The 144,179-nt window shown below is 46.1% G+C and overlaps 1 protein-coding gene across 1 annotated transcript; it reads right to left on the bottom strand.

Annotated features, from left to right (window-relative positions):
* Positions 1–31,645: 31,645 nt before the first annotated feature.
* LOC144754210 (E3 ubiquitin-protein ligase TRIM39-like) lies at positions 31,646–129,872 on the bottom strand. The gene is made up of 7 exons (XM_078641796.1): positions 129,397–129,872; positions 118,353–118,448; positions 98,665–98,895; positions 74,295–74,317; positions 43,473–43,522; positions 33,249–34,614; positions 31,646–33,179 (listed from the first exon to the last, which is right to left on the bottom strand). Exons 1-6 carry the CDS (start codon positions 129,811–129,813, stop codon positions 34,103–34,105), a joined length of 1,329 nt encoding a protein of 442 aa, XP_078497922.1. The 5' UTR covers positions 129,814–129,872; the 3' UTR covers positions 31,646–33,179; positions 33,249–34,102.
* Between the last annotated feature and the right edge of the window lie 14,307 nt (positions 129,873–144,179).

Raw genomic sequence — 144,179 nt, 5'->3', positions numbered from 1 at the left:
TATAGAAATGATTGAGTACACTTTACAGATGAAAGCAACAGGTGTTTCTAAGTAACCTGAAACTCTGCATCCAGTCTTATGTACAGCAGCCATACACACACAAGCAATACAACGACTCTTGTCAGAGCCACCCTAGTCCCAGAAATGTTGTAATTTTTTTTTCAAACTATATTTTTTTCTTTCTTTTTTGAGGATCTCCACAATGACGGCATGATCTCCGCAGACACGTCGCGAAAACGGAAAACAAAAGTAGAGATTCAATGACCACCAAAAAATCCATTCTAAACATTACACATTACTCTATACACACACACACATATATATATATATTCCAAGGTTATCCGGTATCTTGTGCAGAGTTACAAGGCTGCAGAAACGGATACGGGCCCAGAGTAGGTGCAAAAGTAAATTTTTATTGTTGTTGGTGCTTCAGATCGCCATGACGCATTTTGCGCTTCCCAGAGCATATATATACATGTATATTTACACACAAGATTCCCGTCTACCAATCCTCAGCAGCACCAGCAGGCACGGACCTCAGCCAAACTCAAGGAAGACTTCAGACTTGATGTTGTGGAAAAGCAGTGCAGTTAATATTAATAATAATAATACGGCCTTTATAGAGTGCCTGGTTACACCTACTGGTGTGTCCCTGCGCTAGGAAAGCAGTTTCACGCTGGAGCAGAAGGAGGAATCTGACTAAGTCTAGTAGAGCCATGTTTTCAGACCTCTTCGAAAGATGGATTCTGATTTCTCTGCTCTTAGCAGAGGTGGGAGTGTGTTCCAGCTTTTGGCCGCCAGATAGCCAAAAGAGTGTGCTCCCATCCTAGCCCTTTTTATCTTCGGAGCAGGTGAGCTCCTGTTGATCTTAACTGTCGGCTAGGATTGTAAGAGGTTAGAAGATCACACAGATAGCTGTGGCCTTTCCCCTGTAAACTCAGGTGGCAGAAACACATGGCTTTAAAAAGGATCTTTTTTCCATTGGTAGCCAGTGCAGGGAGTCAAGGACTTTTGTTATTGAGGCACAACTCTGTAGATTAAGGAATAGGCGCGCCGCTGGATTTTGGATTCGTTGAAGGCGTTGCACTCAACATTTTGATACACCCAGGTACAAAACTTTCCTATAGTCCAGTTGGGAGTTCACATGGGCATGGACTATAGTTACCCTTGCTAACACAGGAAGGATGTCTAAGGTTTTCCTTAACATTCTGAGTATGCCTAAGCATTTCCCTGTTACCTTTCTGGAGTGGGTTAAGAAGGATTCTTTACCTCTTATTTAGGCAAAGGGGCCGGCCCCAGCCTCTGGGGCCACCAGGCTGATCCCCAGATGGAGGGAGATTTACCAATGATCATGACCTCCATCCTACTCCCATTCAGTTTTAAGCAGTTGTTTGACATCCATGAGGCCAGGTCATTGAGACAAGAAGAGAATTGTGTTGCTGTCTCACCAGAATCTTGCGTGAGGGTTACCACAAGCAGGGTGTCATCCGAATATGACACCATAGGGATCTTACATTTGTCCATAATATCGGCCAATGGGCCGATGTTCAGGTTAAAGAGTGTAGGGCTCAATATAGAGCCTTGTGGAACCCCTTGGAGTAGTGGCAGGGTTTCGGATCTGTAAGGGGGTTGTGTCACCTGGAAACTCCGGTTCTCAAAGCATCCACTTAAGTGCTACCCCATCTAGTCCACAGACCTGGAGACGCTGAAGGAGAAGTTTGTGGGAAACTGTATCAAAAACGGCGCTTAGGTCCAGCAGGACAAGGGCGACCGTTTGACCGGCGTCCACTTATCTACTTATGGACTCTGTTGCGAAGAGCAATGCTGTCTTAGTTGAGAAAGATGCCCTGAAACCTGATTGAGTAGGGTGTAGAAGCTTGTGTTAGTCAATATGAGCCACTAATTGCTTATTTACAACCTTCTCTGTGATTTTAGAGATGTATGGAAGTAGAAAGATGGGCTTGAGATTGTCTAACAGCACGGGCTGGCTGAGGGCTTTTTCTTTAAAGGTATGACAATTGCATGCTTCCATGACTTAGGAACCTTCCCACATTTAAAAGATGCATCCAAAAGTTGTTGAATATAGGGGAGGGTCAGTTCTATGCCCTCCCTTATTCTGCTAGGAGCAACAGGATCGGCCGGGGAGCCAGATTGAATTTTTAGAGCCACTTCTTTGAGCTCTGTCATGTGGGGGGCGCGGAACTCACACAGGGGGGTGAACCCCGGTTCAGTAGGTTTCCTATATTGTCCAGTATGACCATTACGTACTTCTATAGGGAAGGAGTTGTAAATACTGGGTATTTTTTGTAAGCCTGGGCAAAGCACTACGCTACGCTCACGTAGTTTGCGAAGTTTGCACTACTTCCCACTACGCGAATTGCACGTAGCACAGTGCAAACACTCGTAGCCTAGTGCAGTGGTCATTAATTGCTTGATCGCGTTCCTCAATGTCAAGTTGGCGACTGCGAGCAAGCAAAATGACATCCCCGTGAGACGTTTTCCTCGTTCGCGATCAGCAACATCAAGTTGCCGATCGCAAGCGTGGAAAATAAGCCTCCCGGCGAGATTCTCAACCCGGGGAGGTCAGGTTTCTCTTGCGAGTGGTCGCGTATGCTCGCGACCGCTCGCGATGAGAAACTACAAGTCCGCGTTGAGAAAACTGCTGCTCGAGTAAAAATCTACTCAAACGACAGCTCGCACTGTGCAAGATGCCGTTTTCAATGATTGCACAATGCGGACAAGCATCCAGCACTGTGAAATTATCGCAAACAGGATACTACGCAGTTCGTGTAGTGCTTCGCGTAGTGCAAAATGCACTTTGCGTAGCTATGCGTAGCGCTACTTCGCGAACTACGCCCAGGGTTAATTTTTTGTAGGAAAAAATTGGTAATCTTATTGAACCTCTTTTGAGATAATTATACAAGGATACGCATGATTCTGATTGGTGCCTGGAAGTTTAAAAGGTAGCAGTAGCGCGCACTTCCAAGCACAGCGGATTTATCAGGACCTGTTGTCGCCGATGAGGAAATATATTACTCAGTACATACACACAATTAATCAGGTGAGACTTGGGTCGAGTACCTCGATTTTATCATTAAGAGAGTTCAGTTAGTCCTCTTTTTAACCTGGCATTGATGCGAGTAGTTAGTGTGCTTTTTCTTTTCACTTGTTACAGATTTTTCTATTGAATTGAAATTCAAAGATAATTCCAACGGGGCAAGGAACACATATTTACAGGACTTTATGGTGAGAATCTTGATATCTACTAACATTAATAATCGGAGATAAGGCTTTAGTAAGTTTTGCAATTAAAAAATGACCAGTACATTTTTCAATATTGGGGTCAAGTTTCGAAGCACTAACAGTGTTACTTACATTAGGCTGTCTACCCCTACGCTATATACACAATCTTATATTTTAGTTTGAGCACTAAGTCATATTCCAAGAGGGTTGGTACTTGTGAATAATTTTTTAACTAGACATGGACCATAAGCTTTAAATGCTAATTTCTCAATTCCATTCAACATTGATAGTAATATTTTAATACACAGGCCCCACTACTTTAGGATCTTGGTGAAGAATTTGTTTTGCTCAAACGAAGTATGATTCAGCTCTCAGCATACATAAGCTGTTTATTTTGATGAGGTATGTTCATATACATTACTATTCACAGTTACTGAATGTTCAATATGCAGGGACAGGGAACAATTTGATTAGGCTGGTGGATTCATGATTACTGATGCATAGGACAGAATGTTATATAGGCAGGGTTGGTGCTGTGTCCGGTCATAAAACTAGTGGTAGAGTGCTACCATCTTTGATTAGATAAATGAACAGATCTCTCTGAACTGCCGAACGCAAATGGAGATCAGCACCTTCCGCCAAGCACCTCCTGACTCTAAAAAGAAAGAGAAACGATTATTTTCGTAAGGTCAAACGCACTAAAGCAGACTTCTTTAGCCAACAACTTGATTAGGCAAGAAATCGACCCAAAAAACTTTTTGAATTAATCAAAACGCAAAAGGACCAACCTCAACGGCCTCTTGATCTAACTCACCCACAACCATCTTGTGATGACTTTTCTAACCACTTTAACCTAAAGACGGAGAACATCAAGAAAGATCTCCTTAAGGACCTAATCTCTCAATCTGGCCCCCTCACCAAATCCCCCCCCTACCCCCAAAAGCCTCTCAATAAATCCCATCCAAGTTTACCGTAAAAAATGAGGCAACATGGGCATACTTTTACTCCTATTCTGAAGATATAGGCAAATTTCTCAGTGCCCTGAAACCTTCCAATCACCTTACAGACCCTCTCCCCGCAAATGCGGTGAAAGATCTTACACCGATGCTACTACCTATATGGACCAAGATCATCAACAGCTCTCTTCAACAAGGCTACATCCCGGATTCCCTAAAGATAGGGCAAGTGTCTCCCATCCTTAAGAAACCCACAGCTGATCCCATGGACCTCAACAACTACCGCCCTATCTCCAATATTCCCACCCTGGCCAAACATCTGGAAAAATGTGTTCATCGCCAACTGACAAAGCATATCGACCACTTCAACCTCCTAAATAAACACCAATCCGGCTTCTGTGCATATCACAGCACGGAATCAGCGATGACACATATCATTGATGATGCACTTCAACTTCTTGATCGTAATGAAGCATGTCTCCTCATCCTATTAGACCTCTCCTCAGCATTCGACACGGTAAAACACGAACACTTGATAGATCTGTTGAAACACAGAATGGGTCTTTCAGGACCAGTGCTCGACTGGTTCACCTCCTTTCTGCAAAACCGGACTCAAAAATTCAAGTTCAACAACACACTGTCCAAACCAGTCCCGGTTACGCTTGGAGTCCCACAAGGTTCCTCTTCAACCTCTTCATGGAACCACTCACCGATCTGTTACAAACATCCAACGTGCAATTCTACATGTATGCAGAAGATACCCAACTCTACTTTAAGATCAATACCTTGGACGATATTACTCTGCTCAACAATACTCTTAAGACCACCCAAACCTGGCTGGCAGTGAATCACCTCAAACTGAATACCTTAAAAACTGTATTCCTCCTCATTGCTCTTCCCGCCAAAGTCCCCACTATGCACAATTTGATAAAACACCTTACAGCACTCGATGTTCAACCAACCATTGTGGACTCGGAGAAATCACTGGGTATAACCTTGGACTGTAACCTTAATATGCAGTAGCACATCAGTAATGCAACGAAAGGAGCAAACTTTCAAATCAACACACTAAGGAAGCTTAAGCCCTTCCTACCCCCAAACCACTTCAAGTTAACGGTTCAGGCCTTAGTTCTACCTCCGCTGGACTATGGCAGTGTCTCGTTATGCGGTCTCCTCAAAACCACCACAGCTCCTCTTAGAGCCTCCACCAACGCAGCGGCGAGACTCATCACTGGCTCTAAAAAAAGGGCCCACATCTCCCCGGATCTAAAAGCTTTAAACTGGCTGCCATTTGAAGCCAGAATCCAACTGAAAATAGCTTGCATGACGCACAAGGCCCTACATCATAGTGCACCCAGCTATCTCTCACAAAAACTCACAATATCTGGAGGATCAAGATCAACAAGACGTGCGGAAAACTTCCTTCTGAAACCACAAAAATTCAAGAAGAAAAAAACGTATAATCGTTCCTTTTCAGGAATGGCACCCAGGATATGGAATGCCCTGCCACCAGAAATTAGACGGAACCCCTCCACCTCCTCCTTCAAGCTGGAAGTAAAAGGCATCCTGGTCCCCTCTCTTCTGGCCCCCCTCTCTTGGCCCCTCTCCGGAACCCTCTACCTCTGTTAAAACCCTCGGCATAAAGCTCAACTCTCAACTCACCCTTCACTCCCAGGTCAGCTCTGTGGTATCTTCCTCTTTCCTTTCACTGCGTACTATACGCAGGGTGTCCCGTTTCTTCACCTTCTCAGCTCTCAAACTCATCACCTTAGCCATGGTGGTGTCCCGCCTGGACTACGGCAACGCCCTATATGCAGGTATCCCTGCATATAGTTTACGGCGTTTGCAGCAGATACAAAACCAGGCGGCCCGCCTGGTCTTCAATCTTCCCAAATTCCACCGTTCTTCCCCTCTCTTGAAATCCCTGCACTGGCTCCCTGTGCGAGCCCGAATCCAATTCAAGCTCGCCTCCATCACTTTCTTGGCCCGACTGGACCTGGCTCCAGCATTTATCTCCTCAGAGATCACCCCCTATGTACCCACCAGGGAACTCCGCTCGTCCTCCCAGTCCCTCCTCACTATCCCACGCTACCGGACAAAGAAGTGGGGAGGTTCGAAATTTGCTACCCTTGCCCCGATCCTCTGGAATTCCCTTCCCTTGGATCTGCGATCCACCGCCCTGTACCCGCAATTTCGCAAACATGTCAAAGCCCACTTGTTCACAAAATCCTTTGATTAAATCCCCAGCAGTCTCCCCCGTTTTTTAGCCCTGGATCTGGTTAGCAGCAGCGCCAAGAAACCGCAGGTGAACGAGCGCTCTACAAGTATTTTAAAACTCAAACTCAAACTCAATCCTTATGGCTAAATTTACGTAAACACTGCTTGACTTGACAGTGGAGAACCCCAATTCCATGTATCTTACCTACCAATCTAATCCTTAACTTTTATATGTTCAGCTTTATTCCACTTATTGTCTCTTTTTCATCATCTAGGTTCTACCATCATCCTTCAATTCTGACCGGTCCGGTCTGGCACCTTATCTGACTTGCCCTTCTATCTGTGATTATCTTTGCTGCCAATCTCTATGGTCCTGGTTATCCTTAATGTTGTATCTGCCCTGGGTTCACTTATTAAGCTTTTTGACTTTATTCTTATAGTCCTGCTTATTTTGATTGTTTTGATATGCCTATACACATTTATTGTAATGCGCTATAATATATCCACAATGTGTGATCTGTGCTCTGTTCTTTTATTAAGCTTTTTGATTTATTCTTACAGTCCTGCTTATTCTTATTGCTTTGTTATACCTATACACATTTATTGTAAAGCGCTCTAATACCCGTTAGGGTCTTCTTCGTGCTATATAAAACTTTCAAATAAATAAATCTATTAATTAATTAATTAATTAATGTGTAGTAACAGTGTGTATATATTGTTTAAGAATTGGATTGTGATTGCTTAATTATTTTACAGCCCTGATGATGTCCTAGGAGGACGAAACGCGTAGGCTGTTTTTGAGTTATGACTATTCGTCTGTAAGAAATCATTACATTCGAAAGTAATAAATCCTCATATTGGATTGAACATATTATTTTGGATTGGATTGAATATTTTTTGTTGGAACTTGAATCTTGTGAAATTCACTTGAAAAATAAAAAACACGGATTGCAACATGGATTGATATTTTATTTTCTGAACTTGACGCTCCTTCCATCAACCTTTACATTTTTGGAACTGTCTGGTCTGAACGGTGGGCCAAAGGAAGAGGAGCTCCTGAATTAATAAGGACTTCTTTGAATTCTTTTTTTTAACATCTCACCAGTGCATACCCAGTACTGCCCTTACCGTTACTTGAGTTCACTAACTATGCAGTACAGTCATCTCCTTGTCACTACCAATGCACTCCTCCAATCACCCAGCCAGTTCCATGTACTTATCCAATCACTCCGCCAAAACCCAAGCACTTATATATTCACCATGCCCTCTCCTTGTAGTACTCTAATCATCCAGTCACTGCCCATGTACTCATGCAATGACCCAGGCACTAACACATGCACTGCTACATTCCCCTGAAAACTACTGATGCAGTCCAGCCATCTCGTCACTACCCATGCACTCCTCCAATCACCCAGCCAGTTCCGTGTCCTTATCTAATCACTGCGCCAAAACACAAGCACTTATAAATTCACCATGCATTCTCCTTGCAATACTGTAATCATCCAGTCACTACCCATGAACTCATGCATTACCCAGGCACTAACACATGCACTGCTACAATACCCTGAGCACTACTGATGCAGTCCAGCCATCTTCTTGTCACTACCCAGGCACGCCTCCAATCACCCAGCCAGCACCAGGTACTTATCCAATCCTCTGCCAAAACCTAAGCACTTATAAATTCACCATGCACTCTCCTTGCAGTACTCTAATCATCCAATCAGTACCCATGTACTTATGCAATAGCCCAGGCACTAACACATGCACTGCTACAATCCCCTGAGCACTGGTGATGCAGCCCAGCCATCTCCTTGTCATTATCCATGCACTCTTCCAATCACCCAGCCAGTTCTATGTCCTTATTGAATCACTGCACCAAAACACAAGCACTTATAAATTCACTATGCACTCTCCTTGCAGTACTCTAATCATCTAGTCAGTACCCATGTATGGGTCATGTCATTCATGGCTGGGTGATTGGAGGAGTGCATTGATAGTGACAAGGAGATGGCTGGATTGCATCAGTAGTGCTGAGTGGATTGTAGCAGTGCATGTGTTAGCACCTGGGTCATTGCATGAGGACATGGGTAGTCCCTGGATGATTAGAGTAATGCAAGGAGAGTGCATGGTGAATTCATAAGAGGTTGTGTTTTGTCGCAGTGATTAGATAAGGACATGGAACTGGCTGGGTGATTGGAGGAGTGCATGGGTAGTGACAAGGATATGGCTGGACTGCATCAGTAGTTTTCAGGGGAATGTAGCAGTGCATGTGTTAGTGCCTGGGTCATTGCATGAGTACATGGGTAGTGACTGGATGATTAGAGTACTACAAGGAGAGGGCATGGTGAATATATAAGTGCTTGTGTTTTGGCGCAGTGATTAGATAAGGACATCGAACTGGCTGGGAGATTGGAGAACTGCAAGGTAGTGACAAGGAGATTGCTGGAATGCATCAGTAGTGCTCTGGGGATTGTAGCAGTGCATGTGTTAGTGCCTGGGCCATTGCATAAGTACATGGGTAGTGACTGGGTGATTAGAGTACTGCAGGGAGAGTGCATGGTGAGTTTATAAGTGCTTGGGTTTTGGCGGAGTGATTGGATAAGTGCATGGAACTGGCTGGGTGATTGGAGGAGTGCATTGTTATAGTAAACATGATGGCAAATATAATTTATATAGCTGTGTATAGATTTCACATAAGTTTGTAGTTAACTAGATTTACTATGCTGAATTTCAAGTTGTATTTTGTTTAGATTCTAATTGTAATGTTCGATATTGGTAAACAGCCCTGAAGAAGCGCAGTGGAGCGCGAAACACGTGTTGGCTTTCTACAGACTGCGGCTATGTTTTGACTGCTTAAGAAAAATAAATAACAACAAAAAGAAATTAACTAATAAGATTTGATTTTTATTGATGTCTTATGTGTGTATATCACAGTGATGGATTTAGATATACTAATGTAAGGAATACTGGTGGGGAGCAGTATCTGAAATACATGAAGCACCGTGCAATATTCCTGTTACCCACAGAGTGTTTTTATTGCTTTACCGTGTGTGTGCACCTCCGCTGCGGGAGTGCAGTAATTTCTATTACTTGGGAGGGCAAAGCAAAACATTTTGGTGTCACTGTGCAGGATTTAAAAATTAAAAGGAGAAAATGTTTTCTAAAATGTCAATGTTTTCAGTTGCAGATTCCCAGATGCCAACTTAGTTATTGCGGTGGAAAGTTGCCTCTATTGCATGCTTAACAGATGAGGGGCAAGTACAGATACTTAAATGCTTCCAGTGCTTTTTGTTGAAGAAGGAAAACAGCTTGGTATTTCAGAGAGAAAAAGTTGTCTAATTTTGAATCCACTGCACAGCATGTATGAAAAATGTGTGCAGTTAGAATGAGAACGTAATGAATTACAAAGGGAGTTAGTTGAAGCTGAGGAGAAAGCTGATGTGTTAACATGTGAAATGTAATCATTGAAAAAGAATTGCAAATGTACCAGGTAGCACCACAAGATTGAGAAACTGTGAAACAGCTCATATTTTCAGACTGTTTCGATAGCCAGAGTGAATCGCTGTCAAGAAATGTACCTGGAGGAGAGTTTCAGGTAAATTTACAATGGTCACAGGAGGTTTTAATTATTTCTTTGTAGCACTTTCCTCAGCCAGCAATTAACATTTTATTGGACAGATTTCAGCAGAGACCGGAGGATGATTTGATAACATTCTTTGCAGGTTTGTCTGCACTAGAAGCTTCTAAAGTAATGTTGAATGGGGAAAATGTAGCACAGTTCTATGCACTCAGCCTTGACTGTAACATGCAGGAATATGTTTGAATTTTCAGAGAAGATAAACCAATCAGCCTGTTAGAACTAGCGATGGCTGGTTGCAGTTACAAGTCAGACTGATCAGTGAGTGACAAACCTTGCTTAACATGGAGAGACGCTATCTTGAAAAAAGAAATGATGACAAATGCTATTTTTAAAGATGACTCTGAGTGGGGAGAGAAGAAGCAAGGTGCTGTTGAATCTGCAAAAGAGATTATACAATATGTTTCAGACATGTGGTCAATGCAGAAAGGAGACATTGAGTTACACGTGACAGTTCAGGGGCAGTACGACACTTGGAATATGTGGGAAAAACAAAGAAAGAAGAGGGTGCTCTTGGGCTTTTGAAATAAAATGTTAGATGCTTGAGAATGGTTCACTCCATTTGAAAAACAGTTGCTAACGTTTCACTGCACTGTGACATACACTGGGCAGACACAGTTGTTTGTGTGTTTTTGTGCTTTGAAAGACAAAGGGTAGATGCAGTTGTTTTTGTGTGTTTGCCTGTTGAGAGACACTGGGCAGATGAAAATAAGGCACAATGCGATTTTGTGTTTTGAAATTTCCCTTGAATTATACAGAACTGGTAAAAGAAAATGTGATCAAGTGGAACAGAAACTGTTGTTTTGCATGAACAGTTGGTTCAGGTCCCAGTAGAAAGTCCAGGGGTGGTGTTTGAGTTACCCAAGGTACAGGATTCCCTACTGAAGTGGAACAAGGAGTTGTGGCAAGATATTTGGGAAATCTTACTGCAAAGCAAAACTTCTGTGTATCATGTAGATGCTCATTGTCCCATACAGTTACTAGACAGATGCTTAATTTTCTTACAGATGAAAAGGCTAAAATCTTGGAGGCAGAGGTGGTGACACGCGATTCTGATTTGGTGGGTATGACTAAGTGCAAGCACCTAGGAGAGAAAGACACTACAAACAGGTGGGTAGAGGATGAATGGATGCATATTCCCCTAGACTTACTTGAAATTGTGATTCCTATTTGTCAGTATGCATAGCACAGACCACTCCCACAGGAGCTGAGGGGTCAGTTGGAGAAAGGAAAATAACCAGCGCAGATAGGGGAGATGAATTGCATTGGGCCCATGTCAAATGATCAATGATGTACTTATTGATAAGTGTATGGAGAGATTGTTATATGGTGTTATGTGGCCCTTAGACACATTGTCGACATTTGCTGTTAGCATGAGTTTGCTTGCCCTATGAGGCTGCTTTTGCACACACCTCTGCTAGAGTTTGTTTTTGCGACACTTTGCCTCTGCCCTATACATGATAACAGAATGTTTTTCCCATTCTCAGCTTTTCCTTCAATTCTGTCCGAACATAATGTGCAAGGTCGATCAGCAATGTCTCTTTTTATTCTGTTCTGGTCAGTCACTATTACCTAGACAAAACATGTTACCAACAGCTGCAATATGAAGAATCATGCTTTGATATAGTTGTTGCATGTTTTTAAAACACACTTGAAGAAAGCTGTTCCATGGAGCTGAGCTCTGCTGTTCCTATGATGTAAACTTCTGCGTTTAGGCATTCAGGTAGGGGGTCTGCTAACAATACCTAGAGATCTTCTGTTATAAAAATAACTTCTTACTGCAAAGGGGAGGGTGATTAGGCCTAGTTGTTTTGCCTTTTTCACAGTCTTTATAAAATGACGACTCCTTTTGTATTCTATGGTATTGTAACAATGTTAATGATGTTAGCTTTATGCATTTTGCTGCTGGTCATGGTTTGCATACTGTTTTATGAATCACTATAGTCAAAATAAACATTTTGAACTTATTTAGTGACTCTGATTATTTTTTTTGTGTACAAGTACGAGTGAGCGTAACAGTGTCTTGTTCCCGCTATTCCTGAGGTGAGTCGGTAGTGCTCGTGTTCTGGGTTGTCTAATCATTTGAAGCTTCTTGCTATTTATAGGAGACCAAATGAGACACTATTGCGAGTCGGTTGGGATTTTGGGCACTAATGTGGTAGGAGGTACACCCCTATTTATGGAGGTCCTGTTTTCTTGTGCATAGTTCTTTGTATGAGCAGAATCCCGGCAACATGGCGCAGCCAACGTTTGGTCTGGTCCTTATCTGCGAGACGCTTGAGTAGTGCTCACGCTGGTCCACAATCCCCTCACTTTTGTTTCCAGGGACAGCTGTGAGGAGTGACCTCCTATATTGACATTTTTATAGGTTTATTCAAACTTGAAGTTTTAAAAGGTATTTCTTTTCTTATAACCCAAATTTGCGCCGCCACTCTTCGAGTTGTTCTACTGTCTGCTCTATGAGGGCTGCTGTTGATATTCCGGCTCGTGGTGGAAGCCAATCCGGCTAACCAGTTTGAAATATTTTATTCTTGTGTCACCTTAATGGTGGTGGATGGAACTGATAATGTATCACACATACACTCCCACTGTCGTTCCTCAGCTCTATCAGTCTTATAGAGCTCTTGAGGTTCTGCTTACAGCTTGGCAACACCGTATCTGGTTCAATGGCGCCCTTCCGCACCCATTAACGGCAGTCTGTTTTGGCCCTTTATCTATAGATGGGGCCACATGGCCCGTTTTGACTGGATTTACCCCACACCCTTGTGCTTTTACAACTGCTACTCTGGCAGAGCTCCGTGTCTTACACACTTCGTTAATACGCATTTAATAAGCTGTACTACAGTACGGAACCCGCAACGTTCAGGTGGGACCATCTGGCACTGCTATACAACCTGCGGGCCCTGGTGGCGTTGAGGTTCCGTAAAAATCGATACGGTGTTGTGGGCATTACCAAATATGGACGTGTTTGGTATCTACGAACCGTAAATGGCAAGTTCGGTAAGTGTACGCGTTTTCGCTACACAAACTGATAGGGTTCGCCTAAATTACGTGTTTCTTCATCTAAACCCTCGGGTTCCATTTTAGGTACGGCATCCATTTTGTTTCTTGCCCTCACGTAGTCAGCAAGCAGGCAACTGTTCGCCTCCTGACCTTCTAGTTCCCAAGCCTTGCGGAAGACGCATATCCCTTTTATGCGTCTTTATGACCGGAGGAATGACACTGCAGAGGCAAATGGCTCAGCTTGAGGGTAATCGTGCCGTGCCGGCCTATTGTTTCAGCCGTGCACGTGCTGGGACCAAGCTCCTTGATCCTTCGATCATGTTTCCAATATTACCCCCACGCTCTTTTATCTAGAGGTGTCTGACTTCCTAGCAGCTGTTCTTGTCTCTCTTCTTGCTCATTTTACAACTCTAGTGGGATGTGCCTAATGGTGGGAAGATGTGCTTTTACAGTTGGGAACCGGTAATATTACTGTGATTATGTTCCGGGGTTCTGAGAACATGAAAGCGACCCTTTGTGAAGTTTATTGTTGGAACTGAGATGTAACCTTTTGTTCACATGTTGTGCAATGGAAAAACCTTTGTATAAAAGAGAGCGACTCACATATGCAAAGAGAAGCAGACTCGTAGAACCTACACGCTGTTGTACTTCTAGTGACTTTTGCCTCCCTGCAGTAATAAACTCTGATCTTTGACGCCGAAGGAAGTGTCCCGTGTCTCTGTCTTTCGTGCGCCGGAACAGGTATCCCACGAAGGTTATAGGTGTTGTTCCCTGGCACCGCTGGGCCTTAAATAGTCTAGTCCTTCAGTTGGCGCCCAACTCGGGGCGTCATCGGCGGTACCGGTCCAAAACCTGACGATTGCGAGGAACTTCGTGTGAAATCTCCGAGGAAAAGGTGCACCCCGCTTCATCGATCCTGTTGTCGAAATAAGTGGTCCGAAGATTTTTCCCGCGAAGATTCCCGCCTCCTGACGGCTGCGACGGACCGATGCCCTGACTGTCGACCTGTTTCCGACGCCCGGCGCAGACCTTACGTACAAGCGAGAGGATAGACGGGCCTTCCTGGTGACGCCATTGAAATTCTGAGTTAAGTATTTGTGGGTCGCTCCCAGTCCTTAGTAGTTGTTCTAGCTTCTTGGAAGCTTTGTTGTTAGCTTACTAAAGCTTTGTTGTTCTAGCTCATTGAGCTTTGTTGTAGCCTTTTAAGGCTTTGTTGTATTGCATGGTTCCATTGCATTTGTGGTTCTTAGTTGTTGGTCCTTAGTTGTTATTTGACAATTGCAATTGCCAAAAACCGAGGGTTTTTGTCTTTCACGAACATTTAGTACTTCGGTAACCCTTGAAGTTTGATACTAGGTTAGTGTGCACGATGCCTAGCCATAGTGGATTCCTTGGTTTTCTTAAATGTTGCAACAAGGATTCCCGATTGGAGGACTCGTGTCCGATACCTCTGGTTGGAACTCCGATATATGAACTCTATAGTCGACATGGTGTGGGTCCTATTATTTATAATAAATATTGGGTACGATACACGAAAAGGGATGGTGTCCTTAGTTGGCCACCGCATGGAAGTTTTGAACTTACGATTTTAGATAATCTTGAAGCCAAATTATTCAAAAGGAAAGCTAGGCCAGCTATGTTTGATTCTTTTCGGTTGTGGCGTAAAGAGGCCAAGCAGAAAGAAATCAAACAGCTTAAAAAGGATCGAAGAGAAGGGTTTGTTCCAATAATGCAAGTTGTACAACAATGTCAGCGAGATAAAGAAGAAAAAGAAATAGAAGTTTCCTATAGATTACATCACATGAGGATAGACAAATGTTATCCGGTTTTACAAACTAGTCCTGATAAGAAAGAGGAGGATCCCCTGTTAACGTATTTCATGAACTCGCCACCTCCTTATGCACAGGGTGCTACAGCCCCCGTAGCTCCCCCAGTTGTCCCGCCTGTCGTTCCTCCTGTTGTCCCTCCTGTTGTTCCGGCGGCTGCTGGTCAGCCCGTTGTTAATCCTACGTTTGTCCCACCACCTGTTCCTATTTCTACTACACCTTTGTCTGTACCTCCTCAACCGCTAGCCTTTGCTACTTCGACTGTCTCGTCTGTCTCTGCTGTTCCTACGTTCACTTCTAATATTGTCGCCCCTGTTCTTTTTCCTTCTTCTCCTTGTGCTCGTACCCGTATCCCTAATACTGTTGCTACGCTCTATTCACCACTAGCTGGTTCGATACTACCACCCAGCGTTTCTGAAACTTCTCAAAGACGAAGTCAAATCCCTGGTGGAAGGGAAAGAGAGACGTTAGTGACGTTGGCACATAGGTGGATAAGGCATCCTGGTAATTACCCTCCACGTGTGGTCTTCGACACATTTTCTCAGTTTAATGAGCCTACACAGAGATTCGTGTTCGAAGAAATGTGTAACTTTTTGAGAGAGCAATGGTATAATGATGATTTAGATACCGTACCGCCCGATGTGACTGAGCTTCAGAGTCAATTTTCGAACGGTATGATCGTAGGTGGAGATGTACGACGTGCCTTAGAGCGATTGTTAGCATTTAGATCCACCGTGCCTTCTCAAGTATCGTTTGATAACGACCTAGAAACTTGGAAAGCGGCTCCTGGTCAGTATCCTATGCGAGAGGTTCCGCCACTTTGGGTGCCTGGAGATCCGCAAGCTAACCCTGCAGTTTTACCGCACTTCCGAAGAGTTTGGATACACCTCCCATGGAAACGATCCGAAGTTTTGCAAGTGAAACAATCTTTGCCAGATCCGCGTAAGAATCCGGCTGGTTACTATAAGGAGTTATCCCAATTGGTGGACGCTTCTGTTATGAACCTTGCCGACATCGACATGCTGTTTGGTAATGTCGTACCGCAACCGGTTTGGGCGAAAATTCGCCAAGCAAATCATGCAAACGAGTTAGGTGGCGATTGGGCAGCACTATTAGCGGCTGATGGATTACAAGTTGGTGGGGCTAAGCCTGATCAGTTAATTTTAGATTTACCTCAGAAAATTATTACACTCATGAAAACTCTCATGCCGGCGATGAAGGTGAACTGGGATAAATTAGCAGCTTGTAAACAGAAGAAGGATGAGAGTGTCTCCGATTTCTTTACGAGGTTCGAAGAGGCATTTGTTGATCATAGTGGTCAGGACATGGGTACGGAGGGAGGTCAACGGTTATTTGTTGACAAATTTGTAGCGAACTTGTTGCCTGAACTATGCAACAAATTGAAAAATTCAGAAAGTGCATGGGCTGTTTCAACCACTGCACAGATATTAGCAACGGCTCAATATTATGAAAATAGGGAGAAAGAAGAAAGTGATCGTTCAGACAAGAAAACGAAAGAGCTTAAAACGAAGGTTTTGTTGCAACAAGCGTATCCTCCATGTTCGACTCACAATGATTCGCAACAGCAGTATAGGCCGCAGTCACAGTCCTCAAGAGCGCAATCACGATCTGATTCCTCTGACTATAGATCTACACTTGGATATAATCAGTGCGCATATTGTAGAAGAGAGGGACATATAAAATATGATTGCCCGGCTTTGCGTGATCGACTTAATGGTATATCGGCACGTGGAAGTCGTGGTGGTCCTCAACAAGCATCTCGAGGTAGAGGCCGCGGTACCTCCCGAAATCAAACTGAGCGCTCTAATACGCCAACAGAGGCGAATAATTGTTTCGACCAGCGAAATGCGGGGTCAGTTAGATCTACACAATATCCTGTGGACGATTACTACGCAGAACATGGGACTGTTGCAAACGATCATTACTAGGACAGCCACCGACAAAGAGAGGGAGTAGTATCAGTTCCGGTTGATCAGAGTGGGCCTTACGTCGCAGTAGCTACTTCTGGCGTAGTTGAGCCTTTTCTGTTAGACACTGGTGCGACGAAAAGTTCCATCATGCATTCGAAACTCCCTGGCGCACCTTTGTCTGGCTTAACCAATGTTTCCGTTGGATTCTCTGGCGCCCCTGTTAGCAATCCTGTTTCCAGCCCTTTGCCACTTACGATTGGCCCTCGTGAGCTGGAGGCTCCATTGATTCTATCTACTGGTTGTGGTGAGAATCTTTTGGGCTTGGATTTGTTAAAACGGTTATATGCGACTTTGTATTGCTCCCCTGAAGGAGTGGAGCTTACATTAGGTCGGAGAGTAGTCTCTCCTATGTACTTGGCGATCGATAAATTCCCACCGGAATTGAGCTCCCTTCCTGCGTCTCTATGGGCCACAGGTCCCAATGACGTGGGTCTCTTGGACATCCCACCTTACATGATCAAACTGAAACCAAATGTGCGACTGCCACGTATACCACAGTATCGTATCTCCATTGAGGGAGAACGAGCGCTATTAGCGATTGTACACGACCTGATCAAAAAGGATGTCGTTGAAGAAACTCGAGGAAATGTGTGTAACAGTCCTGTACTACCAATTTTAAAACGCACTGATCCATCTAAACCTCCTGTGTATCGGTTCATAATTGATTTGAGGGAAGTGAATAAAATAGTGATCCCACAGTTTCCCGTGGTCCCTGATATAACGGCTTTGTTGACCCTGATTCCAGCTTCTGCCTCCTGGTTCACGGTGATCGACCTAAAGAATGCCTTCTTTAGCATCCCGATCGCTGAGGAAAGCAGAGACCTATTCGGATTTTCGTTAGGTGGTCGCAGTTTCAGACTAAAACGCGCACCACAAGGCTATTGTGAAAGTCCGTCGATCTATAGCCAAGCACTTAAAAGTCAACTGGATGCATTTGTGTTACCGACGGGTGCGGTTTTGATTCAATACGTTGACGACCTATTAGTGGCAGCCGATACGGAGGCTATTTGCAAAACGGTTACAGTATCACTATTACGTTATCTACAAGACTTACATCACAAGGTGTCACCTTCCAAGCTGCAATATTGTTGCCAAGAAGTCACCTACTTAGGTCACTTATTGTCGAAAGAAGGGAGAAGGTTGACCCCAGAGAGAATTGCAGCGATTTCTCGAATGACTGTGCCAAAAACTCAGAGAGATGTACGTGCCTTTCTAGGTATTACGTCATACTGCAGACAGTGGATTCCGAATTTTTCACTATTGGCGAAACCATTGTTAGCTCTCACGTGCAAGGATGTTCCGACTCCTTTGCCATGGACTGAAGAGTGTCAGAAAAGTTTCTCTGAATTACGTGATGCGTTATGTTCGGCTCCTGTGTTAGGTACTCCTGATTACAGTAAGCCGTTTACACTGTACGTTCACGAGAGGGATGGTTGTGCGTTGAGTGTTCTGGCGCAACAATTTGGTGACAAACAGCGCCCATGCGCATATTTTTCTTCGACCTTAGACCCAGTAGCTAGAGCTTTGCCGAGTTGTTTACGAGCAACAGCGGCAGCTGCGGCGTCCATTCGACAATCCGCAGGTCTGGTCATGGATAATATGCTTACGGTGATGGTTCCGCATGCAGTTGACACTCTCTTGAACCGAACAAAAACTCAACATCTGACAAGCGCAAGGTTGTCCGGATATGAATTGACGTTACTGGCTAGTCACATACGCATAAAAAGATGTAACGTGTTGAACCCAGCAACATTGTTACCGATCAACATGGAGTCAAGTGGTGAAGCACCGCATGACTGTTATCTGAGGACTGAGGAGGAAACAAAGGGTCGTATTGACCTGAAAGATGCTCCATTGATAGATCCCGATGGTACTTTATATGTGGATGGTTCCTGTTTCAAGTTGCCGAATGGTGATGTGACGACTGCGTATGCTGTAGTGACATTGAGTACGGTTGTAGAAACTGCAAGATTGAGTCAGAACTCGGCTCAGGCAGCTGAGCTGATCGCCTTGACGAGAGCGTGTGTGTTGTCCAGAGGAAAGCGGGTGAATGTGTTTACCGACAGCCAGTATGCTTTTGGTGTGGCGCACAGTTTTGGGCGATTGTGGAGAGAAAGAGGATTCTTAACGTCACATGGCACGAAGATTCAGCATGGACAGCTTGTGAACGACCTTCTAGACGCACTAACACTGCCTAAGCAGGTGGCCATAGTCAAATGTAGTGCGCATCGGAAAGTGACGGATGATGTTGGTCGTGGTAATGCGTTTGCAGATGAAATTGCTAAGGAGACAGCTAAAGATCTGACAAATCGAATGTATGTTACAAGTTCAGTGAGATGGCCAACGGAGACTAGTATGTGCGAAGACACAGTTGAGAGTGTGAGGGGAATACAGAATGAGGCCACTGGGACGGAAAAGACTAAGTGGAAAGAGAGCACGGGGAGGTTGGATGAGAATGGATGTTGGGTTGATTGGTCAGAGAAACAGAGATGGATGTTACCGGATGCATATGTGCTCGCTGTTGTTACAATGGCTCATGGTACAGCACACATAAGCGCAAAAGGCATATGCAAGTTGTTGTCCCCTGTATGGAAGAATGATGGGATTACTAAATGTGCAGAGAGAGTGGTTAAGAATTGTATGGTGTGTTTGATGTATAATCCCGGCAAGGGCACTCCCACTCCACCTGGTCATTTTGCCCCTCCTACATGCCCTTTTGAAGTTATCCAGTTGGACTTCATCCATATGGAGAGATGCAACAACTTGAAGTATGTCTTGGTCGTAGTATGTGCGTTCTCCAGATGGATTGAGGCTTACCCCCTCAAGGATAATACTGCCCTGTCCACAGCAAAAATTCTGCTCAAAGAGTATTTCCCCAGATATGGAATGCCTCGGATTGTATGGTCGGACAACGGAAGTGAATTTGTGGGGAGTGTGATGAAGAGTGTGTGTCGTGGCTTAGGGATAGTACAGAAATTTCATAGTGCCAACCATCCTCAGTCAGCGGGCTTGGTGGAAGGATACAACGGCACCCTGAAACTAAAAATTGCTAAAATTCAGGCAACAACTGGTTTATCATGGCCAGATGCTTTGCCTTTAGCTCTCTTATCAACCAGGGCAACTGTGCACTCTCGAGTAGGGCTTAGCCCATATGAGATTGTGTTCGGCCGTCCTGCTAATATTTGGGGAGTCCCGAGGCCTAAAGAATTTGATAGAATTGAATATCCAATGTTGATTGATTATCTTCATGATCTGACTGCTAAATTGAGTTTGATTCATCAACAGGTCTTTGAGGCTTTGCCATCACAAACAGAGGGTCAAGTCAAGTCAAGTCATAACATTTATATAGCGCACTACATACCCAGAGGGTTTCAAGGCGCTTAGGGAGGGGAGGTGGATTATTTGTCAAATATCCACGTTTTAAGCTGCTTTCTGAACGCTAGGTGATTCTGGGTGAGGCGGAGGTAAGCGGGGAGTGAGTTCCATGTTTTGGCAGCCAGGTATGAGAAGGATCTGCCTCCCATGGTGGACTTGTTGATGCGAGGTACAGTGGCGAGGGCTTGGCTGGAAGAGCGAAGTTGGCGGGAGGGGGTGTAGAAGGACAGTCGAGAGTTGAGGCAATCTGGTCCGATGTCGTAGAGTGATTTGTGTGCGTGGGTAAGCAGTCGGAAAGTGATCCTCTTATTGACGGGTAGCCAGTGGAGGTCTTTAAGGTGACCAGAGATGTGTTCGTTGCGTGGGATGTCTAATATGAGCCTGGCTGAGGCGTTTTGGATTCGTTGTAGTTTCTTCTGGAGTTTAGCGGTGGTACCTGCGTAGAGGGTGTTTCCGTAGTCCAGTCGGCTCGTGACTAGAGCGTGGGTGACTGTTTTCCTTGTTTCGGAGGGGATCCAGCGAAATGTTTTTCTGAGCATGCGAAGAATGTTGAAGCAGGAGGAGGATACGGCGCTGACTTGTCTGTTCATAGAGAGTGAAGAGTCCAGGATGACGCCAAGGTTCCGTGCGTGGTCTGTCGGGATGGGTGCATTTCCGAGGGCTTCCGGCCACCAGGAGTCGTCCCATGCAGAGGGGGATTTACCTAAGATGAGGACTTCTGTTTTGTCTGAATTCAGTTTCAGACGGCTTTGTTTCATCCATTCGGCGACTTCTTTCATTCCTTCGTGTAAGTTAGTTTTAGCGGTGCTGGGGTCCTTGGTGAGAGATAGGATCAGTTGAGTGTCATCCGCGTAAGAGATGATGTTGAGGTTGTGTTGGCGGGCGATGGCCGCGAGGGGGCTCATGTATACGTTGAAGAGGGTGGGACTGAGTGAGGATCCTTGTGGTACGCCGCAGATGATTTCAGAGGCCTCGGACTTGAATGGTGGGAGGCGGACTCTCTGGGTTCTTCCGGTGAGGAACGAGGTGATCCATTCCAGTGCCTTTCCTTGGATTCCGATGTTTCTGAGGCGTTGTAAAAGGGTGCTGTGGCAGACTGTGTCGAAGGCTGCAGAGAGGTCGAGGAGGATGAGGGCGACTGTGTCTCCATTGTCCAGTAGAGTTCGAATGTCGTCTGTTGCTGCGATGAGGGCGGTCTCAGTGCTGTGTTTGGCTCGGAAGCCGGATTGTGAGGGGTCGAGTGATTTGTTGGCTTCGAGGAAGGCGGCGAGCTGGTTGTTGACAGCTTTCTCGATGACTTTGGCCGGGAATGGAAGAAGCGAGATGGGGCGGTAGTTTTTGAGTTCGGTGGGGTCTGCTGTTGGTTTTTTCAGAAGGGCAGTGAGTTCAGCGTGTTTCCAATCTTCTGGGAAGGTAGCGGAGTTGAAGGAGCAGTTGATGACGTCTCGGAGGTGCGGAGCTATGACGGAGTCTGCTTTGTTGAAGATGTGGTGGGGGCATGGGTCTGTGGGGGATCCAGAGTGGATGGAATTCATCAGACGGATGGTGTTCTCAGTGGAGATTGGGTTCCAGGCGTTGAGGGTGTTGACGGGGGGAAGAAGGTCAGCTGATGGTAGGGTGGGTTGGCTTCCGGGTTGGTTGTCAAAGCTGTTGTGGATGTCAGCAATCTTGTTGTGGAAAAAAGAGGCTAGGGAATCGCAGAGGGTTTGAGAGGGGGTGATGTCGTTGGAGTTGGCCGAGGGGTTGGAAAATTCCTTGACGATGTTGAAAAGTTCCTTGCTGTTGTGGGCGTTGTTGTCAAGTCGATCTTTGAATGCTGTTTTCTTGGCTTTTCGGATCAGTTGGTGGTGAGTACGGATGGCGCTTTTGAAGGCGTCCTTGTTGCTGGTGGATGGGTCTTTTTTCCAGGCCTTTTCAAGGGAGCGGCACAGTTTCTTGGATTTCTTGAGGTCGTCGTTGAACCATGAAGCCTTTTTGATGCCAAGTTTGTGTTGACGTTTTTTCAGTGGTGCTAAGGTGTCGGCGGTGTTGGATAACCAAAGGGTGAGGTTGGAGGCGGCTTCGTTGGCGTTAGAAGAGGGGGCTGGGGAGGTTTGAAGGAGTGATGTGGAGATCTGCTCTGTGGTGATTTTGTTCCAGTTTCTTTGTAGAGTTGGTTGGAGGTGGATGATGGGTTTCGGCTTGTTGTAGGTGAAGTGAACGCAGCTGTGGTCAGTCCAGAGGAGATCTGTAGTGTGGCTGAAGGAGACATGGTTGCTGGAGGTGAGGATGGGGTCGAGAGTGTGACCTGCGATGTGGGTGGGGGAAGTGACCAGTTGTTTAAGTCCGAGGTTGGCGAGGTTGTCTAAGAGGGTGGCGGTGTTGCGGTCGTTGATCTTTTCAAGGTGGAAGTTGAGGTCTCCCAGAAGGATGTAGTCTTTGGAGGGGAGCGCGTGTGGGGTGATGAAGTCCGTGATGTCTTCACTGAATTTTGCGCGTGGCCCTGGTGGTCTGTAGAGGAGGGTGCCTCTGAGTGTGGTCTTGGGGTCGATGTGGATCTGGAAGTGAAGGTGTTCGGAGTTGGCGAGGTTGGCATCAGAGCTGGTTGAGATGCGGATTGTTTTCTTATGGACGATAGCGATTCCGCCTCCTGTATGGTCGGTGCGGTCCTTGCGTGTGATCTTATAGTCATCAGGGATAGCGATGGCGATGTCAGGGGCGGAGGAAGCGTTCATCCAAGTTTCCGTTAGGAAGGCGACGTCAGGAGAGATGGTGTCTAGTAGGTTCCAAAGGTCAATGGCGTGCCTGTGGACCGAGCGGGTGTTGAGAAGGATGCATTCTAGGTGGTTGGGGTCGGGAATCTGTGGTGTGGTCGTAGCGGAGATGTTGTCGGTGCCGATGAATTTGCAGGAGAAGCAGGAGAACGGTCCATGGGTGCGTCCAGGAGCGGCTTGGACGCAGGTGGGGGCGCGGCCGGGGTTAAGGGCTAGGAGGGTGGCGGCATCATAGGTAACGTGGGGGGGCTGGGCAGCGCGAGGTGCAGGGGGTATGGCGCTGGGCGCGGTCCAGGCGCGGACGGGCGTAGACGGGCTTACCTTTGGCGCACCTTCGGCGTGGCCGTAGCGCGTTGGGACATCTGACATTTAAAGGATGGTGGAGGGGGCGGAGCGTGGGAGGGTCAGCCGGGAGGCGGGAGCGAGGTGGGGGAAGGGCCAGGGGCTGATAAACAAAATGGCAGTAACAACAACAGGGCACAACAAGGTATGCTGCACACTAAACGGACGCACTTTCAATAATTTTAACTCTTATTCAAACACAGCCAGGATGTGCGCGCTAGCAATGATAATGCAGCCGATTTCTATTTTTACCCCAGAACACACAATCGCTCCTAGAACAGTAATACTTTAGCATACAAGCGCTACGATTCAAAATGCGGAGCCAAGCGCTGCAATACCATGAGGAAACAAGCGCTACAAGCAGCGTGGTGGTGAAAGGGCAGCAGAGTTAGGCGCTACGATACCAAGTCTGTGCAGGAGGAGGCAAGGGGAGCGGCCGTTCGTGTCCAGGACAGGACGGTCACAGCTCCAAGGAGGGTGCGAGGACAGCTAGTGGTTTCCGTGGGTGGGAGGGTCAGCCGGGAGGCGGGAGCGAGGTGGGGGAAGGGCCAGGGGCTGATAAACAAAATGGCAGTAACAACAACAGGGCACAACAAGGTATGCTGCACACTAAACGGACGCACTTTCAATAATTTTAACTCTTATTCAAACACAGCCAGGATGTGCGCGCTAGCAATGATAATGCAGCCGATTTCTATTTTTACCCCAGAACACACAATCGCTCCTAGAACAGTAATACTTTAGCATACAAGCGCTACGATTCAAAATGCGGAGCCAAGCGCTGCAATACCACAATGCGGAAACAAGCGCTACAAGCAGCGTGGTGGTGAAAGGGCAGCAGAGTTAGGCGCTACGATACCAAGTCTGTGCAGGAGGAGGCAAGGGGAGCGGCCGTTCGTGTCCAGGACAGGACGGTCACCGGCTCCAACCAGGGGACTGGGTGTTGTCCCGTAACTTCGGCCGAAAACGGAACCTTGAGCCGAGGTTTGTGGGACCTTTCCAGGTGCTCCTGGCAACGAGGACTGCGGTTCGGCTAGAGGGACGGAAGCACTGGGTGCATGCCACCCACACCAAGAAAGTCCCGCTTCCTTTGCCGGCGGACACTTGGATGAGAAGAGGTTTTTCATCGTCTGAAACCGACGCCCCACAATGTCTTGTCCCGTTCAGCGAAGCTCAGCCCCTATCTGACACCCCTGTTGATCCCCCTCTCACAATTTCCTTCCCGCCAACTTCGGAGAATTCGAGTACTGAACAATTGCCTGAACGATCGAACACTCATTTGCCATCCAATCCACTGTTTGAAGATCAGACTCGCCCTGGGAGCAGCCGATACTTTCTTCGTCCACGCACAAAAGACTAATAAAAGAAATTTTTGTTATTTTTGAAATTCACATTTGCTCTGAACATTGTGGACATTTTATATTGTGTACCTTTTTCCTTTTCTTTTTCGTGCAGCCAAGAATCTTATAGTAAATTGAATGTTCAATTTATCTAGAACCTATCATCTGGGTTGGCCGTAGGGCCGGGCGGGTACTTTCTTCTGTTTAGCAGCTATCGACACTAGGTCGGTTTCTTTTGTCAATTTCTGGGAACTCCTGGGGATTGATAATCGCTACTCAGAACAAAGTGCGTCAAGAACGTCGCGGACGGTCGTTAGAGGATGGAATTTTCTAAGCTGTCAAAAGAAGAGAAAATGTCGGCGCAAAGATCTACGTTAAACAAGGTGTTTCGTACAAGATGTTTTTTGTTACAGGTTTTCATGTTGTTCCTGACTGTATCTATGCTACTAGTGGGTGGAGTGTATTTTGGTTTTCAATCACTGTTGCCCTCTACTAAACCTACTCCTCCTTCTCATGACCTAAATTTCGTCTCTACTGTTTCTCCACATTCTTTTCACATACTGCCCCAACATGAGCAAGTCAGACGTGTGGAATTTAGAAACAATTCTTTTGTGCAACTGTTGCATCAGCATCAGTTGGTGGTAAATACTACAAATTGTTGGGTGTATGGACTAATGCCACATACAATGGACAGGGGTATCCCGTATTTCGTTCTTCCGTACAGCCCCCAAGGGTCAGCCCGAGCATTTCAAACTATGTTTCGCAGTGCACTAGATTCCTACCCCCATCGAGAGCCACGCTCAGCACACTTTGGTCCTGGTCCGTACCACAAGTCTCTGGCGATAGCTATTGCTGATTTAGATAGAGATATTTTTGACGCATCGCTTATCCCAGAGGAGGAGGTGCGAGCCTATAGGGAACTAAGTGAGACTGAGTATAGTGTATCAGTGGGTGATAGGCAGCTCAAAAGCTCATCTCCAATCTGGATTGTACCTCACCTAGGCCACTTTTGTCTGCAAGGTCGTGGCCGAAATCCAAGAGCCCTGCTTGGGAAGAGCGCTTGTGTGGATACTTACGTTCTACCGATGCTCTCTTCCCCTGTCTTCCTAACTGCCAAGGGTACCTATTTTGCATGTTATGATCGAGCATATACGTGGTTACCTCATGACTTCTCGGGTACCTGCTATATTGCAAACCTCTTGCCTCCAACTTTCACTGTTGCTTCAGATTATCACCGAACTAGAGTTGAGAGAGGTGTTATTAGCAGAGAAGATACTGCCGGACAAGAGGCAGGAGACTTCTTTAAGGGGTTCCTACCGTTTTGGGGCCCTATGGTCAATAGTAGAAATCTGAGGCAGTTAACTCGTGTAGTAGAGTCAACTGCTAACATAACCGCAAGTGCCCTTGGTAATCTGACAGCAGAGCTTCAAGCGGATAGGCTTATGACATTACAGAACCGTATGGTTCTAGACATTGTTCTAGCAGATAGAGGAGGTGTGCGCAAGGTCATCCATTCGAGCTGCTGCATATTCATACCTGATAACGCTCCAACGGTTTATCAAGCCATCTCCAAGTTGCACAAAATCTCGGAGTCCATACACGTGGACGAGGGAAATTGGACGCTTCTAGGATGGTTTTGGGGCCTGATGTCGACCTGGGGTTGGAAGATTCTGATGATTATAGGGGTTGTTGTGACGTTCCTGTTCACGTGTTGTCTTTGTGTACAGTGTGGTCTTGCCTTATGTGGCCTTTGTGCTACAACGTGTATAAGAATGCCATCTGTTCCCAATGAGACATTGATGGATAGAATAATGTTTCAGCAACATCTGAATGATCTGATGAACATCGAGATCGATTATGATTTCGACTAGTGCTTGCCTACATGAGGGCAAAAGGAGCGTCTGAGGTTCCGTAAAAATCGATACGGTGTTGTGGGCATTACCAAATATGGACGTGTTTGGTATCTACGAACCGTAAATGGCAAGTTCAGTAAGTGTACGCGTTTTCGCTACACAAACTGATAGGGTTCGCCTAAATTACGTGTTTCTTCATCTAAACCCTCGGGTTCCATTTTAGGTACGGCATCCATTTTGTTTCTTGCCCTCACGTAGTCAGCAAGCAGGCAACTGTTCGCCTCCTGACCTTCTAGTTCCCAAGCCTTGCGGAAGACGCATATCCCTTTTATGCGTCTTTATGACCGGAGGAATGACACTGCAGAGGCAAATGGCTCAGCTTGAGGGTAATCGTGCCGTGCCGGCCTATTGTTTCAGCCGTGCACGTGCTGGGACCAAGCTCCTTGATCCTTCGATCATGTTTCCAATATTACCCCCACACTCTTTTATCTAGAGGTGTCTGACTTCCTAGCAGCTGTTCTTGTCTCTCTTCTTGCTCATTTTACAACTCTAGTGGGATGTGCCTAATGGTGGGAAGATGTGCTTTTACAGTTGGGAACCGGTAATATTACTGTGATTATGTTCCGGGGTTCTGAGAACATGAAAGCGACCCTTTGTGAAGTTTATTGTTGGAACTGAGATGTAACCTTTTGTTCACAAGTTGTGCAATGGAAAAACCTTTGTATAAAAGAGAGCGCCTCACATATGCAAAGAGAAGCAGACTCGTAGAACCTACACGCTGTTGTACTTCTAGTGACTTTTGCCTCCCTGCAGTAATAAACTCTGATCTTTGACGCCGAAGGAAGTGTCCTGTGTCTCTGTCTTTCGTGCGCCGGAACAGGTATCCCACGAAGGTTATAGGTGTTGTTCCCTGGCACCGCTGGGCCTTAAATAGTCCAGTCCTTCAGCGTGACCATCAGTCCCCTTATGGTTAATTCTGTCATGGGCAAACACCCGCAGAATAATGATGAATTTCCTTATTGGCTTGCAGAAAAGTTTGGACAGATAGAAGCGATCTTTCCTAATACCACTCCTGTGGAAAAACACAGGATCTTAACTATTAGTTTACCTAAAGACTTAATTCCTGAATTGGCTGATTGTAGCACCGGGGGCAGGGTGTTTGCAGCGGTATATTCTATGTGTTTTGGCACTCCCTCAATGACCGTGGTACCCTCTGTGATTAACCCCGTTTAAGATGAACAAGGAGCCGAGCGGCTGTCAAACTGGGAATGAGACTGGTGAGGGTATTCGACGTGGTTGCTGATATGATCCTTGCGAATGTCAAGGGCGATGCTGTTCGCTTTCAAGTAGCAAACCGCTTAGAAACGGTTGCAGAGGCTGACAAACCACGAGAATTACCTAAGATAATTGCAAAGGCATATAAAACCATAGGCCACAATAGTCTGGGAAATAAGCCTTCAACTCAAACACAAATGCAGTCTCTAAATCAACAGAAAGCCCAGCCTGATAAGGATGGGCAACCTTTCTTTCCTAAAAAGAATTGGCAAAGAACTAAAAAACAAGGTTCACCACAGCAGAAGCAGGGTTCGCGTGCAAGTTCACTGGCCACTAAAGCTTCTGAGTGTACTTATGTCTTGTGTGACCGTGCTACAATTAAGTCTCCTGATAGATTTCAGGTTCCTGATCAGAGTTCTCCTCGTTCTTTGCAGGAAAAATTAGGCTCACAAGTCGGTGGAGGTGATCGCCAGGATCAGAGTAGAAGTCAACCTGCGACATAAACTCGTGAACAGCCTCGACAGTTTGAAGTCAAGGACAAGCAGTGTGATTTCCCTCGTACCCAACCTCCTTTTCAAAAGAAAAAAAGTTGCAGCTTTAACAGCGAGGTATGCCACAGACGGTGAGAACGTGACTCCTGGAATGGACATGGGCAGTGGGTCTGCTCAACAGTGCAGCAGAAGTTACCATAGTCAGGGAGGCTCTGCGTCCCCGTCAAGATGTGACAGCAACTGACACATTTGTTACTATTGAGACTGCGGATACCCGGGTTTCCCCCCAGATAGACTCTATGAAGTCATTTTCCTTATTGAGGGTGATATACAGCGTCCGATTAAGGCGGTTTTCTGGGAGAATCTGGCCGCTTCATATGTCAGTCAGTCAGTCAGTCAGTCAAAACACTTTATTCGATTACTTAAAACATAAAAGACAAGGTAAAAACATTTATAAAAACATTCCATATCATATATATATATATACACAATCAGTGCTTTCAATTAATTATAAAGTATACAGTAAGGCCAAGATATACATCATAAGTTTGAAAAACAGCTAAAACAGCTAAAAGTCAGGCAGGGATACTGAGGATGGCTAATCTTTTGTTATTGATCTGAGCAGCGGCCATAAAAAAAAGCAACACAGTAAATATTGCGAGTGCTATGTAATATCTGCAAATAAATCAAGGCGGGCCTAACTTGTAAAAAACCCGCCTCTCTCATGATTGGAACTAAAAAAAAAATCCGGATCTCAGAACAATACTCACAAAACATATGAAATTTTGCTAGTGGAGCGGCATTGACCTCCACCCTTTGTGTTAGCCTCTTCTCAAGGGGAAGATGTGATACTTCCGAGTTTTTCACATTGTGTCCACGAGGAATGAGCCCAGGCTTTTGCAAAGGACTGGGCTTTGGCCTTGGCCCCAGAGGTGTATCACAATGAGGTGGGTTGGGATGTTGAATCACCAGCTCATGAAATACCGTTGCTCTCTATGCTACAACCTCAACCTCAATATCCCATCAAACATGAAGCAAAAGCTTCTGTTTGTGACATTGTAAGACAATTGGAGTATCAGGGGGTAATTGAGTCATGTACATCACCTATGAATAATCCTCTCTTTACTGTCCCTAAACCTCATGGTTCATTTAGGATTGTATTGGAATATAGAAATTTGAACAGCCATTGCCGCACCTATGCGGTACAAAACACACACAGCTCAGCGCTGGTGAACAATCTTGTTCTTAAAAAATACAAAACAATACTTGACATTTCTAATGGTTTCTACAGTCACAATCTCGACCATGCGAGTAGTGACTTAACAGCATTCAATGCTGTCGGAAATCAGAAAAAATTTACAGATTGCCTATAGAGTATAAGAATAGCCCCAGGGCATTTGCGGCACACATAGTGTCTTTGTTGCATGACATTGACCCTGAGGCCTTGTCGTACGTTGATGACATTTATTTGACCGACAGCGAACTCGAGCCCCATTTTGACCACATAATATTGACTTTTGTAGACTATGGTTATAAATTCAATTTTGCGAAGTCACACATTGCCAATTTGGCAGTACTCTTTTGAGAGTACTGCCAAATTGGCAATGTGTGACTTCGCAAAATTGAATTTATAACCATAGTCTGCAAAAGTCAATATTATGTGGTCAAAATGGGGCTTGAGTTCGCTGTCGGTCAAATAAATGTCATCAACGTACGACAAGGCCTCAGGGTCAATGTCATGCAACAAAGACGAGAGAAAGGGTTTAGCCCCTCACTTCCTAAAGAAATGTGAACATTTGCACCCACCTTCATCATTGAAAAAGTTACAATCCCTGCTGTTTTTTAAAAAAAAATTGGGAGGACTTACATTCCCGATTATGTCCTGTGTATGAAACCACTTTATGCATTGATAGAACCTAAGTTTTCATCTGCCAGCTGGCTTCCAGAACATACTTCCGTTCTGCAGTCTTTGCAGGCGGATTTGCTTGCGATTAACTTCCTAATGACTTGTGATAACACCACCAACCTGGTAATATGTATAATTTCAGGAGCAGTGGGTTTCACATACTTAACATTCAATGAAAGAGACTCAATACCTATTGCATGCAAATCACACTTATACACTGCGGCTGAAATTAGTTTTTCCTCTGATGAAAAAATCTTGACAGCAGTGCAGAAGGCAATTCTGAAGGAACGCTCACTGGTTCAGAGCTAACCCATTCTTATGGTCACCCCCTTCCTTGCTTTGGAAGCGGGGACTAAACCAAGTGTACCTAACTCGAAGGCACTACACCCACGTTAGATACAATGGGCTACTTCCTTGACATCTTCGGATGTCACATTTGTCTTTGATCCATCACTTCAGACTCAGGAGCTTTTACAGTATGAATTTGTTCATCCTCCTCCTTTGTCGCTTCCGAATTAATACAAATGCATCATTTATACCGATGGCGCTGCGCAACCGGCCATGAATTCCAAACATGCTTATTCAGCGGCTTGCGCTATTGTAGCTGGCTCCATAGTAGATGGGGAGTTTAGGTCTTCCATTGTGCAGACTCAGGATTCACTCACTGTACTCTTGTAATAAGGAGGATTGTGAACACTACCTCACAAGCCTCACTATACACTGAACCATCACATTCATTCACTGTACTTTTGTGAGAAGGGGGGGTGGGGAACCCCTCCTCACGAGCCTCACTAGGTGCTGCAGCATCACAATCACTCACTTTGGATTCTAGAGATAAGAATGAAGGAGGTAAACACTTAAGCTAAATATGTTGAACTCCTCTTCATTGAGCTTGTGGTACCAATGGAAAGATGTATTATGTTCTGTGTTCTCACTGTAGAGTCTGGAGGCATGCGGGATGAGGGAAGAGAGATTGAACAAGGTCACACCTTTTCGATCATACCTGTATCTGAATGAGATATGTCCGGTGACCTGCCACATAACCAGGTAGAGCCGCACTCTGAAGTCATGACTCCAGTTAAACCACCATTTATTTAATTATGAGAAACCTGGAATTACAAGTTACTGTGATTTATGCCATGTGGTGCTGACTCTAAAGAGATGTGATCGATCCCCTATGCATGCTGTCTGCTTGTTCACCCCCATATATGCGCTATATTCGGTCTTCAAACACCTATATGTGCCTCAGAGGCTCCTACGCCACACATCATATATATATATATATATATATATATATACAATTTAGTTTAGGGAGGTTTGGCGTAAAACTATCTAGTAAGCAGTAAAAACTCAAAAGGATCACCTTCTTATGCTAACAGTTCAACTTCAATGTTTCACATACTTAATGCGAAATAAAATATTTAGAACACATTGTAATGCTGCATTTTAACTTTTTATTAACAAAGGTTTCAGAACTTATTTAAGAACAATGAGATCAACCAGCCAGGAGCTGTTCTGGGAGTAAACTTCACAGGTACCGGGCGCTGTTCTATGTGTGAACTGTAACAGTGCCTGGTGCTCTTCTGTGTGTAAACATCACAGGTGCCTGGTGCTGTTCAGTGAGTAAAATTCATGGGCGCCTGGTGCTGCTCAGTCCGTAAACTTCATGGGTGCCTGGTGCTGCTCAGTCAGTAAACCTTATGGGTGCCTGGTGCTGTTCACCGAGTAAAGTTCATGGGTGTCTAATGCTGCTCAGAGAGTAAACATCAGGGGTGCCTGCTGCTTCTCAGCGAATACACTTTGTAAGTGCCTGGCACTGTTTGACGTGTAAACTAAAATGGTGCCTGGTGCTTTTCTGTGTGTTACAATCACAGGTGCCTGGTCCCGTTTAGTGAGTAAACTTCATTATTTCTTTGTACTGTTCAGTGAGTAGGCTCCAAGGGTGCCTGGTGTTGTTCATCGAGTAAATGTCATGAGTGCCTGTTGCTGTTCTGTTAGTAAACATCACAGGTACCCAGCTCTATTTTACGTGTAAACTGCAATGGTGTCTGGCGCTTTTCTGTGAGTAAATATCACAGGTGCCTGGTCGTGTTTAGTGAGTAAACATCAGAAGTGCCTGGTGCTTCTCAGTGAGTAAACATCATACGGGCATGGTGCTGTTTAGTGAGTGAACTTCATGGGCGCCTGGTGCTGTACAATGAGAGAATGTCACGGTTGCTTGGTGCTGTTCTGTGAGCAAAGTTCACAGAGGGCCTGGTGCTGTTGCAAGTGTAAATGTGATAGGCACCTGGTGCAGTTTTAGGTGTACACTTCACTGGTGCACCTGGTGCGGTTAAGTGAGTAAACTGCATTGGGTCACCTGACGCTCTGCTATGTGTAAACTGGTGCCTGGTACTGAGTATGTAAGCTGATGCCTGGTGCTGTGCAGTGAGTCAACATCCCAGGGGCCTGGTGCTCTTCTATGTGTAAACCTCAATGGTAACTGGTGCTGTGCAGTGAGTAAACTTCATAGGTGCCACATGCTGTTCTGTGTCTAAACTTCCCAGGTGACTGGTGCTGTGCAGTGAGGCAACATCACAGGTGCCTGGAGCTCTTCTACGTGTAAACTTCACTGTTACCTGGTGCTGTGTAGCGAGTAAACTTCACGGGTGCCTTGTGCTGTTCTGTGCATAAACTTTTCAGGTACCAGGTGCTGTTCTGCATGTAAACTTCACTGGTCCCTAGTGTTGTGCAGTGAGTAAACATAAGGTGCCTGGTGCGCTTCTGGGAGTAAACTTCACTGGTGCTGTGAGTAAACTTTGCAGGGACTTGGTGCTCCTCTACGTGGAAACTTCACTGGTGGCAGATGCTGTGCAGTGTGTAAACTTTACAGGTGCCTGGTGCTCTTCTACGTAGAAACATCACTGGTGGAAGGTGCTGTGCAGTGTGTAAACTTCACAGGTGCCTGGTGCTCTTCTACATGTAAACTTAACTGGTGGCAGATGCTGTGCAGTGTGTAAACTTTACAGGTGCCTGGTGCTCTTCTACGTAGAAACATCACTGGTGGAAGGTGCTGTGCAGTGTGTAAACTTTACAGGTGCCTGGTGCTCTTCTACATGTAAACTTCACTGGTGGCAGGTGCTGAGCAGTGTGTAAACTTTACAGCAGCCTGGAGCTCTTCTACGTAGAAATGTAACTGGTGGCAGGTGCTGTGCAGTGTGTAAACTTCACAGGTGCCTGCTACTCTTCTACACGTAAACTTCACTGGTGGCAGGTGCTGTGCAGTGTGTAAACTTCACAAGTGTCTGGTGCTCTTATGCATGTAAACATCACTGATGGCAGGTGCTGATCAGTGTGCAAAGTGCACTGGTGCATGGTGCTGTGCAGGGTGTAAACTTCACAGGTGCCTGATGCTGATCCGTGTTGTACATTTTAATGGTGCCTGGTGCCGAAGAGTAAGAGTCTGTTCAAATGTTTATTTGGTCATGGTTGCTCTGGACCCTTGAACATATCTAGCGTGTTGGGGGTGTCCTACAGAGGTCAAAGAAGTGTTGGACCATATTGCGACTTATAAAACAGGAGGTACAGACAAGGTTCCCTCACTGTTCCCAATGCCATGGTGACACCGCCTGTTCTCTTTCACCATCTTCTCATCATTTCATCCCTCCCTTGGACTCCTCACTATCTCTGTCTCCATGAGAACGATCCTGATGGGGGTGCTGCGCAGACTGCAGGGGCAGAGGAGTCCTTTAAAGTTGAAATAAACATCCTGATAACTGAGCCCCTCCCAAGAGACATTTCCCAAAATGGATCATTTTATTATTTAAGAGTGTCTCTGCTTGTACTCCTTGTCACATTGCTATCACTGCAGAAGGGGGTGGGGGAGGGATGAGGGGCTGAAGCTCTCTGTAGCTCTCAAACCAGCCTCTGCTCCGCTCCTTTCCGGAGACGGAAGAATGGGTAAAGCCTCTCTGTGAAGGGGGCCTGCGGGAAGGTGTAGAGAAGCTCCATGGAGTCAGCATTGTATAGGGACAGCCACCCCCCCTCATAGTCCAGATACACCCCAAGCTTCAGGGGCTTCTCACTAGGGGACAGAGAGGTCTGAGGGGAGGTGAGAGCCTTGTAGTTACCCTCCCACCTCCGCACAGCCCAGACTCCCCCCTCAGGTGACCATATGAAGTCTCCCTTCCTGTTCACAGACTCTGCCGCAACCCCCACAAGCCACACTCTCCCCTCCTGCAGCAGCTGCACCTCCCAGTAATGTCTGCCAGATGTGAACCCCGAACTCCCCAGCACACAGCGGTAGTTGGTGAATCTCTTGCTGGTGTCTGGCAAGCGCTGTACTGTCTCTGTGCGTCGCACACGTTTCAGCCCTTCAGACAGGAGGAGGCGAGGATGAGCTGTTTCAGGATCCAGAGTCACCATCACTGCAGAGAAGAGATTCATAATTAGAGATTTAATTACACAAATAAAGACTGTATTACTGCTTTCTTGTTGGACCTGGCCATTTGTACAGGTTCACCCCTAAACTTTTTGCATTTCTCCCAGCCTCTTTCTCTGTGTAGTGCTAGTGGTTTTAGGACGATGGGCACTTTAGCCCTGTGTGGTCCAGTGTAAAGTGTGTGCACTCTCTGTTACATTTAGTGGGAGTGAGAGTGGACTGCCCTCCCATAGGAATGCATGGGGGATTCCCTGCTCAGTGTGTGTCAGTGGTAATTCCTGTTATGACAGTAGCAGTATGGTCAAGTCTGGTATGTATGAAATTGTGAGAATAAATGCTGTGCAATGGTGTGAGCAGATTTATTATGACTATGTGAGAAATGCCACTTTTAGAAGATGGCATTTCTGTGTGCTATGTGTCCGCCTGCCTGATGTGAATTGCTTTGGAGGGACAGGGCAGGCTGAGCCAGACATGGTTTGAATAGAATCTGCAGTTGGAGTATGGGGAGGGGTGACCCTTTGATTTGAGCCTGGCTGTGCCTGGCAAGGTAAATGATGGCTCCACCTCACACTGTGCGTCTGATAACAAGACCCCCTCTTCCTGAAAGGCAGGATGCAGCGTTGTAAACAAAGTGCTGCAGGACTACACTGAACTGGTTCTTGCTGGGTTCAGTGACTTGTGACTTTTGAGAACAAAGTTTTTTGGTGGTATACGTAAAGGGGCTGTGACCCCATGAAATTGTTCAGTTCCATGCTGCTCTTCTAGGATGATGTGCTGTTCCTGATCCTGCTGGGGCATGCTGCTGCTGGGGCCCAGGAGGAACTGCCATGAGGGCTTGCCTCCCTGGGCCCTGCATTGCCCCCTTGATTGCTAAGGACTTTTGCTTTTGGGGCTATGGCTTCCTGTGCCCTGTGAGCGCTATATTTTAATTATTTCCTGGAGGAAGAACATGTTACTTCTGAACGCCAAGACAAACCTCTGTCCGTGTAACTAGAGGGAAAGGACTTTGAAATCTTCATCCTTCTTGCTGAAGCAACTACCCAAGGGCCTGATTTGAGCTTGCCTCCTGCTGAAGTCTCAGGGACATTAGACTTCCCCCATCAGCTGTCTGGATTCCTATTTGAGGGGAATTCTCCTTGCAGGTGAGGCCTCTGTTTAGAATTCCAGAGCCTCTGGTTCTACAGCGGGGAACGGGGGCTGAAAGTCATTGTTATCGCTATTGTGGGCTGCCACAGATGAGGAGCTGTTGCCGCTGAGAGCCCGCATGTGCCTGTGTTACCAAAGTCATAGTTATCGCTATTGTGGGCCACCGCAGCTGAGGAGCTGTTGCCACTGAGAGCACGCATTTGCCGTCCTACGAGAATCATCACTATCGCCATTGTGGGCCACTGCAGCTGAGGAGCTGTGGCCGCTGAGTGTCCGCATTTGCCGTCCTACGAGAATCATCACTATCGCCATTGTGGGCCACTGCAGCTGGGGAGCTGTGGCCGCTGAGTGCCCACATTTGCCGTCCTACGAGAATCATCGCTATAGCGGGCTGCTGCAGCTGAGGAGCTGTGGACGCCGAGTGCCCGCATTTGCCGTACTATAAGAATCATTGCTATCGCTATTGTGGGCCTGAGGAGCTGTGCCACTGAGTGCCCGCATTTGCCGTCCTACGAGAATCATCACTACCGCTATTGTGGGCCGCTGCAGCTGAGGAGTTGTGCCGCTGAGTGCTCACATTTGTCGTACTATGAAAATCATTGCTATTGCTGTTGTGAGCCGCTACAGCTGAGGAGCTGTGCCGCTGAGTGCCCGCCCTAGTCACCACTTCGAGGATCTTGTTATCACCTGCGGATGCCGCTGGGTGCCCGCCTTTAAGCCCCGTACTTTCACAGCTGCGCAGCACTTAGTGCCAGCTGCAACATTTAGGTCGGAGCAATTGCGCACATAGATTCTGCTGCATTGGCAGCCACCCTGACACTTTGCACATAAGGCATTTGACCCCAGCTGAGAAGGCCAGTTTGCCAGGGGGACTGTTAGGTTTGTAGGGCGCCAGGCCCTAATGTGATTTATTTGGTGCTAGGAAATGTGATTTATCTGCTAGAATGTACCCTGTTTATGCCTTTTTATGATTATGAGGTTTTGCATACTAGGTTTATGTTTGAGTTCTTCTCTACTGTGGTTTATGCTAGTGAGATTATTTCCTAATGTGAGTTATGTTTAGGAGGTTATGGTCTAATATGTTTAGCATTATGAGGTTGGAGCAGAATATATTTCACGCCTAATGTGATACTGTACATAAAATGATTTAGGTTACAGGGTGATGCCGAGTCCAGTGTTTGCCAGTAATTACTGGTGGAGTTCTATGTTTATTCTATGTTCTACATTTACTATCTTTACTAAGTGATGGTTCTGACAGTGGTGCAAGTGGCCCTGTCATGTGTATATAATCGCCTGTAAATATTGCCCAGTGCCAGTTGGCATAGTGTATATTGTGTGATTACTATTCTAATGTGTTTTATGATAATACAAAGGCTATTTTTGATATAACCTTGTGTGGAGTTCCTTTTGTGGTGTGCCTAGTATGTTGTTGCTGTGTGGGTTGCACAAATGCTTTACACATGGCCTCCGGGATGAGCCTGACTGCTCGTGCCAAGCTACCAAGGGGGTGAGCAGGAGTTATCTTTGGCTTGTAACTCCCTTGCCCTGACTAGAGTGGTGGTTTCTGCCTGGCTTAGGCGCATGCCCTAGCCAACCAAAAATCTCATTTCCAACATTTTTGTTTTACATATGATTAATTTAAACTACGTTTGGAAGGAGTACAATTGACTGCTCACTATACTAAAGTGTGCATTGATCTAGAGCACACACTACACTAAACCATACACTGCACTACATAGAGAGGACATTGTACTACACAATACCATGTACCTTCTGACATACTACACTATTCCACACTACCACATATGAAGCATACTACACCGCACTACCACACATGAAGCATATTACACTACACCTCACATGAACCAAACTACATTACCAAAGTTTCAACAAGGGGCAGCCCTCCCATTAAAGTATAGTGTAGGATCTCCCTTACCAGTTTTAATCCCTTATTTCACACCTCACCACTTCAAGTCACAACCCACCTGACCTCCACTCATCATACGGCAGCCTATTGATCTCCACCAAAGTGATTCTTCAGGGGACCCGTAGGGCATTGCAGCATCGGCCCGACGAGGAGCACCGCCCTATGATGAAGCATGACATCCTCTAGGGGATGTGTGAGGGCCCATAATCAGTCTCACTGACTGTCCCTATCTAGTACTCTGACCAAGGCACTCTCCACTTTTTGAAAGACTGTGCCTCCTACTCTATCCTTCATAGGAACATTAGCCCCTTGTTGAAACTTTGATTCTGTATAAGAGCCTGGGATTTTGGACCTCCCAATTAGGCTCCCTGTCCCCCGTCCCCTTTCTCTTTGACAAGGGGTCCTTCTTGAAAAGCCAAACTACATTACACCACACTACCGCAGATGACAAATACTATATTACACCACATTAGCACACATAATCCATGCTACTCTATACCACACTACCACAAATGACACACCCTATCACACATGAAGCATGCTACATTTCACAATGCTACCACACATGAAGCATACTACACTACACCACACTACCACATGACACATACTATACAATACCACCACACATGAAGCCTAGTACACTACACCGCACATGACGCATACTACACTACAACAAACTACGATACATGAAGTTTGCTATACTACACCCCAATACCACACAGGAGGCATGCCACAGTACAATACCACATATAACGCATGCTACACTACCTCACATGAAGCATCATACACAACACCACACATGAGACAAACTACATTACATTACACTACCACACATGAAACGTACAACACTACACCATACCACACAAGAGACATACTACACCACACCACACTGCCATACATGACACATACTATACTAAAAAAGGAGGAACATAGATCACTTGGAGAAATCAAAACCCAGGTGATAAAGACCCAATGATGATGCTATTCACTGAACCGACAGAGCGGAGAATCAACATATAACGCACCCTGAGTTAACGTGAATGAGGGTCTGTTGGAAATGGCCCTTTTTGCAGGGTCCTCCCCAATTTTTTTGCCTTCCTCTTGTATTTTTTCTGACCTGTTGTTGTTGGTTTTATGACTCTGGGCACTTTACCACTGCTGATGAGTGCTAAAGTGCATATGCTCTCCCCTGTGTAAATATGTCTGTGAATTGGTATATCCCTGATTGGCTTATTTGGTCTACCTGTTAGTCCCTAGTAGTGTGGCCTGTGTGTGCCCAGGGCTGATAACCCAACTGCTGCTTGTAAAGTGTACCTCAGACCTGCCACTGCAGTGTCTGTGTGCAGTCCCACACTTCCCAGCCCCTGAACCTTTCCTTGGCATCATATCAGTCACCCCTATGGCAGGGTGCATTGTGCGTGTAAGGTAGGACATGGCTTGATATGTGTAGCATGTCCTGGTAGTAAATTACACCCCATTTCGTTTTTCACTACTGCAAGGCTACCTGTTCTCCATAGGTTAGAATGGGCAGGCTGTCTATTACATCTTATAATCCTAACTGTCCCAGGGAACATAGTAGAAATTAGAGATTAATAAGCCAGAACTCAGAATAATAAAATACATCTTTTAGCAAAGTTGGTTTTGATATTCTGTGTTTGAAAATACCACTTTTAGAAAGTAGGTATTTTCTTGCCTAAGCCTTCCAGTGTGCTCTGCTGTTATATGTATTGGCTGTCTGGGTTTAGAGGGGCAAGGCAGGCTGAGTCAGACTTGGGTTGAATAGAGAGATCTGCATTGAGTACTGGGGAGGGGTAGCTCCTTGACCTCAATAGGGCCGTGCCTGGCAAGGTGAATGCTGGCTCCACCTCCTACTGTGTGTCTGATGGCAGACCCCCTCTTTCTGAAAGGAAGGATGCAACCTGATAAAAAAAAGTGCTCCAGGACTGAGCAGAACTGGTTTTGGCTGGGTTCAGTGACTAGTGACTTTTTAGAACAAAGACTTTTGGGGTATAAATATCTGTGCCCAAAACCCTGACTTTTTGTATTGCTCCTGGATGTCAAGAAGAATCTCTGTCCGTGTTACTGAAGGAATCTGCAGGAGAGGACTGTCCTTTGTGTGCTATTTCTTGGATTGGCCTGCGGTAGTTCCCCTTGGACTTGGAAGAAGAGGGAAAAGGACTTTGTTTTAGAAAAATAAAAGTTCTCTCAATCACCCATGGGCTAGAAGAGAGCTAGCCTCCTGCTGGAGTCACAGGCACATCTGACTCGCCCACCAGCCTCCTGATTCCTCCCAGCGAGGATTTCTATCTGCAGATGAGGCTCCTGTGAGTTCCAGGGCCTCTAGTTCTACTACAGAGAATAGAGCGCTGAAATCGTCGCTAACGCCCGTTTGCGAACCGCCGCAGCTGAAGAGTGTAATGAAAATCATCGAGCTGCTGCCGCTGAGCGCTCGCAAACCAAAGATCATTGCACTGCCCGCTTGCGGGCCACAAAGTGCTCGCTAACCCCAGAGATCATCGCACGTTTGCGGGCTTTTCGAAGGCCCGATAGCCCCGGATCATCGCATCGAGATCATCACATCACAACATCGCAGAGCGGGCGCCGTGCGTCTGCCATTTTCCTCGCATCGCACCCGGATCATCGCTCCCTCGCGGAGCGCCATTTTTTTTCATCGCAACAAAGTCGCACACACAACCGGACCAGCGCATCATCCTACCTTGCGGCAAGGATTTAACGCATCGCCGGCCTCGCGTGAGGAAAATCATCGCTACAGCTCGTTTGCGACATTTTGGTTGTTTTGCTACGAAATCCAGGTACTTTGTAAGTAAAAGGGTAGCAGAGACCACTGCTTTGAACTGAACCCCTATTTGAATACTTTGAACTTTTTTACAGCATTCCAAGAGTATCCCTATTTTTCAGTATTGTGGCTTCTTCCCGTATTTGGTCTTGTGTTAAGTCTATATATAAAGATACTTCTTTTTTATAACTACTTGTGTGGTGTCCCTTTGTAGTGTCCTTCACTGTGTTACGGTGTATGATCATAAATGCTTTACACACTGCCTCTGAGATCAGCCTAGCTGCTCGTGCTACATTACCACAGGGTTGAGCAGGGGTTATCAAAGGGTTTAGCCCCCTTACTCTGACTTAGGAAGAAGGGTCCCTACTTGGACAGTGGTCAGCCACCGCCAACTGGCGGCCCCCATTTCTAACAGGGTCTCTAGAACAAAAATCGTAAGGCCCTGAAAAAGTAAGACATGGGATTCATTCTCCTCTGAATATGATTGTAACCCAACGGAAGCCCAATTAATCTCTGCTTCTCTCTCCCTCTTTGGTTTATACGCGTACTATGCAACAGCACACAAAATATACTTATTACGTTACCACAAATGAAACATACAACACTACACCACAAATGACGCATACCACAGCACACCACACTGCCATGCATGACACATACTACACTAAAGCAAAAGGAACAAATGATGGACGGAATGCTGAACTATGCAAACATTCACCTCAGTAACAAGGATCTGGGTTTAATCCACCCCAGTTTGGACCCAGCCATATGTAAATCAAACCACGAAACCGGTTCCAGGATGCCTGTTTATGTCCAGGGAGCACCTGGCATGGCAGTTCGGGCTGGACTGTTCCCATGATTTGAATATGTCTGGGCCTGAACTGGGGTGGCGCAGTGAGCTAAAGAACAATGATGGATTCATCCCAGATCTGTGACTGGGGGTGAGTGTCTGAAAAGTTTCACACTCTGTCCATCATCTCCTTGTGTTTACATACTATACTAAATCACACTACCACACATGAAGCCTACTACGTCACATAACATATTGTATTAGACAACACACTGTACTAACTCAAACACTGCACTAAATAGTTCACACAACTGGACAATGCACTACCCAGGTGAATACACTGCATTATACAGGTTAATGTCCTATAATGTAAACTGTACTAGAAATACTAGTGGGCAAGACCACTAGACAACACCATGCACACCACATAGGGCTCTAAACTATGAAACACACTGCACTAAAGAGTACACTTTACTACAACTCACACTACAGTAGACAGCATACTACACAAGACACAACTCAGTTACTGACTGCACACTGTTTATGCGGTACACTGCACACATCCATGCACTGTGTGTATTAGCCAAACACAGAGCTAGAATGCACATTGTAATAGATAGTAAAGAATACACTGCACTAGGAAGAACACTATTAAATACTGAACACTGCTGGATAGCACACTATATTAGTGACACATTGCACTACAACATGCACACTGTAATCAAATTAACCAGAGCATTAAATGGGGATGCTACTGTCATGCATTGAATACCTGTACTTTTTTAATGTGAATGATCTCTCTGAACTTTGCTGGTTGGTGGCAGACAGCGGGGACTCGCAGTCCCCCACTACAGTGTGTCGGGAGGCACTGAAGCGGCCACAGCTGCATGTGTGGGAGGAGCCTGGTTATTGTGCATATAGCGCTCTTAAGCCTCCCGCAGCGCTGGATCTCTTGGCACTTTAGTGGTCAGCTGGAGGGCGGCAGACGGTGGGGATTCGCAGTCCCACACTACAGCACGCCAGGAGGTGCGGAAGTGGCCACATCTGAGTGTGTGGGAGGAGCCTGGTAAGCACTCATATTGTGCTCTCAAACCTCCTGCAGCGGGGGACGCACTCAGGCCAAGCCCGGGCCAAAGACAAGCTCACCATGGCCTGTTCACAACCGAATGAGGCTGGGCCACCCCCTCTTGGCTGCTCACTTTCAAAGGTACTGTACCCTGATGTTGGGGCTCAACTCTTAGATTATATGGAGTTGTTGTAATTGGGTTTATATTGGACTGTTCAGACTTGTACATAGTATCGCCCAACTTTACCTTTTTCTGTGTGACGTGGCTATTTGGACATGCTTAAGATGTTGAAGAGAAAGTTTGCCAATAGCATGGAGGGGGTGGACGCAAACAAAAAACGGCACTCTGGATGGGTACATTGAGGAGTCGTGAGTGCCTTGGACGAAGAATTGTTGTTCTCCGCAAGACGGTTAGCTATGTATTTTGCTGCAATTACAACAACTTTGCCTAGTGAGGGCAAATCTACAACACCTAACACTTCCAAAGGATGTATGGATGGGGACCAAGAGGAGAAACACAGACACTTAAGCAGTCTAAAGTACACGCAGCAAGAAGAAATATGAGCTGATGCCTGAAATGCATTGGGTTTACACCACCATCGTTATTTATGATGAATTATGGATTGCTACATGCGGAAGAAACAAGCCTGGATTGGCATTTCTCATGCATTCGAATATTGCCATTATCATGTTTTCACATAAGGACTGAAGAAAATATTGAAGAATGAGGAACATTTGATTACAAATTCAAATTAAACAGATTAAATTGGATTGACATAGTTGATTATTTTGGGCCTTCGCTTGATGGTTGTGCATCTTAGGACTGATGCGCTCATTGCCACCAGCTGTACTGGGTATATTAGCTTGTTTTGGACAGTGTACCCTACCTTTGAGCAGAAGTTACATTTATGGATTATTAGCGGTGTGCATTCTATCATTCATGTATAGCAAGTGCATTTTCTGTCCCACCCTAATAGGTTGCACCCAAATTAAGTTTGTCAAAATTTAAATGATACAAAACATTGTTAGAAAAAGCAATATACCATACCATTCTATACCACCCCATCCCATTTTCATGAACAGTAACATACAGAGATAAACATCACAGTGATATTTACCTTTATAACTCTTCACCACCTCTGGGCACTGAATCTTCACATTATTACACCTGTAATAAATAACACACATAATTTTTGTATTATAGAATAAGACAACTTACAGCAATAAGGGATGAACATCACATAAGAACTGTATTTGTAATAAATCAGCATTAAGAGCAACACCTGCGGACTAGTGCTCAGTGTGAGTTACTGTTTATACACAACAGGCAATGCTCTAGCAATATCCCAAAGAGCCTTTAACATCCCATGATAGGATGTGGGTGTTCTAAGGCAGATAGCTCAGTGAGATCAGCGTGCATCATGTGATGCTTTGGCGTGCCACAGCGTGGGTCTTCTAAGAGCTGTAGTTATCTCAGTGAGAGGGGGCTACTAACAGGTGACATCTGCTCCTGGGGGCACCTAGTGTATATAATTAATAAATACCTTCTTAACTAGGTTCCATGTATATTCTTGACAGAAACCGCAACACAACACTGCCACATTCAACCCCTGCCAGTGTAAACTTTGTCACCATTTCTCTACAAGAATCCAGAAGAGAAGTTCTTTTGATAATGGAAGGTACACCAGGGAAAAGAAGTCCACAAGCTTAAAAAGGGAGTCCTTCAAATATATTGTATTCTTCTTAGTAAAACATGCAGTTAGACATCAGCCAACGCATTTAGTTTCTGACAGAGGAACTCCATCAGAGCTAAAAAGTTTAAGGTGCTACACTGCTGCCGGGCGCAGTTGCCATATACCTCTGGAGAACACTCCAGACCACCTAGGCTGGAGTTGACAAACCTGAACCCTTACTGTAGGGTTTCTTATAGGAATTCTGTGGAATACATATGAGTATTATCTGGGATCGTTTGGTTGACTTAACCTTCTTAGCCCTGATGAAGTTCCTCTGTCAGGAACGAAACGCGTTGGCTGATGTCCAACTGAATGTTTTACTTTTACTTTCCCCCAATCTTGAACTAAAATATCCAATCGTTATGCCTCTGGAACCGGTCTTCCACTGTAAGTTGTGCATTTAACCTGTCTGCGACTAGATTCACCTCCAAAGGACCCCATCTCTGATCCCAACTCAAAAACACCTCCCTGTTCAACCTCCAATTGCTTGCATTCTGTAGACTCCTCAAATACCAATTTGCTCTACATTGCTCATCCCAGGAATATGTTGAGCCTGAACCATAATCCCCCTGTCCAATCAGTAACTCCAAAACTATTTTGCCAACTCCGCTAAACCCCACGATCATGGGCCTTCCAGTCGCTTGGCATAGTGGACCGCCGAAACATTGTTCATCTTCAGCAGCACACAACACCTCACCTGATTCTCCACAAGACTGCACACTGCGAAAGATCCTGTTAGTAATTCCAAACAATTAATATGCAGCTCCTTCTCTTTCTCTGGACAAAGGCCTACGGTTGTCACCATCCCACACCTTGCTCCCAACCATACAGACTTGCATCCTACTCTATCACCACCTCCGGAACATCCCCAAAATGGCCCTTCCGTTCCACGCTTCCATGTTCATTAACCACCAGTTTGCCTCCTGACTCATCTCCATCATCTGTAACTACTTTGCTCCCACATGTAAATGATAACCTTTCAATCTTTGAAGAGCCCGATAATGCAGGGGTGCTGGAAAGATAATCGGAATGGACGCCGACAAAAGTCCCAACACCCTTGCTATCTGTCGCAAATATATTTGAACTGACTGCTTAATTCTCCTCAACCCCTTGCATATCTTTTTCACTTTTTCCATAGGTAACTCCAACACACCCTCCAAGGTCTGTATCTGGAAATCTAAAAATGTCATCCCCTGTGCTGGTATCAAACAAGACTTCTATTTGTTCACAACAAATCCAAGGTCACAGCTAATTCGTCTGATCTACTGCTAACTCCCTTTTTTCTGCCCTAACCAACACATCGTCCAAATATAATACCAACCAAATCACTCTCAATCTCAACCGCGCCATCTTCGGTTTCATGACCTTTGTAAAACACCATGGAACTGATGCCAGTCCGAATGTCTGACTCTTGAATCTCCATCATTTCACATACCACTTGAACCACCGGTAATGTCTGTGCTGTACACACACTGGGATTGTTAAATATGCACTCTTCAAGTCCAACCTTGTTAACAAACCCCCTTTCCTTAACAAATCTCTCAACATGTGTATTCCTTCCATCTTGAAGTGACTGTAACACACCAATTTGTTTAACTCTGCTGTGTTTATTAATGGTCTCATCACATTGTCCTTCTCCACTAAAAAGATATTGCTTACAAAACATGTGGAACTCCGTTCTGCTCTCCGATCACCCCTTTCCTGAAAAGTGCATCCACATTTTGTGTTAACAACCTCTCCTGCTCCTTTGAGAACCTTAGAAGCCTTGGACAACACTCTTGCACAGGAACCCCTACAAAATCTACACGATACCCCTGAGCAGGATCCTGTGTAATTTCTCTCCATCTCGAAACAAACTTAGCTAGTCTGTTGCCCAGTTCTGCAAGTGTTCATGAAAGGTCATTTCTTAAACTCACCTGTTCCACCACTTGCTCTTCTCTCACCCCGTGATCCATGCATCCTTGCTCTCAGTCGCTGAGGGTAAAAATGTCCTTACTCAGATCTATACCTATATCTATAGGGCTTGAAACCTCACGTGAATGAACCAAGAGTGATCCCTTGTCCTCTGCTGGGAATTTAATCCCCCACCCACCCGGCCTCACCAAAAACCTTACTTAGTATGTCCTTGTCACTTTCTGCAATGAATTAAGAGTGCTGGCATACCTGGACATATCCTTGATGAACTCATCGCCAAAACACCAATCCATTACTCACTTTGCCATTCTCTTTATTTGCTAATTCTGCTAACTTAGGTTCTATCTTCATCAAAATTCTTTTGCGCCTCCCACACACAAGGCTGCATTGGTATTGCCCAGTAAGGATATCACTCTCAGGACCCACTGACGAGGCTCAAAGACATCCACACCTGTACTGTCGGTATGTGACTCTTCGCACAAATCAAGCGCCTTTTTAAGTGGTCTCAAAATATCCAAGAACCTGTATTGGCACTGCTTTAAGCCCTTATCTAACCCTTTCATCTACTAATCTTGTTGAAGAAACTCAACATCTTCGGGTCCAACTCTGGAGTGTAGGCTACCTTAGACTGCAAGGTAGGCTAGGACACTCGGAACACAACCTTGCCCAAAACTCCTTGGGGATTTCCCTGCGATTTCAATATGATACATACTGAGCCACATGCTCTGCTGATAACCACTCTCGAGACAAAGGGTGTTGAATTAATAGAGAATCAAACATTTCTTCTCCCTGAGGGGCAACAAAATCATCCCTTTGCAATTTTATTCTTTTTTGGTCTATTTTATTTTCTTACTCTTAACACTCTCCTCCTCAGTCTCATCTAGATCCGAGAAGCATGATATCGTCACATCTCCATTTGAAGATATCTCATCACATGCCACAACATTATGGCTTTTTCCTTTCACCTTTATGATATATTCCTTGGCCTTTATAGCCCCTCCTGACTATGGTGCCTTACACCCAGACCCTTTATTTTTTCTGATCCTCCAGGTGCTTTCCTTTTGAAGTTCTTTTTGTGCCTCCAACCTTAAAACCACTAGCGCCTGCATCAACTTCCCCTGTTGACCAAAACTTCTCATCTACATTTCTTAAATCACTTTTCTCTTTTAAGTGTCTCTCCACACTATCTATTTTTCTATCCATTCTCTATTCCAAATCACCAAACATCTTAGACTCAGAACTCGCCATTTGCCTACCTACTCAAGGAATAAGCAACCTTTCCAACACCCTTACCATTTTCATGAGGCGTTTAGAACAGAAACTTGACTCTCTAGCTAAAGACCGCTCTATTGTAAAACACAACCTTGTGATCCAGACCAATTTAACACTCCACTCAGCTCTGAAAATTGGACTTCCCATAAAGGCTCTCCTGTTTTTCCCACGGTTCTCCTACAGACCCTACCGAGCCATAGAAGCCAAACTGCTCAGCGAGTCATACAGCCCTAAATCCCACCTAGCAGACACAAAGCCTGCATCCAAAATCCCAGTAATCATTGGCACAAATGGAGTCCCTCAGCCTAGCATAATCCCCAAACCTCCCACTCAATACACAACTATCCATACACTGCACTCTGCTAAAGATAACACTTGCTCCCTGAACTGTATTCTCATGAACTGTAGATCTGCTGCTAAACATTCCACAGATATTGCTAAGACCTTACAAGAAAAATAAATACAATGTCTTTCCTTACAGAAACCTGGCCTAATGTTCACTCAACCTCAACACTAGACCTGCTCACTCCACCTGGATACTGCATCATCAGAAGGGATACAACAGGGCAAATTGGGGGCGGGCTTGTGAGCATCCACGAAAAGGAAATCCATCTTAACCACCTAGAGACCATAGACTACACAACCTTCAAATGTCTTGGAGAAGAAATTAAAATTAAGGATTCTATTCCCACCTAACTTCACATCATCTATCACCCACCAGGTGATCGCACACTCTTTACAGAAGAACTTACCGACCTAATAATTCAACGTTCACTAACTGGCTCCAATGATGTGCTCCTGGGCGATTTCAATCTTTACTGGAACGACACAGATGACCCCACAATACGAATCTTAATAACCTACTGGAAATAAACGATCTCAAGCAACTCCATATTGAACCACCCACAATAAAGGCTTGATCCTGAATGCGATTATTTCTAGAGTTGAGATTGTATCCATTCGATCCATCTTGCCGACTGATTGTTCAGACCACCATCAAATTCGATTCAATCTCCATCGCACATCCTTTCCAGCACCACCCTGCAAATACTTGCACTGGTCTAGGAGCACCAAGCATGTCACACGATTAGAGCTAGAATTCAGGATCAATTACAAATTGCATTTGCAACCCCTCCCTCAACCTATTGATTAACTTACTGCTCACTACAGCTCATCGATGACCAATGTTCTTAACCAGGTTATGCCTCTCAAACTAAAGAGATCGAAAAAAATCCAATCCAGATCCTGGTTTAACCTAGACCTCAACAAAAAAAGAAGGATACTGATAAAAGCTCTGAGTCAGATAAGTAGTAGAAGGAGCTTTTAATGGTACAACCATCAACAGTAGAGGTTACAGCAAACTGCTCTTACATGAATTGGAATGTAATCATTCTAAGTGTGATGTCACTGTCCATGACAGCCTTAAAGACACAGCAACATAACACATCCCCCTTACATAATGAATTAACAAATTGAATATTGATGAAAACACAAAAAAACTATATAAGAGGAAAAAGAACAAAGAGAAACTGTGAACATTAATGCATCACATAATCACTGAACTTCTTGGGAAGTTGAGAAGATCTCTTTGGAGTATCCCTCTGGTGACTGGTGGAAGGAGGAACATTGGGAATGTTGGGAGCACAAGAAAGTTTGGAGTCATTACAGTTATGGTTCTTGACATCATTGCTCTTGGCCAGTTTAGACATGTTCCATGTGCAACCATTATCTAAAGTGACAACATTCTTCTTTATGGAAATAATGGTGAAAGGTCCCATAAAATTCGAAATACCTTTGTGACCAAATTTCGGTTTTTTCACAAGAACACTGTCACCCACATTCCATTTCCTGTGTTTGACAGCCATTTTGGTATCATAGCGTTGTTTGTATTTCTGCTGATACTCTGTCAACACAACTCTCCTTCTCACCTCTCTTTCCACACTGTTCTCAACTAATTTCTCCGGAAGCCAAGTTGGATTTAGCTTTGAACAAGCTAATCTACCCCTCAGAGCCTCAAAAGGAGACCTTTGCATAACAGCATTGGGAGTCGTGCGATGTGCCCACCACGTCTCCCTCAACACATTGCTGAATGACATCTTGGACTCTAAAGCCCTTTGTGCACAACTCTTAACAACCCTATTCATCCTCTCCGTGAGACCATTTGCTTGAGGAGAGTAAAGAGCTGTTTTCTGGTGGATAATACCAAGACTTCTCAAGAAGTTGTCCATCTCACTAGAAGTAAATTGTACCCCATTGTCAGTGAGCAAAATTTTGGGAATACCTTCAGACCCAAACACATCTTTTAGGAATTCAATTACAGTTCTTGAGTTAACTACACTCATGCATTTAGACACAACCCACTTAGAAGTGTAGTCAACCAGTAAAACAACATATCTCTCATGTGAGGGCATTAGTTCAAAAGGGCCGGCTATGTCTAGACCTAACTTTGTCCAAACAGCTATTGGAACTTCCACAGGTGATAACGGTGAGTGAGTAGTGGTACGTGATTTGTCATTTACTGCACATAAATGGCAATCTTTAACTACCGTTTCCACCATGCGATCCATTCCAGGCCACCAATATCTTTCCCTGATGCGAGCCTTCGTTAAATTCCTTCCCAAATGTCCCTCATGGGCTAGGTTGACAATCTTCTCTTTCAAATCATCAGGAGGTACAACTCTATCACCTCTCATCAAATTCCCTTGGAAAAAAGTTAAATCATCTCTCACGGACCAAAATGGTTTCAATGTATCCTCTAGAGCATGATGATCTGGCCAGCCACTCCTAATCACATTCTTTAGCAATTGAAAAACAACATCTTCATCAACTTTGCGTGACCATTCTTCCTCAGAAATGGTAGACTCCAAAATCCAATTTATACACGTGGTAACCTCAGTGACACAATCTCTATCTATGGGAAGTCGTGACAAGCAATCAGCTGGTTTGTTATTCAGTCCTGGAATGTATTGTACAGAGAAGTTGAATTCTTGCAAACCTTCGCTCCACCTTTTCAATCTTGGCGTCATATGATCATTTTGATGACATGAAAAAATTTGAACTAGAGGACGGTGATCTGATTTAACTACAAATGGTATCCCCCATAAGTAAAATTTGAAATGACAAATAGACCAATATACTGCCAACGCCTCTCTTTCAATACAAGAGTAATTATGTTCAGCTTCTTTTAGAGCCCTTGAAGCGAAAGCAACAACAACTTCTTCACCATTAACAACTTGGGAAAGTACAGCACCTAAACCTTTAAGGCTGGCATCGGTCGTCACTATGGTTTTGAGTTTAGTGTCAAAATGACCCAGGGTTGGCATCTCACCTATTTCTTTCTTAACCAAAACAAAAGCTTTCTCGCAATCATTAGACCAGGAAAAATGCACACCTTTCTTCAAAAGGGACCTAATGGGCTCAACGAGACTAGCAAAACCTTTAACGAATTTGGAATAAAATTCCGCCATCCCTAAAAATGACTTGACCTGATCTTTATCTACTGGAGTGGGTGCTTTAACTATACTTTCTGCTAGTTCTAATTTGGGTTGAATCCCGTTCCCCGAGATAACGTGTCCCAAATACGTGACGGACTCTAAGCCAATGCGACACTTCTCCCTTTTTACTGTGAGCCCACTCTCGTTTAACTTATCTAATACCAATCTCAATACTTTATCATGTTCACATATGTCTACACCATGGACTAAAATATCGTCCTGAAAGAACATTACATTGGGAAGACTCCCCAAAACCATCTTCATCACCCTTTGGAAACATGCGGCAGCTGAGGCTAAGCCAAACGGCATTCTTAAAAAACGGTAAGCACCTAAAGGTGTAACAAACGATGTCAAGTGCCTGCAGTCCTTATGCAGCACAACTTGATGGTAAGCAGATGAGAGATCAAGAACGCTAAATATTTTTGCTCCTTTTAAAATGCTGATGCTCTCAGCTATGTTTGGTAAAGGCTGACGGTCTACCCAGATCCACTCATTCAACCCGCGAAGATCCACACACATCCTAATTGATTTCCCACCATCTTTGGGTGCTAGAACCACTGGACTCAACCACTCTGATGATTCAATTTCTTCAATCACTCCTAAATTTAACAATTTTTCAATTTCAAGTTTTAGTGGCTCTAGCATCATGTTGGGTACTTTCCTGACTCTGTGTACACACAGTCTGGCAGATTTCTTAAGAATGATTTTATGTTCGAATCCTTTTAGACAACCTAATTTGTCAGAAAAAACGTTGGGATAATCATCAAAGTATTTACTGGACTCACACACAAGGTCTATTTGGGAATGAAGATAACTGGAAAGAAAATCTTTCATTAACATGACTTGATTTTTTGGATCTTCAGCTCCTGGATTAAGAATAATCCCTAAATCATGTTGATGTCGCCATCCCAGGAGATTATCACCTCTGACAGCTACATAAACTTTCCCAGATATACACATACCATTAAAAGAAATGTTGGCCACCACATATCCTAAAATCTCTATTCTTGACTTATTGTAGCTAAGGGGAGAAATGTCAGAAGGTAATAATTGAACATTTTCTAACCCAACCACTTCATCCCAAATTTTGTTACCAATTAACGTAAAGGGAGATCCAGAGTCTGCCATGAGTTTAAACACAAATTTGTCAATTTTCACATCACAATATGGCATAAAGATACGTTCTTTGTCAACCATCACATCATTAACATTGGAGACTGTTAGTGTACGTATAATGTCCGAGGTTGGCACAAAATTGTGCTCTGTGTCGACTATCGCATCACTAACATTGGACACTACAAGTGTGCGTACCACATCAGAAGTTGGCTCACTAACTTCTCTCTTCTTTCCAGACCTACATACTCGTGCATAATGTCCTTTGATACCACAATTATTGCAGATGCTATCCCTAGCGAAACAATGGGGAAAATTAGAGGAGTGGGAGAAACTCCCACATCTGAAACAACGCATCCTTTGATTACTTATAGGACGTTGTTGGCGAGAGTCACGTTCTTTAGAAAGGGTAGACTCTTTGAAGGAAGAAGGGCGATTATCGAGAGTGTTTTTCTGAGTAAACGTTTTTTGGAAAGGTTTGCTCTTTGAATTCACATTGACTTTTGCTACTTCGTTATGATCTTCACAAAGTAGATCTTCATCTTCTAACATATGTATAGAGTCAGAAACCTTTTTTTTACCATCACTGACAGTGTGACTATCATCCTCTTTATTTTTCCTAATTTCTTTTACCCATGTGGAGGTATTCTCCATACCTTCTACAATGTCCAAAGCTTCTTTCAATGTAGGGTTTTTGGACAATAACTTCTCTTGAACCCTTGAACTGTTCGTGCATCGAACAAGCTGGTCCCTAACTAAAGATTCGGACAAGTCGCCAAATTCGCAAGTTCGAGAGAGAGTTTTCAGAGCCGCGACATATGTGCCCACGCGTTCACGAGAACCTTGGACACGAGTAAAGAACCTATGTCGCTCTAGAACAACATTAATTCTTGGACCAAAATATTGTTCCAGCATTGTCATTGACATTTCAAAAATGTCTGCAGGTTCTCCATCAGCTCCACCAATAGGTATGGTGTCCATACTGTCATAGGTGTGTCTGCCTTCCACCCCTAGATTGTGCAGTAAGATGGCTTGTTTTCTAAAAGCCGAAAACTTTTCTCCTCCAATGGCAACTAAGTACGAGTCGAATAGGTTTCTCCACCTCTTCCAAGGAAGGATGGGTTCACCTTCCTCCGAAAGAAATGGAGGTGGTTGTGACATACTAGACGTAGTGGCCATGGTGAGGAAATTGCACAGATACTAAAGAGATGTTTTAAGAAGAATATGCTAAAAACAAACAGAATTGAATTTAATATTTTTGTTGGCTAAACGTAAATAGAATAAGGTCTACTTAAAATTCACTACTTACTACTACTATTTACTATTATCAATAACCACTCAAGATTACAGTTCACTATAGTAATTGGGATTGATCTAAACCTTAGACTGAATAGTAATGTGTAATCATTATTCAAAGTACATTACATTACATATGTGCACAATCCAAGTGCATCGGTGAGTTCCATTCAATGCAGTGCGCTGCTGTGCGCATCAGGGTGAGTGATGTGATATTCTGTTGCTTGTTGTGGAAAATGGTTAAAGTGCGCTACTGTGCGCATCGGCGTAGATAATCGTGTTGATGCGCGTTGCCGTGCGCATCGGCGTGGTTACTATGGAAATCCAATATGGCCGCTGCGTGGTGACGTCACGCGTCGGACGTCAGGAGGCAAAGTTCACTGTGTTCGCGTAAGACGCGCCTCAGACAGTCAGAGCGAGGAGGAGAAGGCTGGCTGCATCTACGCGGTGACACGCGAAGCAGAGTGCACGCGATGCAATTTTAAATGGCAACAGGACAAACGGTGAGCCTCTAGTAGGAGGTAGATCAATGACAGTACTTGTGTCTAAAGTCATGTAATTCCTCCGTTATTGTCCCAAGTCGCAGGCAGGCAGGGCAAAGCGGCACTGTTGAGTCAAAGTCGAGTCATCCATAGTTGTAGCATGATGAACGCACTGTGATTCCAAAGGCAGTACAAAATAGCCAAATTAGCCAAAACGGTGCCAAAAGTCCCAAAATTCAATCCAATTCAACAGGGTAACACAGCTAGACTGTAGAAGATTGACCCAGGAAGTTGAAACCAAATCCAAGACACGTATGCTGCATTCAATGTGTCCAATGTGATCCAAAAGTTAGAAAAACGAATATTTCCATGTCCATAACGAAATTCTTGAGGTAGGGGAATTGATGGTCGTGGTTGCTTGTCCCCAATCAAGCCTTGACCCTCGTCGCCAGTGATAAAAGCTCTGAGTCAGATAAGTAGTAGAAGGAGCTTTTAATGGTACAACCATCAACAGTAGAGGTTACAGCAAACTGCTCTTACATGAATTGGAATGTAATCATTCTAAGTGTGATGTCACTGTCCATGACAGCCTTAAAGACACAGCAACATAACAGATACTTAGACAGACCAAAAGGTTTTGGAGACAGAACCCCTCACTGGCGAACCTCTCACTTATAAGATCCAAGCTGCTCATAAGAAACACATTTTCTAGGAAAATGCCACTTTCTTTTGTAATCGACTAGACCGTGCGAAGAACAGACCTAGGGAGCTCTTCAACATAATAAAACAACATACTACGCTTACCTCCCAACAAGAAACAATAGCCACTACTGGACGCTGCAAAGTAATAGCCAACTTCCTCGCTGACAAAATTGTCAAAATTGAAAGTTCCTTGTCCCTGGAAAATATCCCAACAACCCAACCCGCCGGCTCCACTAAAACACAAGTCAACATGGAAACTCTCTTTCAGGACCCAACCAAAGACCGGATGGACGCCACAAAGCAAAATACTACAAATTAACAACTCCCACAGCCAAAAAATAGTGCTAAATTGTCAGACTTTAAACTTGTGACAGAAGGTGAAATTTTGAAAATTATTGCCAAACTCAAGCCCACCTCGCACTTCACAGATCCTCTCTCCTCCACCTCAATTCAAAGTCTCAACTACATTATCTCCCCATTTTGGACCAAAATCATAAATACCTCTCTTTTCATCAGGACGAGTACCGGACTCCCTTCAACTCAGCCAAGTCACCCAATACTAAAAAAAACCTGGGGCTGACTCCAACGATCCTAACAATTTCAGGCTCATCACCAAACTTCCTTTCCTTGCCAAAACACTGTAGAAATGTGTTCTACTTCAACTGAACCAACACATAGACAAATTCAACCTCCAGAACACCTTCCAATCATGATTCAGGAAGGGTTGTAGCACTGAAACTCCTATGCTTAATAGAACAGACACACACAATGCCTTAGATGAAGGCGACTCCTGCCTCCTAATCATACTTGACCTGTCAGCGGTACTTGATACAGTACATCACCCAGCCTTACTGGAGACACTCCAGAACCGGACTGGTACCAATGGCATGGCCTGAGATTGTTCACGTCCCATCTTCAACATCGCTCCCAGCAAATAAAAATGAACAGATGTCTCTCGAAGCCTGCACCAGTAGCTCATAGAGTACCTCAAGGTTCCATCCTCTCGCCAAACTTATTTAATCTCATCATGGAACCCCTCACAGCTAGCCTAAACCAAGCTGGTATCAAATATCACCTATATGCCAACGACACACAACTCTACTACAGAATAAAAGCATGCAGCGACATACAATATCTTAATACCACACTAACCATGATCCAAACTACCTTAAGCTGAGCCCCAACAAGACTGAACATCTTCTCCTCTCCCCAAAGAGCAATCCCCCACCCATCCAAGAATGGCTCAAAAACCTAGATGCACTAAACAGTCCTATTACACAGCCCAACTCTGCTAAATCTCTGGATACACCCTAGACACAAACCTGTCAATGAAAGCACACATCAAAAAATCCTGCAAAGGTGTGCTCTGCCCACTAAAACATCTAAAAAAATCAAATTGTTTCTCCCATTTTAAGATCTTAAGTCAATAGTGCAATCCCTAGTCCTCTGGAAACTTAAATATAGCAATGCCGCTGTGACAGGTACTCCCAAATGCCACCTTCAGCCCCTAATTACAATCCTCAATGTGGCTGCCAGGCTCTTCACAAGAACCAAGGGCCAGATGTGACCCTTTTTTGTTATAGTTCATATTCAATAAAAAGATTAAAAAAATAAACTATTGTGAGCAGAAAATAGCGAAGCTCTGAGAAGGTCCAACTCACTCCTTCTCATACCACCTAAACTTTAAAAACAAATCATCACAGGTACGCTCCTTCTCTGGAAATGCACTCACTCCCTAAGGACCTGCGCTACTTCAAGTAGAAACTCACCTCCCTTGTAAAGCTCAGAATACAATGGAGCTGCGCTGTGTCCACTAGAATGCCGACAAGTGTATTCTAAGTGTCAGTTAAGAGTTCATAGATTTGAAACACATTTAACTCTTACAGTGTCATTGGGGGGCTTGGGGGTGACATTCGAAGAATGTACACCCCCTATCAGCTTCGGGCATATGGAATCGCCCAGAGCGAGCGTGTGCTTTAGAACGCGGCGGTTTCAAACGCTGCGTTCTAATTACCAGTCAGTTGGAGGCCCATAGGGCAGGTAGGCGGCAGCGCAGCAGTTTTCGTGCTCAGCACTTGCCTTCTATTGATATATAAATGATGCCTTCGGTGTCTTTATTGGTTTGTATTGAGCTTGAGTTATTTTGCTTGAGCAAATGAGGGGTTGGAATTGCTAAGAAGTATGTATGGCTGTGCCACCTAGTAGATAGCGAGTCTTGCGCAGAAGATAGTGAGAGTATTTTAAGCATTGTGTCAAAATGCTTTTCAAATGTCTGTAAATGCACCATTGCTTATGTTCCTGGTGTTCGTTTTTTTCTATGAGCTTTTAAGTTTTGAAGTGAGTGATACAAAGCGGATATGTTTTATGCTTATTTTGGGTTTTTGAAAAGCCTGTGAATGAATAACTAACACAGTGATAATCAAATTGGCTGTCCAACGTTCAATTAAATATTTTGTACTTTACATATATGGTTTGGGGATGGGATATACAATTGATATTCCCAGACTATGTTATTGGCTTCGGTTTTACCCTCTGCGGGACAAAGCTTTAGAATTGGAGTGGGGCTTCAAAGAAGGCATCCATCTGGGTTAACAAGGTCCTAGATGCCGCAGGTTTGCTAAACTATTTGAAATCCTCTAATTAATTTCTACATGTGTGGCTAAGAAATTACATACAGGCATTACTAAGGGCAGAATTGGCTGTTCCTTTTTCTGCTTGGCCTCTTCCCGACATTATAATTTCTCTCTTAGGAGTGGTCCCAAAAAACAAAACAAAGACACAGAGTGAATTTTGTATGATACAACATTTGTCATGAGGCGATAAACAAGGACCCCCTGACTGAAATCCGATTCCTGGATCAGGGCAAAGCAATAGATAGCAAAATATAGTATCCAGGCAAAAGCAATGTAGATTACTGGCAAAAACTACGTGTAACAATGAGCAAACACAAAAGAAAATAATAAAGCCAATAGTTATGATCACATGTAGAATTTAATAACATTGATAAAAGTTGATAGACATGTTCAATCAAGTACACAAATTATATAAAAGAGACATAAAAAAGAATACAATAATCAATAGTTGTAGTCTCTAATATATGGAAAAAAGTTAAAAAGGAGTTATGATGATTCCCAAAACTAAATGCTGGAGTTGATGTCTGCCTGTCGACGCGTTTCGGCACAAACAATGTGCCTTCATCAGGACTTTATCAGCATATTTCTATAATCAAAAAATAATAAGAAAATATATACTTTTACTTGTGTTTGAATAAATAAAGCTATTTACCATTTGGTTAGTTATACAGTTTGCCAGACATTTCTTACAACACTAACAATTTATACCATAACCTGAGGACACATACATAAATAGTAGAGACAATTATGGAAAGATTTTTTAGGGTATTCCAAAAATTGAAAAAAAAACATTTGTATGGAACATTCAACATAATAGATGAATTTTGCTCAATCACATAAGTAATTTATTTTTGTGCATCACTATCGTAATTGATTTTCTAAAACACAAATTTTCTTCATCATATAATTTCGTAAACCCCAAGAAAAGTAGGAGGAAAAAGAAGAGAAAAAGATTTAATGTCTGGCAAACTGTATAACTAACCAAATTGTAAATAGCTTTATTTATTCAAACACAAGTAAAAGTATATATTTTCTTATTATTTTTTGATTATAGAAATATGCTGATAAAGTCCTGATGAAGGCACATTGTTTGTGCCAAAACGCGTCGACAGGCAGACATCAACTCCAGCATTTAGTTTTGGGAATCATCATAACTCCTTTTTAACTTTTTTCCATATATTAGAGACTACAACTATTGATTATTGTATTCTTTTTTATGTCTCTTTTATATAATTTGTGTACTTGATTGAACATGTCTATCAACTTTTATCAATGTTATTAAATTCTACATGTGATCATAACTATTGGCTTTATTATTTTCTTTTACTTGTGTTTGCTCATTGTTACACGTAGTTTTTGCCAGTAATCTACATTGCTTTTGCCTGGATACTATATTTTGCTATCTACAACATTTGTCATGGCCACAAGGTTTGTCGGTATGATTTAATTGCTATGGTACAGTTTACTTCAGTAGTTGTGGCTCTTGAGCAGGTGAGGAAAGCCGGCTTAGAAGCGGAGTTGGCTTAATGTGACATAAAATCTGCATTTAGATTACTCCCGGTACACCCACAGGATTCTGCATTGCTTGGCATCCATTTTTGAAGGACACATTTTTGTCAGTAAAGATTTGCCTATGGGTTGTGCACTTTCTTGTTGACTTTTTAAGGATTTTACCTAATTTCTTCAATGGGTTTTCTCATTTAGATCAGGTCAGGTTCAAGTGTCACGTTATCTGGATGTTTTTCTGTTCCCTGTGACATAGCTCATCTTTCTGGGCTTTGAAATTGACACCATAAGACTGGAGGCCAGATGATATTTGGCAAAAGTGAGAGGGGTGTTGGATTTTCTGGAACATGCTAGGTTATCTCAGAAACTCACCTTGTTTGAGATACAGAGATTATTAGGTCATTTGAATTTTCGCTCCCTAAATGGTGAAAACTTGCAGGACTTTTAGTTAACAGTTAGGTTTTACAAGGTCTGCGTTTACCTTACCTCACCACAGACTTCAGGTGTCTGTCTCCATGAGAGCTGATTTATGACTTATGGATTATGTTCTTAAGGTCTTCAAGGGATTTACTATTTGGTCTTTAGACAAAAGTTTTCATGGTCAATTCAGATCTTCGCTGATGCCTCAGGGGCCAATGGCTTTTGGCTCTTCTGGGATAGCAAATGGTGTGGTGAATCCTGGCCAGTAAAGTGGATTGCAGAGAAATCTGAGGACTTAAAGAAGTATGTGCTGACTGAAATGAGTTTTCAGTAACTTGGACAGAGGTTGGACGATTGAAATGAGGCTTCTTAAGACTCAATAGGATGCTATGGATTAGAGAGAGGTCACTGCAGACTGGAAAGAGATGACGGGGCATCTTCGGGACTCACTCTAAGAAGCCCAGACTGCAGTCTTACCCAAACCTGGCAGAGATCAGCTAAACATCTGCTCCTACCGACCCCTATCACTTCTGAACCTAGATTATAAAATCTTAGGCAGAGTGCTAGCAAACTGTCTGCTTCCCTGAATCAGCATGAAAACCAGTCCGGATTCATATATAGATGCAGTACTCTCACTAATATCCGTCGCCTACTACGCCTCATATAAGGCATCCCTCTCGAAGCTCATAGCCAGGTGATAGTGTCACTAAACATTGAAAAAGGTATTGAATACCCATAGTTGGGACTTCCTCCTGCTGACCCTTAAACACATGGCGTTTGGCCCTCGCTATCTGGGTTGGATCTGCACAATCTACCATAGTCCGACGGCATGGGTCAAGACAGGTCAGCTAATTTAAAACAGCTTCGCAATCCAGAGAGGCACCAGACAGGGGTGCTTACTATACCTGCTGATTTTTCCTCTTGTAAAGGGACCGCTGGCCTGCCAGCTTAGGCAACGGGCACATCACTGGAGGAGTCAGGAGCTGGGTGCACACCATGCCATATCGCTGTATGCGGATGATGCCCTAGTTTTTGCGTGAGAAGTGGAGGCCTCCCTACCAGGCCTAACGCTCTTACTGTGCAAGTCTAGGACCATCTCTGTTTCCCCTGGCACCACTCCATGAATTGTTCATGGCTGCCCCCGCAAACCCGCCCCCAGGGACTTCGACGATGTGTACAGATATCAGATATACCATCGGAAAGCGATATCAAGCAAGGCAACGTGGACAAGTCACTGCCCTTCTGGCGATTGCTGCACTTATCACCTATGGGACAGGTGGTGATCTCCAAGATGCTGGCGCTACCACAATTTGCTCTACTTATTTCACGGCTGGTGCTTCCCAAAAGCTTCTTTTGTGAGCTGCATGACCTCCTGCTCGAATTAATACCAAGCGAGGACCGCCGCCTTGTTGCTCTCACCACCCTCTACCGACCCCTAACTGAAGGCGGACTTGGCACACCCAAATTTGAGCTGCATTATGCTGTGGCGCAACTACAATAGCCAATGTTCTGGCTACGGACGGCTGCATGCCCTGAAAAAGTACTAGTCCGCGAGATTCTAGGTAGCATAAACATTTATACGTGGCTGTCAGATCCAGACACTTGCTTCCGGAGGGAAACACGCCAGATGACTGTGGCTGTATATGTTGGCATAGATCTGTACATGGCAAAGGGCACCACATTCTGTACTCACCATCCATTGAGCTATGGAACCTGCCACAACTTGCCAGGACAGCACGACACAAACCCCTGGAGGCAAGCAGGAGTTGAACAATTGGGGTAGCTCTACCACAATGGCATCCTCATGTCTTTTCAAGATATCATGGATACCTATGGTATAGAGGCTGGTTATGTTCTAACACTCTACACCATACAACACGCATTGCACGCCACACGGAATTCCGGGGAAGCAGACCCCCTTTTATCCTCCACATTACATGCAATTTTGAACCAGAACAGCATGTGTCATGCGGGGACCACCCTATACACATCCTTCAATTCTACCCTGCTGGGCTATGCAGCGTGGGTGCGCACTAGATGGGATGGCACCCTACCGCAACCATTATTGGCCAAGGCTTGGTCCAGGGTACTTCAACAGATGAAATGTATGCAGTTTAACTGCATACATGAATTGCATCATGCTTACCTCTCCCCCTCTTACCGCATTTAACACATGTTCCCGACCTTGACCCCTGAGTGCCCCGGGTGCAAATTGGTGAACACTGGATTCTACCATATGGTTTGGGAATGCCCAATTCTACAAACAGGCCGGCTAGAGGTTACTAACACAGAGGCAGAACTTGCGGAACACACCCTCATGCCCACACCTGAATCTTTCCTGACATGGACACGTGCTGAAGCTACCACCGTTATGTCGCTTCAAACAAAAGGGGACTCAAGGACCAGTGGCGAATGTTGGGCAACCTACTTACTGAACATGGAAGTGAAAAAACAACACGCGCCCACCATGAAACACACCCCATAACTACTACAGAGGGACCATGAAAACGCACCTGGTCGAGGACTACCCAAACATGGGAGTGGGAGAGCGAAGAGGATATTGGGAGCAACACATTGGAGGGTCACATGACCAGTCGTGACCACTGACAGGCCCTTGGGACACCAGCCTGCAAAGTTGGCACCGTCTTGGTCACACTGGTGCCCCCCCATCCTTGTGACGCTAATCACAATGCTCACAAATCACGCTTGTCACATTACCCATGCTTTTTTTTTTTTATATAATTTGTTTTTATTGTGATGACAAGACAGACATCGGATTAAACCATAACTCAATGCATCCTCGATTCGAGGGCCTGACATTACTCAGAAAGAACACAGCCATTCAGCCCACATCCCGGGGGCCGGGCGGCAGCATGGTAACAGATGCATGGACTCCATGACTGACCATGGCCTGAGTGTCCTACATGATGAGGCTCCGCCATTTGGGTGGTCTGATAGGACTCCAATCAGCAATTGTTGATAGTCAATGCATTTTTTGATTTATCTGGTTGGTGTATGTTTTTTCTGTGCATTCTTGTCTCCAGCGCGATTTCTGAGCACCTCGGCGTAACCCGACTGACAGGTACTTTTGTTCTTTAGGTTGTTGCACTGGGGGTATTTACCTGTGAGGTCGCTAAACTTTCCGTCGGACCCTCCTTTACCATTTTGTTGTATTGAAGCGACATGTATGCCGTTTTAACAGTGAGGCGAAATTATATCATCACGTTTTGACATTGGTATCGAATGAAAACTTCAATGTAATATAAGAACAGCAAAACAGTCCCCCCATAAACTTGGCATCAATAAGAACACAGGCGTAGATAGTCTGTTCATCTCAACAGGGCCAATCCGGGCACAGGTATCAAAGTCAGAAGCAGATCCGTTTGGGAAACAGAGCAAATTACAATGACTACAGGGATTATACGTGCGTTACTAGCAGGACACTATTCCAGTACAGTCCTCCCATCCCCGCTCCCTCCACCCTCTCCCTCGGACTCCGACCCCTCCGGGGTAAACAGTTCAGCACTGGTGGCGTCCGAGTCGCTACCTGAAGTCCCCACAGCACACATCACCCTCCACGCAAGCAGGTCCTCCTGCAGCTTCTCATCCCTGCGTGTGTGTTGCATATGTGTTTCCTCCGCCAATGACCACTCCCTGACGTCCCTGGGCCATAGTGACATCTCAGGGGCTGTACATCCCATCCAAGTGATAGCCACCCTGCGCCTTGCTAACACCAGGAGCAACTGCAACATCTTATAGGAGAGGTTTCTCTTTTTAGGCTTGGGGACCAGGGCCAACAAACAATGAAGAGGGACCAAGCCGATCCGGAGACCCGTGACATTCCGAATGCGCTCCACCACTTGTTGCCAGAAGTCTGCGACTGGCGGGCACTCCCAGGCCAGATGTAGAAATCCCACTCCATCCATTCCACACCTAGGGCAGTTGTCCCGCCTATCGTCAGAGATACTGCGCAAGGAGACCGGGGTCATATAGGTGCGATGTACAAAATTGAAATGAATGAGCTTGAACCTCGCATTACACGACACCTTACGGGTCAAAGCACCGATTCGTTTGCGCTGTCCAGACTCCAGGGCAACACTGAGGTCCACCTCCCAGGCAGCCCAGGCCGGAGAGACCGGTGGGTCCGAGTCCCGCCGCATGGCTGAATACAATAATGTGATCAGCCGTCGTCCTCTACCACAAGAAAGGAGGATGTTGAGGGTGTGGGACATCGAAGGCGCCTCTGGGAACTGTGGCCAGGTCGCCCGCGCCATCTCCTGGAGTCCCCTATAATGGAGGTATTGCCCCTCTGTCAGTCTAAAGGCCTCCTTAGCCCGTTCAAAGGACACAAAGGAGTCGTCCGGATACAGTTCCGCCAAGGACTCGCAACCACCCTCCCTCCAATTCCGGAAGGACATATGGTCTTCCATAAGCATCACAGGCGCCAGAATCCACACCGGCAATTCCCTGTGAAAAGGGGCCCGCCTCAAGATTCGCTCTACGAACCTCTGCCAAATCCCCGCTGCATGTCTCACTACGTAAGGCAAGGACTCATCCGCTCCCCTCCCTGTCATTAGTGCCATCTGGAGAGTTCCCTCATCCGCTCTGCTGAAGGGAGCGCAATACCCGCCCGGCATCACGGGCCAATAATTGCTCATCCGACGATGCCACCAGGATGCCCAGATACCGAAAGGCCTCCAGTTCCCATCTCAATCCCAGTTGCGGGAGGGCCATCCTCTGGTCAGCACCATAACCTGCCAAGGGAAAGATGAGGGACTTCCAGAGATTTATCCGCTGACCCGAGGCTGCACTAAAGCGATCCAATAGTTGCAGCAAAAGCGGTAGCGACTCGCTCGGGGACGTTAAATAAAACAGAGCATCATCCGCATATAGGGAGATCACATTCACGGTGTCACCTACTTTGATCCCCCACTGTGCCAATTTCATCCGCACAGAGACTGCCAAAGGCTCAATTGCCAAGGCAAAGAGCAGCGGCGAGAGGGGGCACCCCTGCCGCGTGCCTCTGCCCAAAGGCCAGTCCGCCGAACGCGCCGCTCCGAGCCTAACTTGGCTCGAGGTTCCCAATATAGGATCCGGATCCAGTTGCGAAAGATGGGGCCCAGTCCCACCATCCGAAGCACCTCCAGCAAATACCCCCAGCTCACCGTGTCGAACGCCTTAGCCAGGTCTATGGGCACCAAGACCTGGGGTCCCCCCTATCCCAGACCTCATGGAGAATATGGTTCAGGTGTCGGAGATTCATCGCGGTGTTGCGGCCCGGAATGAATCCGCACTGATCCTGGTTCACCAAGGGCGCCATGTGAGGCGCCAGGCGATTGGCCAATACTTTGGTGAGGATTTTTACGTCCGTATTAATGAGAGTAATGGGCCGGTACGCCGCAGGGTCGCAGCTGTTTCCCCCGGGCTTGAGAATCATGCAGACCTCACCCTGATTCATAGTAGGCGGGAGGGCGCCACGCTCCAGCGCCTCACAATAGACCTGCAGGAGCCGGGGGGCCAGAACTTCCTCAAACGCCTGATAAAATTCCGGCGGAAACCCATCACTTCCAGGGGCTTTGACCCTCGGTAGATTGGCCAGCGCCACCCTGACCTCACGAAGCAACAAGGCCACGTCCAAATCCTCCGCGGCATCCTCCGATAGGGTCTGAAGAGGCAATCCCCGAAGATAAGATTGAGAAGTGGTCTCCGTCACCGAAGGGTCCGTAGCATACACCGCCTGCAGATGAGCCTGGAGGACCCAGAGGATACCCGCCTCCGAGTGCGCCAAGTCCCCCGCGGGATTGCGCAAGGCAACTATCCGCTCCGGGGCGAACTCTCTCTTGAGGATCCAGGCTAGCAATCTCCCAGTCTTGTCCCCTTCTCGATGGAGGCGCTTACGGTACTGGCCTAAATTGTATTTATCTAGTGCCGATCCTCATGTTTGCCGACGATACATTGATTATGTCAAAAACGCCAAGTGGGCTCCAGCGCGCTTTAAAGCGCTTTGAGATTTTTTGTCTGAAGAGAGGTCTTGAAATAAACACGGCAAAAACAAAGTTTATGGTCCTTAATGGCCGTACACCATCTGGGTCTGCTAAACCTTACAGAGGTGCGATGTATATGAATGGCGCCCCACTAGAGCGGGTTGACGCCTTCACCTATCTGGGGGTCACACTTCAGAGAGATCTGGGGTGGACCAGCCAATTAGATATTGCAGTATTAAAACATCACCAACAGGCTGGCACCCTTCTGAAAAAGTTTAGCTTATCAACAACAAAGCCCATTAGCCCACTATTGGAAATTTATAGGATGAAGGTGCTAAGCTCGGCATTGTATGGTGCCAAGCTATGGGGCTTTCAGAATTTGACAAATTTGACGCTAGCAGAAAATGAATTTTTGCGCAAAGCAACTAGCGTCCCTATAAGTACTCCTTTAACACCTCTAATGTGGGATCTTGGACAAAAAGCGGTCCAGGACCTTGCCTCTCTACGGCCCTTGCTGTACTGGCGACCACTGTGGACTACAGAGGAACTTCAACATTACGCACAGGGTTTAAGGGAGATTATGACAAAAGATGGCTGCCAAAAAATCCACTGGCTGAAGTCCATTCGGTCCCTACTAATTAGGTTGGGACTGAGAGAGCTATGGGACGATCCGGTAAATGCTGCATTCCTTTCCAAGAAAATTCGGAAAGTAAGCTATTGGGAGATGGTAAATGCAGAAGTATGTATAAGGGGTCTTTCCTCACACCTAACAGGACGCTTCCTAGAGTTTAAGGCCCAACCGAAACTGGAACTGTATTGGGATGCCATAGAGAAAATTCAGGATCGCAAACTCTATTTCCAATTTAGAGTAGGCTCCCTTCCAGTTAGGTCTTTTACAGCCAATTGAGCAGGGGAAAACGGTAAGGATAAATGCCCTAAGTGTGGTGAAGAACGAGAAACAATAAGTCATTTTCTCTTCTTTTGCCCCTTATATTCTGCACCCAGAGCAATGTGGGTTAAGCCTATCTGCAGAGTGATTGGCACACGCAGGCATGCAGAGGCCCTAAGAATTTTATGTACTGACCCCTGCCTCTTGATTGCTACTGCTATGGCTACATTTCTGAAATGGGCTTGGGTAATCCGTATGCGCCTTGTTGCGGAAGGGCTCTGATTAATGATTAATTACTATTGTTGATTGTGTGTAAATATGTGGGCCTACTCAACTTATGTAACCTATGTACAATACCCCCCGTTCTGTTAAAAATGATGGACTTTGTTTTATGATTTTAGATTTTATGCATTTAAGATAATTGATATTCGGCAATTGTCTATAGTAGTTTAATTCATTCTTAGATATTTATGTAATTGTTTTTATTGGAATTTTATACTGAAAAACTGTGGTGTTATGTATGTTTTTATGTACGCTTTTATGACTTAATTGTCAAATAAAGTATGATGATGATGTATTTATCTAGTCGGGTAAATATGTCATGGACCCCCTCCCGGGCCGAACTCTCCGACTCTAAATCCGAGTCATCGGGGTCCGAAATAGTCTGACAACTCTGAAGGCGGACCTCCGCCTCACGCAGGTCACGGAGTAACTGTATGCGCACTCCATAAGTCAGGCCCATACACGCGCCGCGCACCACCGCCTTCATGGCGTCCCATTTAACCGAGTAGGACATGTCACCGCCTCCCCAGTTCAAATCCAAATAGTCAGTAAGGGCCGTCGCCATATGGGCTTTCCCCACTTGGTCCTGTAAGAGGTCCATCGGCATCCTCCAGGTCCGAGGACGGGAGGGCTGGGCAAGTCACTGGAGAGCTCACGTCACTGGGGAGTGGTCCGACAAGAAACTGGCCTGATGAGTGACCGTTAGGGAAAGGGATGCATCAATATTAGCGGCGAGGACCCTATCTAGTCTACTATGAGTGTTGTGCGTTGGGGTGTAACAGGTATACAGTTTCTGTATGGGGTTTTCCTGTTGCCACACATCTACAACCCCTAGGTTATACATCACTTCCCGGAGTCTCGCCGTCATACAAGGTTTCCTGCCAGAACGAGGGGGGTGCCTGTCCAAATCCGGATCCAACACACAATTAAAGTCCCCAAAACAGAGGAGGGGGGCGTCAAGATCCGTTGCAATGACCTCCTGGAGTCGGGAGAAGAAATCGGGGTCATCAACATTAGGCGCATATGAATTTAAGATCGAGAAATCTCTCCCATCAAGCTTCACCCACAGGAGAAGATACCTACCCTCAATGTCCGCTTCAGCATACTGGACGGCGAAGGGCACCCCGGGAGCCACCCAGACCAGTACCGCTCTGGCGTAGGTATAAAAGGAGGAATGGAACACTTAACCTCTCAATTTTTTGGACAATTTGTGCGCGCCCTCCTCAGTCAGATGTGTCTCCTGCAGACACGCAATGGAAACTCCGTGGCGGCGGAGGAAGGACAGGACCCTGTGTCTCTTGGCGCAAGTGCCCAGCCCCGCACGTTCCATGTCATCAACTTATATCCCATAACCGCTGCTTCCGCCCTTCCGGGCCGCCAGCTGCAACCTGTAGGAGCCTCCACCTGTGAACCTGAACGGTATAACACCTGATGCCTGCATGAACAACCCCCCACAACACCCCCCAACCCCCCGGATTTCTCCACCCCTCGTACCCCGTAGAACACATCCCCCCACCCCCACCCACGAGCAAGATGACAATAACAACAAAATATGCAACCCTGCCCTTCCCCTGCTGGTGCCAGGACGTACACAGCCACCCCATTCACCCCACTCAACACTCACCCACCAAACAACAGAGGCAGAACCACACACCCCCTCCCCCCCCCAGCACCACTAGGGATCCCGTCCCTGCAAGAAGATCCCGAGGCTCAACCAAATGGAACGGCCCTAAGGCGTATTCCACCCCAACCAGACATACCCCTCCCCACCCCCCCATAATCCCCCTCAGCAGTGCACAAGATGTCAGCCTTCCGCCCCAACCCATAATCCAAGGATAAACTTCTCAGGCCCCGAGTAGCCATAGCGAACTCTGAACATACAAAGGCCACACCATCAAGAATAAAACAAGACATAAATCAGATAGCACCTCATGACGGGTCCGTCTCCAACATGGACTCGGCACCTCCAGTTTCCGGGACCACCGGGGCCGTGAAGACCGTGCCTGGGACAGTATTCTGCAAAGTGTCTGGGACCAGGACATCCCCAGGGACGGACGAGCTCGGAGTCCCCGGCCCAGTCTCCGCCGGCAGAGGTTCCAGGAGCAGAGCACCATCTGCACCTACCGTGACTCTAGGTTCCTCGGACAAGGCCGAGCCAGATGGGCGCCTCCGTCGGCCACGGCGTCTCCTCGCAGGTCGGGTCCCCCACGTCTCTCGGGGTCCACCACGTTCTCCCGGGGGAAGATCATTGCCTCTGATCTCCAGCCACTCCCATACCTCCGCCGGAGATTCAAAGAAGTGCGCCCTCCCTTGTGCAATCATTTTGAGTTTGGCCGGGTATAACAGCATATATTGCAACTGCATCTCCCGGAGCTTCTGCTTCACCCCCAGATAGGACTTCCGCTGCTCTTGAACTTGCTGAGTGTAGTCGGGATAGATGGACACCCGACTGCTTTCAATGATGAGATTCTCCGTTTCTCTTGCCGCTTTCAAGATGCAGTCCCAGTCTCTATAATTCAGGATCTTGGCGATCAGAGCCCTCGGAGGCGCTCCTGGACGCGGCGGAGGAACCAAGGCTAGATGGGCCCTCTCGATGACTAAGACATCCGAGAGGCCCCTCGGACACAACCTGGAGCGGAATCCATGTCTCCAGGAAGCGCTCAGCTTTACCCGCCTCCAGCCGTTCCGGCACTCCCAGGACCCTTATGTTGCTGCGACGCGCCCTTCCCTCCGCGTCCTCGGCCCTTCGTTCCAATGCATGCGTCGTGGCCGTTAGCTGCGTGACCGTCTTCTTGAGGGCGCCACCTCCCCCTGCAATTGGGTGATATTACCTTCGGCGTCCGTGACCGTGTTCGCCACTTTGCGGACATCTGTCCGCAAAAGGTTAACCTCAATCGAGACCGTTTCAATTTGCCGCTCCAGCGCTGTGTGCGACCCCTGTATGGCCTTTAACAGTTCCTCCCTGGAGGGCTCCTCCTGACCGTCCACCCCCTCCTCCTGACCCGTCTGGCGTGTAATCCGCTGGGAAGGCAGCCGCGGAGTAGTATATTGCGTGATGGTGTTGGGCTGGGTGGAGCGCGACATCCTATCTTTACGCATCTCGAAAGCCCAAGAGCCGCAACAGGCACTCTAGTGGTCTGAGCAGGGCCTCCCTCCAGCCACCGCCACCGTGATATATGGTGCAAGTCGGTCGCCCAGATCGTAACGCTACTCACAGTTCCGTTCAGCTGGTGGTCTCCAGCGTTCCCCAAGATGGACGTCACCAGAGAGGGGGGCGCGGCAGCGGCTATGGGTCGTCCCAATCCAGACCGCGGGGCTTCAGCAAGGGGCGCAGCACCGACGTGCAAGGACGGCGGGGGGCCGTCAATCCGGATACGCCAGGTGCTCCAGCCGCTCTCAACCCCACCGCAGCGCGGAGCAAGGGGCCCCGCCCCCGGGCAGTTCCAAATCCGTGTACCCTAGGGGGGGGAGAGAAAATAGCCGACTTGAAGTAATCTCGGGACACCAGCTCCAGGCGGAGCACGCAGAGCCCAAAAGCCCAGGGCCTCCCCGGGATCTCCACCCTAAGGACCTCAGGGTCAGGAATAAGGCACAGTCAGGACCCCCTGGAGGCCTTCACCGATAAGGCTCGGCCCGCTAGAGCCAGCGAGGCGGGCTATGACAGAATGCAGTCCAGGCGGGCAGCACGGGCGGGAGGCCGCTGCCAATGAACTCCGTACCCCAACAGATCTCCGCGGCATTCAGGATGACAGGCAGGCGCAGCTCTCCGTGTCCCCCACTCTCGGCGCCTCACGGAACTCCAGCACTCCACCCAGCAGGGAAATCAGGCAGCGCAAGCGGGCACGGTGGGCCGTTCAGGCCGTTGCAACTCACCGGGCAGGCCGGCCGGAGCCCCCCGTCGCCTCCAGGGGCCCCGCTCAGCCAAATCCATATTCCCGCGGCCGCAGGGGGAGGCGCCACCAATCAGGGTAGTCCAACAACCCAGGGTCACTCCTGGGCCCTCCGCTCCAGTCACCAGGCTCCCGGGGCAAGAGAAGCCTCCTCTCAGCCGGCGGCCACCGGGCCCGGGACCCCCCACGCCGCAGGAGGAGAAATGTCAGGGGTGGAGCCGGCCACCGCTTCCCTCACCTCTGCGGCCGGGCCGATGGCGAGTCAGGTAGGGACACAGCAGGGACCGCGGGCATCCCACAAGCGGCGCTAGCCCTGGTCTCCGGGTATGTGCAGGCTCCACTCTCGGGGAGGCAGCGGCACTCTCCTGGGCGGCGCCGACTCCCAACGCCTCCGCTCCGCCTCACTGCCCGACTAGGCCGCAGACCCCGGCCTCACGTGGACAGAGGCCCGGGGTGTAGTAGCACCAAAGATCCCCACGGGGCAGTACCGGAGACCTCACCGCCGCGGAGCCCCGGGCAACAGCGGGCTCCGCCGCTCACCCCACACCTCTGTGCCTTCAGAGATTCACTGCTGGGAGCACCTGGACAGGGTCCACGCTCTAGCCCAGGCCCGAGACCCCGACCTCGCGTAGGCCAACTCCGGCAAGTTTCACCACAGCAGGCGTGGGGCCCCTCCGTCCGCCACAAACTCAGGGGGCACCTTCGGAAGGGGAGTGCCGGACCACCGGTTTTAGGGGTATGGGAGCCCAAACAGGATCACTTATGCAGGATTTTGGGATCCTCATGCTGGGAGCTGGCGGAGCTCACGTCCTGACGGCCATGCTGCTTGGCCACGCCCCCCACATTACCCATGCTTGAGACTGATCACTCACCACCAGTTGACTCATATGACACAAGTCACTCATTACAAGCAGACTCCATGGTTACAGTTATTATTATTTAAATTACCACAGGTTTGTCTTTCTTGCTCTTTATTCAAAAAGAATATAAATAAAATCTGCTGTATCATCATTTCGTTTTTGACATGTTTGACTGCATTGCATTGTTTTTGTCGGAACAATGCACGGATGTCATATCATGTAAAGAAAAACTTTATAACATATTTAAAAGAAAAAACAAAAAGAATAGAGAGACATTTCGTAGTACTAGGAACCGACCTGAGGATTACAATGAGGTATATGAGAACTGGATGAAACCTCTTTTGATTGGAGGGATCTTACTAAAGAATGAGGTCTGGATATGGCTTTAAGGAAAGCCCCCAAAATGTTGGGAAGCACTCAAGGGATGTATTGATGAGTTGGAAGTTAGTCAGTAAATTCTGAACGAGTTTTTGCACAAGCCTGAACTTAGAGAAACCGGAGGAGGCTCTCCAAGAATGTACTTGTGTTTTCTGTGTGATGAGGGCACTTTTCTTAGGTCTTCAGGTAGGTTTAAAAGACAAATACATTTTGTGAAGACAAAAGCTAGTTTCTGCAGCAACTATTTCAAGACTCAAAGGAGTTTTCTGAGGACTCAAATGGATTTCTAAAAATTTAAGGGCGTTTCCTGATGACTATGGGGAGTTTTTGGAAGACTTATGACGTTTTAAGGGAAATAAAAAGGTATTGTCTAAGGGCCGGAGTTTTATGAGGATGTAAAGGGATTTCATGAGAATCTGAAAGTTTCGAAACCCTTTGTGTGAGCTCAGTAGTGGTGTTTACACACTGTAGTAGCCAGGTCTGCTCCTTACACGCCGAGAGGAGAATAAACCAGCCTTACTGTAAAATCACCAAAAAGATAATGCTTGAAATCCAATGAAGTTAAAAAGGTCTGTTTAATTACAATGAGCACAGTACTGAATTTGCCAAGACCATAAGAAGAATGTCCAAGCTACAGTTCTAAAATGTTGTAACAACTGTATGGCATTTGCCATAGTTAAAAATACACAGTGTAGTTAAAAGGTAAATATACAATTAAAAGGGAAATACAAAAGTATCTACATAGAATGCAACACATCTCCTTCCTTACAAACAATACTAATTATTCATGGAACACTTAGAAACACGTCTCACATCCCACACTTGATCATCTTGAGGGACCACACTATTATTATTGACTTTGACGATTTTCAAGGGTTTGCTAAACTTTGTATCATGCTTAAGGAGAATTCCAGGTTTACGTATCCTAACAAAATCCCCAACCACAAATTTGGGTATTTTAACCTTCATACGAAAATCATAATAGTTTTTACTTTTAAATTGTTTTTCTTTGACCCTACGAGCTATGTCTTCTTTATCTAGCTCAGACGTCTGACCTCTGACAACCTTCTTAAACCACCAAGGACACAGTTTAGAAACTGGATCTCTACCTTTGAGTAAACGGAAAGGTGAAACTTCCGTGGTTGTATGGGGAGTTATACAGTGTAACCACAATTTCTCCGTTAATTTGTCTTTCCAATCTGCACCAAAATCTCTTGCCCAAAGTATATCTTGCTTGAGAACCCTATTGAACCTTTCCACCTGAACATCCCTCGAGGTTCATAAAGAGATGTGGGAATATGCCGAATATTATGCAAACAGACCATTTTAACTTCATTGGATTTCAAACATGATCTTTTTGGAAATTTTACATTCCCATCCTCGTCGCCAATGTAAAATTTCCAAAAAGATAATGCTTGGAATCCAATGAAGTTAAAAGGTCTGTTTAATAACAAGTAGCACAGTACTGCATTTGCCAAGACCATAAGAAGAATGTCCAAGCTACAGTTCTAAAATGATGTAACACAACTGTATGGCATGTGCCATGGTTAAAAATACACAGTGTAGTTAAAAGGGAAATATTTAATTATGTTATGTTATGTTATAACTACTTATATAGCGCTCAGCTGCCCCAGCAAAGGGGCGTCCCGGCGCTTACAGCAGCTAGAAGAACAGCATACTACCATGAAGCCCAGTAAGACAGATTCCAGCAAGAACTTATTTTTTTAAGGGAAAAAGGTGGGTTTTAACTGCCTTCCTGAAGGTCAACAGGTCGCCCAGTTCTCGTATGTGGGCCGGTAATGAGTTCCACAATTTTGCTGCCAGATAGCGGAAGGAGCGGCCTACCGCTCTTCAGCGTTTTATCCTAGGCACCATAACCAAATGCTGCCTCGTAGAGCGTAATGCACGGGAAGGGACATATGGGATCAGCAGGTTATAGGGAATTTTAGGCGTAGCCAGTTTCAGAATTTTAAAAGACAGGCAAAGCGTCTGAAACCGAATCTTCTGAGCCATAGGGAGCCAGTGAAGCCTCCGGATGGTATCGGCGGTGGAGCAGAACCGGGGAAGGCCAACTAAGGCTCTGGCTGCTGCGTTCTGGATACTCTGCATCCGGGTGATCTCAGCTTGATTGGCCCCTAGAAGCAGGGAGCTAGCGTAGTCCAGGCGAGAGAGAATAGTAGACTGGATTATCAGCTGTCTGGTAGATGCATCAAAGAATTTTAGGTTAGGTTTAATACCTCGTAAAATGCCGAAACATGTGGCAGCAACTTTTTTAGTGTGGCAGCAGAAACTAAGAGAGGTGTCCATCCACACCCCCAAGTTCTTGACTTCATTCCTAGGTTCGGGGGCCTTACCCAAGGCATTAGGCCACCAATGGTCACCCCATAAGTCAGTGTTCTTACCGACGATCAAAACTTCTGTTTTGTTTGCGTTTAATTGCGAGCAATTAGACGTCATCCAATCTGCCACGGCCGTAAGGCCACTTTTAAACTTGGAGACCTTCAGGCTCGAGCCATCTGTTAGAGCAACCACCAGCTGCGTGTCGTCCGCATATAAGACCATAGTAAGGTCCCACTGTCTGGCGACAGCAGCTAGTGGCTGAACATGTAGATTGAACAATGTGGGGGGCTCAGTGCCAAACCCTGGGGGACACCCTGCTCAATTGGATGCGCCTGGGATAAAAATGGAGGAGTGGAGACACGAAAGGACCTTCCGGCCAAGCAAGATCTAAACCATTCAAGGGCAAGGTCTGAAATCCCTTCCTCCTCCAGGCGGCGGAGCAGAACCTCATGCGAGACCGTTTCAAAGGCGGCACTGAGATCCAGTAGGATCAGTGCCGCCGTTTGACCAGAGTCAAGAATGGTCTGCAGGAGTTCCGCCATAGCAAGGAGAGAAGTCTCTGCGCTATGCCCGGCACGGAAACCATGTTGTGTGGCATCTAGAATGTTATTGGAGAGCAAGAAGTTGGTGAGTATGCTGTTAGCATGGGCTTCGGCAGCCTTCGCCACCCAGAAGAGGAGAGAAATAGGTCTATAATTCTCGTGTAATTAAAAGGGAAATACAAAAATATCTACATCGAATGTAACACATACCTGCTTAGGGTGCTTCTGACATCCTGCAAAACAAAGAAAAAAATTAGTTTCCACAGGAGATGTTAAAACGTCAGTATTTTTAGGAGTGAAAGACTTCTAATTAGCCATAGTTAGAAGACATTGGGAAGCTATTCCTCTTGCAGTCTGTAAGCTTGTGATTTGAGTCTAGTGACATAGCATAGTCTGTAATCTGATGGACTGAGTCATGTGACACAGCACAATATACAATATTGTGACTGGGGTAACATGACACAGCAAAAACTTTAAGATCACGTAACACAGCTGAACCTGGTGTTCTGTTTTGTAATCATGTGACATTGCACAGTGACATTTTCAGGATACAGTTACACAATAAAACACATTTCACATATTCTGAATGCAGTTACACAATACAACACGTTCAGATATTCTGAATGGGCTCAGTTAACACCTTGTATGATGTTTCTAGCAGGGTCACTTGACACAGCTGTGGGTGATTTTAGTGAATTCACATGACCCAGTCTGAAAAAAGTCATATGACTCAATCTGTGTGTTATGTTGATGGATATAATACTGCGCTGCAGCTTTTCCCCTGTGGGCTCCCGTCCCCTCCACCCACGTCCCCAGCCCTCGCGCTAACCCTGCTGTGACATCAGCTGGCATTCTAGAATGCCAGCTGATATTCTGCCATTTGACAGTTGGCTTGACAGTTAGAGCGGAGTTGAGATGCTATACTGATCTGACTGGCTGTTACGTTCCTGTCACTCCTGCCGGTATGTTGTATCTTGAAACTTGAATAAATTAAGTTGTGAAAACCTACCTTGCCTGGTATCCATAATCCTCTACATAACAATGGTGACGAGGTGAGGAACGCAACACGCCGAAGTATCCACGCAGAAGGAATAAAGAACAAGTGAAGATTGAAACGGTGACAGAATTGAAAGAGCGGAAAAAAGAAAATTACATGAGACGGAGTGAAAGGAGATCCTAAACTAATAATAAGAAGTGCTTCAAGGCGGCAAGAAAAATAAAGGAGTGACGAAGGCGTAACCAGACTACAAAGCGGAAGGGAAATGAAGCATCGCAATTTGGGAAACTGACCAACGGAAATGAAGTAAGGTAGAAGTCAGTTAAATTTTTATATACTCTGTAAATTAGACATTGACTATAGAGGTGAATCTTGAGGAGAGCACAGAAAAGAGTGTGACACTGTGCTGGCGGTATTTGGCGCCTGAAGTGAATCGTGAGGAGAGCGCTGAAAGGAGTGTGACGCAGTGCTGGCAAGCGTGGTGTGCTGACGTAAGCACGCTGCGTGGAAGCCATCTTGGATGAAGGAATACAAACAGAACGAAAAAAGTCAGCAGTAACGTGAACAAGCGTAAAAGCACGTTGACGTGACTGCAAAAAAAAATAACAAAAGATGAGCGGAGAGTCAATTTCACTTGCGGAGGTGAAAGGAATACTGCCCTGAGGCGCGAGTGAGAGCGATCCAGCGGACCTGAAAGGAACAATAAAAACGAGTAACGCATCACAAAACAAGTGAGAATTGCGGAGATAAGGTAGACTGTATAAACATTGAGCAGCATAAACAAAAGTTAAAAAGAAAGTAACAGGGAAGGAAACAGACAAGGAAGCAAATTGATACTGTCATTAGAATTTTCTATAAAAAAAGTGCATCATAAACAGACTTATAGGAATTAAAGATGGCCAGTAATAATAAGTACAACTTATCACCCCCGCAAGCGTTTTTAGCAGTGTCTGGAGAACCGCCATTGAAACGGGAAGAATGGCAGGAGTTTTTTAAGAATTACATATCTATATGTGATGAGGAGGATGAAACCCTAAAACCAGAGTAAAAAAAGAAAATATTATTACATTGTTTGGGGGCTGGTGGACTACGAGTGTACAATAAGATTAACAAGAAGGTAAGGGAAGGCGAACAAGGCGGTGTGTTTAGTAATGCATTGGCAGATTTAGACTGTTGCTGTGAACAGGTATAAATTTTACCACCGCAAGCAAGAGAAAGATGAAAGTGTAGAGGACTATGTGGCTATATTTAAAAATGTGGTGCTCACATGTAAATTTGGGGAGCTGCATGATGACTTAGAGACCAGATTGTTATGTATGCAGCAAACCCAAATATTCAAGATGCACTTTGGGCAAAAGGAGAAGAGCCACTCAACTACGGAATAGAAATAGTAAAACTTGCAGAATTAACGGGTAGATGTGCCAAGGCTGTAATAAATGAGAGTAAAACAAAGGAGGAGGAACCAAATGTGGTGGCTAAAATAAGTGGCAACAAGATGAGGCAGAAAGATAAATACGGGTGTAAAAGCAAAGAAAGTGCTGGAAATGAGCAGAAAAGTGGAGAAAGGAATGGGCGCAGCGTAAATGTTACAGATGCGGAAGCCATAGGCACTTGGCTAATGACTGGAAATGTCCGCCACAGAATGTCAAATGTAGCAAATGTGGCATATTGGGACATTTTCAAAAAGTGTGTCACAGAAAAGCGAGCGGAAGGGTCAGGTTAGTTGAGGGAAACGCATAGTAGGAAGAGGATTCCTCAGATGAGTCAGATTACAACCTCTGTGTACTCAACGTAAATGAAGAATATGAGAAACAAGAAAAGGAGATAGATAAGAAAAAGAAACCCACATGTAAAGATGCCATTGGAGGAGTGAACATTGAAATTGTGTCAGATTCTGGATCGCCCTGCACTATTGTCAACAGAAAGGTGTGGAGAGAGAAATTTCAGAGTGCTCTTGGGCAAAGAATGGAAACTCCTGACACCACGTTGAAGACATTTACAGGAGAACCCATCGAACTAGTGGGGTACAGAGCGTTGAAATTTGAATTTAGGGACAGAGAAACTTCCAGTAAATTATACGTGGCAGCTAGAGGGCCATCGGTATTAGGGTGGAAGGACCAAGGAAGGTTAGGTATAACGCTTAATCCTAACAGTGCAGAGCCTATATTATTGACACAGCAGGATAAGGAACTTAGTACAGATATTGTAAACAGGTTTCCTAAAGTTTTCAACGGCACCATCGGAAGATTGAAAGGGTTTCAACACAAGATACAACTAAAAGAAGATGCTATTCCATGTATACATAAGGTGCGACACATACCATTCACTTTAAGGGAAGAAGTCAAGAAGCAGTTAAGGGTACTACTTGAGGCGGACATCATTGAGCTGACGGAATCATCGGAATGGGTAGCACCATTGGTGGTTGCTCGCAAGCCCAATGGAAAGTTGAGATTATATATTGACTTACGCGATCTTAACAAAAGCATCCTTATAGATCAGTACCCCCTGCCGAAAATAAATTAAATGCTGTCCTTGACAAAAGATATGAAGGTATTCTCTACAATAGACTTAACTAGAGCGTGCCACCAAGTTCCATTATACCCTGACAGCAGGTGCTTAACCACCTTCATATCGCCGTTGGATGTTATAGGTTTAAGAGAGTGCCTTTTGTGCTACCATCGGCGGCGGCGTTATTTCAAAGACTTCTGCACGAGATTTTTAAAGATGTCAAAAATTTACTCATCTTCCAAGATGACATCCTAGTAATGGGAAAAAACCAAGCAGACCACAAACAAAAGCTAACACAAGTACTCAAAATTCTGCAAAAGTTTGGTTTGACAGCAGAGTATGCGAAGTGCAGGTTTTTTGGAGAAGAAAGTGACATACCTGGGGCATGAAATCACACCAGAGGCCATTAAACCGAAGAAAGAATTGGTTAAAGCCATTAAGGATGCTCCAGTGCCACAAACTACGGAGGAGTTGAGAGTTTTCTTAGGACTAGTAGAATTCTATTAAAAATTTGCCAGGAATTTTTCAACAAAAACATATGACATTAGACAATTACTTAAGTGTAAAAACAAATTTGAATGGTCAGCATGTTGCAACAAGGCATTTGTGGCTCTTAAACGCAAAATGTGCGAAGCTCCACCACTACAGGGCTTTGACCCAAGTCTCAAGAGCATGGTCCCAACGGATGCAAGTGGAAAAGGAATAGGTGCCGTGCTAACTCAAACTGGAGTAGCGGGGAAGGAAGTGACCATTTCCTTTGTATCACGTTCACTCACCCCTACCGAGGAAAAATATTCGGCGATTGAGCGTGAGGCATTGGCGTGCGTGTGGGGTTTGGAGCATTTCCGACAATATATTTGGGGGGAAAAGTTAACTCTAAGATGTGATCACAAACCACTCACTAAGGTATTAACTGTGAAGGGGTTATATAATGCTTCCCCTAGGTTGGCACACTTGTCAGTCAGGCTATTGGACTACAACTATGATGTACAGTAATTACCAGGTACTAGAAATGTGGTGGCAGGCTTTCTCAGCCGTTTACTCCTACCGGGCAACGATGTGGAGGAATGCAAGGAAGATGAGTTCTGTGTGGCAAACATTAGCAAAGAATTTCCAAGCGTCCATAGAGATGTATGGTTTAGGGAATTTGAACAGGATGAGGTGATACAAGAAGTGAACAAACATATTATTAACAGTTGGCTAAGTAAAAAACACATCAGAAATGAATTGAGACCATACTGGTAATTCAGGAATGAATTATCTGTAGAAGGGGGACTAATTTTGAGATAAGGCAAGGTAATACCCCCAGAAACACTAAGAAGCAGAATTCTGGAGATATGACATGAGGGGCATAAGGGCATCAACAAGACAAAACAAAGAATAAAATGCTGGTACTGGTGGCCAGGTTGTGTCTTGGAAATTGAGAGGAAAGTCAGGAACTGTGTTCAATGCGAAAATTCTGGCTAGTCTCCGGTTACACTGAAACCACCTTTGCATCTGTTGCATTGCCCGGGTATGCCTTGGGAGAGAGTAGGAATAGATGTCATGGGCCCCTTGGGTTACCAGGGGAACTAGTGTACGTTGTGGTTTTGGTGGACCATTTGTCAAATGGCCGGAGATCAAGGTGCTCCACAAAGTTGAAGCCAATGACATTGGCAGGTTTCTCAACAGTGTTTTCACCAGAGAAGGGATACCCAAAACTATTGTCAGTGACAATGGCAGACAATTTACAATGGTTGTCTTAAAAATATTCATAGATAGAAACAGTATTATTCACAAAACCACATCTGTATACCACCCAGCAGGGAAAGGAGCTGTGGAAAGATTTAACAGAGTAATGAAAGGCACCATACAACTAGCCAACAACAACGGGCTATGTTGGAAAATGTAAGTAAAGAAAATGATTTGGGCATACAGAATAAAACCACGGGAGAGCACAGGCCTCAGTCCATTCGAAATGATGAGAGGCAGAACACCACTATCCAAAGACAATGTGGGTTGGCTTAAGCCTAGTAGAAAGGCAGAGTGGTTGGCGGAAGAGGTCAGAAAGAATGTGCAAAAGGCACAAAAAGCATGCAAAAAACGTTTTGACATAAGACACAGGTGCAAACCACTTACCATCAAAGTAGGAGATATGGTGAGGGTAAAAAGAAGTGGACTCATCGAGAAAGGACAGAGCAGATTTACTCAGCCATTAGTTGTCGAAAAATTATTTAGCAATTCTGCCCTTCTCAACGATGGAAAAGTGTGGAATGCAGCCGCACTATCTACATGTGAGAGGAAGGACAATAGAGATAACGAAGGATTAGGAGAGTTTGAAACAGACAAACCAGCCGAGAAGGATGTATTTATGGACTTTGACAGGCAATTGAACTTCGACTGGCTGGTTGAATAAGAGTTGGAGAAAGAGGGAGTAGAGAGTGGGGAACAAGAGTCCCTCCAAACCGCAGCTGACAATGCTTTTTCTAACCAGGATCAAATAGAGTCCAGTGGGGGAAACAGAGATTTCAGCAGCAGCCAACCTGTTGATTCCTCAAGTGCTGACAGTTCGGGAATGTCAGAAGAAGAACAAGTGTCTGAGGGTGGACCCGTTATAGAGGGAAACACCACCAGTAGATATGGGCGCACTGTGGTCATGCCTAGAAAGTTCAAAGACTTTGTATGTGAATAACCATGCAGGCGGTGTGAACTAATCATTAATGATATATATATATATGTATATATATATACATATATAGAATATGCTACTTACCAGTATGCATCTGTTCTTGGCATGTAGGGCTGCTGACATTCATATCTATAGCATAGATCGCCGCCTAGTGTTGGGTCCGGATGATTGCACATTGTTGTCCTGGAAGAGTCTTCGAAGTATCACGAGATAGGTGGCTCCTCCCCTGGACTACAGTGCGCATGGGCATCGACTCCATCCCCAGATTGTTTTTATCCATTGTGGCGAAGATGGAGTAACAGTGTGAGCGATGACCATGCTAAGAGTAAGTTTGAATTCTGCAGCCGCTACAGGCGCCGGGGAGGAGGGCGGGCGATATGAATGTCAGCAGCCCTACATGCCAAGAACAGATGCATACTGGTAAGTAGCATATTCAGTTCGAGGCATGTGGGCTGCTGAATTCATATCTATAGCATAGAATAAATAGCAGTCCCTCCATTAACGGCGGCCGCCTGTGCCAGCTGCAGACGTTTGAAAAAGTGTCTTAAGAACAGCCTGCCCTACAGCTGCTTGCTGCTTGGAGTGCACATCTACACAGTAGTGTTTAGTAAATGTGTGTGGTGTAGACCATGTGGCTGCTCTACAAATGTCTTCCAAAGGGATATTACCAAGGAAAGCCATGGAGGCCCCCAACTTGCGGGTGGAGTGTGACGTCTGACGACGATTTAAGAAGCGGACCTCCGTGTAAATTTCAAAGACACTTTAAAAAAAAACAAAAAAAACGAAACGGAACGAAAGAAAGAAACTTAAAAGATAAGGATCTTTTACTAGCAGCACAAGTTGGCACAAAGAACCCCACTAGTGACGACCATCGATCGCCTTCTACTTTTATGTGCCAGGTACTGTTTGATTTCTTTCTACCTTTGACTCCTGCTGACCGGTGAATGTAACACGTTCCTGCTGCACATTGCACACCGGTCGCTCACACTGAAACCAGTTCGGGAATGGAAAGGCAATTTTAATCGAAAATAACTAACTGTGAGCAATTTTACATGTGAACTATGTGACCTGTCATTGTTCGTCACTCCGCACTGCAGATATGTCAGCTGCATTGTATAACAGCCGCTTTTCCTGCTCATCAAAATAAACAACCTTTCAATTTCGAAGTGCTGGCAGCCTGCGAACATTTTGTTCTTTAGAGACAGCCTGGAGTCCGCCGCGCTTACATCGGACTTGGAGGTAGAGCACAGTTTTTGATTTAAACTGCACCGCAGGTGAGCCCATTTAACTCTGGCTGTTTTCAGACTGTTTTGTGTGTTTTCGCACCAACGTGGCCATGACATTGCGGTGACATTTCTTTTTATTTTAATCATTTTATAAGCTTTCCTAATGGCCTGCCACTTGACTGTTTAACTGCTTTGCCACATTTAAATTTTGCTCGAGCTTTACAAGAAGCGCATGCACTCAGCGCATGCCTCCTTACCTGCTTCCTGTGTCACCGTCATTTTCTTCTGTGACGTGAGTCAGCCTTCTGCCACCGCCGGAGTTCCTTGAGGCACGCTGGCACTGAGAGCCACCCGGCACTTCACACGTCGACGTGCTGCCATTTTGATTGACACTCTTCATCAGTTTCATCAACTTATCGTCTCATGGGCGGTCTCCTGCATTTCAGCTGCCATTTCCAACATAATTTTCACAGCGATAGGCACGCTTTGTTGTTAATTTGCCTATTGCATGCCAGGATTCTCAACAATGATAGGCACGCTTTGTTTTATCTTTTAAAATGCATTTCAGCATTTTCATCAGAGCGATTGGTACGCTTTGTTTTGGTTTGAAAATAGACTTCGACAATTTCATCAAAGCGATAGGCACGCTTTATATTTCAGCTGTTTATTTCATTACAGTTCTCCAACAGCGATGGACACGCTTTACCTTATATTTGCCTATCACCGTTCAGTGTTATTGTTCTACAATGATGGGCACATTTTCAACTGTTCTCCGCTGTATCTGCATTTTGATTTTGACCCAAGGTCCTTGCTGTCCTTCGCTGTGCCTATATTTTCATTTTGCTCAAGAACCTCGCATTGATTTATTGGATCTTTCGCAGGTACTGATTTACTCATTTCCTTTGCGTTTTGAATTTGGATGATTCCTCACTTAAGGCTCATCTTAATCTGTCTCCTTGGAACTTTTGACAACTGTGCTATCTGCACCATCTTATGGTCATTTTAATCGTTTGCATTTCATAAAGAATGATAGTGTTTTAAAATGCAGGTTTTCTTACCCATGATTTTAACGAATGTTTATTTTTGCTCCATCAGCATATATTTTCTATTATGCAGATGCTATCGCCTTTACTTAAGCTGCCTATTTTAATTATTATATTACATTAATAATAAGTACTTAATGATTTTACTTTTACAATGATTTTAGAGTAAGAGTTTCAAAAGTTATATATGCAACAATAGTCGTTTTAGAATAAGCGCTTCATGGTATAGATACAGGCATATCTAAAGTTAAGAATGTGATGTTTTGACAGTCATTTTTATATAAGCGTTTCATGATATGTATAAAGGCATATCAATTGTTTTAAATTTTAAAAGAGACATTTGAAGGAGGAAGGTTTAACTTAAAATTGGTTGTCTCTAAAATGTTTAATAATCATCAAATGATTATATTGTCACACCAAGTTATTAAGCTATGTATGTTTTTAATTTCAAGAGGTGTGTTCTCTTCTTACCGACTTGGCTTGAGGGAGTTTGTTTTAAATTTCATATGTGCGGTGTGGGTACCTCCCACGCCTTTCTCTCCAACGTGCTTTAAGGGAGAATGTTTAGAATTTCATAGGTACAGTGTGTTTTAAAATTTGGGAGTTTGTTTTAAATATTAAAAGGGGCATTTGAAGGAGGAAGGTTTAACTTAAAATTGGTTGTCTCTAAAATGTTTAATAATCATCAAATGATTATATAGTCTCACCTAGTTATTAAGCTATGTATTATATATGTGCCGTGTGGGTACCTCCCACGCCTTTCTCTCCACCTTGCTTTACGGGAGAATGACAAAGTTTCATGTGGTACCTCCACATCTTGCACGCATCTCTTGCTTCTTTAATGTGTTATGTCCACTTTTTGCGTGCATGCATCCCTTGCTTCCTTTATGTGGTATATACATTTTGCGTCCATGCATCTCTTGCTTTCTTCATGTGGTATGTCCACATTTTGCGTGCATGTTTTAATTCTTTTATGTGGTATTTGTGATCTATATTCTGCACTTGTTATTCTTTTTCAATATTCAACCTACCTTCACTCTGGTCTGACCAATCAGTGTGCCCTGGTGGTTTTTGCTGTTTCTGCTCTTTGTCTCCTCGATTCCTTTACTTATCTTCTGCATCTTGCTCACTTAGCTCAGCTATTGTCTCCGTAAAAGGAGGAAGAGGGGTTTGTGTTGCCTTTTCGTTTCGTTGTGTTACTCCAGTGTTTCTCTTTCTTAGTACATGCTTTGCTTTCACGCTTCTACAGTCTTCTTCTACATCCTTCTTTGTGTTTTCAGAAAATGGTTTTATCAATTTCACTCTACCTCTTCACATGTTTTAGAAATCCATTTATTTATCTATTTAGCATAATACTTTGTATTGTAACTTATCGTTATGATTTTGTGAAACCTTCTTTTCATTGTTAAGAAGGGAGAAGTTGTAGAGTACTGCTCAGCCTGTGCGTGTGAGTATGGAATGTAGAATGTTGGAATGTTGGATGAATGTCAGTTTGAGTCAGAGTTGTAGTACGGGCTGAGCAGAGATCATACTGCTCCTGGTGGGGGTTCTCTATTTAATTACTTAAATTTAAATAAATACCAACTTTCAACATACAACCTCGGCTTCCTGTTCATCTCTGTACTTTACAGGGGGACCGTTAAAGTGCGCTTAGCCTTGTGATAGCAGATTTGAATACACTTAACGATCCACCTGGCTATACCTGCTTTGGAAATGGGGTTGCCTTTGTGCTGGCCCGAAAAGGCAACAAAGAGTGTCTTCCTAAAATCTTTGGTTCTATCGATGTAGTACATCAAAGCTCGTTTGACGTCAAGAGTGTGGAGCATTCTTTCGGCTACTGTCTCTGGGTTTTGAAAGAACGCGGGCAGTTCAATGGTCTGATTGGCATGGAACTGTGAAACCACCTTAGGAAGAAATTTAGGGTTAGTGCGCAGCACCACCCTGTTCGAGTGAATTTGTATGAATGGCTCTTGTACAGTGAGCGCCTGGAGCTCACTAACACGTCGCAGAGACGTAATGGCTATTAGAAAAGCCACTTTCCATGTTAAAAACTGAACCTCGCATGAATGCAGAGGCTCAAAAGGTGGGCCCATCAGCCTGGTGAGGACCACATTAAGGTTCCATACAGGAGCTGGCGGGGTCCTGGGAGGGATGACTCGTTTCAGTCCTTCTAGGAAGGCTTTAATGGCAGGCACTCTGAAAACGGAGAGATGCTGCCTGTTTTGGAGATAAGCTGCTATGGCGGATAAGTGTATCCGAATGGAAGCATATGCCAGCTTGCATTTGTAAAGATGTAACAAATAACAGATGATGTTGTGAGTGGATGCATCTAGCGGGTTGATGTTGTGTTCCGTACAGTAAATGACAAACCGCTTCCATTTTGCTGCATAGCAGGCTCTGGTGGTGGGCTTCCTTGCCTCCCGTATGATATTCATGCAGTCGGGAGGTAAGTTAAGGTAGCCAAATTCTAAGACTTCAGGAGCCAGATCGCCAGGTTGAGCTGTTGCGAGTCTGGGTGCTGAATGTCGCCATGGCTCTGCGTCAAAAGTCTGGGCGTGAGGCGCAGCCTTTGATGCGGTACCACGGAGAGTTCTAGAAACGTGGTGTACCATGGTTGGCGTGCCCACGTTGGAGCAACCAGGATGAGTGTCATCGAGTGTTGCTTTAGCTTTCGTGCCACCAGCGGTATGAGAGGTGCTGGGGGAAAAGCGTACGCAAATCTGCCCATTGCCCTGCGACTGTGGGTGAGGGAACCTGGCGGCAAAGTGTTGGCATTTTGCGTTTTCCCTTGTGGAAAACAGGTCTATCTCTGGATGACCCCACTGCTGGAAGTACGGGTGGAGTACTGATGGATGTATCTCCCACTCGTGCATTTGGTGGCTGTACCTGCTGAGCAGATCCGCCATCTGATTGTCATTGCCCAGGAGGTGTTCCGCCATGAGGAAGATGTTCCTCTGAATGGCCCACTTCCACATGCTCTCAGCCAGATGAGACAACTGTGGAGAGTGCGTACCTCCCTGCTTCTGAATGTAGTACATGGCTGTCATGTTGTCCGTCCGGATCAACACGACTTTGTTGCACAGACGTACTTTGAATGCCTTCATCGCCATGAAGATTGCCAGCAGCTCTATGTAGTTGATGTGTATCTTCTTTTGCTGCGTCGTCCATAGTCCCTGCACCGTGTAGTGGAGTACATGAGCTCCCCAACCCTGGAGAGATGCGTCCGAGGTCAGGATAAGTTGTGGCACAGGCTCCTGGAACGGTCGGCCCTCGCAAAGGTTGTGTGGATTCCACCAATGCAGAGAGTTGTATGCCCGACCGGTCACCAACACTAGGTTCTTTAACTGTCCGTGAGCCTGATTCCACTGACGTGCCAAGCACTCCTGAAGCGGACGCATATGTAGCCTCGCGTGCGGGACTATGAAGATGCAGGAGGCCATCATGCCTATCAACTGCATGAACACTCTTGCTGGAAGCAAGTGTTGCGCTCTGAACTTCTGGATGAGCGACTGAATGCTGTCGATCCTCACAGAATTCGGCTGAGCCGTGGCCGCCAGAGTATCTATCGTCGCGCCCAGATACTGTCGCACATGGGCTGGCTGAAGGTGCGATTTGGGATAATTTAGTGAGAATCCCAGACTGTGAAGAAGGTGAATGGTGTGGGACATGTTGGCGGCGCACAGCTGGGCCGACTTTGCTTGGACAAGCCAGTCGTCCAGATAAGGGTAAACGTGAACGTTCTGTCTCCTGAGGTGCGCAGCCACTGTTGCTAGGCATTTTGTGAACACCCTGGGCACCGTGGTCACTCCGAAAGGGAGTACCTTGAACTGATAATGCCGACCCTGAATTGTGAATCTGAGGTATTTTCTGTGTGATGGATGTAGTGGAATGTGAAAGTATGCATCCTTGAGATCCAAGGTTGGGAGGAAGTCTCCCTGGTTGAGCACCGGAAGAACTTGCTGCAACGTCAGCATGTGAAAGTGTTCTGAGAGAATATACTGGTTTAGGGGTCTGAGGTCCAGTATGGGTCTGAGGGACCCGTCCTTCTTCGGGATTAAGAAGTACAGGGAATACACTCCTGTGCCTTCTTCTTCCAACGGCACGAGCTCGATTGCCCCTTTTTGCAGCATGACAAGTACCTCCTTCTGCAATAAGTGCAAATGCTCTGTGGACATAGGACGGTGTTTGGGTGGCATGTTGGGTGGAGTGGATGTTAACTCCAGACAATAACCGAACTGGATAAGTTTCCTGACCCACCTGTCTGTGGTGATGGATTTCCAGACTGGCAGGAACTGCTGGAGTCTCCCCCCGACAGGTGTTGTGTGGTCGGGGGGGGGCAGTGGCAGGGCGTCTCTGTTTGGTGGTGGCAGAGGAACGGGAGTTGTTATTTCCACGGCCTCTGCCCTTGGCACTGTTGCCCCGATAGCCGCCTCTACTCTGCTTGGTGTAAGAGGACTGCGCCCCACCTTTAGTGTATTGCGTTTGCTGGGACATCTGGCCTCTGGAAACAACTCTATTGCCTGAGCGACGAAAAGTACTGCCCCGAAACTGTTGGGACTCGAGAGCTCCCATGGACTTTGCAGTCTCGGTATCCTTCTTTATTTTTTCCAGTGTGGTATCCACCTCAGGACCAAATAACCTATCAGGGTTGACCGGCTGATTGAGGATGGTGGTTTTTATCTCTGGCTTGAAACCGGAGATTCTGAGCCATGCCTGGCGTCTCAACATCACACTGGTGTTAATGGCCCTGGCCGCGGTGTCCGCCACGTCCAGTGCACATTTAATAGAAGCGTTGGAGATGAGCTTCCCTTCCTGAATGAGCATTTCCGCCGCCTATTTATACTGATCGGGTAGATGTTCTAACAGGGTCTCTAGTGTGTCATAGTGCGCCCTGTCATATCTGGCCAAGAGTGCCTGAGTGTTTGAGATACGCCAGATATTGGCTGCTTGAGCCGCCACCCTCTTCCCTGATGCCTCCAGCACTTTAGATTCCTTGTCTGGGGGAGGAGCATCACCAGTGGTTTGCAAATTCGCCCTCTCCCGGGCATTAGAAACGACCAGAGAGTCCAATGGCAACTGGCCCTTGATGTAGGTAGGGTCGCCAGGTGCCGGCTTATATTTTTTTTCAATTCTAGGGTTGACCACCCTGGCACGTGTGGGTTCTTTAAAGATGTCTGCTGCATGTTTGAGAACCCCTTTCAACATTGGGAGAGTTTTGACAGTCTTTTCTGCCGTGGAAAAGGTATCAAAAAGGAAGTCCACGTCAACAGGGTCAGCGTGCAGCTGGACGTCATAGTTTTTAGCCGCCCTCTCAATGAGAGCATTAAATGCCGCAGAATCCTCAGTAGGAGATGTTTTGACATTGTACACCTGAGTGTCCGGGGCAGTTTGCGGATCTTCTGGGTCCCCTGCAGCTGCCCAAGAGTCCTGGTGAGCCTCAGGATCAGTGTTGTCAGGAAAGTTATACTCTTCGTCATCACCTTCCCCAGCCTCCACATCTGAATAAGTGGGTAAGGGTGTAGCAACTCTTGGAGTCTGTGGAGCAAGTGGCTCAACCAGAACCGGGGAATCCGTAGAAGGCTTCTTGCGCTTCAAAGGAATCGTGTAGGACTCCAAAGGCTGTGTCGCCGTGATCTTTCTCTTGTAGAGGGTAAGTTTACCGGTGTCGGCGTCGATAAAGTGTCCCGACTGCTCCTCCATCAAGGGTTGTCGATGCTTCAAGCTCCCAAGCTGCGGAGAAGGCTTCGACCCTGCAGACCCTTGCACGGGCGCGTTGGCGACCGACCTTGGTGCAAAGGCCTTCGGTGCCACCTTCGGCGGCAACGTAAACAGGAGTGGCGTCGAAGACTTTGGCGTTTTGGCAGCCTGCTTCGGGGTGGAAGCATCCTTCGGATCGACCGCGGAAGCCTTGTTCTTGATGCGTTGCAGTGAGTCCGACACCTGCTTCGTAAAGGAAGCGGACGGTTTCGTCGACCCGACAGACGTCCTCGGTCCACCAGCGTGTGAAGACTCGAGCGTCGATGTCTTGGCCTTCTCCGGCCGAGGTACAGAAGCAGCTTTCTTAGGTGCGCCGTGTCCTCCTTCCGCGCCAACGGCTTTTGGCGCCGACGACTTCGGGTCGGCGGCCTGGACTCCCGGGGTTGGGGCCCCAGTCTTCGGCTCGATGCCCTTGATCGATTTTGGATCGACGCCCTTGACCGACTTTGGGTCGACGCCCTTGGTCGACTTCACCGGGTCGACAGCCTTCTTCGGCTTCTGCTGCCCCGACATATCGGAAGACGAGGAGGCGGCCAGAGGGACAGACGTCTTCTGTTTCGTCGGCGTCTCCATCACTTTCGGTGTCGTCGACACCAAGGGTTTCACTTTCGGTTTCGTTTTGACCACCAGCGGCTCCGCAGAAGTGTCCGTAGCCGAGCCCGTAGGTGAGGCCGTGGATCTGGGTGCAAGGTCTTGGGTAAGGCCGTGTGGCGATCCCGCGACCTGAGCCTTAGCGATTGTTCGAACGGGGCATAGCTCTTCGCCTGAGCTATCTTCCATGGCCCCATAGGCCTCATTGTCGTCTCCTACCTCGTTGACGACTTCTTCTGCATCGAGCGCTTCGACGTCCGCGTCGTAGTCGTAGTCGATCTCCTCCGCTGGAGGTGAAATCTGCATATGAACTTCTTGTTCGTATGCGTCTTCTCTCTTGAAGATGTCCACCGGTGCCGGGGCCGACTGCTGGGCCTCCAGGCACGCCACGCGCCGAAGTCGAATCGTCTTCTTCGATCGAAACCGGGAACAAGCCATACAGTTGGCTTCATCGTGGTCTGGCGACAGGCACTTGTTGCACACTGGGTGGACGTCGATGTGGGGATACTTCGATCCACACAGGGGACATTTCGTGAACGGGCTCCGTTCCAAGATGTGTCGTCGTAAGTCTTGTTGCGTTGACTGGGCCAGGAGCACCGAAGAGCCACGCGACTCCTCGGGATGTCCGACTCGGGAACTGAGCCGGAACAGAGCTGGGATCGAGCGCAAAACAATACCGACGGTATAGGAAAAGGCCTTCAGGCCTTAAGAAAAGTCTATATCGATTCCGAACTGGAGATAACGAATATACATCTGAACCCAATGGCGGAAAAAAACAATCTGGGGATGGAGTCGATGCCCATGCGCACTGTAGTCCAGGGGAGGAGCCACCTATCTCGTGAAACTTCGAAGACTCTTCCAGGACAACAATGTGCAATCATCCGGACCCAACACTAGGCGGCGATCTATGCTATAGATATGAATTCAGCAGCCCACATGACTCGAACATATATATATGTATTCTGTTCTCCTTCTTCCCTTGGGAAGGAGATGTGTTATGTTGATGGATATAATACTCCGCTGCAGCTTTTCCCCTGCGGGCTCCCGTCCCTCCACGCGCGTCCCCTGCCCTTGCCCTTGCGCTAACCCTGCTGTGACATCAGCCGGCAATCTAGAATGCCAGCTGATATTCTGGCGTTTGACAGTTGGCTTGACAGTTAGAGCGGAGTTGAGATGCTATGCTGATCTGACCAGCTGTTATGTTCCTGTCACTCCTGCCGGTGTGTTGTATCCTGAAACTTGAATAAATGAAGTTGTGAAAACCTACCTTGCCTGGTATCCTCTACTTAACACTGTGATATTCTGAATGTTATTACATGAACCAGCACAGTACTGTAATCTCTGTTAGAAGTGAACTTTGAGCTGCGACCTATAGTGCCTGAGTTTTCAGGCCAGCACCCATTGTACAGTTAGGATACGGGGTTCTAAATAGTTTGCAGTTGTCATGTAAAGAGGCAGTACATGTTACATTCATGCTACATGTGGGGGTTAGGGTGAGCATAGAGTGTGTCCATTGTGATTTAATGTATGGGGACAGGGATCCATTTTGGATCCCCTGTGTGTGAATAGTACATATGATGGAGAATGGAGGGAGCCTGCCAGATAGGGAGGTAGATTGTGGAAACCTACCTGAGGTCTTTGAAGTGGACCAGACTCCTGTGAAAGGAATGGTATGAGGGAGACAAGTGATGCTCTAAAGGACATTCACTGCCCACTTCCTGCATTCTTCATCCCCAGACGAGTTAATGCAGTTCTGTGAGGCAGCTGAGTGGGAAGGCCTCTCTTCTGAGCCTTCGTCTCAGATTCCTCTGTCACGGCACATGCAGCTCCACTCTATCTTCCTGCAAAGATTGAGTGTCAAAGACTTTAACTAGACCAGTATGTGCTACTAAATAAAATGTCAGAACTGCCTGAAAGCCAGCTTTGGACCGGTCAGAATTTTCATCTACTTCTAAAAAAACTAGGACAAATATTAGTGAGAAACCCAGGTCACTGTGCCAGGAGTCTCTTTGACCAATGTCAAGACCCACAACGCACTTATGGAGATAAATATTTCAGTTTCAGAGCCAGGATCCAGGATTGCTGCTTCCTTACAGGTGAGGGCAACTTGGAAAGGACCCCTGCAAGGAGAGCTGTAGGATGCCTATAGAACAGGGGAGCTATCTGCTGGAGAAAGGCGGTGATGGTTTACAACCCTCAAGTGAGAAGCCTGTCTTGTGAAGCCATCAGCCCTTCTACCTGTTGAGTAAGGAGCGGTGCAAGGGTCTTGGTTCTAACCCTGCTGAAGGAGCTGGATCTATCCTTGTTTAAGAGGCCAACTCACTGAGCAGAATAGGTACTGGAAGGCTGCCCAGGAGGAAGCGGTACTAGATAAGTGCCTGCAGGAGGAGGTACAAGCAGAAGGAATACTAGAAGAGTGCCTGCAGGAGGAGGTATGAGCAGAAGGGGTACTAGAAGAGTGCCTGTAGGAGGAGGTACGAGCAGAAGGGTTACTAGAAGAGTGCCCTGCAGGAAGAGGTATAAGCAGAGGGGATACTTGAAGAGTGCCCTCCTGGAGAAAGTATGAGCAGAAGGAGTACTAGAAAAGTGCTATGCAGAAGAAGGTATAAGCAGAAGGGACATTAGAAGAGTGCCCTGCAAGGGGAGGAGGTATAGGCTGAATGGATACTAGAAGAGTGCGCTTCAGTAGAAGGTACGAGCCAGACGGGGTATTAGAAGAGTGCCCTGTCGGACGAAGTACGAGGAGAATGGGTACTAAAGGAGTGCCCTGCAAAAGAGGAGGTACAATCAGAAGCAGTTCTAGAAGAGGTGCCTGCAGGAGTAGGAGGTACAAGAAAAAAGGGTTACAAGAAAAGTGTACTTCTAGTGGAGGTACGTGCTGAAGGGGGGGGGGCTAAAAGAGTGCCCTGCAGAAGGAGGTACAAGCAGAAGGGGTACTAGAAGGGTGCCCTGCAGTGGAAGGAATGAGCAGAAGGGGTACTAGAAGAGTGCCCTGAAAGAGGAGGAGGTACGAGCAGAAGGGGTACTAGAAGAGAGCCCTGCAAAGTAGGTGGTACAAACAGATGGATAACTAGCAGAGTGGCCTACAGGAGTAGGAGGTGCAAGAAAAAGGGGCACCAAAAGGGTTTACTGCTGGTGGGTATACGTGGAGAACGGGTACTAAAAAAGTGGTCTGTTGGAGAAGGAGGTACAAGCAATGAGGCCATTTCAAGCCAATCCAAGATGACCGACGGGTAAGGAGCTCCCGCCGGGAGCTCCCCGGTTTGGGATTGCCTTTTGGCACAAATCCCTGGCAAAATCCCCCGATTTGGACCACCTCCACCACCGATTGGACCTCCTCCACCACCGGACATCCTTGGACTGCTTTTCCGGAATTTCCAGGGCCGACCTGTGGCTTTCGCTGACTTAGCTTAGGCTGCCTATCATCTACGAGCGAGATGCCTAGAGTGACTACTGCCAGCGGAGCCCAGCTTCCTGGCCGAATGCACGGCTGAGCTGCGCAGGCAGCTGAGAGGCGATGGGCTGGAGACCGCCCGTGCTGTTTTAGGGAAGTCACCTACCTTTGGGGCTTGGCCATGACGGCTTGGCTTCCCGCTGCGAATTCCTCCTTGCTTCGCCTCGTGTGGCTACTGCTCTCTGCACCCGAGTCGCTTCACTGAATGGTTTGATGAGTACCCGATGCGACGCTGCCGCCCTCTGTTGCTCCCCGATTGATTCCTAGCGACTGGGGAGAGAGCAGTGACTTCCTGGTTTTCTGCTCTCTCGTTTCCCGTGATCGAGCATTACTTCCCCCCCTGATTGGTGCCTCAGGGTTTGATGGTCTGGGTTTCCGCCTTTTTGTGCTGAGGGTCGATGTGAAGACGACCCTAGCCCTCCATTTTAATGTCGTGGATTTGATTTTCAGCTCTAGGCTTGTTGCCGGTCTCTGACTCTGTTTCCCCAGCAGTCGGTCCCCTCACGACGATGCCCTCTTAACGGGACGCCGTCTCTCTTAACGGGTGCCGTGGATTCCTTGTCCCTGACCTGACTGGTATATTTGTTGACTTTGACTTTATGCGACTCATGATGTTTAGTTGTTCCTCACCGCCGGTTTACCCGACTTGTCCCTTGTCCAGTTTCAGGCTCATTGCCCTTCCCCCTCCACCTTTGTGTTCTCTTCTAACTTGTTCTTGCATTTCTTCTTTCCCTGGTAGCCTTTGCAGGCTGTGTTTTTTGTGCTCTGGTAACTAATGTAGTTCTGTACTACTGTTTTCTTACTGTTACTTTGCAATGCTCACCTGAAGTTCTATCTCCCTGGCCGGTCTGCCTGACCTTTCAACATTCCTACCCCTTCTATTCCCCCACTAACCTCTATGCTCCAAAGGACTGTATCTATGTTTAGCTTCACTTTGTCTTTTTTTTTTTAACTGATGTAATTGAAGTAACTCTGTCCTCATGTTGTACGCTCTCATACCTCCGGGTTGAGCCAGCCAGGGTGATCCCAAAGCTCAAATCTCAGGTAGCAGTGAAAGGATGCACAGGGTTAGAAATTTTACTCAAACTCCCAAGCGCTAAGTAAGTTGCAAAACTGCAGTCAAATGAAAGCCTCTAAAAATGTAACATTACAAACACATTTCCATGCATGTATGAGATCGTGCAACATAGCCGTTGCCCCATGGAGTTGCCTAGACAGCTATAGAGGCGACCGGCTCTGGTTTACCCCCTCGGCCATCACCTACCTAGCCGGACATTGGACACAGTTTCTGCGATCTCCTGCCCTCCTCCCTCCTAATTCCTGTGGCTACCTCCCATCCCAGTGGCTCTCCCCTTGCTGGTCTGCCTGACCCGAGCTGCATTCCTTATACCTTTTTCTTTCCCCCTTACCTTCTATGCCCCTAGGACATATGTCTCTGCTATGTAATGCTCCATTTACTCAAGTGACCGTGTAACATTGTTTTTCTATGTGTTGGTGCTGGATCACTGACTAAATATCGACGGACACAATATAGACTACCCAAAATATCGACGCCAAAATATCGACAGACAAAATATCGAATTCCTATCTACAAACAGGTAAGTACCAAAATATCGAATCCAAAATATCGTTTATATATATGTACATTGTAAAAATATCGAATATGTTAAAAATAATGTAAAATTAAAAAAATAATAATAAATACTTAAATTACCTTAAAATTATTAAATAATTAAACTTATAAAAAAATACAATCATCTGTTAAAATATATATATATATATATATATATATATATATATATATATATATATATATATATATATATACATACATAATATTAATAAAAAATACACAATATTATTACCGTAGGATAGCGGGGGTGTAAAAATTACTATTCCCACCCCTGGAAGTGCAACAGTAGGGAAAGCGTTGGATAGTGTAGGGGTAAAAATTACTATTCCTACTCCAAAGAGTGCAACAGTAGGGAAAGCGTTGGATAGCGTAGGGGTAAAAATTACTATTCCCACTCCAGAGAGTGCAACAGTAGGGAAAGCGTGGGATAGCGTAAGGGGTAAAAATTACTATTCCCACTCCAGAGAGTGCAACAGTAGGGAAAGCATTGGATAACGTAGGGGTAAAAATTACTATTCCCACTCCAGACAGTGCAACAGTAGGGAAAGCATTGGATAGCGTAGGGGTAAAAATTACTATTCCCACTCCAGTGAGTGCAACAGTAGGGAAAGCGTTGGATAGCGTAGGGGTAAAAATTACTATTCCCACTCCAGTGAGTGCAACAGTAGGGAAAGCGTTGGATAGCGTAGGGGTAAAAATTACTATTCCCACTCCAGAGAGTGCAACAGTAGGGAACGTGTTGGACAGCATAGGGGTACATTTTACTATCCCCACTCTAGTGAAAATAAATGAATATAAATCACATAATTATAAATTCATCAATTAATAAATTTTAATTAGCAATTAAGAATTAATTAATTACCAATTAAAAATTAATTAACAATGTATTCAAAATAAATACCAATTAATTAATTAACATGTTTAATTAATTATAATTAAATGACTTCCCACCCTATTCCCCTATAAACCCACAACCCGCTACAAAAATAAAATAATATTATTCACATAATTATCAATTAATCAATTAATAAAAATTAATTATCAATTAACAATGAATTAATTATCAATTAAAAAATAATTAACAATTTATTCAAAATAAATACTAATTAATTAATTAACATTTAATTAATTATAATTAAATTACTTCCCACCCTATTCCCCTATAAACTCACAACCCGCTACAGAATTAAATTACGCAAAAATTAAATAACATAAAATTAATTACTTACAATAAATTACAAATAAATATACACTTTTTACACATGAACTAACATACAAAACACTTTAAAAAAATTCGATATTATTAAAAAGTCGATATTTTTAATAACCTATATTATGTACTTCGATATTTTGACTGTCTATATTTTTAAATTCGATATTACATTACTTACTTTCAAAACGATATTTTGGATGTTTCTATTCTGTCCAGTCGATATTTTGTCCATTCTATATTTTGGACTCAATATTTAGGTTGCTCGATATTTTGGAATCGATATTTAGACCATTTACCGTTGGGGATATTCTATGCTCTAGTTACATCTGTGTAACATGCTCTTGTAACAGATGTAATTTGAAACTTGTATCTCACTTCTCCTCATGTAAAGCGCTCTGATGCCTCCGGGTCTAGCCAGCGCAATATAAAACTTTTCAAATAAATAAATAAATAAAACAAGCAAAGGGGGTACTAGAAGAGTGCACTGCTGGTGGAGGTACATGCATAAGCGGTACCAGAAGAGTGTCCAGTTGGAGGAGGACAAGGAGGAGGAGGAGGAGGAGGAGGAGGAGGAGGAAGCACTAGAAGACAACCAGAAAGAGGTATGAGCAGAAGGAGTACCAGAAGAGTGCATACAAGTGGAAGCTATCTAGGAAATGAGATCACAGTTGCCCAGGATGAACAAACACATCTTGACCACCTTTAATGCTGCTCAGTGGAGGCAAATGCTCTAAACAGCAACAATATTGGTGCAGCGATTGTGCAGTTCTGGGCTTTTAAATGATCTGCTTGTGTGAAGATCCCTCCAATTTATGGATTAAATCATCCTAGAATAGTGTGAGTTGTTTGAATAAAGAGGAGGAAATGGGAGACCCTATATAAAATTGTGTAGAAGAACTAGACATGAGCAAAGGTGTGGCATTAACAGTTGTAACAACATTCATATGAACATTTGCCTGCACTGTTCTCTCTGTTTATGTAACTGTAGAATGTAATGAGGTTACATGGAATGGTATGGGTTGAAATGTGGACAGAGGCAGAAAGCTGGAGTCAGTCTGAGCGCTTGGATGGAATCTCCTTTCCTGATAATAAACCTATCTAACTTTAACCAGCTGACTATCGATTGTCTTTCAGGACACCAGCTTTTACCAAAGGATTTGGAATATTGGACTCTTTATAAAAAAGTCGAATATGACCCACATGCAGTGGGGCTAGATTACAAGTTCTTGTTAGAATAAGAACTCAAACGTACTGTTTAGAGGGTGACACCAGGTGTACAGCTAGTGAATGGAAAGTGTCCTTATTATAAATAGAAAAAAACTCTAAGAAAGTTGTGAACTATTAAAAAAATAAATAGTGAAGTGCTTTCGGTGCAATGTTTGAAACATCAAGACACGTGTTGGTTGTAGTGGCTATATTGATTCGCAGTAAGACATTAATAACCATTCTCAGAAGACCAGCATTTGTGATATAATACTCTGTACATCAGAGCTTTTAGGAAGAGCTGGACATGGGAGTACTCAAGTAATTCATGACCATCAATTACGTAAATGGTATTTAGGGTCAATATAATTCAGAATGTGTCAAAGATAAAATTATTTCTCATAAACATTACTTTTTTATGTAAGTATGAATTGTTATTCATGTTTCTCTGCTACCCACATCTGTATATTGTCTATTGAAATTATAAGTCAGTGGCGTTACTGCCTTAGTGGGAAGTAGCAAACCAAGGACCACTTTCATCAGAAAACCCAAACACACTTAGATGTTCATCAACAGGTCCAGGGCCATCGTCCTAGATTGGCAAGAGAGGTTACATCTAAAGGTCACGGGAGTGCATCCTCGACCCAAGGTCATATCAATGGGTCCAGGTCCACCATTCTAGTAAGAGGCAAGAGTAGTCTTCTCTTGTAAGAAGAATGACTGTAGGTCTTACTGGTCCCATTTTTTTTGTCCCCATTGACACAAATCTATATGCCATACTTCTAGCTACATTGGTGGTGGGCTAGGTTCATTAGTGGCAGAAGAGTCCACATTGTGCACTAACTTGGCAACATCCCTTCTCGAGTCGGCTCAAGGGCTTCATAGACACTTAACCATCTTTCTCCTAGAAAAAAAAATGGCATTTGAACATGTGTTTAGACTACATGGTGAATTACATGTTTGTAGTAACATAGATGGTCATGGTCATTATAAACAACTTCAAATAGACTATTCTATGTAGCACTTATATAGCACTCAGCTATCCTTAGGCATCCCAGTGCTGATACTGCGGCACAGATGGATAGAGGAACCTAAAGTGAGCTGGTGGGGAAGAGCCAGGTCTTTAATGATTTGCGAAAGGGGAGTTCCTTATTTTCTGATTGAAATGAGTCAGGAAAACTGTTACAGAATTTAGCCAAATCAAAAGCAAAGGAGCGACCTCCATATTTTGCCCTTCAAACTAAGGGCACTGTGAACAAATGTACATTGGAAGAGTGCAGAGTTCTGCTGGGAAGGTAGAGCGATACCAAGGAATGGGTGACCTAAGGCTCTATGAATGCTGCAGAGTGATTTAAATTTGATTCTCTGAAGGGTGCTCAAGGCAAGCATTGATGTGATTGTCAAGAATCAATATCTCGGTTTTTCCTTAATTTAACTTGAAGCAAGAACTACTCATCCAGCTAGTAACTTTCTCACGACAGGGACCTAGTGGAGAAGGGAGGGAGTTTTGAGTGTGAGTGAGGGAAAATACCAATTGTGTATCATCTGCATAGGAAACTACTGACATCCCAAACGGCAAAGATGATATCTGTCAATGGCCTCTTATATACATTAAAAAGGGTGAGGCTTATACAGCTTTTCAATGCCTCGCACATTTTTGTGACCACTAGGTTCTTTATGCAGCAATCTCTACCTTTATCTGGAACCACAGAAAATCCCAGTGAGCTTATCATTACCTACTCTAAATGTCTAATTATATAGCTCACTGTTAACCCTAACCCTAAAGATAGGTACAATTGAAAGTAAGTGGCTACCTGCATCAGGAAAAAAATAACCGCTTTCGAACAGAAGTGCTTGAAAACTTCTTAGAAAATGGCTAATTTGCTTTCTTTACACTTCTCTCAGATTGTGCTTCCATTTTGCTTTCCATTTCTATCCAGCTTTTTTCACAGTTTGCTCCTTCGTTTCCATATGTTAATTACTGTCACTGGAATTGCTTGGTGTATTGCAATCTCTCGAACAGAAAAATACATAAATAATCTATATATAGATGTATTATTGATTTGTACGTGACACTAAGATTTCACTTTACATTCCACTGTTTGTATACGGAATTAGGCTCTCCGTATCAATTGAGACAACATAAATTACCTCTGTATACTCTGTGGGGCTGTCAGAATGCATGGGGTCACTGTGCATGAACTCTGCCAGGAGATCATGTCTGTTCTGTTCATACATTTTTAATGCTGCACACAAAATATGAATATTTCACCAAACATGATCTCACCTTCAGGAGTTCCCACGCTGGCACCTCACACTGCTTTTCTATCTCAGTTATCAGGGCATTGAGAGAGGTGATTTGATTGGAGAGTTTTGGGATATTTGCATTTTCAACCATGGTAATCTTCTTCTCCATCTTCTCCAGTTTTTCATGCAGTGTTTGTTCATTTTCTTTCAGGAGTTGCCGTAGTTTTTCAAACTCAGATTCAATTTTCTCCTTCTCAGTTCTTAACTTACTCTGTGAGAAGCAAAGTAAAAGCTGGCTAGATATTAAAAGCCTCTCAGAAGACGTCCTTAGAGGGGGAGTCCAGAGGGAGGGTAGAGGGGTTGATTACTTCTTTAAAAAATAAGACCACTAGCGGGCTTTTCCTAATTTCTGAACAACCTTCCCTTTTACCGTCATCCGCCCTTCACTTCACAAACTGTAGAGAGATCAGAATTTGTGAAGTTGCAGATAGCTCGATCCATGCATAGACTGCAAGGAAGCGAATCCGCTGCAGGCAGAGACAGTCAAAGACTCAGAGACAGGCTGAGTGGAGAGACTGGCTGAAGTCAAGTGTGAGTAGAAGTCACAGACAAGAGGGAGTGTAAAAGAGGAAGTTTCAGTACTTGGAGGTCGATTATGATGGCGGTGAATCCGCATCCTACGGGCCGGTGGAAGCCAGCGCCGGCCCGGAGGATGCGGATTCACCGCCGTGGTACTTGAAAACACCGACTGCCAGATTATGATGGCGGTGGGATCAGCGGCGGACGGCAGGTCCGTCCGCCGCTGATCCACGGGGTGTGGACCACAATATGGTGGCGGTGTCTGCAAGACATCGCTAGCCATATTATGATGTGTGCGGAGACATGCTTTTCCGCGGCGGATATTCCGCCGTGGAAAAGCATGTGGACCTTTGCTTCTGGGGGCCCCTTGCGGGCCCCCAGGGTGTTGGGGGATAGGGGGTGCACATGGGGGGTACCTTTGGTACCTCCCTGCATGTGCATGCACAAAGCGGCAGGCACCGCGCGGTGCCTGCCGCTTTGTGCATGCACATGCAAAACATGCATGTTTTACTTTGCGGTGGGTGCTGCTTTAAGCAGCAACCGCCGCAATGTTAAATATACAGGATGTGACTGCCAGGATGGCGGTCACATCCTAATTTCTATGGAGGGAACGCCGCTGCCCCCTGCGGACGGTCCCTCCACCTCGGGGGAGGCGGACGGACGCAGGACCGTCCGCCGTCGTAATGGACACCTTGGTGTGGGAGACACAAGATCTGGGCAGTGCGGGCTGCACATGTCCTGCCAGGATGGGGAATCACTGATGTGGTAATTTCATGTCCAAAATCATATAGACATTGTGTCCTCATTATGATGTCGGTGGGCCCGCCACCAACAGGACGTCGGTGGCAGAACCACCGACTTCTGCAGAAGCAGTCCGACCATCGGACTATGTTTCGGCAGTCGGAGGTATAGCGCAGAGGGACCGACCTCTGCTTTTCAGGGTAGTGGTGGGACCGCAATCCCTACAATAGGGGTGGTGCCTGCCCAGGCACCGCTGTAGGGATGACGATGTCCGTTTCCCACTGCCTTTTCATGGTGGTATAACTGCCATGAAAAGACAGACCGAAGGGGACTTTGGGGGCCCCAAGCAGGTTCCCCATCCCTCCTGAGCCTCTGCTGTGGGTCCTGAGGAGCACACGTGGTGCCCCCCCCAAACACCCATGCATCCTGTCCCAGGCACCACATGGTGCCTGGCACACAGTGCAGAGATGTTTGTAAACATGCCTTTCCCATTGGGGCTTGTGTCGCTGCCCTTTCTGGGACGCAGCACAAGCCTCAATTGAAAAATTTATGTTTACGATTGCCTTCATGGCGGTCGGATTGTAATAAGGCGGGTGGAGCTGCCGCCTACATGTTTGGCAGACTTCATCCCAATACGATGTTGGTCGGATGCTCGTCCGACCATCATCGTAATGAGGGCCTATGTGTTTTCTGTTATTGAATCGAGAATTACCAGATAAATCTATATTACTGCACTGTTTCTACAGGAAATTAACACTTTCCTATAGAGGCTGGGTGAAGAGATTGGTTAGATACCTTTTCCCATTCTAAGATAGGAGGCTGTGATTTATCACAAGAGGTATGTCCCACTGTGGCTCCCAGAAGGAGTCTGTGTGTTATCAGGTGAAATATGTCACACCGTAGCTTAGAAACCGGTGTGTTGCCAGGTGAGGATTGCCACACTGTAGCTTAGAAACCTGTGTGTTGCCAGGTGAGGTATGTCACACTGTAGCTTAGGAGGCTGTGTGTTATTAGGTGAAGTATTTCATACTGTGCCTTAGAGCAGCACTCTGTGTGTCATTAGGTGAGGCATGTCACACTGCAGCTAAGGAGCCTGTGTGCAATCAGGTGAGGTATGCTGCCGTCCTGAGGTTTATCCACGCCCCCCCATTAACAGTATCGAGAATTGATTACAAGCATCAGCCGCCTTAAGAAGTAACTCCCTGAGAGGTTTTTTTTACGGACTGTGCCGGCTCCACTGAGCGCTAGAACCTGCCGGTCAACCATTTGGAGGTCCGGTCCTTGCATCGTATTTAAGGACCCTTGCCCACCCCAACCCTCGTCCTGATGAAGACCCGCCTTGTAAGGGGAACTGTCCCTACTATCCCAAGGGTCGAAACGTAGATCATACCTACCACGATACCAGCTTCTGTCCATAAGCAGAATTAATTCAGCCACTATAGAAGACTGGTTTTCTTTAACTTTCTCTGACTTGCTAAAGCAGCTTAGTGTGGCCCCTGGAGGGGGTACCGTGTGAAATAATGTGTAATTGTTTAATAGAATGAAATGCAATTCTATGTGACTTTTGATTAATGAAGTTTCCTTGCACTGTTCACCGAATTCCTTCACACACTACACCAGCACTTCCCTACTTCCCTTTCCCTTTGCGCGCGTGGGCACAACTGTGTTACAACAATCAATTGACTCTTTAGATTTGTATTGTATAAACCAATTGTAGGTTTTCCGGTATGTTTTGAATAAAAACAACCATACTGTTAAGATTGAATCCTTGTACATTGATCTTTTTTACTTTGTATGATTCTATCTGCTTTCCCAGTCTGGGACCCCTCTACCTTTAACGCTCAATTACCCAGGTCCCTGTGACTTTGTCTGGGTCAACCCTTTCGTATATACACACTGTGGCTTAGAGCAGGAGCCTGTGTGTTATCAGGTGAGGTATGTCACACTGTGGTCTAGAGCAGGAGCCTGTGTGTTATCAGGTGAGGTATGTCACACTGTTGCTTGAAGCAGGACCCAGTGTGTTATCAGGTGAGGTATGTCACACTGTAGTTTATTGTCTGATTATGTGTGTTATCAGGTGAGGTACGTCACACTGTGGCTTAGAGCAGGAGCCTGTGTTTTATCCAGTGAGGTATGTCTCACTGTAGTTTATTATAGGATCATGGGTGTTATCATGTCAGGTATGTTACATGGTAGCTTAGGACCCTGTGTGTTATCAGGTGAGGTATGTCACACTGTAGCTTAGAGCAGGAGCCTGTGTGCTATCAGGTGAGGTATTGCTATTATCAGTAAATGTGATGTCAATGTACACCACAATATATGCACACACAACAATATCAATACCAGTCAATATGGCATTGATGAATGTCATAATATATGGATGCAAAACATTGTCAATACCAGTAAATCCGATGTCGATGAATGCTATGACAAATGCATACATAATAATAGGAATGTCGGTAAATGTGATATCAATGACCGCCAAGTTATATGAACACGTAATAATAAACTTGTATCATTGCTGTCGACTTCATCCAAGAAGTCCTCCCCAATTAACTCGAGTCAGATATACATGCTCAGACCTGCGACCCAAACCCAAGCCTACTGATTGATAAGTCACAGGTGGGGTTACACTTAGACTGAATACAAACGCGCGAGCTGGGAAAACCTAGTTGGCCCCACAGATAGACAGTTACACCACAACAGGTCCGAAGAGATTGCCCCCAATAAACATCTTTGGTCAAAGACTCTTGCATCCATTGGCCCAAATAAACATGTTTGGTCAAAGACTCTTGCATCCCCAAAATACCACAAAGTCAGATGCCACCTGTAGTTAGGGACACACAGTCAATCGCAACACAGCATCCATTAAGATAATTAAAATATTGTTTTTACAACTGTATTTTCGATAACGAAATTAACAACACAGATATTTAAAAAATATATATTATTTACCTAAAAAAATAGATGTTTTTGGTAGCAATATTTCTGGATCACCATATTTACGTATCACGATATTAAAAACTCAATATTTATGTAGTTTGCTATTTCTGGTCTGATATTGTGTCCAAATACCCACAAAGGCTCCTGCTCTAAGCCACAGTGTACCTAGCCGTGCTTCCAATGAATCATTAGTCGCATCCCAAAAGGCACACTTTCAATCTCCTCCTATGCCAAAAGAGGATTCCACTCCTTCAGTTTCTTGATAATTAATTTCTTTTAATTTTTGTAATTTTCATGAATTTCAATATATATATTATTCAATTTTCTTGTATCATCAGAAAATTCTATTTCATCAGATTATCATTGCATCAATCACTCCTATGCATTTTGGGCACAAGGACGCCCTTCTTCAGGGAGTAGCACTGTAAATTAAGAGAGTAGCACTGTGAATTAAGAAAATATGCGTATTGTAGCTTAATATAATATGTAACTCATAATCATGTTCCTGATAAATGCAATGTGCAGCACAATATGAATAGTAGTAAAATGAAAAGTGAAATGATTAAAAAACGAGTGAATTCATGCTGAGATGTGCAAGGACCAAAGGGTAACCCCAGTGTTCAAAAGAAACACTTACAGGAAATCTATGTTCACTCCGCAAACGTCTCAATCTAAACAAAAATCACAACAATTCTTTAGCCTCTGAGGTTGTGTTCTATCCCTTGATACTCATGCTTATCAACCCTTCGTTCAAAATGACTAACCTTCTGTTTAAACGTTATTAAACACCAGTCAGCAAATGTTCTGTTCCGCGTTTCACCACTTTCAAAACCGGACGCTCTCCGCGATTCCGTGTATCTTAGCACTCTAACCTCTATTGGTTACCATCACGATCACCTGCCTAGTAAAGCTAGCCAACAGACTAACAAACCTAGAAGAAACCATTCGAATCCCAATCCTGACGACAGACTCAAGAATGTAATTAAATGTCATGCTAATGAAACGCTCGACAAATATATAAATGAGAATACACTTTTAAACAGTGATTCGTAATCTCTAAATGACAAATCAATCAAAAGGGACCCAAACAAAATCCCGAAAAAGCCACAGTGTGACATACCTCACCTGATAGCACACAGGCTCCTGATCTAAACTACAGTGTGACATACCTCACCTGATAACACACAGGCTCCTGCTGTGAGCCGCAGTGTGACACACCACACCTGATAATACACAGGCGACTGATCTAAGCCACAGTGTGATATACCTCATCTAACACACTCGCTCCTAAGCTACAGTGTGATATACCTTACTAGATAACTCTCATGCACCAGCTCTTAGCCACAGTGTGACATACCTCACCTGATAAAACACTGGCTCCTAAGCTACAGTGTGCTATGCCTCACCGGATAGCACACAGGCTCCTGCACTAAGGTACAGTGTGACGTACCTCACCTGATCACATAAAGATTAGTGCTCTAAGCCACAGTGTGACTTACTTCATCTGATAGCACACAGGATCCTGCTTTAAGCCACATTTGACTGGGGGTGAGTGTTTGATTTGCTCAAACGCTCTGTCCATCATCTCCATTGGTATCGCTTTGTTCGCCCTAAGTTGGCAGGGTATGAACAGACAAGAGTCCCTTGCTCACTTTGCCACTGGATTCAGGTAGCCTGGTTGATTAGCCAGAAACCGGTCCCAGGATGCTTGTTTCCGGTCCAGGGAAGACATGGCTTGCCAATTTGGGCTGGACTGTTCCCATGAGGCACAGGGTCAGATTGATTTGCATATGGCCATGTCTGAACCGGAGTGGTGGAGTGAGCTATAGAATGATGATGGATTATATCCAGATCAGTTGACTGGGGGTGAGTGTTTGATTTGCTCAAACGCTCCGTCCATTGTCTCCTTTGGTATCGCTAAGCCACAGTGTGACACACCTCACCTGTTACACACAATCTCCTGCTCTAAGCTACAGTGCGACACACCTCACCTGATAACACATAGGCTCCTGCTCTAAGCCACAGTGTGACATACCTCACCTGATAACCCATGCCTGGTGAGAGAAGGAAGGAGAGTGCCATATGAGAGTATAGCCTGTCCCCGCAAGACATTTTCGGCATGAGAAACACCCAGAGAAAGCAGAGTGCAATTCGAAGAGAGGACAGGAGCAATTTGAGGTGAGTGAGGTCTCCCAGTCTCCCTGAGCAGTTCCCTATGTGGACTGGGCCAAACCATTCCAGTGAGAATCAACATTGTGTCACACGAATCCCTGCCTATCCCTCATATAAATGGCAATAATGTTAGTGCTGTTCCAAGGAAGACGGTAAGTTCTTGATGTAAAACATGGTCTTTTTCATTTGTTTGAGCAACGTTAATGAAAAGATTTATTAAAAAAACAGTTGTCTTACACTGCCATGATCAGTGCCTGCAGCTCCCTGACATCAGAACTGCAGCAAGAAGAACCACCATCAACGATCACTGCTGCGTTTGCGTTTTTGTGTCATATTGACATTGCGGATTCATTATAATATACTGGCTTGTACTACTGCCATGCCGTGTTTGTGTCTTATAAGTTGCATTTACAATTTGTAGTTATGTTATACTATACCAGTCGGACTAGTTCATACCTTTACATGTGTGTGACAATACATTGGACAAAAGTATATTCTTGCACGTGCTCGACATATTAGCTTTGTTGACATCGGGCATGGTCTTAATGCCACTTTCACAGCGGTGCACTTAATTGCATGACCTATTCGCCTAGTTTGTCTGTGGGCACCAACCTCTGCAAGGTTTTGTTGTTATCTACTGTTCATAAGCATGGTATAATACAACGCATATGCTTGAGGGCGTGGGATCACATTTTATCCCACACAAAGTTATGCCACCTCAACAGAATAATGGCACCATTAACTTTACAAATGCCAATAAACCTTCTTAAGACTACAAGCAATATACGTTCAGGGCTGGGACTTATGTATGCAGTAATGGGATATGGGTCATAACATATAATCCCTCATTAATAAGGTTGATATGTTACTTTCCTTTAGGTAGCCGCTTACTGAGGTCTCCACCTAATTGTTCAACAATACTTTGACCGATATACCTCTATACTGTTTCAGTGTAAGATATTCTCTGATGACCTTCTTTCTAGATTTAGAAGTTTGTATCACTATCTTACCTTAGTGTTATTGTTTCAATATAGGTAGGAACTATATATAGCTTCCTCCTGTCATCCAGACGCACCACGTCCTGGACCATTTGGCTGTACTTTAAGGTCCAGAGGTAAGCAATGTTTGTTTATCAGTGGAGTTTGGTGATGGGATTAGTGATCTTATGGCTTGAGGGGCTTTTCTCTTGCACACTTGCTGAAGTGAACTCAAACTAGATATCTGAAAGCAGCTCTATATCTATACAGTTAAAATCTTAAAATTGACTTTCTTTATAATGGAGGGCTCTCTGGAAAATATATATTCATAGAATGGACTCATTCCCTTCGGATGTTTTTTTTTACTTCTGGTTGTTACTAAACACAAATACATAGTGGTGTATCTCCTTTTGCGGTTATTTGGCGTTACCCGGCTGGGTTACCATATCGATTCTTAAGGAAAGGTGGGTTCCTTATTATACCATGTCTATTTGACATGGATGGGTTTTATTACTCTTATTTTGTATACAACGACTTGCGGTGTGGTGGTGCTGGATGTTGGAATAATAAAATGTACTATTCCAACTCCAGTCTGTGCGGACAGTAGGGAAGGTGTTGGATTTTAAATCCAACACCTTCTCCCCCTCCGCATGTCCTTGTAACGACTTGCGGTGTAATGGTATGCGTTGTCACAACAAGGTCGTAACAGCATGTGGGGTTACGGATGGGGGTGACAGCTGTTTACCAGGTCGACTTCTCCCTGTTGGTCGAGTGTCTCGCTACGGTTTACTGTCGATGATTTGATCTTATTTTTCCAAGACTTATCACAAGTCTTCCTATGTAGCTCTAATATACCTAGCATTTACACTTAGCAAGTTTGTCTCTGTAATTTCATGCGTTCTGATTGGTATATATTTATGAATAACTTTACAGCCTTGAAAATGTCACTGCATGACAAAACACGTTTCAGCTGTTATCCATAATTGAATATACTGAAGATTGATTTTTTCGTTATGAATGTACCGAAGATTACAGAATCATTCTTTCTTCAACAAATCTTATGATTCAATTACAAATCCTTACTGTATGGACTTTTTGATATTCAGAGACGTCCTACTGAGTGCTATGGTATCTCTTGCTGGTTAATGTACACAGACTTATGTATGCAGTAATGGGATATGGGTCATAACATATAATCCCTCATTAATAAGGTTGATATGTTACTTTCCTTTAGGTAGCCGCTTACTGAGGTCTCCACCTAATTGTTCAACAATACTTTGACCGATATACCTCTATACTGTTTCAGTGTAAGATATTCTCTGATGACCTTCTTTCTAGATTTAGATGTTTGTATCACTATCTTACCTTAGTGTTATTGTTTCAATATAGGTAGGAACTATATATAGCTTCCTCCTGTCATCCAGACGCACCACGTCCTGGACCATTTGGCTGTACTTTAAGGTCCAGAGGTAAGCAATGTTTGTTTATCTGTGGAGTTTGGTGATGGGATTAGTGATCTTATGGCTTGAGGGGCTTTTCTCTTGCACACTTGCTGAAGTGAACTCAAACTAGATATCTGAAAGCAGATCTATATCTATACAGTTAAAATCTTAAAATTGACTTTCTCTATAATGGAGGGCTCTCTGGAAAATATATATTCATAGAATGGACTCATTCCCTTCGGATGTTTTTTTTTACTTCTGGTTGTTACTAAACACAAATACATAGTGGTGTATCTCCTTTTGCGGTTATTTGGCGTTACCCGGCTGGGTTACCATATCGATTCTCAAGGAAAGGTGGGTTCCTTATTATACCATGTCTATTTGACATGGATGGGTTTTATTACTCTTATTTTGTATACAGCGACTTGCTGTGTATCGCTTGCTGGTTAATGTGCACAGTGCTCTGGTATCTCTTGCTGGTTAATGTGCACAGTGCTACGGTCTCTCTTGGCGGTTAATGTACACAGTGGTATGGTACCTTTTGTCGGTTAATGTACACTGTGCTATGGTATCTTTTGCCGGTTAATTTGCACAGTGCTATGGTATCTTTTGCCGGTTAATGTGCACAGTGCTATTGTATCTTTTGCCGGTTAATGTGCACAGTGCTCTAGTATCTCTTGGTTAATGTGCACAGTGCTCTGGTATCTTTTGCCGGTTAATTTGCACAGCGCTATTGTATCTTTTGCCGGTTAATGTGTTCAGTGCTATGGTATCTTTTGCTGATTAATTTGCACAGTGCTATGGCATCTTTTGCCGGTTAATGTGCACAGTGCTATGGTATCTTTTATCGGTTATCCCACCATTCAAGTTCGGAGAGTGGGAGAGGAAGGCTGCATTATACGCGGATGACATTTTAATCTTTACGTCAGACCCAGCCAAAGCATTTCCCGCAGTAATTAAGAGGGCGGAAGAGTTTGGGGGTATATCTGGATACGAAATCAATGCCAGCAAAACTGAGATCATGGCATGGAACATCCCCAATCTACATCTAGGGGTGACAACCTCCATGAGATACCTCGGCATTGGGGTAGTGCAAGAAATAGGGGACATCGCTCATCATAATCTAGAGCGTATACATAATGAGTGCAAGAGGCTAATGAGATCATGGACTCATCTTCCCCTGACCATCTTGGGTAGGGTTAATCTAGTCAAGATGTCCATCCTACCTAAATTTACTTTCATCTTCAATACCATCCCTCTGACCTTCGATAGTAAATCGCTGGATAAAAGTCAGCGAGAAATCAATTCTTTTATATGGAATTACAAGTCCACTCGACTAGCATGGAAAAAGTTGAGGAGGAGAAGGGAGAAGGGAGGGCTCGCTCTTCCGGACCTGCAGTACTATGCATGGGCTTTTCAGCTGTCCCACACAAGAATGCTCCTAAAAACGCCATTGGGCATATCATCTGGGACAATGTTTAAAGCCATGCTGAAGGGGTCGGACTTGGTAACCGACGGGTTCTTATTTAAATTTGGTGACCAGAAATTTTTTACAAAGATTAAATTAAAAATTCTAGCATCCTTAGGGACAGCATGGTCTCATATTAGGAAAAAAATAGGGCTGGCCTACTATTCCAACTATGCACCAATATGGGAATCCCCGGGTTTACCACTATGTTTGCAAGACAGATTGTCCATTCCTGTGAGGAGTCCGGGGTGGTAAGATGGGGGGAGCTTGTGGTTGAAGGGAGGTTGAGGGTCTGGGAGGAATTACGGGAGAAGGTGGGCTCGGGCTTCTCCAGATTTAAATATCTACAACTAGAAAGTTGGGCCAAGGTTTTGATCAGGAAAGGCGTCCCATTAGGAAAGATCAGTAGTTTGGAACAACAGCTGGTAGAGCGCCCAGGGGGGAGGCAAGGAGGTTGCCCTATGGTATTGGACTCTATTGGAGGAGGTGGATGGGGACCTGGTTCTTCCAGATGAGCTATGGGGTGAAGAGCTCGGGCTCCCATGTGAGGCGATATGGATAAAATCCTTCACCCTCTTATATAAAATCATGAAACCAGCTTGGCTTAGGCGGAATCACCTGTTCACGCTACACAGGGCCTACCTCACGCCTCTGAGATTGTCTAAATTCCTCCTGGGAAAGAAATGTAATAAATGCAACCACAGGGAAGCATCGGACGTGCATATATTCATGGACTGTCCCCATATTGCCAGCTTTTGGGAGGAAGTAAAAAGATCCTTGGATTCTATCTTAAACATCTCGCTGTCAATCACGCTGCCACTAATCATCTTTGGCATCGAGGCAGGCATAACTGGCCAGGCTAGGTCCTTTTTAGGTTTCGCCTATCGAAAGCTGCGCAAGCAGCGTTTCGCCAGGCGAAATCTAATGTTAGAACAGTATAGGGGACTTGAACCCGCCCCTTCTTCCATTGGCTAGCTCCATAAATGGAGGCTAGCCATTGGAAGACATCGTTGTCATTCACTTTTTCCCGGTCAGAACGCGAATTGTGGGCGTTTCTGACTCTTTTTTAAAGTCCCGCCCCTTGTTGCCGTGTGTCCCGGGCCGCGCTGTGATTGGCTGCCGGCCCGGGACACCCCCGTGACATCATTCCCCAGGCCGCGCTGTGATTGGCTGCCGGCCCGGGACACCTCCGTGACGTCATTCCCCGGGCCGCGCTGTGATTGGCTGCCGGCCCGGGACCTGACTTGTTTTTTTTACCTTTATGTTTATTAGCACGAGGGCAATCGTGGAAGAACTCTCATTGGATGAGCGCATCTGGATTAACAAAGACCACACGGGAAGAAAAGCCAACATTCCAAAAACACAGGCCACCAAGGCCCTTGCCCGGGCTGCTTCACTTTCATGCTGTGCCAGTGGGTGGCGCCCTGCACACGGTGCCACCAAGGCCCTTCCCCAGCCTGCATCGCTCTCACCCCATGCCAGTGCGTCGATCCCTACAGACATTGCTGGTAATGCCCCACACTCCCTGGCCTGCAGCACCCTTCGTGCCAGTGCATAGAGCCATACCCATGGCAGTGCACCTCAATCTTGCCAAAGTGCTCACCTCCACATAACGGTGCCAGGGCCACCCCGGACAACTCGAACCCGCGGCCCTGGTGCGCAGTCCTCCTCAGGACGTGGCCGCCACGTCCGCCCTCCTTGACACACGTGCGGCTCTCCTCGCAGGTACCGCACGCCCCTCCGCCCCTGACTGGCAAGTGCGGCTCTCCTCACCAGGAACCGCACGTCCCTCTGCCCCTGACTGGCACCTGCGCTGCACGGGGGCGCAAGGACAGAGGGCCCCTTTGAGACCCCCAGGCCGGCGCAGCACTGACGCAGGCGGCTCGCCCTTGGGTTCCCGAGGTGCGCCCTGTGCCGTTCCGTGGCGCCGCCCAGGTCTGACAGCTGCGCTTCCAGCGGTGCGCTCCTGTCACTCATCGTGTCAGAGGGGGCCCCGGGGGTGCAGCCGCGGCTACGTGCGTGATGGTGTGTGTGATGCTAGGCTGGGCTCCCCTCCCGGCCCCCCTGTTCACCAGTGCGGCATCTCCGCGCCCTGGGCGCTCCCGGAGAAGGTCACAGTCACCCATCGGCTCCTTGGCGCTACCCCTCGCAGGCGCTGTTATTTCGCAAAAAGAAAACCTCCCGCTCGCCCCTGTTAGTAAAGGTGGCTTGGGACAGAGAAGGCGCTTCACTGACACTTCAGTATCAGGAGAGGCGGGCAGTCTCCAGGAATCTCACCCAAAGGGTTTAGTATCCAATAAGGTCTGATCTTAAAAGGCGCTTTCCAGCCGGGGCTCTTTTAGGCGCCTGGGGTTGTGGGCTGATTATTCCAATCACAACATTAAGGACCCACCGGTTGCAGCAAAATTTCGGGGGGCTGCAATCCCGATTAATCCCAATTCAGACCCAGGTCAGGCAGGTCCGAAACAACACCCCCTCTACCCACAGCCTAGTCGGATCTCCCACCCGTCCATCATTCTCTAGAAAGCTTGCTTGCGGCCTGACAGAGAGCCTGGTGACATGGTGGCGCTCTACGATAAAACCCGGAGAGACGAAAATGGGTAATTCGAGGCATGCTACGAGTTCAATCAATGGAAGTGCAGCGGCATTCTCGTTTAAATAACCCGCACTGCAAGAGAAAAACAAAGCACACCGTTTCATAATGCCGTAACTGGTTAAAACCAATGTGTACATCCATTTAAAACACACTTGAACAAACCCTTTTGAAGCAGAAAACCTGGGTACTCTTAAAGCACACAAGGATCTAAAAAACAGTTCCGGGAACTAAGCAAGGCCGCCACAAATTATGTATTTCAGTTTTCATATCACTATTTATATGGTAGACTGTCACTCTAAAGTGCAATACTGTTTTTTTTTTCAAAACAGGAAAATCCGCCGTTCATTAGGAAATTTGCATAATGTTTCACTTTCGCAGCTCACTATCTAAATGTAGCGCTATGTTACCAGCTCAGGCGCTGGCCGCTGCCTGTACTGACCTGCTGCACAGCCGAGAGCCACTGGGGCAATAAAATAAGCACAGGCAGCAGTTACCTCTCTCACCTCTGCCCCAGCATAGAAAGAAACCTTTGACAAATAACACGTTAATAAGCAAGGAGGGCAGATGAGGCCATGTGCATCCTTTGAGCTGTTCTAGCTGCAGAGTAATGGCCCGCGCGGGCGCCCCGCATCGCTTGGGCTGTGTTGTACCCCCATAACTAGGACAGTGGAAATGCAATAGGTCTCGCATTTGCGAGAGATTAAGCTATTGGCATTGTAAATGACAATGCCATTTATTTATCTGCTTTCAAAACCAACACATAAATAAAAATGTTGTGATTTACAATGCCAATAGCTCTAACTTTTCCAAAGGCGAAACCATTGCATTGTAAATGCTTGTTATTTTATGCGATTCTACTGGCCAGGAGGCAAATTTGCAAAGTTTGGTGGAGAATACAGCCCCGTCACACTCGGGCTGGCTAACAGCGTTATATGAAACATGTAAAGTGGACCTTGCTAGATCGGGGAACCAAAGAAATTTGGCCTTTTGGGACATGTTGGTTCAGTGGAGAAGATGATCCCGGGTTTTTTTTTTCTGGTTTTTTTTCTTTTTCCCCCCCAGGTCCAATGATTATGCCTAGAATACTCCATGGACCAAGTACAAGGGTGCCCGTCGAGATACTGCTGGTCCGGCAGGTTGAAATATACCGAGATGGAGAAGGAGTAAGGGCGTGCTCGTACTCTATCCCCCTCCCCTCATTTCGTTTGGGATTCTTCTTCCGCCAGTATCAATAATCGTGTCTCAATACATGAGAGGGCAAATATCTGAATGCCTTCTGGCATGTGACACGCAAGGTGGTTGGCGATTATGAATGGAGGGCAAGGCAAATGAGGATACAAAAAAAAAAAAAAGTGTAGAGGTGAAAAGCAAGATGCCAGCCCGCAGTTTAGCTTTGGCTCAGAAAGGGGAAAAATCTGGTATTCACCTGGCAGCAGTTAATGAGGGAGGAGAATGTATGAAAAGGTTGTTTTCACGAGGGAGCTAGCCAGTATTCTTTCAGAACAAGCGCGCCTCGGCACGCAGGGAAATGAAACAAGAAATTTAAAACAGTTCTAAACCTTGCAAAATGGAATCTTTGCGAATGTTGTTTTAATGTAATCAACTGCATGTCATGGTAAGTGTTAATAAGCTTAGAGGTTATTTTTGTGACTAAGTATAAGTGGCATCAGGTTGTTAATGAAAGGTGCTGAATTTATCTGGAGCTTAACGTATTTTTGTTTAAGATTTGGGCATGGAAGTAACAGTGGTATTAGTGGGTACGTGAGGGTAATGGGGAAGGGATTGGTGTAAACATATCGGTGTAAACGTGTTGGGAACAAGCTTGCTTAACGGGGAGTGTGGATTATTGAAAATGTGACCTTTAAGGATGGTAGTTGGATTTCAGTGGTTTAAAGTAAGAAAGTCATTATTTTATGTTGATCAAGATTGGTCAAATTTATGTGTTTGTATTTATTAGATGCCCCTGACGAAGGGAATAATTTTTCCCGAAATGCTTTGGATTGAGTAATAAAATCATGGTATGTGGAAACTACGTGTGTTCCTGTGCCTTTTGTGAATATCAACGCTCAGCATTTGATATGGATAAAATGATTTGAACAAAAGTCAAGTTTGGAGAATAAAGAAGTAATGGTGAAAATTATGGATAAAAGTTTGAAATATTGTGTGTAGCTCAACTCATTGGATTTATACAGTGCTCTGGCTGTGCAGCTTGGTGGGACCGTTGCCCGGTTCCCCCGTGTCTTAGATCGTACTTAGCAACCATACAATTCTATGAGCTTAAAGGACTTTCTTTCTTAGTAAACATGAGAACTGAGCTAGATATAACATTATTGGGTCTGTTGGTTGACTGTAGAGTGATTGCACCTCCCACTAGCTCCGTCAGAAGACTTTGACTGCTCAACTTCGCTATCCTGGGAGTCAAGTGCAGAAAGGGATGTCCTTGGCCCGTTTCCGAGCCACAATAGTACAGACCTCAGGGCACGGAGGCAAACAACCTCAACCAACATGATCATTAGCCCCTCTCTGACCGGTTCCCCTCCAACCACTGATCGTGGTCTGGTGTGCAGAGCTGTGATCTGGTACACAGTGTTTTTCAGCAATGAAAGTGCACTCAGATGAGCATACTATCAGGCGGTATAGCGACAATTGACTTAACCACTAAAGAAAAACACTTCAAAATAATTGTGAGAGAGTTTATCAGTTACCATAACGTTTTAAAGGCAATGGCCGTCTTGTTACCTTTATCACTAGAGATGCCCCAGTTGAACACTTAAATATCACAACCAATGGCCGTGTCTGAGTGATGATAAATGGGCACCTCTGCTGAAGGGGCTTCCATGTTACAGACCTGCCCTTTGTTCCAACCTGAGAGAGGGTTAAGTACACTAGTAATCCTGGGACATTCCAATTAGGTATGGCCTATCCCTGTAAGAGAGATCTAATGAAGACATAAAATGTGACACGTCAAACTATGGCTGATTAATGAGACTGTTGCAGAAAAACCTTGCAATATGGACGAAGCAGAACAGAGAATGCCTGAGGTCAGTGCCTAATTTATTACAAAGTAGGCGCCAGAGCCCTTTTCGGGAGGCCACTGCCGCCTGTACCTCCCACAGCACCTTCCAGCTCTATCAATGTGTCCACTTCACCTTCAGAACACCCATCAGCCACGGACACCAGCACCCGCGTAGAAACGACCAGAATCACCGACGACCAGCTTACCTCTGCACTCAGCAAATCCACCCCAATCATCGCGCAAAACGATGACCCAAACACAGCAGCCCGAACCATGCACAGATGGATCTCCGACAGCGCCAACACCATAGCCCACCTCATGAAAAACAACAACACCCACGCCAAGAAAGCCAGATGGTTCACCACCGAACTTCGAGAGACCAGACCCACCTGCCGCTGCCTCGAAAAGGCCTTGAGGAACACAAAACCCACAGAAACTCACAACAACTTCAGAGCCGTGAAGGAAAAAGGCGATTGAAGACAGAATCTCCACACACGCACACAACAGAAAGGAACTCTTCAACATCATCAATGAGTTCGCCCAACCCACCAGCGAGTCAACTGACATTCCTCCCTCAAAAGACCTCTGTGACAAACTCAGCACTTTCTTTCACCACAAAATCAAGAGCATCTATGACAACTTCGACAAAGACAACCAACACAAGGACCTCCCACCAACCACCCCCGACACCATGAAGCCAGCAATTGACAGCTGGACAGCCCTCTCCACCGAAGGCACACTGAAGACGATGAAGTCAATCCATTCTGGACCTCCACGGACCCCTGCCCCCACCACATCTTCAACAGAGCCGCTGACACAATCACACCCATGCTTCACCACACCATCAACCGCTCCCTGGCGACCGCCTCATTCCCCGACGACTGGAAACACGCGGAGGTCAACCCCCTCCTGAAGAAACCCTCAACGGACCCCACCAACCTCAAAAACTACAGACCCATCTCCCTGCTCCTGTTCCCTGCGAAAGTTATGGATAAAGCCATCAACAGCCACTCGCCACCTTCATCGAAGAGCACAATATCCTCAACTCCTCCCAATCCGGCTTCAGGAAAAACCACAGTACGGAAACCGCCCTCCTCGCGGCAACAGACGACATCTGCACTCTACTGGACAAAGGAGAAACAGTAGCCCTCATCCTCCTCGACCTCTCAGCGGTATTCGACACAGTCTACCACCGCACCCTAGCACACAGACTTCATGATGCAGGGATCCAGGACAAGGCCCTCGACTGGATCAGCTCCTTCCTCTCTGGCAGAACGCAGAGGGTCAGACTCCCCTCTTTCCTCTCGGACCCCACGCCAACCACCTGCGGAGTCCCGCAGTAGTCCTCCCTCAGCCCGACGCTCTTCAACGTCTACATGGCTCCACTCGCCCCCATCGTCAAAACCTATTGACTCAGCATTGTGTCATACGCAGACTATCCTCTCCCTATCCAACGAACCCAACACCATCAGACAGAACTTTCGAGAAGGCATGGAAGCCGTCGCCAAATGGATGAAAAACAGCTGCCTACAACTCAACACCAACAAGACAAAAGTACTCATCATGGGCCCAAACTCCGACGCCTGGAACGACACCTGGTGGCCCCCCACCCTCGGAATATCCACCCACCCACCCCCACGGATCACGCACGCAACCTGGGCATCATACTGGACTCCGAGCTCAAAATGGACCGCCAAATCAACTCAGTCTCTTCCTCCTGCTTCTACACCCTCCGTCTCCTATGTAAGACATTCAAATGGATCCCTCTTGAACATAGAAAGACCGTCACTCATGCCCTGGTCACCAGCAGACTTTACTACGGCAACGCACTCTACGCCGGAATAAACAAAAACCTCAACCCCAAGCTACAGAACGTCCAGAACACCGCCGCAAGACTGGTCCTCAACCTGTCAAAACACTGCCACATCTCCCAGCACCTGCGCACACTCCACTGGCTCTCCATCAAGGCAAGAGTCATATTCAAATGCTCACCCAAGCTCACAAGGCCCTCCATGACACCGGACCAGCATACCTGAACAGCCAACTCAAATTCCACGCACCCCAAAGGCCCCTACAATCAGCCCAGCTCTCCCACGCCGTGGTCCCATGCACCAGGAAAACCATATTGGGAGGCCGCTCCTTCTCCATCCTCGCGGCCAAGGCCTGGAACGCCCTTCCGCTCTACCTCAGGCATACATCATCACTTCCCATCTTCGTAAGAGACCTCAAGACCTGGCTCTTCGACGGACCCCCTCCTTGACGGACGTTAACCTGCACCCCCCCACCACCAGTGCCTTGAGACCTGTACGGTTGAGTAGTCACGCTTTAAAAAACAACTGATTGATTCATTGCATGACAGTACCAATGCAAGTACTAACCATCACACTCCAACAAGTGTGACAGGTCAGAATATTCCAGGCCCCCAAAGCTATAATAAAGGCTTGGGCTGCCGATATTATTCTTCTTCAATATATATTAACTTATTAAACACTCTTGCTGTGCTCATTTCAAAATTAGATAGACAGCGCCACCATGTGGTGGACTGTCACTAGAGACAGTGATGACAATTAAGTGCAGGTGCTGAGCATCGGAAACCACGGTCTCAAATTAAGCACTGAATTCAGCAGCTGAAGTTGAACTGTACCTATGTCATTTCCAGAATTTGAAAAGGTTATGTCCAGAAGAAGAGAATGTACATGTTCCGAAACATGTTAAGATTGTAGGGCATTTGGTTTACGATTAAGGAACTATTCTTAGTTTAAAATTAATCATCACAATGTTTATTACCTAGATGAACTCTGTTGAATGTTCTAAGGTTCGACGATGTATATGCAATTTCATATTACATTGCAATAACCTTGGTTTAGGAAGGGCCTTACACCAGGCTTTCTGAGTCTGATGGATGGATAGATAACTCCAGATCCACGCATACACACACCCACAGAGGTATGCACTCATAAGGATGCACACATTAATGTAAACTCTCACAAACAAATGCTTGTCCGAACTCCCAAAATTAAATCTTCAGTCCATGCATACACAGACTCACAAATACACACACTCAGAGACACACCCATGCATTCGCATACTCCCATGCAGATGCATATATGATCTCACTGATGTATAACTCCAGATCATGGCACACAGAAGCACACACAGGAACAGTTGCACACATGCATTTGCACACTCACGAATACCGCGAGACCTTGTGATATGTAAACCCACAGACAAGCATCCACATAAGCAAGTACAAACCAACAGCCAATAAATCCAGACCAAAGATTACACAACCCTCAAAAACACACACACAAATACGCATGTATATTTGCATAATCTGTGGCTATCAATCCATATATGCATACACAGGCAAACACCCGTCTATGCCCACACAAACAGAGATACACAGACATGCATGCACTCCCACAGATAACTCCAAAAGTATCCATACAAGACCACATTCTTTGACACATAATAGGGAACATGCATGCACACGTGCGCTCACACATGCAGGTAATACTCACAGCTAGAAAATGCCACGCCTGTGCACATATGATCTAACTGACACCATGTAAGTACCACCTTAAGATCAGAAGAGTAATTCTTGTTTTTGTTTAGTTTAGGATGAGCCCTTGGCTCATTTCAGACTCAATATCCAAGCACAGTGACTCCGGTCAGTATATTTATCTGGTGGGGACCATGATCCATTCTGTAGGGCGACTCATCAGCCTCTGTGTGTCCACACAAAGACATAGTCGCAGACACACAGAGACACAGCCCTCACTGCAGCCACTCACCCTCATGGTTTCATATTGTTGCTCTTCCTTGACTTTGGACTTCAGAATATTTTCCTCTTCTTTCTTCAGAAGACGCAGCCACTCTTGAAGTTTTACCTGCAGAGATGAAAGCGTAAGAAATAAGTGTAGCTCCGTAGAGTTCAGTCTGACTTATAAAAAAAAAAAAAAGAGTCACTACACTACCTGCAGCACGTACTCAGACTGTGCGTACCTGTCATGCATTACTATTGTAAGTACCACCCAAAAATATCCAGATTGTAAGTACCAGTCGTACATATCAGGATTGTGAGCACTAGCCCCAAGTATCACAGACAAGGACACTGACAACAGTGTCACTTTTTTGGGGTCTGTTCATGCATGGAAGGACCTAGCACTAAAATCCCTGCTCAAAGTAAACACAATGTATCACTGGCTCTTACTGCTACTTGATTAACACTTTGTGCAGCACTTCAGGCCTAAAGTCATGGAAATATTTAGAGTCTGCACTACTTTAAATAACAAACGTTGTTCTAGTGACACTATCATATAATTCAGAACAACACAGAACCAAGTGAAAATATCTAACCTAACAATTTCTTATAAATGCAAGAACTGTATATGCAGCCCATATACCAATAATAGCAAACACAGCAAGATGATGGACGGAGTGCGGAAACTTTTCAACCACTCACCCCCAGTCAAAGATCTGGGTTAAATCCATTGTTCTTTTGATCACCGCACCACCCCAGTTTGGATCCAGCCATATGCAAATCAGTTTTGACCCTGTGCCTCATGGGAACAGTCCAGCCCGAACTGCCAGGCCAGGTCCTCCCTGGACAGGAAACAAGCATCCTGCAAGACTGATTTGTATACGGCTGGGTCCAAACTGGGGTGGCATGGTGAGCAATAGAACAATGGATTTAACCCAGATCCTTGTGACTGGGGGTGAACGTTTGCATTGTTCAGCATTCCATCCATCAATTGTTCCTTTTGCATATACCAATAATAAACATAAAACATTTTGAGACTCAAAGACTGAAAAGGAACTTTACTTGTGAATTTGCTTAACAGATGCTCATTAGTACATATATCAGTACATACTGTGCAGTGATACAACCTAGTTCCCCCTTTCCCCCTTCAACCTAGTTCACATCCATCCTGAGCATCCTATTCTTGAAATTAGATGCTTCTAACACATAGATCAAACACTCAAAACAGGAGGGGGAGGCTTGCAGTCGCACACAGTACATTCTGATCCTAACTCTTAGTAATTCTACCAGACCCAGGTCTTTCAAACTCCTTACCTGCCACTTCCCTCTATCAAGCTCCAAAATAGCCTCCTTTCAACTGATCTACAGACCACCCAGCCTAAACAAGTACTTACTGGAAGAAATCTCAGACATCATTACCTCTGTCTCCATCCAACGCTGTCACCTCACATTCTTCAGAGACTTCCACATCCCCCGCAACTCCAACACAAAATGCATGAAGGAAGCCTTCTACACACTGGAAATAAAACAACTCATCAACAACCCAACACAAAGGCCCCTCACCAGGTCTCATTCTATCAGCAGCTCCTAATTTCCTCTGCTAAGCCTACGACTGGACCAACTACTGGTCTACCCTCAACTGGACCGACCACCTTGTCACCCCCTTCACCATCGCATATACTACACCTCATCAAAGACATTCTTCAGTAAAAAATTTAGGGCCATGCCAGAACACTTCAGCCTACAAGGGATGTCAAAGCTTAATGCCAACAAATGTACCATACACAAACAGGATACGTTCAAACACCAAAGCATTCACACTAACTGCAGATCCTTCTTAATAGCAGCTAAATCCTTTCACTATAAAACCACCATCAGTGAGGCAACCATCAAAACAAAGCCCTCTTCAAGGCTGTCAAACATTGAACCAATCCTCTTCCAGAATCCACAGTCCTTGCATCAATCGAGAAATACACCACCACCAAACTCATCTTTATCAAAACGATCATCGAAGCAGATCAGCATTATTATTGCTTTCCTGACCCGCCAAGTTCCACTCATCCCCCATTTCCTCACCAACAAACTGCCCTCCTTCAATACAGTACTGCAGATAGATCTTGCCAATATCCTCAACTCTCACTAGGCAACCTCCAATGAAGACAAGGCCCTTCCTTCATCCATCATAAAATGTCTTCAAGAAGAGGCCCTTAAACTCTTCTACCACATTATCAACAACTCCCTCTGCCAAGGAACACTCTAAGACACTCTTGAGATCTTTCCACTGCTAAAGAAACCATCCCTGAACCCAGCCAACCTCATCAGCTTCTAACCGATTAGCTACCTTTCACTTATAGGGAAAATCATCTAGAAGCAATTGCCACATCCTACTGGAGCACATAAGCAAGAATAATATTCTACAGGAATATCAACCTGTCTTTAGACCATAGTGCTGGTCCAAGCCAATGTGGCAGTGTGTACAAAATAACAATGGTTGGGATGAGGCGCTGAGTGATCACCAGGGCCTGAGATTCATTCAAGCATTCCATCCATCACTCTTTTTGTATGCTTTAGTGTGTCGACGTAAGTGGGTCGGTTATGCCCATACGTGGGTTCTGTGCACACTGTCACTGGAATCAAGCTATACCTGGCTGATAAGCTCTAATTTGGACGACACGTGTCCTGGGTTGCATGTGTTCCGGTTCAGGGAGGACCTGGCCTGGAAGTTTGCATTGGACTGTTGCCATTGGAGTAAGGTCAAGACTGATTTGCATATGGCTATATCTAAGCTGAGGTGGTGTTGCAGGGATTCTGCTCATACACAGAACTATGCACAGGAAACCAGGACCTCGGTGTATTGTGGTGTACCAAAAAACCCACCTCAGTGCCCATAACCCCGATCCGACTAGCATTAGTGTCTCATTCGTTCTCCATGTTACAGCGAAGCTACCAATGATTAGACAACCTAGAACATGCGACTCTAGGAAACTCTCAGGAATAGTGGGAATCAAGAACACTCTTTCGTTCTAGCTCTCATACCAGTCCACAAGGTGAGTAATCAGAGACACGCTATAGTTTAAAATGTGTATTTTAACTAACATGCTCTAAGATGCAGTACTTTTGCCAATACTAACAAACAGATGCATAAGAATAATACGATCAGCAGTGTTACAATTCCATAAAACACAAAAGGGGAACTCATATTACAAATGACAGTGGAAACCGGATTATTGTGCAGTTACCACCCTCGCTGTGTTTGGAGCTCCTTGATGTTGGAAAGGTTGTCTCCAAGTGCCTCCTCATGCATGCAATGCAATATTAAAAGCACCCGCATTTGGGTTTGAGCAGCTGCGTTTTCTGTTATGTGTAACGTGCGTGGGACTGATCAACATGAATTAACAGCATACATTGTTATTCAATCTTGAACGCGCTGTTCAGACTGAGGGCACAGAGCACGCCTAGATTTGTGAAAAACAGACAGTTCTCATGTGAAAGAGCACAAGCAGGTTGTTTACGAGAGCCATATAGTGTTGTGTGCAAAAGCAGCAAAAAGGTGTTTAAGCATATACCTCACTTATGCTAACATAGCAATGTCTGCAGTTGAACCAGTATCCTCACTACAGTGGCACGTGCGCAAAATAAAGATGGAATGGATGTCGGTCCAAGTGATTACCACTGGCTGATATTAATTCAAGCATTCCATCTATCACATTTCTGTATACTTTAGTGAAACACCTAGAAATCCACACTCTAAGTAGTAAATGAGCCCTCCTCCTGGATGACAAGAACATCCCCTGACCTCCTGCAGCCTTCGACACAGACAACACCCTGAAAAAACACATGGGATTTTCACACACTACCTTGAAATGGTTCACAACCTACCTCACCAACTGGCACCGGCTCATGCAAATAGGTTCTAAAAGGTCAAAGAACTTCCCTGTCTCCCGCGGAGTACCTCAGGGCTCCATCCTTTTACCCATAAACTTTAACCTCTACATGGGATCTCTCGGATCCATTCTTACAGACCGCAGCATCAAGATACATCTATATGCAGATGATACTCAACGCTACCAAAAAATATTGTTAATCAACAACATCCTGCAATCTCGTCAACTAATTTACTAAAGTTAAACCCCACAGACTGAATACTTCCTGTAAGCCAACAGCTCAAATAACCCCAGAGTCAAGCCTGTTTACCCCGACCCTTGACACATACCTCTCATTCAAGCAACACATTGCAAAGAACGCCTGGTTCCAGTTCTCTTGTAGAGAGTGAAGTTGTTTCTCCTGGAAGACGACTTCAGAACAAACGTACAAGGCCTCTCCCATGGGGGCAGAGACAAGGCCCTGGTCAACGGTCTCCCCAACACCACCCTAGCACCCTTAAAAGGGAGCATACATGAAGCGGCGCAGATCAAGGGCTCGAAGAAATCATATCACCTGCGCATTAAAGGACCTACACTGGCTCCCCCTTCCAGCCCAGATGACCTTTAAGATCATTTGCATCACTTATAAACCCAGAGAGGAGAGCGCCTACTGACACTACCTTCTGACTCGGTGTAGTATGTCATATCTGGGCTCCATCTGACTGGATGTGCAGGATGCATGTTTTGGCACAATGTGTGTAGCGTTGTATTACAATTATCAGGGCTTCACAGTGCTGTCAGGCTCAGGTACCCTCAGGCCCAGGTCTATAGGATGCAGTGCTTGGGACCATGTGAGGTGAGGTCCCCAAGTGCGGCGATGGGGGGCTCGTGTGTGTGAAACGCTTTCTATTGTAGAGTGAATCAGTCTTAGTTGTAGTCAGTGCCTACAGCCCCACTTCACTGCTCCTCACACCCCCGCCCTCCACTAGAATGTAGTAAGGTCAAGTGAACAGTCCGTGTTGAATTTCTATCCTGATGGAAGGAGCGATGGTTTGTGGTTCACTGTTAAGTTCATGGTTCCCTCCAAAAGTCTGGGGCTAATTTTGACTCTGGCGGACAGTTGGATTGGAGCGAACTATCCTAGGACAGGATGTAAACTGTCCCCTTTTAAATTTATGGAGCTCTGCACAGCAGGGAAGAGAACGCTGAAGACCAGAGGTGGGAATGATGGTGGTCTCCCTTCTACAAGAGGTGCTAGACCCCAGCACCGAGGAAGGACCTCTACTGACCAGAACGCTGAAGATCAGAGACGGGAATGATGGCCGTCTCCCTTCTACAGGAGGCGCTGGACCCCCAGGACCGAGGAAGGACCTCTACTGAAGGTCCCAGGAGGTGGACTGAATGAGAGTAGAGGGTTCAATCAATCAATCAATCAATAGAATTTGTATAGCGCGCTAATCACCCGTTGGGGTCTCAAGACGCTGGGGGTGGGTGGGGGTTCGCTACTGCTCGAACAGCCAGGTCTTGAGTTGTTTCCTGAAGGAGAGATGGTCCAGGGTCAGCCGTAGGTGAGTGGGGAGGGAGTTCCATGTCTTGGCTGCCAGGTAGGAGAAGGATCTTCCTCCGACGGTGGATTTGCGGATTCGTGGGACGGAGGCGAGGGCGAGGCTGGCGGAACGGAGCTGGCGGGTGGGTGTGTAGAATGTGAGTCGGCTGTTGAGGTACTTCGGGCCCGTGTCGTGGAGAGCCTTGTGTGCGTGGGTGAGGATTCTGAACGTGATCCTCTTGTTGACGGGAAGCCAGTGCAGGTCTTTCAGGTGGGCCGAGCTGTGGCGAGGGATGTCCAGGATGAGTCGTGCTGATGCGTTCTGAATGCGCTGGAGTATTTTCTGGAGTTTGGCTGTGGTTCCAGCGTAGAGGGTGTTCCCGTAGTCCAGACAGCTGGTGACGAGGGCCTGGGTGACCGTCTTCCTGGTTTCGGTGGGGATCCACCGGAAGATCTTTCGGAGCATGCGCAGGGTGTTGAAGCAGGATGATGAGACGGCGTTGACTTATTTGGTCATCGTGAGGGATGAGTCCAGGATGAAGCCCAGGTTGCGTGCATGGTCCGTTGGCTTCGGTGTGGTGGCCAGGGCAAGGGGCCACCAGGAGTCGGTCCAGGCGGAGGGAGATGGTCCGAGGATGAGGACTTCCGTCTTGTCTGAGTTCAGTTTCAGACGGCTGAGCTTCATCCATTCCGAGACGTCTTTCATTCCTTCCTGGAGGTTGGCTTTCGCGGTGGCGGGGTCGTTGGAGAGGATCAGCTGGGTGTCGTCAGCGTAGAAGATGATGTTGAGCTTGTGTTGGCGTGCGATGGCTGCGAGAGGGCTCATGTAGACGTTGAAGAGGGTGGGGCTGAGTGAGGATCCTTGCGGAACGCCGCAGATGACTTCGGTAGCCGAGGATCGTAACGGGGGGAGGCGGACTCTGGGGGTTCTTCCGTCGAGGAACGAGATGATCCACTCCAGGGCCGCTTCTTGGATTCCGGTGTTGCTGAGGCGCTGTATCAGGGTGCGGTGGCATACAGTGTCGAAGGCTGCTGAGAGGTCCAGGAGGATGAGGGCAGCAGTTTCTCCGTTGTCGAGTAGGGACCTGATGTCGTCGGTGGCTGCGATGAGGGCGGTCTCGGTGCTGTGGTTTACTCGGACCCCGGACTGTGAGGGGTCGAGGGATCTGTTGGTCTCGAGGAAGGCGGAGAGTTGTCTGTTGACGGTCTTCTCGATGACTTTGGATGGAAAGGCAAGGAGCGAGATGGGGCGGAAGTTCTTGAGGTCCGTGGGGCCAGAGGTGGGTTTCTTCAGGAGGGCGCTCAGTTCGGCATGTTTCCAACTCTCCGGGAAGGTGGCGGATGCGAAGGAGCTGTTGATGATGTTCCGGAGTTGGGGTGCGATGATGGTGTCGGCTTTGTTGAAGATGTGGTGTGGGCAAGGGTCGGTAGGGGAGCCGGAGTGGATGGTGTTCATCAGGCGGGTGGTGTCTTCAGTGCTGACCGGTGTCCAGGTGCAGAGGGTGGTGGTGGGGGGCGATGGTTCGGTGGTTGGGTCCATGGTCTGTGCGCCAAAGCGGTTGTGTATGTCGGCGATCTTGCGGTGGAAGAACGAGGCGAGTGAGTCGCAGAGGACTTGCGAGGGTGTGATGTCGTTGTTGCAGGCGCTGGGGTTGGAGAGCTCTTTAACGATGCTGAAGAGTTCCTTGCTGTTGTTGTCCAGGCGTTCTTTGAATGTTGTCTTCTTGGTGGTGCGGATCAGCTAGTGGTGTTTGCGGGTGGCGTTCTTGAGGGCGGTCATGTGTTCTGCTGTCTGGTCGTGGCGCCAGGCTTTCTCGAGGGCGCAGCAGGTTTTATTGGAGTTTTTGAGTTCGTTGGTAAACCACGAGGCTTTCCTGCTGCCGGGTCTGCTGGGAGGATTCTTCAGTGGTGCGAGTTCGTCGGCGCAGTTGATGAGCCACTGTGTGAGGTTGCGGGCTGCTTCGTTGGGGTCCGTCGTGTTGGTGGGCGGGTTCTGGCTGAGGGCGGTGGTGAGCTGGTCGGCGGTGATCTTACTCCAGCTTCTGCGGGGAACCTGTTGCGGGTGGTGGTGGGTCGTGGTTCTCCTGAAGCTGAAGTGGACGCAGCTGTGGTCTGTCCAGTGTAGTCCGGTTGAGTGGCTGAAGGAGATGTGCTTGCTGGAGGAGAAGATGGGGTCGAGCATTTGGCCGGCGTAGTGGGTGGGGGTGTTCACCAGTTGCTTGAGTTCGAGGTTGGCGAGGTTATCCTGCAGGGCGGTTGTTTTGCAGTCCTTGTTGTTCTCCAGGTGGAAGTTGAGGTCCCCTAGGAGGATGTGTCTGTGGAGGTGAGGGCGTGCGGACTGACAAAGTCAGCGATGGCTTTGCTGAATTGTGTGCGTGGTCCCGGGGGTCTGTAGAGGACGGTGCCTCTGAGGGTGGTCTTGGGGTCGGTGTGTATCTGGAAGTGGAGGTGCTCAGTGGCGGTGAGGGTGTCGTCGGAATTGGTCGTGATGCGGATGGTGTTTATGTGGACGATGGCGATGCCTCCTCCGGTTTGGTTCACGCGGTCCCTCCGGGTGATATTGTAACCCTCCGGGATGGCTATGGCGATGTCGGGGGCTGAGGAGGCGTTCATCCATGTTTCTGTGAGGAAGGTTTCTGTGAGGAAGGCGACGTCTGGTGATGTTGAGTCGAGGAGGTTCCAGAGTTCGACGGTGTGCCTGTGGACGGAGCGGGTGTTGAGCAGGATGCACTTGAGCAGGATGCACTTGAGGTGGTTGTTGCTGGGGCTCGGCGTGGCTGGTGCGGTGCAGGTTCGGAGGCAGGTGAATTGGCAGGCGTGGCAGGTGAAGGGTCCGTGGGTGCGTTTCGGGGTGGCTTGGTAGCAGGCGGGGTTCCGGCCGGCATTGAGTGCGTGGAGGGTTGCGCGTCGTAAGTTTGTCGCGTGCGCTGGCGTCGACGAGGACCAGGGGTCCTGGCGCTGGGCGCGGTCCAGGCGCGGACGGGCGTAGACGGGCTTGCCTTTGGTGCACACTCGGCGCGCCCGCTGCCCGTGACCGCTGCACATACGCGTGGACTCTGCCATGTGTGGTGCGGTGGGAGGGAGGAGCAGCTGGGAGGTGGGATCGGGGTGGCGCAGGGATCGGGATACAGAAGAAGGGGGCGGGCCGCAGGGAAGCAGCGGCAGGGAGCGCGGAGGGAGTACTGGCGGGAAAGCGGTCACGAGAGGGCAAGGAGCGGAGAGCACAGATCAGGGGCACAAGGAAGCGTACAACAAGCACAGGGAACGACAAGTCAACGAAGAACACAGATCAGGGCACAAGGCAGAGGAAAAACAGCACAGGGAATGGCAGTCACAAGGAAAGAACAAACCTATGCCACAGGGGTAGCGGCGACCGAGCGGGGCAGGCAGGGAGACCATGCGCACTCAGGGGGAGCCGCGCGGCGGGTGGAGCGACCTTCACAGACCAGGGTCAGGTCAGTGTTCAGCAACTGGAGGTGAGGAGGTCGAAGACTCTGAGCCTGTGATCATAGGCCAGCCTGACGCTCATTCATCCTGCGAGTGATCCCCAAAGCCTGTGTACTTCATGCAACAAATGCTATAGGAGAAATGCACGTTGGGCCTAATAAAGATGCAAGCCTGTCATGCCCGGACCCTGCACTTCCCTTTGTAGCTGATAAACCCTGCATTGCTGGTGAGTCATCAGCATCAAACCCCTCGTGACCCTGTGTGCTCCACAATGCAATAATCCAGCTCTTCTGCAACACCTTCTACTGTCTTCGGTGAGCATCTGAGCCTGTGTGCCAAACCCTGCATTACTGCACTGCGTCTGCTGTGTTGAAGAGCATGTGAGCCTGTGTGCTACACCCTGCATTGCTGCACCTCTTCTGCAGTGTTTGATGAGCATGTGAGCCTGTGTGCTTAACCCTGCATTACTGCACTGCCTTTTCTGCATCGGAGGACCGTCTTATCCCGTGGGCTACATCCTGCATTGCAACAAGTCTCCATTCTGTGTCTGATGACCACATGAGCCCGTGTGGCACACCCTTCATTAATGAGCCCCTTTTGCTGTGTAACAGGGCTATGTGACCGCATATGTCACACCCTGCAGCTTGCACCTCTTCTGTTGAGTCTGATGACCATGTTTGCCCATGTGTTGCACCCTGCATTACTACATGAAGTCTTCTGACACCGATGACTGTGTGAGACCATGCACGACACACTGCACTGTCACACTGAATCCCATCAGTCCAGCTTGAGATCCCAAAACACCCACACACATACCCTACCAGCTGCAACTGTGGCTCAAGGTATATGGCCTGTGATCTCAGCGCTCTGACAGACACACGTTGTGCTCTTTTGCAGATTCTTATATGAGCCTAACAGAGTGTATTCACTTATAATCCCTAAACACCCACAAACGTACCTTGTGATTTTGGATTGGATCCAGGGGTTGCATAGTTGTCCCTCAATACCCACACACATATCTTGTGGGTCCACGGGTTACATTGTGATGCCTGAATAACCACAGACATATCTTGTTCTCTTTAGTGTACAACCTCTGATCCCTGAAAGTGGACAAATGTACCTTGTATTCCTCTGTGAGACTCACAGAGTATCTTCTCTTGAGAGCCCTGAACACCCACATAAACACCATGTGCTCTTGGGTACGCTTCTCTATGGGATGCACAGGGTGAGGTTTGATACTATAACGCCCCAAAGCATACTTTGTATCCTCCTAAAGATTTCACGAGGGAATTCACTTGTGATCCCTAAACGCCCCTCTGTAGATTCTTCCTCTGTGGAACCTGCACACATACACTCCTTGTACAGGCCCATGATCTAACAACATCCTCACACATACCTAGAACACATTATCAGCCTCGTCTATGGACTCTCTGTGGTTTGCCTTGTGATTCCCTGAACATCTACAGACATACCCTGTTCTCTTCTGCAGCCCCCTCACACTGATAGGGTGACCAGATGACTCCATGCCACCTAGACACAACGATTCCAATTCTCCGCTTTTGATTTAACATATCAGTGCATTCTGGGAGTTGTGGTCACCTGTGACATGTTAAGTGAAAGTCCGGGAATTGAAAATCGGTCTCCCAGTGGCATGGAGCAATGTCGTCACCATATAAAAAGGTTATCTTGTGATGCCTAAACCCACACGAACATAGCTTGTACCCTTCCACTGCCCTATAATGTGGCTTATCAAGCGAATTTGAAATCTCTCCATTTTCACAGACATACCTTGTGCTCTTCACTTGTGGTTCCAGAACACCCACCCACACACCTTGTGCTCCTCTGCAGGTTCCTCAGTGGGGCTCACTGTGTGAGTTTGTGAACCCTGAATGCCCACAGGCGCACCTCGTCCTCTTTTCCAGCCCCTTCAATGAGGCTCGCACAACCGGTGATCCCTAAAATCCGACTTAAATACCTTTCATTCCCTTGTGGGACTCATTGGGTCTTCATTAGTGAACTCTGAACCCCCACCCACATACCTTGTGCTCCTCTGCAGGCTCCTCCTCCTCTACACAGAATGACTTGTCACCTCTGAACACATAGCTCGTGCCCTCCGGCTGCCTCCTTGATGGGGTTCACAGAGGGCTTTGTGATCCCTGAATTTCCACAGACAAACCCTCTGATCTTCACTTGTAGTTGCAGAGAAATCACACACATACCTTGTGCTCCTCTGCAGCCTCCTCTATAGGACTTGCTGCGTGAGCTTTATGGTCGTTTGACTCCCGGCACACCAAACATATCATCCTCTGATCCTCTGCACAGAACAGCCTCAGTTGCTCTTCATGTTTCTCGCACAGATTCTCCTCCGGGGGCTTCACGGGGGGCAGATGAAGCTGTTTAGCAATTTCCACCATGTTCCCCAGTTGCCTGTTGGGTCGAAGGTTTTTCTCAGAAGATATCTCCCTGCACTGTGGACAGGGGAAGTTTTCATCTCTTCCCTCCCAGCTCTGGGTGATGCAGGAGCGGCAGAAGTTGTGTCCACAATCAATAAGAATCACCGGATCCTTAAAGTATTCCAAACAGATGGAACAAGTGGCCTCTTCCTGGAGGTTCCCGAGCTGAGCTGCTGTCGCCATGATGCAGAAATGCAGGAAGTGAAGGTACGTTTCAGTTTCTCTCTTTATGAAGTGGGTGTGTCTGTGCGTCTGCCCCTCTGTGTGTGCAGTGGGTGTGTCTGTGCGTCTGCCCCTCTCTGTGTGCAGTGGGTGTGTCTGTGCGTCTGCCCCTCTGTGTGTGCAGTGGGTGTGTCTGTGCGTCTGTCCCCCTGGCTGCGCTGGGACTTCCGGGTTCAGCCTACAGTTACATGGCAGAGAACTGACTCCTCTGCTGCCTGTGCTTTATTTATAGGTTCGACACTTTCTCAGCTAAAAGAAAAATGTCAACTTTGTTTTGTTTTGGGATTCTGTGAGTGCCATAAGCTGTCACCTAAATACGATGTTCTGTAAAATCCTTAAAAAAATATGTTGATTATAATAACTGTTTAGGAATTGCACAGCCAGCTTTAAACTTTTTGGGCAATTTCTCACTGCATTTGCTATTTTAGGTTTATGTTTCTAAGCCTGTAAAATGCCTTTTATTGCTGCATTTCTAACATGTGTTCCAGCCCTGCATACATATACTAGCCAGGCCAGTAAATTACCTGGCCATGTAAAGGTTCACTTGCTGATGCCTTTACAGTAGCTGTTTTTTTGTTTGAGGGAAGATTGTAACCACTGCCTGTGATTACCTGTTCTCTTGACAACAATATGGAGGAGGCAGGGATACAGAGGGGATCCGGAGGGGATCCAGAGGGGATCCAGAGGGGATCGGATTTAATCGAAAGAGGCAGCGTCGTGCGATAGAAGAAGAAAGCTGGTGATCAAAGGCCTGTAGGGTCGGTGCCCAATAATAAGGTCTCAACAGAAACAACAAACATGGACACACCAGACAGAGGGACAGAGACGTAAAATATATGCATTGGTGCACAACCACAATGGGAGCAGAACAGTAATCAACAGGGGAGAGAAGAAGTGAGATCAAAACAGGGTGAGAAGTAGGGAGAGAAAGGGTGAGGAGGAGGAGGTGTATCTGTGCCAGTTATACAAGGAGAAACACATTCAAAATGGGGAATAAACAAAAGAAAGAAAGACTAAAAGATGGAAACATTAAAGGGAAGAATGAAGTATAGGAAAAAGGTATAAAATGTCACATAGTTATGCGTGAAAAAATCTGTTTTTGCCTCCAGAGTATGAAGACAACATTAGCAAAGCAAGCATTGATAAAGCCAAGACAGGGGGGCACAAAAGCTTGAGGGGACTCCATCTCCAGGTCAACTTGAAACAGGAATTACCAAATACACAGATGTTCCTGTCTCTACCACGTTACAGCTTTAAGATTAGCTGCAAAGAAATAAACACAGGGAGAAAAGCCAGTGGTTTGACCTCTTTCTCCTTGTTATGAATGCCACAGCACAATACCCACTAACGTAGCTGGGGAGATGCTGGGCGTGGACGAGAGCAAGTGCTGAGCAAGTGTTCCGGCACTGGGCCAGGGCAAATAGTACATTGTATTCAGATTGCATTAATATAGCGCTTCGGACAGCTAGCAAGGCACTAAAGCAGACCAAAGTTAGACTGGAAGTGGACTGGGCCACGTGCTACACAAAGAGGGTGAGTTCCTAAAATGATGGGGCCAGAGCTGTGTGGGGTGAACAAGTTAGGAAAGAGTGGGGGTGTCACTTTCCTCACCACTCACTATATACTTACTACCACCCGCGGCTTTCGCGGGACATCACGTGCTGTACCTGTTCAACACAGGGCACATCACAAGGCTGTTTTCAATGCACCCCCCCCCTCAATAACACAAATCCCCGAAAAGGACCCATGAAGAGGCAGTGAGAGGCCATTACTGTTTCTCTCTGTGTCACAGACACTTCTAACTGCTGCTTCTCGCGATGTTCTGGCAAACAAGGTCTCTTGTCTATTTCCCAACGAGTGGTAATGTTTGCCCATTAGCAGGAGGTGATCGTGCTATTTGCATGTGAAAGATGGTCTCTGCCCTCTCAACCTCTGAGCTGTTTAACACATTATTGCCTGCAGGAAGAAAGGCAGACAGGAAGGATTTATGGCTTATTTTGCATTTCACAAGTCTACCAAGTGGCACTAAGACATATGATACCATCCCTGGCTTTTTTTTAGTTAACAGAATGTTGCATTGTGGGTCTCGTAGTTTTGCTTTTAGAATTTCCATTATGGGCTCAAACCCCGCACTCAGGGTGCTGTTGGCTAAAACGACAGAATTGGCTAAATGTCAACTATGTTTTAAAACTTTACAAAGTCACCTACTCCATTTAAAAATCACTTGCTTTATATCTAAAACAAAAAGTAAACACTGCACATATATGTTCAATGTTTCACTCACATCATACACTAAAACAAGCACTGGTAATGAGCATTGTTTTTTCCTATATTTAGTGGAAGGTTTTATTGTAAGGTTCATATCACACGGTGGCTACAACACAGACAGTCACAGCACAACCTTCGCAAACACAAATAATACTTCACAGGCAGGTGGCAGTAGCAGAAGGAACATCACATGGATCTGTCACACATACAGGACAGGCAAAACACAGACATCTAACACATTAAAGAGGGAACGAGAGCTGCTGAAGGACTGTTCAACAAAAAAGAGGCACTATGAAGAAAAGTAATTGCCTAGCATCACATTGTTCGGTCAAGCTGGGAAGCTGGAATTGAAACCAAGCTGTGGATTTTATGAAACAGAATAAAAGCATTTTGAAAATCACGTCATCGTTTGGAAGATTCATCACTCCTGTCATCTATTTATGTTTAATGTATGGCATCTGAAGCCATTAATATTTCTTGATACACTTTGCCTCTCCACATCTGTGTAAAAAAGGTTTCCTATTAAGACAATGTGCAATCCAGATTCTGGGTGGATATTACCTTCTTTCCCTGCAGCCCTGATTTTATTAGTTAGTGCATTCAGGTTGTGGGTGCTGCCAGGGTTCACACACTATGGGACTGGACCCAAACATTGGTATAGCACATACCCATCAGGTGGTTTCACCCAGGTGCCACCTAGTGTAAGATAAGTATTCTGAAAGTATGATAGGTTTGTGCCAGAGGCAAGTACTTAAAATCCCAGGGTAGGAAAATCCCAAATTCTGGAGTGGCCTGGATGCATGAAATGGAGTACTGTGTTACAGTGTCATAGCTTGCCTTGAAAAAGCCCTTGACCCGCTGGCCTTTTGGGTGAAACACATATCGGATGTTCTTGTGTTCACTTGCATTTGAATAAAGAAGAAAATACCATAAACAAACACAGTACTCCCTTTCCTGTATCCCCAACGCCAATCCAGAATTTGGGATTTCCTTGCCTTAGCATTTCAAGTACTTACCTCTGGTACAAACCTATCACACTGTCGGAATACTGATTTTATCAGTGACTCGTGGAAACAAATCTGTTGTCTTTTGTCTCCTATGAAAGGCCTTTATTACTGCTATATACGGAGCAACTTTATAGTCTGATAAACCATATAGAAGAAAGGATCTAGTACAGTGCAGTTCTTGTACTGAATTATTTCAAGGTGCTCTTAAAAATATGATCATTCTAAAGGAGGCAGATGAAAGAAAAGTAATTTCCCAAGGTCACAAAGTTTGGCCAAGCTGGGAAGATGTGATTTAAGCCATTGTCTCTGGGTCACGGCCCCACAGCTAGTTTTGCCCAGGGACATATAAAAGGCTCTGACTGATTGGCGCATGTTAGGCAAGGGCATTCAACATGTCCTGGTATTTATAAGATGGGGCAACAACAGTGCAAACCTAATTTGTGAGAAACGTGGTTGTTGGTTGACTGGGGTGGGAGCCCTGGTCAAGCAATAGCCACAGTCCCTTGCTGGGTGAAGCACAAAAAGTCACTAAAGTAAGCTGTGCTTAACTCTGGGTAGCTTGGCACAAAAAGCAGTCAGGCTTTACTTAGAGGCAATGTGGAAAATATTTATGTAAATGTAAATGTAGTATACTTGTAACGCGCACAGCTGCCCCAGCAACGGGGCGTCCCGGCGCTGTATAACTCTGGGGAACCCGTCCTGGCTTTCCCTGTGGGATGGTCCCTGCTGGGAGTCCCCAAGGTGGAGCCAGGCATCCCCGGAATTGGTGGGGCTATTGTGGAGATTAGGCAAGCTAATGCCCAGAGTTGCCGAGTGTGATCCCTGATTAGAGTAGTAATTGCAAACACAACAGTGATGGACAGAATGTGGATCAATGTCACACATTCACCCCAGTAAAAAGATCTGGGCCCAAATCCATCGTTTTTCCACTCCACACCACCCTGGGTTAGACAATGGCGATATGCAAATCAGCGCTGACCCTGTGCCCCATGGGAACAGTCCAGTCCGAACTACAAAAGCCATGTCCTTCCCAGAACGGAAAAAAGCATCCGAGGACCGGCCCGGTTTCGAGGTAACACCTCTCATCAGCCCGGCTAGCTTGAATCCAGTGGTGTGGAGTGCCTAGGACTCACGTCTGAGCATCCCCAGTACACTTAGAGCGGTAATTGCAAACACAACAGTGATGGACCAGGGTGGTGTGGAAAAACGATGGATTTGGGCCCAGATCTTTGGACTGGGGTGAATGTGTGACATTGATCCACATTCTGTCCATCATTGTTGTGTTTGCAGTTACCGCTCTAAGTGTACTGGGGATGCTCAGACGTGAGTCCCAGGCACTCCACACCACTGGAATCAAGCTAGCCGGGCTGAAGAGAGGTGTTACCTCGAAACCGGGCCGGTCCTCGGATGCTTGTTTCTGTTCTGGGAAGGACATGGCTTTTGTAGTTCGGACTGGACTGTTCCCATGGGGCACAGGGTCAGCGCTGATTTGCATATCGCCATTGTCTAACCCAGGGTGGTGTGGAGTGGGAAAACGATGGATTTGGGCCCAGATCTTTGGACTGGGGTGAATGTGTGACATTGATCCACATTCTGTCCATCATTGTTGTGTTTGCAGTCCCTGATTAGAGTAAGCACCGAAGCGAGAATTATCGAGTCCGCTGACCAAGGTCCACGACCCTGCCGCGTCGGGAATCGAACCCTGGTCCCGGGCCGACTTCTGCTCTCTGGTCTGCCGCCTCTAACCAGTGAGCCACACTACTCCACTTTAAACCATATTAAAGTGAAAACCCAACCGATGAAAAGTCCTAAACCAGTTTATTAACATAGACAATATTTAAATAAATGATTTGATACAAAAATGACAAAATCCAGTCAGTGGAACTGGAGTTATGAATTTTTTATGTTTAAGGTTCAAAATAGCGCCTAAAAGATCAAAGGGCCAACCGTGGACTTACAGCCGCGCGAGACTGAATCAAAGTCGAAAGTTAAGGCCGACTGCAGTGTTGTTCAGATAAACCAATTGGATTGGCGTGGTCAGTGGTTACCTTTTGATTTTAAAAACTTCTGGAAGAAAAATGCCTGAGAAGGTACATTTCTGCAGGGCAAGGCTGCAGGAGGTGTGTGAGGAAGATGCGTCATCGTCAGATAGCCTTAGTTTGAGGCTGCAATGAAAATGTCTACGTTCGGACTTGTACGCCAAAATGGAAGTGAAACATTTTAGTGTGACTAATAGCTGTAGCCAAAGGCAGTTACATGGATACCCCTGTGGCGCAGGATCGCTGAAACAAATTTGCTGCTGCGGAGAAGAACGCAGTGAGAGAAGCCGCTAAGTATATCCGACAGGCGATGCTCCTTGGGTGGATAGGCAAGCAGTTTGGTCCCGGTCTCCTCCTGGTTGTCAGAGGACTTTTAGGCCACGTTTTGTACAAGTCCTCAGTTTTGACAATTGGCTTTCTGGGCACCTTTCACACCATAACCAAGGGCCCAGGTTTGGTGGGACACCACTTGGGGGTTTAGGGCTCACTTAGGCTGGGCCCAGGTGCAGGTTAAAGATGGTGGGAGCCTTTTATGTCCCTGTGGCTCTGAACAGGAGATTAGTAAACTAGCCCTTGGAGTCACTTCTCTTAGTCCTGGGTGCAAGTGAAGATGCGGGCTGACCAACAGGACTGACCTGTGAGTTTTCGATGCAGGCTCCAGGCAGCCAAGCAGTCTTTTCAGCTACAGCAGCAGTCTGGCATAGTGCACAGTAGCAGGCAGTCCTCGGAGAGTCCTCACGCAGATCCAGTAGTAAACTGAAGAGTGGGTCTGAAGGTCCTATTTTTAGGTCGAGCCTGAGCCAATGCGCAAGCGCTGCTCTGGCGATCTGTTGTAGGTACTGTACCGAGGAGAAGCCCCGCCCATATTTTTCATTGGGTTGTGTCTTTGTCCTTCGTAAATGCTGGCGTCTGATTCCTTAATAGGCTTGTTAGTCCCTCCTTAGTAGGGCCATGTCGTCATTTGTATCCTCCCTTGGCTACTGGCCCCTTTACATGGTTGTTACACAGTATGTGAACTTTTTCTTCATTGAGCCACTTTTATCGCACGCACACTTGAAGGTTCCTTGCTCCACCCTCCACTTCCTTGGCCCTCCTCTATCCCTCTTATCGTTTGGTTCTTTGTGCCCTCTTTGCGACTATCCCTTTCTGTTGTCCCTCCCTCCTCCTATCCAGTTATCCTGTCTGTCCTCCATGGCCTCGCCTCTCTTCCTCAGCCCCTCCTCCTCTCTACCTCTGTGGACTGGGCTGTGATGGCGCCCGTCCGGCCCCGGCTGGGGGTTCCTTCTGCCCCCCGTCACAGCCTGGCCACTTCCTTTGCTCAAACCCACTGCAGAGCGTCATGTTTTTCCTGGTTATTGTGTGCAGGAGAGGTGAGCAGTGGGCGGACGGGGTGAGGGACGGGGCAGAAGAGTTGCGACTGTTTGGGCACAGCCTGGCCTAGGGTCCGAGGGAGGACAGCTGGCGGTCTCTGCAGAGGTAGGCGACTGCCTCCATGGAAGGATCGGCTCTGGCCTGATGTACTGCCATCTGTTACACGTGTAGTGACCCGGGGCCCCAGGTGTATGTCTGTACTGGAGTCTCGGTGTGCTGTCGAGTTGAGCAGTCACTTGGCGGGTCTCAGAGCACTCTGCTCCGAAGTCTAAGTCTACGTGCGCCCCTGTATCTGAAGGCTAGGTTGGCTTGTGCCCTTGTTGTAAGTACTACTCTGTGCACTGCTATAATGTGACTTATTAATGCCAAAGCTTCACTGCTATAGCAATACATATCTTTGAATTTTGAAGTGACTTTATTATATTTTACATGATGTGTTACATGATTTACATCGCAAACGGTTTCAGGGCTCGGCTCGTACGTTGGCTCTAAGATCCGAGGCAGGCCCTTGGCTCGGTTCTGGCTCTGCTCTCCCTGCCCATTTATCGGCTGCCCACCTGGACTTAAAATGTTGTCCAAGTAGCCTAGAGTAGTGCTCCTGCCTCGATGCATCCCAGAGTAGTTACCAGGGGCTAAGACTAGTGCAGACGCTCTAGCCATTACTTGTGTTTTCTGTGTGTTACTAGTGTTGCCAGCCATTGTATCTTATCTCATTGTGCCACTGGTCTGGGGTTGTTTGTGTTACTGTTCGACAGGGCATGGATGTTCAGCAGACCAGGGCTGGTTTCCATTTCCACATCTGGAGTGGTGTAGTGTTTGGGTTTTTTGTATTGTTTTTTTTTTAAGAAAACAATGCCCTAGAATGATGCCTACAGTAATTACTAGGCTGAGATTAATTCAGACATTTGATCTAAATTTTTTTTATTTTAGATCGAGATTGCCGGACAGCACAGCGATCTGGTTGCAAAAGGCATTGTGGTTTACCTGGAAGCCAATGGCTTGCAGCCTTCCTTACTGTTTGCTATGGATTGGCTTCACTGTCGCTCATTTGCCCGCTTCTTATCCGTGGCTTGTCTTGTCCAGGTTGTGGCTTTCCACTGCTCACTTGTGACCAGCGTTTTGGAAACTTGCACATTTTTCATCACCTGGACCCAACAGTTTCTTTCACGCTGTATGAGTTTGAACCAATCTTACCAATTTACTTATTATATATTCTCCTCCTTTTGCGATGAATCTTTATTTAGTAGACAGGGATTGGCAAAGTAATATCAGAAATCTAAAAGAAGTATAATTTGAAAGAATATTAACTCGATATAACCAAATGACACTAATAAAGACGAACTCTGTTTATGAATCAATATGCTTTATCTATCTATACTACTATAATAAAGTAAGAACTTTCAGGCTTTGAGGCGGGTAAACTCGGGAACCACAGCGCCAATCTACACTCCCGATACACCGTTGAAATCGTCAGGGTGTGTAGATGGTTATAGGCTATATAAATGACAAAATACAACGTTATTTACAATATTTATATTTTTTTTAAAGTAGTCCCCCCCAAAGTAGCGCCGGCCGCGACGTGCATGCTCACGTCAGCACAGAGAGGAGAGGCGTCCAAGGAGCGGCGGACATGGCGTGGGGGAGGAGCGGTGACGTGAGGCCAGCGGCGGTAGGAGCAGCGGAGAGGCGGACATGGCGCGGGGGCGGAGCGGCGGCGGACAGGCGGTGAGGAGCAGAGCGGCGGAGCGGAGAAATGAGGACCGGCGGCTGAGGCGCGAGGAGCGCTGAAATGAGGACCTGCGGCTCAGGTAAGGCTCCGTGGACAATGGCGGGGCAGGCGGGTGTCGGGCCAGGCAGGGGACGGGAAATTACTAAAACAATGATCGGGGTCGGGGCAGACGGGGCGGGCGGGGGCACGGGCTGCTGGGCAATGTCGGGGCAGGCGGGGGTAGGGGAAGCCTAAATGCTCCCGGACAAGGTCGGGACGGGCTGCAAGTACTAATATAATAAAGAAAGAGCCCAAACCTTTGAGGCGGGTAATCTCAGGAACCACAGCACCAATCACAACACCCAATACAGCGTTGGAAAGGGCAGTTGCAGCAGAAGGACATAGGCTATGCAGACGCCCACCATATACATTTAAAAGGTAAAAGAACCGTGCCAGCAAAGTAGTCCCTTGTGGGCGTGTCTGCGTTGTGCTGTGGGCGTGTGCTGGGGGCGTAACAAACGCTGGGGGCATGTGGTACGTTCCGCCCTTCATGTCATGTCTCATATCGTGTGCTGTGGGCGCGTGTGGGCGCGTGCGGGGCGCGGGATTAGGGATAAAAAAAAGCGAGCGCTGTGCCCAATATTTCATTGTTTTTTCTTCCCAGGTTCTGTACATTCCAGCACCGGGTGTCCACCCTGCTCCCTTTAAATACCCCTGCACCCCAGAATCATAACCCACCCTTACTCCTTAAAATACCCCAACACCCTTAAACACTAACCCATCTTAACCCTATAAATATACCCTGTACCCCAAAACCCAAACCTATCCCTAAAGCCTAAAATTACCCCTGTACCCCAAAACCCAAACCTAGCCCTGAACCCTTAAAATACCCCTCTACCCCAAAACCCAAACCTACCCCTGAACCCTAAAAATACCCCTATACCCCAAAACCCATACCTATTCCTAACCCTAAAACTACCCCTGTACCCCATAACCCAAAACTGGAGAAGTGTGGCTCAATGGTTAGAGTGGCAGACCCTGATGCAGAGGTCTAGCCCGGGACCAGGGTTCAATTCCCCGCCTCGGCGGGTCTTGGGCTCAAAATTCCACGGACCTGATAATTCTCGCCTCGGTGCCTATTCCAATCATGGAGTCCCACTCTGCAACTCTGGGCAATAGCTTGCTTAATCTCCACAACGGCCCCCACAACGCTAAGGATGCCTGGCCTCCACCTTGGGGGTGCCCAGGAGTGGACACCTCACAGGTAAAGCCAGGATGGGTTCCACAGCGGTATTCGTATTCGTACGAATTTCGTTGTAAATGTATGCGTGGTAAAAGCATATAAAATGTAATGCCATGCGTTATAATGGCATTGCGGAGTTATGGTACTTTCGTAATGAAAGTATGCGGAGTGATGGTATGCGGAAAGAAAGTTGCGGAATAATGGGTGTTTACCCTCCCCCGGTAAGTACATTGGTGGCACGGCGACCCACATCTCCAGCAACACTCATATTTTTTCACCACCGATTTGAAAAATGCACAGGTCTCTCTCATTGATGGCCAGCACCGACATACACTTTGAGACACACCTCCCGCCACAAGTTCTAGAATTGCAAACTTTAGAGCTGGGGAGCTACGTTCGAATATCGACATCAGCCTGTGATTCCAGGCAAATCACTTTGTCTCCCCGTGCCTACCGCAAATGAATGTGTTCTTCTGTAATGTAAATTGTGCTCATGCCATGTTGTCCAGTTCGCGCTATATAATATTGCAAGGAAAAATAAAGTAGGGAAACTCGAGTTCACACACTACTGAACACGCACTCTTAAGTGCATCAGCAGTGCACTGTGAATCGGAGCGTTCACACGCCTGTCACAGATAAGAAATGCTATCAAAACGAAATCCTACAAAACAATATACTACTGGCGGGCAGCAATTCATACCCGGACGGACAACGTCGGGACGGGCTGCTAGTCTAAAATAATGTGATTACTCAGCAAGTACAATACAGCTTGAATCATAGATCATCACACAGGAGAACAATATCAAAGCATCTCAATATTACACATCTCAAATATCAGCGCAATGAGAGAGTGGATAGGCGTAGAGACAAAAGGATAAAGTCATTTGCAAATAAGATTTATGCAAATTCAGAATATCATACTAGCCAATCACGCAAAGTTCTAGGAATCTGAAAAGCTACCCCCTGGTCATGAGAGGAAGGTGGGGCGCCCCAAAAAGAATTGAGGAGCAAAGTCAAAAGACTCAGGATCAGCACTACAGCCAGCCCATAGAATTAGGAAACAGCAACACAGAGCTCTCTCCTATCGCAAAGTAAGGAAAACGAGCCTAGCCCTCACCTTCTTACTACTAATAGTTATACCCTAAATTTACTAAAAGTCCAACCCTCCTGTATCATTACACATAGAATTCTTAACTCTCAGTGGTTCAAAACAAGAGGTGTCTAATCACTCCACTCTTGACATGTCTAACTTTTCAACAATTCCTTGGTTTCTAACAGCTCATGTCATCAACCTTCTGCAGAGGAAATTGTGATACCACTCTTGCGCAGCTTGTACATTTCTCCACCCCGCAAATGTATCCATATTGTTACACATGTGTCCACATATTCCGCTCGGCAAGGATGTTCCATTCATAATCATTGTCTCCTCTGCACAACCTTGGCCATTCATCAGGAACTTGTGAAGGACAGTTTACACATTTCCCCTCTCTACGTTCTAATAAGCAAATGAAAGCTAAAAGACTCTTGAGGCCTTCTCTCCAAAGCAGAAAAACACGCTCTAAAAAAAACAAATACAAGCATGATTATCATTGATATTTTATAAGGCTCCACAATTAAATGCCCTATGAATGTTTTTGTTTGCATTTTCTTACGCACTGCACATTATTTTCAAACAGTTAATAAAAAGAAACTTGCGGTCTTTGGCTGTTATTTTCTGCATTAATCGTGTGCATATGCGGCCTATACTAACTCCCCCCAGCACACGCTTGTGCAGTTTTTATCTTTCCCCTTTTTAGTTTTTCCCTGTTCATTTTCACACCATAAGGTTAATGATTCACACAATAAGGTGTTCAATCCGAGCAGGTTAAATTTAGTGAAAACCCTGCTCCATCACTTGTTAGCTCAGCAGGCTTTAGATCTTCCTCCAGAGCCCGACTCTTCACCTTCGTCCTGATTCTTGGTTTCCTCCCTCTCAAAGTCTTTCCTAGGAAGGAAGACTTCTGTTATAGAGCAGTCTTAATGGGCTGAGAACACATTAAATCAATGACTATGCGCAATGTAAAACGACCACTGGTGATGGTTATCCTAGCTGCCTAGGGCCCAGTTACAAGTGAGGTACCACTGAGTCTGCAGGGTGCTCCAGTGACTGGGAGTTCAGAGCTAGAGACTGGCTCAGAATGAGGGGCAGTGCGGGAACAGAGGGTTTTCTCATCATCCAGAGGGTGCAGAATTACGTCTTAGCCGCTCTGTCCTCTTCAGTTCTGGCCGAAGGATCTGTAGTGTAGTTCCTATATTCCCAATAGGCTCTGCGCATTGCAATAATATATCCTATAGATGTGACGTAGGACTTAGGTCGACTAGGTCTCTATCGAATATATTGAACTTAATTGTGAGTGCCAGCTAGCTCAGATGTCACTAGAAACTTTCTCGAATAAACAAGAAGGGATTAGTTTCTGACAACCGCATAAACATGACAACTTTGTATCCCCAAGATAAAATGTTTCTCCAGAGTCGTGGAAACAATAGATAGATATTTCACTCAGTCAATCGTGCATGCTTCGTTTCACCAGAGGTGCAGAGAAATAGAGAGACGTTTTCAATAAAAAGTATTTATTGAACAGTCTTCTTTCTCGTGCAGAAGAAACGAACTGCTACAATCGTAATACTGGCTGCAAAGTATAATGCGTACAGTAAGAAGAGTATTATGAAATAATACTCTAAAAGTATGGTATGGTTTCTAAGCCATAAAATACATACATAAATAAATAAATACTAAAACGTACTCAACTGGTGCTTCTAAAATACGCCTACCCCAATGTACCTAACCTAAGTCTAGTATGCGGGAAGAAATATGTGTGGTGTAGTATAGGTTTAATATTTTTTGCCAAGAATCTATCCAAGATTTCTCTTAGGGTCTAATCAGCTCCATACCTTGGTTTTAGAATGAAGGAGGTCTGGTATCTCTGTCTCGGGACTCAATTTCCCAACACTCCGCAAGGGGAGCTTGGAAACACTGGAGCTGGATTTCTCGGCAAGAGAAAAGACAGCGTCTCTCTCAGTGCGTCAGCTGAAGGGTCGGCTTCCTTCGGCAATTGCTGTAGCGAGCTGCGTCGGGCAAGTGGATAGTCGAACTGCTCCAAACCACCGTGTGTTTGCTAGGGCAAGTCTGAGCATATTTATTTTTTTATTTTTTATTTTATTTTTAAAGTTTTATAGAGCGCGAACAATACCCTTGCGAATATCAGAGCGCTATCAATAAAGCATATAGAACAGGAATACATAACAACTTGTGCAACAAAGCAAAGAGGAAGTCATCACATTAAGTCTTGTTAAGGCGTGCACTGCTGATTATAATATCAAGATTGTCAGGTGGACCCTTGTCATAGAGCGAGTACTGGTGCGGGTACTAATGATCTTCCGAGTTTCCTTAGACTAAGCTCAAGTGAATTTAGCCATGAGGATCGATTTTACTTCCTTTTTTAACAATGCAGTGGAGGAGTTAAGTCTGGTTTCTGGTGGTAGTGCATTCCATATCCTAGGCGCCTTCCTTGAGAAGGATCGTTTGCATGTTTTTTCTTGTTGAATCTTTGTGGTTTCAGTAGTAGGTTTTCTGCATTTCTAGTGGATCTTATACCACCGGCGATTGACAGCTTCTGTGTGAGATATCTGGGTGATTTGTGGTGTATGGCCTTAAGTGTGGAGGCTCGTAGGGGTGCTGTTGTTGTTTTAGGAAGTCCGCAGAGCGAGGTAATTCCATAATCCACCCGAGGGATAACAAGAGCTTGAACAGTCATCTTGAAGTCATTGGCGGGCAAGAAGGGTTTCAGCTTTCTGAGTGTATTTATCTGGAGGTTTGCTCCCTGTGTTGCGTTGCTAGTGTGTATCTGCATATTGAGGTTGCAATCGAGGGTTATGCCTAGAGATTTCTCTGAATCCACCAGGGTTGGTAGAACGTTGAATGCAGTCAGATGTTTGAGGCATTCTTGCATGATGAGGGCTTTAGAGGGTGGGGCTATTAAGAGGAATTCAGTTTTTAGAGTGTTCAATTTGAGATGGTTCTCTGCCAACCATGTCTGGGTGTTCCTGAGTGTTGAGTTGAGCAATTGAATGTCTTCAGGGGAGTGTATCTTAAGGTATAGTTTGGTATCGTCAGCATACATGTGATATTGCAGGCTAGACGATTGCAAGAGATCTGTGAGTGGTTCCATGAATAAATTAAACAAAGTCGGGGATAGAGAGGAACCTTGCGGTCCAATGTTACTGGAACTGGTTTGGACAGGGTGTTGTTGACCTTGAATTTTTGAGTCCGATTTTGAAGAAAAGAAGTAAACCAGTTAAGCACTGACTCTGATAGCCCCATTCTGTGGTTCAACAGATCTATCAAGTTCTCGTGTTTGACCGTATCAAAGGCTGAAAAGAGGTCTAGGAGGATGAGTAGGCATGTACCGTACTGATCAAGTATTTGAAGCGCATCATCAATTATGTGAGTCATAGCTGATTCTGTGCTGTGGCCTGATCGGAATCCTGATTGGTGTATGTTAAGGAAGTCAAAGTGATCAATGTGATTTGTCAATTGGTGGTATACAGATTTTTCAAACAGTATGGCCAAAGTAGGAATGTTAGAAATAGGACGATAGCTGTTTAAGTCCTTAGGGTCAGCTGTGGGTTTCTTTAGGATGGGTGACACCTGT

The sequence above is a fragment of the Lissotriton helveticus genome, chromosome 5_1 (assembly GCF_964261635.1).
Source record: "Lissotriton helveticus chromosome 5_1, aLisHel1.1, whole genome shotgun sequence".
NCBI classification, from domain to species: domain Eukaryota; kingdom Metazoa; phylum Chordata; class Amphibia; order Caudata; family Salamandridae; genus Lissotriton; species Lissotriton helveticus.
This window is presented reverse-complemented; position numbering and strand designations above follow the sequence as displayed.

Excerpts from the sequence above, each read along its gene's own strand:
- LOC144754210 (XM_078641796.1), bottom strand. The coding sequence starts at position 129,813 with ATGGCGACAGCAGCTCAGCTCGGGAACCTCCAGGAAGAGGCCACTTGT. Across the intron at positions 98,896-118,352 it reads AACAATATGAAACCATGAGG|AGTAAGTTAAGAACTGAGAA; the intron begins GTGAGTGGCTGC and ends TGCTTCTCACAG. Across the intron at positions 34,615-43,472 it reads GGTGGTGAAGAGTTATAAAG|TGATGGTGACTCTGGATCCT; the intron begins GTAAATATCACT and ends TCTTCTCTGCAG.